At 41.0% G+C, this 136,176-nt stretch overlaps 3 protein-coding genes across 4 annotated transcripts; all 3 read right to left on the reverse strand.

The window, feature by feature from the left end:
* Nucleotides 1-18,022: 18,022 nt before the first annotated feature.
* On the reverse strand, nt 18,023-19,264 carry LOC136122289 (actin-related protein 3-like). Its single transcript, XM_065876228.1, is given in 3 exon segments — nt 18,023-18,117; nt 18,327-18,553; nt 18,555-19,264. Coding segments are annotated over 3 exon segments (1,032 nt in total).
* Nucleotides 19,265-26,681: 7,417 nt separating this feature from the next.
* Nucleotides 26,682-91,912, reverse strand: MCCC1 (methylcrotonyl-CoA carboxylase subunit 1). Of its 2 annotated transcripts, XM_065876151.1 has the most exons (19): nt 91,728-91,912; nt 89,307-89,353; nt 86,353-86,489; nt 83,218-83,313; nt 70,990-71,111; nt 70,212-70,359; nt 70,003-70,124; nt 61,599-61,710; nt 59,959-60,040; nt 52,017-52,144; nt 46,829-47,012; nt 44,492-44,601; nt 42,834-43,050; nt 40,670-40,756; nt 35,233-35,282; nt 32,097-32,234; nt 30,466-30,573; nt 27,830-27,901; nt 26,682-27,042 (listed from the first exon to the last, which is right to left on the reverse strand). In XM_065876151.1, the coding sequence occupies exons 1-19, from the start codon at nt 91,814-91,816 to the stop codon at nt 26,914-26,916; spliced, it is 2,178 nt and encodes a 725-aa protein (XP_065732223.1). In that variant the 5' UTR covers nt 91,817-91,912; the 3' UTR covers nt 26,682-26,913. The 2 variants fall into 2 exon arrangements, with proteins under 2 accessions (XP_065732223.1, XP_065732224.1); XM_065876152.1 differs by lacking the exons at nt 70,990-71,111; nt 86,353-86,489; nt 91,728-91,912 and having other exon boundaries at nt 26,914-27,042; nt 89,307-89,350.
* A 17,007-nt stretch (nt 91,913-108,919) lies between these two features.
* On the reverse strand, nt 108,920-133,234 carry LAMP3 (lysosomal associated membrane protein 3). The gene is made up of 6 exons (XM_065876843.1): nt 133,186-133,234; nt 125,414-126,144; nt 124,405-124,533; nt 114,694-114,751; nt 111,441-111,611; nt 108,920-109,059 (listed from the first exon to the last, which is right to left on the reverse strand). Exons 1-6 carry the CDS (start codon nt 133,232-133,234, stop codon nt 108,920-108,922), a joined length of 1,278 nt encoding a protein of 425 aa, XP_065732915.1.
* Nucleotides 133,235-136,176: the final 2,942 nt, after the last annotated feature.

Raw genomic sequence — 136,176 nt, forward strand, 5'->3', positions numbered from 1 at the left:
GGCTAACACTGACTGAGGGCTTTCCATGTACCAGGCACTGTTTTGAACCCATGACACATTCTAACTCACATAATCCTCACTTCAACCTATGAACTATGACCAATGATTATGCCCATTCTACCAAGGAAGAAACTGAAGAATGGGGAGGTTAAATAACATGCCAAATGTTCCTCAGCTGATATGTAGTAGAGCTGGTACTTAAACCCAGATAGTCTGGCTACAGACTCTATTCTCTTAACCACCACACTGTATTTCCTACCAAGACCTCACACTCAACTCAAAGACCATCTTCTCTGTGATTATCTGCTGACCTCATCACCTGGATTCCAGCTGGTAGGTATGTTTCTCCTTCTGTACTTCTGTGACCGCCTGTATACACTTCTATTACACTTATGACCTATGATAATTATTAGCCGTCATGACTTCCCCTGCCAGGTTGTGCACTGCTCCAGGCCAGAGACCCAGTTGCACACATCTTTGAGTTTTCAGTGTCAAAATGAGTGCCGAGGGACTTCCCTGGTGGTCCAGTGGTTAAGAATCCGCTTTCCAACGCAGAGGATGCGGGTTTGATCCCTGGTCAGGAACTAAGATCCCACATGCCGCGGGGGCAACTAAGCCCACGTGCTGCAACTACTGAGCACGAGGGCCACAACTAGAGAGCCCACGTGCCACAATGAAGCTCCTGTGTGCCACTACTAAGACCCGATGCAGCCAAAGTAAAAAAATAAATATTTTTAAAAATGAGTGCCGAGCATCATATAAGATATATATATATATATATATATATATATATATATATGCTATGTGGTAATACTTGGATAAATTAAAAGAAAGAAGTTATCTAATTGATGTCTTACCTGCCTTAAGACTGTGCCTATATTGTTTGTTATTGTAATGGAATGTCTTTCCTCCTTGGCAGATGTATGTTATACCATATGGTCAGATGGTAAATGTAGTAGTAATGGTACCCATTACTGCGCTTCCAAGCTACAGTACTGAATGTGAAGTGGAGAATTATTACTCAATCGTTATTGAGTTAGAGAAACATACTTGTTAAAATTGTCCTGATTATTTTTTTTTTTTTTTTTTTTTTTTTTGCGGTGCGCGGGCCGCTCACTGTTGTGGCCTCTCCCGTTGCGGAGTACAGGCTCCGGACGCGCAGGCTCAGCGGCCATGGCTCATGGGCCCAGCCGCTCCAGCATGTGGGATCTTCCCGGACCGGGGCACGAACCCGTGTCCCCTGCATCGGCAGGCGGACGCTCAACCACTGCGCCACCAGGGAAGCCCCCTGATTACTTTTTAAATGGAAAAATCCTGAAGATAAAGCATAAATTACAAGATTTAATTAACTAAAGAGTATTCATTAACATGTTCATATCACTTTTTATGTTATGAGGTTTCAAGTATTTGTTAAGAAGCTGAGGTTTTGTTTTGTTTTTTTTTTTTTTTGCAGTATGCGGGCCTCTCACTGTTGTGGCCTCTCCTGTTGCGGAGCACAGGCTCCGGACGCGCAGGCTCAGCGGCCATGGTTCACGGGCGCAGCCGCTCCGCGGCATGTGGGATCTTCCCGGACCAGGGCACGAACCCGTGTCCCCTGCATCGGCAGGCAGACTCTCAACCACTGCACCACCAGGGAAGCCCTGAGGTTTCTTAGGTAGAGAATTTGTAAAGATTTTCTGCAGTGACAATCTCAATATAACAAGAAAAATAAGATAGAAACATCTAGCTGAAATCTACTATCATTCTCCCTTTCCCCCACAAGATGGATATCTGTATCTATACATAGATATGAAAAAAGATATCGATATATGGATACACATATGTATATATATACACACACACATATGTGTGTGTGTATATAGAGAGAGAGAAAACGCATACACACATATATAGTCACTGTATACTTATAGATACATAGACAAGTATACAGTATTTGTACATAGCATAATTTTTCTAGATAAAACATGCAACTATTTGAAAATAATTGTTGCCTCAGATGTTTAAAATTCATGTTAAGATATATTTGCTGATAAAATTGTTACAAGTCTGTTTAAAGAAACATGTAAAACCAAGGATTCCATACTTTTAAAACCTATCTTTCAGCAAAGAGAAAGAGCATAAGTAATATGAAAAGACAGATTGCTAACATTTCTGGTAGTTCATCTAGCTAAAATTAAGCTTGCAGGGTAACTATGTAGACATAGTTACAGTTCAAAGGCACTAGTCTGGGACACACAGCCACCACCCTCCCACACTTAACTTGGGTGGACTCAGTTTTGCCCAACATTTACATAAACGTGCTTATTGAATTCAAGCTTGCCTATTTATAAATATGTAAGAGTAAATGAGACTGACCAATGCAACCTATTTTAGTTAGAGCGAAACATGACATTTAGATTTTATCAGTCCAGAATTATAACTCTTTAAAGGTACAGCAGACAGGATTAGGCCTCAAGGACAGGGATGTCTAATGTGAGAACCATGGTCCCAAATTCACACCAAACTCACCGGAGTAGGGGAAGAGGTGGAAGGCTTTGGGCACTCCTGTCCCTGATAAATGTTACCAGTGAAGCCAAAGAAATGACTACCTGAGACTCTTTCCCCAACATTCGGAACCAGCTGTAAAGGAATCCTTAATCAGGACAAGGGAATAAACTTCAAGGAGTGTCCCTAGGAAACTGGACACCATTGTCCTCTTCACACAAAAGAGCCAATAAAAGCAGTATTCCAGTGGGTCACCTTCTAAATAGGAAAATGGGAATATTCACCTCAAGGTACATGTGAATCTGGTGATTTTAGCTGCTCCACACTCATGGTAGAGGAACGGAAAATGCAGTAACAGCTGAGACTGGAGGGCCAGCAACGGGAAACTGTCTGAGACCATCACTGATGATGTCACAATGCCCTACTGTCCCAGGAGGTCCATCTTGGACCTCCCTGCCTGGCTCAGCTTGGTCCTTCCTACATGATACTGTGGCTCAGCCCAGGTATCTGTCTAGAACAATTCTGCTCAGTTGCAAGGAGTGAATTCATTGAAATCATAATGACTGAAACAGTTCCACAGGTAGCAGGCTAGATGATCAACTAGAATCCCAGGCGTTTGTTCCTAGGTACTTTTGGTGTCCTCATCATTTTCCACTGATGATGACACAGGAAAAGCTGGAACTGAATCAAAACCTTGCTTTTCTGTCTTTATTCAGTGGATAGCTAATAAGGCATGCAGATTTCTCTGGGACTCAGTATTCTCAAAATGAAGAGACTGGGCTGAACTGTAGTAAGTTTCTATCAACCCCTAAGTTTGTTTGATTCCTTTCTGGTAGACTATTATGAGCTGTCCTCGAATATCAGGAAAGCAGAGCTTGTCTCATTTATTCACTCGTTCATTCATTGTGCAGAGTATGAAGCACCTAAGCTAGCACCGCACTGACAAATACAATGCAAGCCACAAACGTGAGGCACATATGACATTTAAGTTTTTCTAGTATTGAAATTTTTTAAAAGTAAAAAGAAACAGGCTTCACCTGTTTTGTTTTTAGTATTTTATTTAATCCAAGATAGCCAAGATATCAGCATTTCAACACGTACTCAATATAAAATATTATTGAGATATTTTACTTTTTTTTTCATGGTAAGTCTTTGAAATCTGATGTGTATGTTACACTTAAAGTCATCTTAATTTGGACTAGTTACATTTCAAGTGCTCAGTTGCACATATGGTGAACGGCTACTATATTGGCCAGCGCTGGCTTAGGCAGTGGCTGGCCTGCAGTGGATGCCCAACAAATGGGAGTAATAAGTACTCTTACTTCTGGGAAATAGATGAAAACCAAAGTAAACCTGGAATATCAATATATAACCAATAGTAGCACAAAAGTATTTAGCATTTGGGAAGCTAACACAGTTCAATTGGAGGAAAACAATTAGCAGGAAGGCAATAAGAATTATTATTATTATTTTTTGGCCATGCCACGCGGCATGCAGGATCTTAATTCCCGGACCAGAGATCAAACCCACACCCCCTGCACTGGAAGCACAGAGTCTTAACCCCTGGACTGCCAGGGAAGTCCCAAGAATTATTCTTTAAATATGCATCTATATCTGGGATAAATGTTTTCAGTGTGTATAGCAAACTAGGAAAATCACCTATACGCATTAATAAATGTCTACTAAGCACCAATAATCTGCCTGACCCTGAACATGTCATCCTATTAAATGTAATTTCTGCATTTTTCAATCAAAAGTAGACATTAAACACTGAGATGCCTTTCACAAGCACTTTAGAGTTCTGAGGTGTTTTCCTCAGGGCTACACACTAAGTAAATGCCATTTTGTTCTATTTCTCTCAAGATACGTCACTCTTTTCAAAGAAATTATTCGGGATTGGAGACAAGAGAAGCGTTTGGTGAAAGAGAGAGTTTCTGTGCAAATATTGTAAAACTAAAAAAGTTAATATTAAGGTCAGTTTAGCCCTACAGCACTGTGAAAGAGAAAAAACAATTTAAAAATGTTAATGTGAGATTATCATTTTGAAAATAAATATACAGAAAGAGGAAGTCAATGAAGGAATCTAAAGATGAAACCCAAATGGGTTAATCTGTTGTGGGAGACCTGGAAACACCCTTCAGGACATTTGGGAAAGGAGATGACAGGGCAAAGTTCTTTTAGATGAAATGTGACCTGGCCACCCTTAATTGACCACAAGTGAAAGAAAGGAAAATGTGGCTACAGATCACCACTTTGAAACAAAATAATGAATTTTAGAGAACTTGAAGAGGTCCCTTGATTTTGTTGGTAGTCTGACCTGGAAGAAGGGTGCGGGGGTTAACGGTTGAGTGGAGGGGAAGCAAGCATGAAGGTCCAGGGTCAGGCCTGACGGGTGAGCTCTAGGGAGGTGTTGGTGACAGCATAATTTGCAGATCAGGTCTGGCTGGAAAGAACAGCCGGAAGGAGGGGTTAGGAGAGAGGAAGGGATTATTTTCATTCCTGATCGATAGGATACAGTGCTACAGAGTAACAACATAGCTGTGAGATGTGTAAGAGAACACCTGGCTCAGGCTGGGCGGATGTGACAGGGCCACATACCTTGGGTGAAGTGTATGGCTCAGAGCCCAGGCTCTTTAGTCCACTTCCCCCAGAGCCAGATGTTTCATGTGTTTGGTTGATCTTGTGGCTGAGAAGTGCCTAAGATTTGATTCCAGTCTTTCAGATGGATGATTTCTCAAAAGAAATAATGAATAATATTGTCAGATATGAAGATACTGCAGTTGGAATATTTTCTTTACATTATAGGAAGTTCAGATCCCTTTTTTTTTTTTACATTTGTATTTCTCTTATTTAGCTTACAAACTGAGGAGTGGCATCAACTTTAAACATTTGAAATAGGCCTATTTCATGAAAATTTCAAGGAGTTACATGAAAAAGTCACAGACTAAGACAACGGTGTTCTAGTCTATCTCCATATGACTGGGCAAATTATACCTGTCTCCTCGGAGCCACAATTCCTCAGAATGGCAAATTTGGATTAGATAAATTATTGGTTCCCTTCCAACTTCAAATCTGAGCTTTGCTCAAAATTCTAGGAAGTATAATTGTTCTCATTCAGTCATTTATTTCAACATTCATTGAACACCTACGTGTCAGCCACAGTGTGAAATACTAGGAATATAAAGAAAGAACCAAACAGTCCTGGCATCACTGCCCACCCACCCCAGGAACTTAGGATCAGGCAATGTGGAAGCTATGAGAGTTGAAGAAAAGGTCTTTGGGAAGGTTCTACAAGTCCTGCATCTAGGAAACCCAACAGGACTACGGGCACAAGGCTGTGTGTAGCAGGAGAGCGTGGGCTTCGAGTTACTTGGATCTTCGCTTGAACAAGAGTCTACTGCTTATTTTGGTGGTGATGTTGGCATATATCTTAATATGATCCCCAGTTCCTTTATCTCCAAAATACCTATGTGTGAAAAGTCAATTAGACAAGAAAAGACCACAAATAAATGTTGGTGAGGATGTGGAAAAAAGGGAACACTTCTACACTGTTGATGGGACTATAAATTGGTACAGCCATGGTAGAAAACAGTATGGAGGCTCCTCAAAAAACTAAACATAAAACTACCACATGATACAGCAATTCCACTCCTGGGTATATAGCGAAAGAAAAAAAGCACATTAATTCCAAAAGATACATGCACCCCAAGTGCATCCCAGCAGTGTTATTTACAATAGCCAAGATACGGAAGCAATCTAAGTGTCCATCAGCAGATGAGTGGATAAAGATGCAAGAGTCTGTACACACACACGCACACGCACACGCACACACACACACACACGATGGAATACTCAACCATAACAAAGAATGAAATTTTGCATTTGCAACAACATGGGTAGACCTGGAGGGTATTATGCTTAGTGAAATAAGTCAGACAGAGAAAGACAAATACTGTATGTTATCACTGATATGTGGAATCTAAAAAATAAAACAAACGGGGCTTCCCTGGTGGCACAGTGGTTGGGAGTCCGCCTGCCGAAGCAGGGGACACGGGTTCGTGCCCCGGTCCGGGAAGATCCCACATGCTGCAGAGCGGCTGGGTGCGTGAGCCATGGCCGCTGGGCCTGTGAGTCCGGAGTCTGTGCTCCGCAGCGGGAGAGGCCGCGGCAGTGAGAGGCCTGCATACCGCACAAAAAACCAAAACCAAAAACAAACAAAAAATATAAAACGAATGAATATAACAAAATAGAAACAGACTCACAGATACAGAGAACAAACTAGTGGTTACCAGTGGGGAGAGGGAAGAGGGGGAGGGGCAATATGGGGCAGGGGATTAAGAGGTACAAACTACTATGTATAAAATAAATAAGCTACAAGGGTATAGCACAGGGAATATAGCCAATATTTTATAATAATTTAAATGGAGTATAATCTATAAAAACTTTGAATCACTATGTTGTACACCTGAGACTAATATAATATTATAAATCAACTATACCTCAACTATGGCAAGAACATGAAGGGCTTCAATATAAACCACTTGTTTCACCACTTGCCTGCCTGGCGGGCACATGTCCACTTGTAAGCTTTGGGATGCCTCTTCTCTCTGGCAAAAGCCAGGGACATTGGTCTTATAGCAAGAGAGCACAGAAAAGAAAGAATGGGAGAAAGGATACTAGTAAAAAATTATTTACTAGCTCATGCAATTTTATGTGTAATAATGCTTATCAATGAGGAGAAAAATCATCTGCAAGAATATACATTATTTTTTTGCTACCAAGTTTCTTTTATAGGAGCCTTGAATGATATAATTTTATTAATTAGAGCTATTACCCCAACTACTGTTTGGAAAGGTAGCAATAAGGATCACAGACCATTTTCAATATGTAAAGAAGTCAAACAGAAATGGTTTAGCTAAAGAAAAGCTTTCTACTGCTAAAAAGATTGAAATTCTTTCCTTTTAGCTGGGACTGTTTTAGTTCGGGGTAGTAATACATGTTACTCCAAGCTCATTATGAACTGCATGTGTTCTTTCATTACTTAAAAAGAAGTGGAGGCTCAATGAGAAGCCTGTGCACCCCAACGAAGAGTAACCCCAGCTCGACACAACTAGAGAAAGCCCGTGCACAGCAACAAAGGCCCAACACAGCCAAAAATAAATAAATAAATAAAATAAAATTTAAAATAAATAAATATATAAAAAATAAAATAAAAACTTTCAGCTTCCCTAAAAAAAAAAAAAAAAAAAAAAAAAAAAAAAGAAGTGGAGGGACTTCCCTGGAGGCCCAGTGGTTAAGACTCTGTGCTCCCAATGCTGGGGGCCCGGGTTAGATCCCTGGTCCGGGAACTCGATCCCATATGCATGCTGCAACTAAGAGTTCGCATGCCACGACTAAGGAGCTGGCAAGTTACAATTAAGGAGCCGGTGAGCTGCAACTAAGGAGTCAGCGAGCCTCAACTAAGGAGACCACCTGCTGCAACTAAGGAGCCCATGAGCTGCAACTAAGGAACCAGCGAGCCACAACAAAGGAGCCCACATGCCGCAACTAAGGAGCCCACCAGCTGCAACTAAGACCCGACGCAACCAAATAATAAATAAATACTTTTTTTAAGTGGAGAAATTACTTGATGACTTCTTAACAAATACATGTGGTTATTTGTTTAGGAGAAAATTGTTTTAATACCAGAAGTCCTTGTTGATAGAAATAATTAAGGAGAATCTAAAAGGGTAAAGAGCTTGGGAACCACTAAACTAGATAGTAATCGATATTAGAATAGATATTGTAAACTGACCTTTCAAAATATTAAAAATTTACTCCCTTCTCATTGATGGGATCATTGTGTATAGTATGAATCTAAAATCAAATAATAGTGGCATCAGATTTTCTATTTAGTAACAGTGACTTGAATGATTACAGTGATGTAATTCAATGAATTAAGGGGAACAATGTCAACAAAGAGGGAATATGAGGAAAGGAATGTCAGTAGTTTCTGAGGGTGTACGAGGTTTATACTACCAATTTCAATTTTAATTCGAAACAATTCAAATCAAAAGAAAAATGAATCATTTTCTCCTTACTTGAAAAACTGCAGAAAATTAAGATTTTATTTTGAAATTTTACATTTGTTTTGCTGGAAGATTTTTGATTCGGACTTCTTGTGTGTGTTAGTCATATACTCTATTGATTAATTCAACCCAATGCCAAGGAAGGCAGGAATTGAAGTGCTGGCAGATGTTACTGCTTCTAATAGACATAGTATATAAGAGAAGAGCCAACTGGTTTCCATGTTGTGGTTTCAATTAGAGCTCAGAATTAATAAACTCACCTGAGAGAATTCAGGATTTCACTGGCCCTGAGGAAACTCATAAGATGAATCATTTCTGTTTTATTCCCAAATAAACATAGATTTTAAAGTTCAGGCAGGAGTCAAGTTTCTCACTAACCAAGCTGCTTTGTCAACATCTCCCTTCCAGGTAGATGCCTCTACTGAGACCCAACCATAGGGGTCTGGTAGAGGTCCAGGAGGAAAGTGCAAGCAGGTTGGCCAGGGGTAAAGGTGGAGAGGGTTCCAAATGATGTGATGGATCATTGAGGCTCCAGTCATATTTAGTGTTTTGATATCACAATAGAAGGAAGACTAAATAAGGTGTAATAATCTTTCACTCTAAATGTTCTCAAATATATACAAAGTACACCAAATGGTATAATTAACTCCCGTATACACATCACCCAACTTCTACAATTTCATCTCAAGGCCAGCCTTCTCTCGTCTATACCCAGCTCATTCCCATGGCCTGCATCACTTTGATGCAAATCTCAGATATTATTAAAACATTTCATTCGTATTTCAGTATCTCTTCTTTAGGGAAAAAAAAAAACCCACAATACCAGTAACTCATCTAAAAAATTAACAATAATTCCTTAATATCTTCAAGTATCCATTTTGTGTCTACATTTCTCTGGAGCGTCTACACATTTCTTAAGAGCATAAACTTTACTTAGAAAGTTAATTAACTCAGGCTTATGTTCTTGATTTCCTAGTAAATTATAAACTCCTTGAGCAGAGAGACTGTGTTTTGTTTATACCTGCTTCTGAGCGCTTTGCTGATACTTATGCCCAGATTTCAAAGTTAAAGTAATTAATTAAATGCATAATAAAAGAGCTTTTTATGACTTTCCATGTAACTACATTCACAAATCAGAAAAAAATCCTCACAGTACCTGTTCGGATTTTTGGTACAGGAAGTAGGGACAATATAGCTCAATTTCTTGAATTAAATTGAAATGAAAATGTCATATATAACATGGGCAGTCGCAAACCTGAAACATCTGGCTACTAAAAATCTCTTGATGGCTATCACAATATCTGACAACCTGAGAAACTGAGTCTCTAGAGAGAAACGGTCAGTTTTTGCATACTGTCCACGGTCACCAAATAAAAGTAAGAGAATATCCCTGATAGGAGAAAGATGTATTCTATGAATTTTAATACAAAAATGGAAGGTTTGTCTTGGATTAAGTCAAGGTAAATAGTTTTGAATATCTATGCATGAGGGATTTTCCTTTTTGTATCATCTCCCCACCTGTTTCCCTCTCTCACTTCCACCCCAATGCTAGTTCTTTTTTAGAGTGGACAAATAAAATATATGGGTTTATAGGGGAAAAAAAAATGAGGGATGTATATCCTTAAGCATATGATCCTAATAGGAAAAAAGAAAGCTTTGTAAATCAAAGTAAGTGCTGCTTCATTTTATAATAGCAAAAACTTAAAATAATCTGAATGTCTAAGATTAGGAAAATGGATATATAAATTATATTCTGTTCAATTACCAGGAATAACTAAGAAATAATTATGATGTTTTTAAAATTAGGATTATAGGGCTTCCTGGTGGCGCAGTGGTTGACAGTCCGCCTGCCGATGCAGGGGACGTGGGTTCGTGCCCCGGTCCGGGAAGATCCCACATGCCGCGGAGCGGCTGGGCCCATGAGCCACGGCCGCTGAGCCTGCGCGTCCGGAGCCTGTGCTCCGCAACGGGAGAGACCACAACAGTGAGAGACCCGTGTACCGCAAAAAAAATAATAATAATAAAATAATAAAATAAAATAAAATTAGGATTATGAAGACCATGTAGCAACATGGAAAATGCTTATGATGTGTTAGGTAAAAACAATCAGGATTGAAATTTTATGAACATTATGATTTTAACTATGTAAAAAGTGTACCTGTAACTAGAAGAATGAAAGGAAATACAATAAAGTAATAATAGTGGTTATGTTAGTGTGGTGGAATTATGCATGATTTTAAAAATATTATATGTCTGGCCTTTAGAATATGCTAAATAAATAACAATTTCTTTCGTTTTTCTGTTCCCTCTACCTAAAGTTTTTAAAAATTGTATGATTGTAAATTAAAAAATTTTAAAGCTAAAAATGGTATTAAATTTAAATATATTTTCTTTGTTCTAAAGTGTGTATCCAGCTTAGGGACTTCCCTGGTAGTCCAGTGGGTAAGACTTCGCATTCCCAATGCAGGGGGCCGAGGTTCAATCCCTGGTTGGGGAACTAGATCCCGCATGTGGGCCACCACTAAAGAGTTCACACGCTACCACTAAGAGTCCGCATGCCACAGCTAAGAAGCCCGTATGCCGCAACTAAAGATCCCACATGTTGCAGTGAAGATCCCGGGTGCTGCAACTAAGACCTGGCACAGCCAAAATAAATAAATAAATAGATAAGTAAATATTAAAAAATTTAAAAAGTGTGTATCCGGCTTATATATATATATAATATTTATATTTTTAGTTATTTATATATAAAACAATAGTGAAAGAATCAGATTAACTTTTTAAAAATGGTGAAATAAAATATAATTATTTTATTTCTTTTATTAAATTTTACTTTTTACTTAAATATTAAATACTCTAAAGTATTTAATAACACAATACCTAGCAGGGATCCTTACACATTTAGGCACTTGACATATATTGGCTGAACAGATTTGAAAACACTCATTCATTGTTCATTCATTCAACAAATATTTGTTGATGATCTACTTCCCAATGAAATGAGTTTTTTTTGTTTGTTTTCTTTTTTTTGGCCAATGCGGGATCTTAGTTCCTGACCAGGGATAGAACCCATGTCCCTTGCAGTGGAAGCTAGGAGTCCTAACCACTGGACCGCCAGGGAAGTTCCTGAAATTAGTATTTTTGCTGACTTAGAAAAGGGTCAAATGATTTTTTAAAGTATGAAATATGCATGAGTGCAAAAAACATAAGTGCACAGCTTAATAAATTATTGTAAAATGAATCCCCACCAAGGTTAAGAAACAGAACATCAACAGAACACCTGCAGACCTGATCCCAACCCCAACCTGCACCCCAGTGGTCACCAGGACAGAAGGGGGTGTGCCAGGACACTTGGGAAGCTCCAGGGCCTGGACATTTGCTTTCTGTAAAATTTGCAAAAGTAAACATTTTCCCACCTTTGGTTAAGACCTCTGTGTACTTTCATAGCTAATTTTGTATTCATAATTTCACATTTTTTTCTTAGAGTCGCCCCAAATGGTATAATCTTCAGGACCCGCAAAATCTGAATCTGCCCCTAGAACCACTATCCTGACTATTAGGTATTGTTTTCTTCCAGATGGATTACACAATGTAAAACTGTCCGTTTCCCAATTTAGAATGTTCCAAATAGTTCCATGAGCACTAGCCCTTGGCTGCTCAGAGCTACTTAAAGGGAAAAATTGACTGGCCTTGCACAGGATAATGGTACGTGGTTTCAGCTGGGGTTTCACAGCTGTGGACCCACAGAGCTGGGGATAGACCTCAGCTTGGCTCTCCTTTCTGAGACAGACATAAGTCTCAGTGATGCACAGAGAGGGAGAAGGCCAGCCTATCACCTCCCGGACTAGGACTAGTTTCTCCAAGGTGGAGTTACTAACAGAAGCCTAGCTTGTTAGGCACACAGAATATTTACAAACCTGAATAGTTTGCCACCATTTAAAAATCAAGAGATTTCACGTGAAAAGTTGGCTTTCTGACTTCTTTTAAGCGGCTGGAAGATGTACCCACTCTGGACCCACATTCCCGCACAGCCTGGCACTGACTGGGTGGAGCTGAGAAGCAGCTGTTTTCTGAGGCCAAAGCTCCTCCCTGAACCCATCACTTCACTTACAGGTGTCATCTGGCTATTTGGTCCCTTTGGGCATTTGTATTGGCATCTTAACCATTACCTTGTATTAATACAAAATGGTTTCTTCAGTGATCTTTAAAAATTAAATGTAAAGATAACAAGGAACAGGGACTTCCCTGGCAGTCCGGTGATTAAGACTGTCCACGCTTCCAATGCAGGGGGTGCGGATTCGATCCCTGGTCAGGGAACTAAGATCCCACATGATGCACGGTGCAGACAAAAAAAAAAAAAAAAAAAAAGATAAAAAGGAACAAATTCCCCCAAAATACTCCATGATGACTTTCTTGCTAATGTTTCCTGAACCCTTTACAATGGTGCTAGCAAGGTACCACCCCAAATGGAGTTAAACTGTCTAAATGTACACAAGACGAATAAAATTAGAAACATGCAAAGGTTCATCTCAAATGAAATAATTTCCTCATCAGAAACAGTAAGAAGCAGCTAAGCGTAACTTTAGATCTGTAGTTGTTGAATTTTAGGATGTATCAAAATCTTACCTGGAGACCTTGTTAAAACAGATTGCTGGGTTGCATCCCCAGAGTTTCCGATTCAGTAGGTATAGGGTGGGGCTGAGACTTTGCATTTCTAAGAGGTTCTCAGCTATTGCTCATCCTACTGGACCTGGAGCACTTTCTGAGAGCCACAGAGGCGTGCTACTCAGTGTGGTCCCCAGCCTAGACACCTGGGAGCTTGCTAGGAAGGAGAATCTCGGGCCCTCTCTTGACCAGTGGAATCAGGATATGCAGATGGCTTGTAGGAACTTTACATTTTGAGTTGCAGTGAGCTAACTTGTCATTTCCAAACCTTCCTGGGGCCTTTGTTAACTATGCAGAATGCCAGGCCTTTCCCTTAGAAATTTATTTAGAAATATTTTTTCTTTTTTTTTTTTTGGCTTCACAGCAGCATGTGGGAACATAGTTCCCTGACCAGGGGTCAAAACTATGCCCCCTGCATTGGAAGCACAGAGACTTAACTGTTTGACCTCCAGGGAAGTCCCTCAGAAACCTTTCTGTCAAGCGCTCCAAGTGATTCTTATTATCAGGAAGGCTTAGGGAGAATAGGCTAATGGTGGTATTAATAAAACTAAAGAAAGAATATATTTTTAAAAACAAGGATCAGCAAATGAAAATTTTAAAAATAGAAATTCCAGGGGAGAAAATTGGTAGCTTGTCTTCAACCTTTTGGGGCTCTGTAGCCCCAAACGGTATGTGTTCTTTTTGTGGAGAGAGATGAATCAAATTGTCAGATCTTTTACCGCACACCAAACTGCTTTTATCTGGGTCCCTGCTCATCAAGAAGTCTCATTATTATAAGTTGGCTTCCAAGTTTTTTTGTTTTTTTTTTAAATCACAAGGGACAGAAGTTGTTGTGACTCACATGGTCTATATGAGTGTTGCCCAACAGAACTTTCCATTACTGTGGAAATGCTCTATTTCCTTTTTCCTAAAATTAATTAATTAACTAATTAATTAATTTTTGACTGCATTGGGTCTTCGTTGCTGTGTGCGGGCTTTCTCTAGTTGCAGCGAGTGGGGGCTACACTTCGTTGCGGCATGCGGGCTTCTCATTGCTCGCTTCTCTTGTTGCGAAGCATGGGCTCTAGGCATGTGGGCTTCAGTAGTTGTGACATATGGGTTCAGTAGTTGTGGCACACGGGCTTAGTTGCTCCGCAGCATGTGGGATCTTCTTGGATCAGGGCTCAAACCCATGTCCCCTGCATTGGCAGGCAGATTCTTAACCACTGCACCACCAGGGAAGCTCCCCAAGTGTTTTTCACACCAGGAGAAACACGCCAGTCAAATCAATATAAGTATTCTGATTTGTGACAGGTACGTTTCTCACTGTGAATCAAGAAATCATCATTAAGACATTGATATATTTTTCTGTGGGTTCTACTAGTGCCTCTAAGAGATCAAACCACTTTTGTTTTAATAACAAAACCAAATTTCTGTGCACATGTATATGATGCTCTGTTGGAGGAAGAAGCAAATACTTTTGCCCATAAAATTTTCTTACATGTGGATCCCACTGTGTAGTTTTAATGTTTTTCATACATCTCTTTAAGCAGGTCAGATTTTTTTTGAAAGGAGAATTACATTAGCAAATAATAAAAGTGTACAAAATATACAAGAATAAACATCTAAAAAAGCAAAGAGTTGATAAGGAAATTGTCTTTTTAATTCTTTCAGTGTTTATAAATGAAATACTGGCCTTGGTGAGTCCTATCTTTTCCTTTAATCTGTCTTCACAATTCTCCAGGAGGAGGATAAAATTTTACACTTCTGCTTAGAAGAACTAAACTGTCACTGAATCTACCTACGAAGTACATTTTCCCAAATATCAGATGTTTCCAAAGTCCTTTCAAGGAATATAAATCTCTGAGAATTGTGGACCTCATCACCTCCATCTATCATCCAATTGCTGGGAAGTTAACACATTCCCAGGGATTTTTATCTGGGAAATTAACAAATTCCTTGTCGATGTTGAAACACGGTATTTCTATTGAGGTTTCAGTGGATAATCTTATTCTAGAAATCAGGTCATCAGAGGATCAGTTTGTTTGGAGGATAGTTTAATGTTAACCCCCATTCTGAATAGAACAGTTTTTGTTTCCAAGGTTCCAGTTACACCTTAAGTTGCACTGAGTTTTTAAAGGCGACTGATCTGGCCAGTAGCATGATTGTGATCCTCTGGTCTAGCCAGTGTTGGGGCCCTGGTACCATTAAGTTCTCTGGGTGGAGATCTGAAAGAGGGAGAAGATACTCAGCCAAGGAGGGAAGGCTTTCAGAAAATGGGTAAGAGTGTAACTGAGCAGGACCCTATGGGGCCTTCCCAGGACAGAACCCTCCCCCATATTCTCTGCTTTAGCTCCTCTCTGGAGTAAGTAGATAATTGTATCTGATGCACATTTCCTGAGTTATTTTACAGATGTGAAAGTCCCCACCAAATGGAACATGTTAAGTACTTGATGATCGTGAGTACCTGGCCCCCAGGCTTACTGGAGCCTGAGGATTGATAATGTCAACCCCTGTGACACCACCCTGTTGCCTCACCATCAGCCAATCAGAGAACTGTGCACGAGCTGATCACTTGCCCTGAGACACACCCCACACCACCCCCCATTTAAAAACGCTCTGCTGAAAACTTTCAGGGAGTTTGGGGCCTTAGAGCACAAGCCACCCATTCTCCTTATATTGGCAACTTTACAATAAATGCTGCGCTTTCCTTCACCACAGCCTGGTATCAGTAGATTGGCTTTACTACAAATGGGCAAGCAGACCCCAGTTTGGTGCGGTAACAAGAGGAGAACATAAATTGTGGATGAATAAAATTGCCTCCTTCACACACCCCCCCCATCCCCCTACCCCTGCCTCGTCCTGGCTACTTCAGGAGACAGCATTATATAGTTAGAAAGCAGAGAATTTTGGAATAAAAAGTCTTGGTTTCAGTTTTGGTGCCAGTAACTATGCAAAGTATGATCGTTTTGAAGTTTCTTATAATTTCAGTTCCTTCAAATTTCTATGAGGATAGCAGTGTTGATACCTCTCTTGGTGATAAAATGTCAGTACATCATAAAATGCTTTATAAAGGTGAGTTGTTACTGTGGGCACAGTAAAAATGCCTTCAAATACTGGTGGTTTTAGCTTAATTTTTTTCAGTTTTAACTTATTTTCATCACTTGTTCTTTATGATCCAGATATTTTAAAATGCAATGAAAATTAACTTTCCATGATATGTCAGGGACTGGCAGTAAAAAAATTTTCAAACTGCAAATGAGTTACACAAATGAAAATATCAAATGGAGATCCAGTTATTAAAATGAAAGCACTCAACATATTAAAAGTTCACAATTATTTGTTTAGAGCACATAAAAAAGTCAGCTTGCTAACCAACTGCTGTGATTTTTAGAGAACTACTGCAGAGGTTTGAAGAAAATAGATTTATTAGTTAACTTATAAAGAGATTAAAGGCTTGAAACAAGTATTGAAAAGAAATTTGTGGGCTTCCCTGATGGCGTACTGGTTAAGAATCTGCCTGCCAACGCAGGAGAGACGGGCTCGAGCCGTGGTCCGGGAAGATCCCACATGCTGCAGAGCAACTAAGCCCGAGAGCCACAACTACTGAGCCTGCACTCTGGAGGCCGCGAACCACAACTACTGAAGCCCGCATGCCTAGAGTCCGTGCTCTGCAACAAGAGAAGCCACCGCAATGAGAAGCCTGCGCACCGCAACGAAGAGTAGCCCCCACTCGCCACAACTAGAAAGAGCACGTGCGTAGTAAGGAAGACCCAACTCAGCCAAAAATAAATAAGTTAATAAATTAATAAAAAAATAAATTAGGGGGGCCTCCCTGGTGGCGCAGTGGTTGAGAGTCCGCCTGCCGATGCAGGGGACGCGGGTTCGTGCCCCAGTCTGGGAAGATCCCACATGCCGCAGAGCGGCTGGACCCGTGAGCCATGGCCGCTGAGGCTGCGCGTCCGGAGCCTGTGCTCCACAGCGGGAGAGGCCATGGCAGTGAGAGGCCCGCGTACAGCAAAAAAAAAAAAAAAAAAAAAAAAAAAAAAAAATTAGAATGGTGTTAGGCTTTAAATATACCAGTTTGGGTAATCAAATTATTCATTTTTTTAATAAGAAATGACACGGCAGAACTGCAATACTGGTCCAACAGTCTTGTCTTTACTGTTCCTTTAAAGCGAGAAACAGAATGTAAGGAATCAGAAAGCACTAGCAGGCATCAATTAATCCAAGATACTAGCTTCTTAGTTCCAAAAGCACTTGCAAAGAAAACCATTGGGGGGCACAGGGTATGGAAGCACTTCATAATAACTGGAATCCCATGAGTGTGTGTGCAAGCCAAGTCTCATAGGCTATTTTTTGTATTTGTCTCTTACTTGGTCACTTTTTTCCCTCAAATACTAGTTTTTCTTTGACTTTTTTTCCTTAAAGTATAAAAAGTATGACATATAAACAAGCTCTTGCATTGCACACTTCAGAGTGTACAATTCAAGCATTATAGAGCTATCTACATACCAATAAATCCCATCAAATCTTGGATAATTCAATAATATACAAAATACCAGGGCACAGAAAGAACTAAAACACACCTCTTTTTGTTACACATAAGATTCAAATATTCAATCTAAAGAAAATCACTTAATCATTTTGGCTCTCCTCTACATTTGCATGTTGATATACTTATTAAAATATTCTGTATAATTATGTTTGGTCTTATTATTTCAAGTCAGATTTACAACCTCAAAACCAGCCATCCAGACAAAACAGATAATCAGAAAGATTATTTCTTCCCCACCTCCCTAATCCCAATAACTATGAAGCCAATTTTATGACATGACTCCAAACACTGGATTGTGACAAAAAATGCTAGGTCCAATTTCTTCATAATCCTTTTTGGTGTGGCATACTTGGTAGAACCCAGGTGTGGAAGCCAGCATGGATCCTTCAAACCAAACTGCATATCACTGCATGTGATATGTAATGACTTGTACATCAGTAGGTTTTGGCTTCAATCTACCACCACTCAATTCTCACTTAATTTCAGCCTGGCATCTACAGTTTTTTTCAAATCTCTTTGCAAGCGACATCTGACGTCCCTGAACATGGTTGAACCTCCAGAGAGGACAATATTCTTGTAGAGAGGACATCTGACATCAATAGGACAATTCTGAATTACTTCTTCTACAACTTCTGAGATAGGCTGAGTAAAGTCTGGATTAGCAAACTCTGGATGAAAAAAAATTTCAGGTCCCAAGAATCTCTCATATCCAACATCAATGGAAAATTCTTTCTTTGAGATAGCATTGATTCCAGTATACTGTTTAATCCACTTTGATCCATCTGTATCATACTTGTTAATCTGGGCAGACATAACTATAGCTCTCCTTTACTGCCTTAGCGGTTTCCAAGGATTGCTCTGGAGGAATTCCTACTTCTCGGTCTCTCAGCAATTGCTGAATAAAATACGTTATATCTCGTCCTGCGATTGGAATGTGCTTAATACAGCTGCCGATCACATACCCTTCAGCCACAGGGATGACACGAGTGACACCATCTCCACTGTCTATTACTGTACCGGTCAGCATCCGTTCTCCTACTTGTCTGGCGGTCCAGGATGCAGCTAAGGCAAGAACAGCCTGTACAGCAATGTACAAGCCTGGAACATTGAAGGACTCAAACATTATTTCAGCAGTATATTCCCTGTTTTCTGGAGTATTCAGTGGAGGTTCAGTCAAAAGAAAATAATGGTCTTCAGGTTCCGCCCTTAAATATTTAAAGATCACTTGCTCCATAAACCTTTCCATCAAGTCCCGGTCTTCAACTATACCACGGCGGATTGGCCACTTTGTTGCATATGTAGATTTTTCTATTGCTTCATCATCAGTGAAGGAGTCTAGGTCATCAACACCTTTCATCACCCTCCTTTGTGCTTGATCACCCACTTTCGCTGACTCCTCAATAGCAATACAGGAAGGGATGATAAACCGTGGTTCCGTATTTCCAGCATATCCTAGTTTTGTATACCCTGTGCCACAGTCCCCCACACAGGCCGGCAGCCATCCCGCCATCTTCCTCTTCGCCTGCTGCTGCCATCTGCTCTGTGCTGGTTGGGGCCAGGGGTGGGTGGCGAGAGCTAGAAGCGATCTGACCATCTATGGCCGGGCCGCCCTCTCCATCCGGGGTGGGGGGGCGGTGCCGGGAAGCCAAAGCAGTAGAGAGAGAGCAGCAGGCTCGGTCAGCAGCTTAGCTTAATTTTTCAATACTTTATAATTGGTCTTTGACCCAGCAATTCACTTCTGTGAATTTATCCTAACAGATATAACTGAGTATGTGCAAAATAAGGTATTGTCAAGTTATTCACTGCAGCATTTTTTATAATACCAAAATGTTAAAAACAGTCTAGGTATCTACCAATAAGGGTCTGATTGAATAAATTATATCCATTTGGTGGAACAAATGGAATACCATGCAGCTGTGAAACAGAATAAGGAAACTCCCTATATATTGTTATGGAAGGATCTCTAACACACATTATTAAATAAAAAAGCAAAGTGCGGAGCTTGACTTTTACTGTAGAAGGGAGAAACAAAGGAAAAGCAGTTCAGAAACAATAGTCAACAGAGTGCTCTTCAAGGGATATACCTAACAATCTGATACATATCTGAGTTGTTTGCAGGAACTCAGATCCCCACACTGGTGTTAACGACAAGCTAAGATCCCAGACTGGTCAGAATTTGGGGAATGGTGATGTTGACCTTTTCTGACCCTCTGTGACTTCAATCAACTAAAGCTTGGACTCTGCCAACCTTTGCTCCACTTCTACACTGAATTCTCCTCGGCTCCAGCCCCTTCATGAATATGCATTCACCACCCAAGCCCCTGTATGACTATGCACGTACCCTTAGCTTAAAAGGTCCCCAGTTTTGCTGTTTGGGGAGACACTGCTTTGGGAAAGATCCCGGTGCTCTCCTTACCTGCTGTGAGTAATAAACCCTTCCTTCTCCCAATCTTTGGCTTGGTTGTGTCTTTTGGCCCACCGAGGCGAGCTCAGTTTTCGGGTAACAGAAAGATACACAACAAACAATAGTGGTCAAATAGGGAATTCCCTGGTGGTCCAATGGTTAGAACTCCACGCTTTCACTGCCGAGGCGTGGGTAAGGTCCTGCAAGCCGTGCAGTCAAAAAAAAATAGTGGTTAACTACCGGCAGAGGTGAGGGGGCTGTGTGGGTGGGGGGGAGACTTTCACTGTGTATCTTTTAATATACATTTTTGGATTTTGAATCATGGGAATATATTACCTATTCCAAAATTAAGTTAATACTTATTTGAGAAGAGACTAATATTTACGTGGCTAAGGAACTAAATAAAGATCTATGGCTTATCTTGCGTGTAAGAGCTCTTCAATAATTATTTGATGTGTTGAATTCGGGTGGAATGACTCCAGCATTAAGGTGTGTGATGGGTCGGGCCTGTGAGAGGAGCAGGGAAGATCGAGGGCAATTGAGGATGAGTCTGTTTAGACGGGCATATCAAAAAGCGAAGCTCTGCATGGGGCCAGGTGGGTAACAGGGGAACAAACTTAGGCGGGTGCCGGTGTGCATTATAATTAACATGAAGCATGCTTTCAGGAATGGAGAAAACCATGTGCTTTTTATTCTTTTTTTTTTTTTTTTTTTTTTTGCGGTACGCAGGCCTCTCACTGTTGTGGCCTCTCCCGTTGCGGAGCATAGGCTCCGGACGCGCAGGCTCAGCGGCCATGGCTCACGGGCCCAGCCGCTCCGCGGCATGTGGGATCTTACCGGAGCCGGGGCACGAACCCGTGTCCCCCGCATCGGCAGGTGAACTCTCAACCACTGCCCCACCAGGGAAGCTCGACCATGTGATTTTATAATATAGGTGGTAATGAGAAAGGAGTAAGAATAATTGGGAACACAGAGAAGTAACAAGTTACCTTTCTTTGTTGTTGTTAGCGTTTTTTAAAATCTTCTTCTGGGATGGGAGTGGTGTATTTGGAATGAGAGTTATTTCAAATCTCATCAAAGCATTTAGCAAAATACTAACCAGCGCTGGTGTGATCAGAGAACGTTAGCCATCTTAGGAGGGAGGGAGTTACATCCAGGCTGTGCTTGTAGGTTTAAGGGGAGGGCAACTCACTGCGGGAATCTGAGCCCGTTAGAGGCACAAAGACATTCTGATTCCTAGGATCCAGCAGATGGGAGACAAATGTCAGGGTGACAGGGTCGTCACTGGTATCAGGGCTGTGATCTGCCAGCGGCCCAGACACCCCCTGGTCCAGAAGAAATGGTGTCCCCCGGGTAACTCACAGGGAGTGGGGGTGGGTAGGCAAGACTGCTCCTACCCAGCTGGAGACTTCGAGAGAGCCCGGGCAGGGCTTCCTCGGTCGCCGGAGAACTGCTAACCCCACGGCTGCAACTCCCTGGGACCAGCCCTCAGGGAGCAGTGTGTCATTAGCAGGAAGGGACTAATGACCCAAGACTCCGTGCTCTGGGCTTGGAGCAAAGCATTTGGGGACATCCATCTCCTCCCCTCTCACCACACAGTTTAAAAATCACATTTTCCTCTTCCTGGGTATTTTGAAGCTTAGTGTGAATATCTAGGAGTGCTTTTTGAGATCCTCTGATGAAAGGTGCAACAGAAGTGCAAAGTATTACTATCAACACTGTAAATATTTTTTTTTTTTTTTTTTTTTTTTTGCGGTACGCAGGCCTCTCACTGTTGTGGCCTCTCCCGCTGCGGAGCACAGGCTCCGGACGCGCAGGCTCAGCGGCCACGGCTCACGGGCCTAGCCGCTACGCGGCATGCGGGAACTTCCCGGACCGGGGCACGAACCCGTGTCCCCTGCATCGGCAGGCGGACTCTCAACCACTGCGCCACCAGGGAAGCCCAACACTGTAAATATTTTAATGACAGCAGAAGTGCCATGTGTAGGCAGAACACAGACGCACATTCCAATGTCCAATATTCCTAAGAGAACTACTGGAGAGTTCAGAATGGTACATGTGCAAGAGAAGCCAGTCACAGAAGAAAAAAAGAGATAGTTGAGCTAAGTAAGAGACTTCCCTACAATGCTGCCCAGCGGAACGGTAATGCCCACTCAAACAGGCTTCAGCCAGATACCAAGGTCTCCCCTCCAAGTACCAGCTACACACGTGTGTGACAACCGATGTGGAAGATGGAGCAAGCGCAGGCCCAGCCTTTGTGCAAGAGGCGAGCTGCTGCTGGGAGTGCTTCTGTCCCGTTAGCAGACAGGCTCTGGAACATGCCAGCCTGGCAGCTGACTGTGGCTGACGGTGGGGCGTGTGGGGGTGTGGGGCTGACGGAGGCTTCCCCTGGCAGCACCGCAGTCTGCCTGCGGTGGACAGGTGCCTGGCTGGCCCTGGAGCAGGCTAGAGCTGAGGGAGGGAGTGAAGAGAGGGGACAGGGTGATGCATGACCAGGCAGGATTTTTCACCACCATGGGACCTGGGAATTTGGCTGGCAAGGATGATCAGCTGGGCTTAATTTAGAGCAGTTTCTCAATTGCTCTCAAGCAATAGCTGAAGTTAAGAAATTAATAACTACCAGGTGAGTATAAATGCTGTTTCCATCACAGTGCTAAAGTCAGCCTCTGTATTTTCTCATTTAACCTTCCCAACAACTCTGTGAGGTAGTGCTACTACCCTTGCTCACAGAGCTCAGAGGAAGTAAAGGACGTGCCCAAGACACTACAGTAAGTGGCAAGGCTCAGATCTGCACGCAAGAATTGTAATTCCAAAGCTGTTTTGTCTACAACGCTATGTGGCTTCCTCAGTGACTAAAAAGCAACTATCAAGGCTCTTAGATTTTGTTTGCTTGGTTATTACAGACCTAAACACACTGTATCCAGAATGCTATTGTCAAAGATAAGGTAACAAATGACTTTCTTCCAACAATATGGCTCAGGTTTTGATCCATGCCTATAAATGGATCTTATCCAAAAGAAGAGCTACTTTTAAGTCAAGGAGATGTATACCCAGGCCTGTCTTCTGGACCTGGACCACCCAGGCCAGGCTTCCATATTTGGTGCCTCTTTTGGACACACTGTCTCCAGTCTCCCTCCACTTTCCAATCTGTATTCCAGACTGTGGACAGAAATAACTTTGAAAAACCTGTCTGTTTGAAAATATGCAGGGCTCCCAACTGCCTCCAGAATAAAGTCCTTCCCCGGCTAGGCAGCCACGTCCCCCAGAATAAAGTCCTTCCCCAGCTACGCAGCCATGTCCCCCAGAATAAAGTCCTTCCCCGGCTAGGCAGCCACGTCCCAGCCCTGCTCGGCCACGCCCCATGGTCCAGCCTCTGCTGGATTCCTCTGTGCCCCAAACAGTGTGCATTTTCACACCTCACTGTTATTATTAGCCCTGCTAGTCCCTCTCCCTGCAATGGCCTGGTCTTACCTTCTTTCTCCCTCTGGCAAATGGCTCTCCTCCAAAGCCCAGTTCAAATATCACTGCGCTCCCTCAGCTTCCTGACCCAAAGTAGAATTTATTACTCCACTCATTTGAGCCCCTCCATGGCACCTGGTGCCCAAGCGTATTATACTACTTACCATCAATTACAGTACTTTATTCTATACAGCTGGATCCTCTTTCCCTTTAATTGAGGCAAGGGCAAAAAGCATTTCTTAACCACCTTTGTTTCCAGAGGCCCTGGTATACAGCAAATGCCCTGAATGTTTTAGAAGAAACAGATGCAGTCATGTGCAAAGGAACTCTGCTCACACAGTACCACAGCGATGATCTCAAAGAACTTCGCCAGTATGTGGGTAATTGGGATGGCTGGCTTCAAATTCCTTCTCTACACATTATTACCTGTGATCTACATAGCCCCTCAACAATGAAACAGAGAATAACTATCTTGTTCCCCTGAAGGATATGAAAGGGGGCATACAGCAACCCCAAATTTCCACCAGAGCACCTTTGCTTCTTCCTCTTGTCAACAGAGGAAGTTTTGTTTGGGCAAGGCAGAAGACTGTGCTGCTAAAACTATAGTTAAAAGCATTGGTTTAGGGAATCCCCTGGTGGTCCAGTGGTTAGGACTCCGTGCTTTCATTGCCCAGGGCCTCGTGGCGTGGCGTCCTCTTCCTTTACTACCTCATGCCTAAATATCCATCTGTAAGCACCTCTTCCTAACTGGTTCTCAAGCCTCTAGTCTTCTCCTCCTCCATTCAACTTGCAAGTTACTGCCAGATGAAATTTTCTAAAACATTATTTGAATCATATGTAACATGTTAGTTTTGTAACATAATTGCATAATAAATATAACCAACCAAACACTCAACCCCACAACTAGAACATTAACAGTAACTTGCATCTACCTGTACATGCTTCGTGCATGTCAACCCGTTGCTTAATACCTGGAGTTAATCACTGTCTTTAATTTTAAATTTTTTATTCTACTTTTTAAAGAATGTAGTTTTATTAAAGGGGAGAGGGAGGGGGGTAGGGGTAAATTAGGAGTATGGGATTAACAGATACAAACTACTATGCATAAAATAGCAACAAGGAATTACTGTATAGCATAGGGAACTATATTCAATATCTTGTAATAACCTATAATGGAAAAGAATCTGAAAAGGGATATATAAGTGAATCACTTTGCTGTACACCTGAAACTGACACCATATGGTAAATCAACCATACCTCAATCAAAAAAAAGAAAGACTATAGCTTTATTTTACATATATGAATATAGTTGATTTTGCTGATTTTGGAAGACTGTGAAGATAGTACCATACTGTGTATACCTCCTGCTGGTACATGCTATTTCACTACTATGAATCCAAGATTCATCCACGTTGATGCTCGTTTAGTTTGCTGTTACATAGTATTCAACCGTGCGCCATACCAGTTATTTACTCCTCCTGCCAGCCAACTCGGACTGTTTCCAGTGCTTTGCTATTATGGGTAATGTGGCTATCAACATTCTTGGTGCACAAGTGCATTTGTGCATTTCTGAACTGGGATGTTAGGTCATAGGGTATACAAATGTTCAACCTTGTGAAATAATGTCAAAGTTGTTTTTAAAGGGGCACTAACAGCCAGATAATGTTTTTCAAAATCACTGCTTTCCCTGTTGAAAAATAATTCAGTGTAACCACAACTTGCAAGATAAAATCCAAACCTGCCATTCCATGCCAGTTAAAATCTGGTCCCGGGCTTCCCTGGTGGCGCAGTGGTTGAGAGTCCGCCTGCCAATTCAGGGGACGTGGGTTCGTGCCCTGGTCCGGGAAGATCCCACATGCCGCAGAGCGGCTGGGCCCGTAAGCCATGGCCGCTGAGCCTGCGCGTCCGGAGCCTGTGCTCCACAACAAGAGAGGCCACAACAGTGAGAGGCCCGCGTACCGCAAAAAAAAAAAAAAAAAAAAAAATCTGGTCCCAACCTAAATTTCATACCTTTTCTCTTATTGTCCCTACCTAACCCCCAAGCACCTCCCACTCCAATCGGGCAGATCTGCTCCCAGATATAGAACACAACTTACTCATTTTCAACAGCTCCTTCCTTTCTAGTCTGCAACCCCCCTGCACCCCTGCTACTGCCCTTGGGTTCTCCTTCCTAATGAAACCTACCCTGAGCACACCTGCCCATAGGACTCTCTTCCCCCCAGCTCCTAGAAGACATGTCCTGCCCCAGTCATATGCCATCAGCCTTCACCCCCATCCACGTCTTAGTGTGCTAGGTTTCATGCTGCCTTTTTGGAAAAATGGACATTCTAACTAAGCTGTGTGATCAGATTTACTTGAGAACTCAGTGTTTCCAAATTTAGTATTTGGTATCTTTCCCACCACTCTCTGGACAATGGAATTGCTTAATTGTGGATTTGATTGTTTTCCCACATAACTTTCGACATGATTATGTCTTATTTCCCCAATTAAATCATCAGTATCTTAAAAGTACAGAGACCATATTTTTAAGTTGCTTTGTATTCTCTACAACATTTAACATAATCTCATGTGTGCAGTAAGAACTCAGTTCAACAAATATTTAACACTTCAGTGGATACCTGAAAATGCAGGGGACTGAAAGTGTATTTCTAGAAAAAATATGTTCTAGCATACAATTTAAATATATAATATGTAGGTGTATAAAATACATATACACAAAAGCATGTGTGTGTATATATATTTATACAAGCTTAGAAAGTGCAATAAAGGCAGAGGCAGTCTAGATAGAAACTTTCCAATCACAAAAACAAGAAACAAATAGCATTCATGTGTTTAAACTACCTAAGAAGTTACTCTTTGGCAAAAAACTCTTAGGTTTAGTGCTATGGCATCTGTCTCTGAAATATGTTACTGTCCATTTTCATCATGACTGTGACTAGGAAATAATTCATTTAGTTAAATGACCTTTTCTTTTTCAGTTGTTCTCCTTTGATCAAGTTGCTGCTCACCTTCCTAAAAGCACTACATTGTATAAAATTTGAGGCAGAAACAAACTATATTGTCTCCCAATAAAAAAGTATAATTTTATTAGTATGAAATATTCGGAGATAATTTATTGTATTTGTGACCCAAGTACATGATTCTTAAATACGAAACGGTTTTAAGCGCAATCACACAATCATTTAGTAAAAGTGCTGGTCATCAGACCCCAAGAAAAGCAGGAAGGCACTTTCCCATTTTGGTGTAGAGATACTACACTTAAGAGGCTGCTTAATTGGCCGCTTATTTAATGGAGTTTATTCTGCTTCCCTTTTGTCAGATTCTTCCTCCTCAAACTCGACTAAAGGAGCATGTCTGTTGGCCTGAGAACCTTCTTTGTAGAACACTTTCTTGATAGTGCCGTCCTTTGGAGCCTTTATGGTATGCTGCAAAGACAAAAGGCATGACAAACAATGGCTGTGATGCTAATGAGGGTTGAGCACACACCAAGTCAAGAAACACGAAAAGTGAAAAATGAAGCCAATTATTTTGATGTTTTGTCATGTATCAGTGCTTCCCGACCTTTCTCATATCACAGCACACAGAGAAAATAATAACAGTTTTATGGTGCGCTTGCGGATTGAGAAGAATCACTACCTTGATGCACCTGGTCAATAATTGGGAAGCTCTGAATTAGCTAGTAATTCTCAGCTCAAGCTTCACAGTAGACTCTCACCTGGGAAGCTTTTAAAAACTACTGATCCTTGGGCTCCCCTACAGGAAATCCCAGTTCAACTGGTCTGGGAGGTACTTTTGCAAAAAGCTTCCCCAGTGCAATTTGTGACCAGGGCTCAGAACCAATGGCCTACAATTTCTAACCATCTAAAAACCTAAACAGCTAATTTAACTTGACTGAGGTTTTCACTTTGATACTGATATCTGGCATCCTAGGTATGGCCTTAGAAAATACCAGTAGCTAATATTCTGTTGGGTTACTGCCTGACTCTAAGCTATTGATAATTTCAGAATCACAAATGACAGGCGCAATCTCACAAAATTAAAATGAAAATGTAAGAGAAGGATGGTTTGGTTCGGTTTCCTGCAGTTAATGCTTCATCAATCCATGGTTCTTAATATTTAAAATGGTCTTAATTTACAAAATAAGACAAAAGAATGATTGGGACTGATAGCTCCCATAGTTTATTTGGCAAGTGAACCCATGATTTCACTTACCTCCATCTTCATGGCGATCATAACCATCAAAGAATCTCCAGCTTTTACTTTGTCTCCAGCTTTCACAAACACCTAGAGAGTCAGAGTGACAGGTTAATATTTAAAAACAGAGGTCCTTTGTGGTCCACAGAGTTGGTATATAAGTGTACACAGCAGAAGTATGTGTCTATGTGGTTGTCTTGTCTGCCAAAGACAAACATACTGGCACAAATCAGAGACCCATAGGTCAGTCTGGCATTGCGGGCACTGTTGTCAGTGGGGGGCACTCCTTAGCTACCCATCCCTGCCCCCTAACCCACTGAGTTTTCCTTGAATCAGATGAATACACTTAATGTATTTCAAGATCCTTTTGTGTTTTCATGAATACACAGACAAGACATATCACCAACGGGGAAGGACTGACTACAGGTACACCTCATTTCATTGCTCTTCACATTTATTGTGCCTCACAGATATTGCTCTTTTTTTTTCTTTTTAAGAAACTGAAGGTTTGTGGCAACTCTTCATCAAGAAAGTCTATGGGCGCCATTTTTCCCACAGCATTTGCTCACTTTGTGCCTCTGTGTCACATTTTGGTAATTCTTGCAAAATTTCAAACCCTCTACGAGTAAAAGGATTATGACTCTCTGAGGGTTCTGATGATGGTTAGCATGTTTTAGCAATGCAGGTTTTTAAAAAATTTTTATTTTATATTGGAGTACAGTTGATTACAATGTTGTGTTAGTTTCAGGCGTACAGCAAAGTGATTCGGCTATACATATATCTAAGTATTTTTTAATCAAGGTATGTACATTTTTTTTAAAGACATACTGCTATCGCACACTTAACAGGCTACAGTGTAGAATAAACATAACTTTTATATGCACCGGGAAACCAAGAAATTCATGTGACTTGCTGTGCTGTGGTGGTCTGGAACCAAACCTGCAATCTCTCTGCTGTATGCCTGTACTACACTTAAATGTTTTCACGACAGGCAGGGTGGAGGGTCTTGCCTGGTTTTCTAGTTTTTAGGTTGTTTAGGATAGTGTTTCAAGTCTTTAGGGCCTTGTGTAGTAAATGCATAGACAATCTTCATGTGAAAGAATTAAACTTACTGGCAACACAGAAAAATATCTCTATTTTCCTTTTTTCAAGTATAAATGAACTCATATATCCCACATGGTTTTACTGTCTTCTTGGTTAACATGGTTATCAAGTAGTTTTCAGAAACATCACACAGTAGAGTTAGGTTCTGAAGTCAATGTGTACAGTCAAAACTGTGAAAAACGAGAAATATGTCTGAGAGCCCCACAATCACCCAATGCTGGGTGATAACTTTAGTAGCGTTCAATGAAATCAATGATCTGGGTTTAGGTCAGTTATGGGGGAAAAAAGTGCATGTTTAAAAGTACACCCTGAGTAGTGATGCCCATATTACAAGAGGCCTGTGGGAACTGAGAATGAATGAGCAAAAGGCAGGTCCAAGTCCCTCAAGTCTGTTGCCCTTCTGGGGCAAATATTTCCAGACAGGAATGGTGGGTGAAATCACTCACACTATGTAAATCGTTGTTTTCTTCTTTTATTTATGGGTACCAAGAACATACATTTGAATTTTTATGACTTAAATACATTTAAGGGGACTCTACTATATGTAAGTATATAAAAGGCGACTACTGATCTACCACCATTGGAAGATCTCAACTCTGAATATATGCGGCATTCAACACCAAACCACATTGTTCTTCACCAATACCTTTCAAATTTTGGATAATGCTTGGTGAATGTGTCATTTTTTTTGTTTGTTTTGTTTTCCGGTACGCGGGCCTCTCGCTCCGGACGCGCAGGCTCAGCGGCCATGGCTCACGGGCCCAGCCGCTCTGTGGCATGTGGGATCTTCCCGGACCGGGGCACGAACCCGTGTCCCCTGCATCGGCAGGCGGACTCTCAACCACTGCGCCACCAGGGAAGCCCGAATGTGTCATTTTAATCATATAAAGACAACCTTGATTATTTGTACTTTGATGGAAATTCCCACTTCAAAGAAGAGTCTTTATCATAAATTAGGCAAATGGGGACTTCCCTGGTGGCACAGTGGTTAAGAATCCGCCTGCCAATGCAGGGGACACGGTTTGATCCCTGGTCCGGGAAGATCCCACATGCCGCAGAGCAACTAAGCCTGTGTGCCACAACTACTGAGCCTGCGCTCTAGAGCCCGGGAGTCACAACTACCAAGCCCGCGCGCATCATCTAGTGAAGCCCGCGTGCTCTAGGGCCCGCAAGCCGCAACTACTGAGCCCGTGTGCTGCAACTACTGAAGCCCGCGTGCCTAGAGCCCGTGCTCCGTACAAGAGAAGCCACTGCAATGAGAAGCCTGTGCACCGCAACAAAGAGTAGCCCCTGCTCGCTGCAACTAGAGAAAGCCTGCGCGCAGCAACGAAGACCCAACACAGCCATGAAAAAAAAAAAAAATTAGGTAAATGGTATTTTCACTGTAATATAGAACTTGAATCTATAATAGATCCTCTTGTTTTCTTGAAATGGATGCTTTCCTATGAGCAAGATTTAGAGAGGGGGAAAAAGAATATATACAACAAAGTTCAACAAAGACATTTATTAGGACTTATTGTACATCATTCTACATACGTTCACATCATTACCTTTTCAACAGTTCCAGTCATAGGAGCTATGGCACCTCCTTGGGTTCCTTCTGAGCTCACTGAAGACAAGTATCTGGGGACTGGAATGCCAATCTGAATACTTCCATCCTATAAACAGAAATGATATTTATGGGGTATATATTTATAACATAAATCAGAAATGAAATTAAGATCACTATAGTTTTACTAATAGACCTGAGGTGATGATTATTTTCAAACTATTTGTTAAATATCAGTCATCTTTAATACCAGGGTTCTAATTTAGCTTTGTACCTTGAGCAAATTACTAAACCCCTCAGTCTTGGTTTCCCACTGTAAAGAAGTAATGGCATACATGCCTCACAGGGGATTAAAAGAATTAAAGGATATAACTGTTGGTAAAAGACAGCCACTGTCTGGAAGCCATTTTTAGTAGCAACCCCACTATAAGGTGCTTAGTCTAAGCCAGGAACTCTTAACAACTATATGAATATATAATGTCATTGATGGTCCCAACAACCTTATGAGTTGGGTACTGTTATTTATTTATTTCTGTTCATAGATGGGAGAACTGAAGCCTAGAGAGTTTAACTTGCTCAAGGTCAAGCAGATGCTGGTAGGGCCAGGATTTGAACCCAAGTAGCTTCATACTCCAGAACTCATGCTCTTCACCACTCCACTCTACGGCCTCTGCCATCATATTGTTCTAGCACATTGACTATGGCAAGAAATGCCTGGTAAAATGAGACCAACCTTGACTCCAAATATGTAGTTTAATTACTGGAATACTAAAGGCATCTCATCACAAAGGACTGTGGTCTGGAAGATGGTTTCCAAATGTGAGAAGACTCTGAAGAGGCCACAGTATACCTGATAATCCATTCCCTTTCTTCGCCCATGCAGAACACCAAGGTCTCCTAACAAGCTCCTAACCAAATCCATGCCAAGCCTACCCCAACCATCCTTTGGCTGCCACGAGACCACCACTAACCCCACCCACCTCCCCCATAAGGAGTATCTCTGGTCCACAGACTCCTCCCGCAATGGTCAAGTCCCCAGGATTCCCAGTGCTAGGAGGATGGTGATTGGGGGAAGTTTTAAGGCCTCAAATCCCTGAGAGAACACTGCCCCCTGAGCAGGGAGATTCGCTCTGACAAGAAGGGGGTAAGGGTGTTTGAGAATTAAAGGAAGAAATGGATATGTGTCTGTCAGAGAGAATCTGTGAGAACAAAAGGGATGAATGGAGAAATAGAGAAGGTGGAAATGTGACAAAGAAACAGAGTGAAAGGGAGACAGAGAAAAGGTCACAGCAGTGAGAGAAGGAAGCAGGATCTTTCTACTATCTCAGTGGAATACCTCTGGTCAAGCAATTTCTCCCAATCTCCACAACGGTGTTATTATATTATTATTATTATTAATTTTTTTTGCAGTACGCGGGCCTCTCACTGTTGTGGCCTCTCCCGTTGCGGAGCACAGGCTCCGGATGCGCAGGCTCAGCGGCCGTGGCTCATGGGCCCAGCTGCTCCGCGGCATATGGGATCCTCCCGGACTGGGGCACGAACCCGTGTCCCCTGCATTGGCAGGCGGACTCTCAACCACTGCGCCACCAGGGAAGCCCCCACAACAGTGTTATTATAAAGAAAAGACACTACCATGGAAAATAGGTAAATAGTGTTTTCCAGGATAACCAGCTTAGTTTTACTAGCAACTCCATTAACAGAAGATTTCAGGTAAGTGCAGTCTCCCTCACTGCAAAGATCACCAAGGACATGGAAAGTTTTATCTTCAATCTGAAAAAACAGAAAAATAAGATCCTTAAAATAAAATAAATGAACAACCCTACAGAATTAAAATCAAAATCAATTCTTTACTAGTAAGTTTCAAAAGGTAATAGGTAAAATGTTTTTTTAAAAGTCATGTAGGAAATTTCCTCCTAAGATTCACACAAAATACTCTAGAAAGAAACAGCAGTAAGATAATTAAAAGGAAAACAAAAGTTATAGAACATATCTATAGCACCATACTGCTACAGAAAAAGGTTCATTTAAGAAGAGCAATAAAAAAAGTGAAATAGAAATACAGATCAAAGTAAGCAAAATTATTAAAATTCAGTTGAGTATATTACATGTTAGTACTCATTTCTGAGTACCCAAATTCAAATTTAGTTTTACTGTGCCAAAGCTAGTAACGAAAAAAGCCAGAACCCCATAATTAGATAGATTTTACCAACATGTAGATCCAATTCATGGGTTTCAGTTATGATTTAAGAAGATAAATTAGCTGGAGATTGACCACAATTTTCTTACTCTGAGAGAGAGGGTACGAAGAACAGATTTCACACTTAACCTTCCAAGGAAGCTGACAAAAGGACATGAAACCTTTCTGTTTAAAAGGATGTTTTCTCATATACACAATCAAGAAAAAGATTTCCCTTACACACAGAAAATTCATTTAAATCTTCTTTCTTTATTTTTCATTTCAATTCCCATGTTAGTGTCAGAGTCCTGTGGCTATTCTTTTCAAATATATTATGTAGGCTAAAGTGAAATAGGTCACACTGCAGTATTTATACATGGTTCTCATCTACCCTAAGTTAAAAAATATGACATTTTTCTCTGCTTTGTAACCTACTAAAACAGCCATTTGAATGTTTGTGGAATTCTCAGGACATAAAGGTTAGATTGGGAACAGTTTTGTTTAAAGATCTACAGAAGCACATTCTAAGTTCGTGAATGTAGTTCCATGAGCAGATTAGAACAAATCTGCAATTTAATTTACCATTTACCGAGGGATGAGAAGCGGTTCCTAAACCAGAGGTGCCAATGTGAATTGCAACTCTCACATACTAAAGTAAGTAGATTTCCCATCATTTGTCTGAATCTCAGAGAAAGAAAACCAACGTGTCTCAAAGCGTTGGGTAACCTAAAGCACATCATTGATAAATTCATTTTGCAGGATTTGAAATCTCTTAGCTCGTACTAAAAATGATTTATTCTATTCTCTGAATATATACTCACTATAGGAATTTGGTTGAGTTCTCATATTGTTTTTTAACCCTTTTAGCATTTCATTTTGCCCGTATAAGGGACTTTTAAAAATTGAGGTCTATCATAAAAATTTTGACTAGAGATTCTGAAAGTATGACCTGTGGATCCCTTGGGGTCCCCAAAACCCCTTTAGGAGTTCCACAAAGTCAAACAATTTCATAATAACATAATGTTATTTGTCTTTTTTTACCCTCATTTTCTCAAGTATACAGTGGAATTTTCTAGAGATTGCAGGACACGTGATAATGTTATTGCTCTGTTGGCTAATGGAATGTGTGCTTGTAATAAACTTTTCTCCGTTTATCCTGCAACTCAACAAAAAACCCAACCCGGTTTTTAAAATAAGGCAAATAATTTGAATAGACATTTCTTTAAAGAAGATAAACAAATAGCCAATCAGCATACGAAAAGATGCTTAACATCATTAGTCATTTTGGAAATGAATAATCAAAACCACAGTCAGATACTACTTCCACACCTGAGGATGGTTTCTTAAAAAAAAGAAAAACAACAACAACAAAACAAAAAAACCCACCAGGATATAACTGTTGGCAAGGCAGGATGTGGAGAAATTGGATCCTTTGTGCACTGTTGGTGGGAATGTAAAATGGTACAGACACTATGGAAAAAAGTATGGTAGTTCCCCCCAAAATTAAAAAGAAAATTACCATATGACCCAGCAATTCTACTTCTTTGGGTATATGCCTAAAAGAACTGAAATCAGGGTCTCAAAGAGATATTTGTATACCGATGTTCATAGCAGCATTATTCACGATAGGCAAAAGGTGGAAGCAACCCAAGTGTCCATTGAAAGATGATAAATAAAGTGTGGCATATACATACAATGGAATATTATTCAGCCTTAAAAAGGAAGGGAATTTGGACATATGCTACAACAACAGAAGGACCTCTTCAGCCTTAAAAAGGAAGGGAATTGGGACATACGCTACAACAACAGAAGGACCTCAAAGACATTATGCTAAGTGAAATAAGCCAATTACAAAAGGAGGAACGCTGAATGATTCCACTTATATGAGGTACCTAGAGTAGTTAAATCCACAGAGACAGAAAGTGGAATGGTGATTGCTGGAGGAGGGGTGGGTGGAGAAGTGGGAGTGGGCTCTTACTGTTTAATGGGTACAGAGTTTCAGTTTTGGAAGAGGAGAAAAGTTCTGCAGATGGATGGTGGTTGCACAACAATGTAAATGTATTTAATGCCACTAAATTGTACACTGAAAAATGGTAAATTATATTTTATGTACATTTTAAAAACGTACATTAAAAGAATAATAATTTTTTTCTCAGTGTAATTTTCTAAATGGTAAATATTAATAGATGTAACTGATACAAACAAAAGCTCTTAGGGGAGTCTCAATAACTTTTAAGAGTGTACAGAGGTCTTGAGACCAAAAAATTTGAGAACTACTACTTTAGATATAAATACATTCACATAATTTAGGGGCTTATTACGTGTCTGATTCAAAACTATTATTATTATTATTATTTTTTTACCAATCTTTTATTCTTAAGGAACCCTACAGACAAACTGAATAAATAATCAGAAACTGTATAGGGGGTAATTTCTCCAAATTGGTCTGAAATAAAAGCTCATGACATTCTCCTAATTATAGTCATAATAATCAATGGTTTAAGAGAAAGTAGAGAGTTAAAAAATACTCTACTTAGTATGACAGAGATCAGATTCAGCTCTGAGCTGCAGAACAAAACCAAAAAGGCTTACCTGCATGCTATGTGACCCATCACGGTTATATGTTACAGCTATGGTTACATCTTTATGGAGAAAGGGGGGAAATTGAAGAAAAATTAGAAGACATTCATTTATTCAGTAACTGAGATTCTGAAAACATCACTTTCAACCTAAGGATAACTAGTTGTTAGGGATATCAACATCTTTTAACTCTCTGACAATAAAGATTAAAAAAATGTAAAAATCAGACAGGTTTCAATAAAGGTGTATTCCAAACTTTTCTTTTTTAAAACTGGAGTTTTAGCTCTTTTAAGTTTATAGGATATTTCAGATACTTTCCCGTCAACAAGAAAGGCCATAGTGTCATAGTAGAAAATGTAAGTAATTGGGAAAGAGAAGTTCTGGCTTAAGACCCAAATTTGCCATCTGTGGCAAGATCACCTCTGTGATCTTGACCAAGTCATTTAAAATCTTGCTTTTCTGATCCATTCTGACCCATCAACTGGGTATGAGAATGTAAATGATTAAATAAATGTGAGGGCTTCCCTGGTGGCGCAGTGGTTGGGAGTCCGCCTGCCGATGCAGGGGACACGGGTTCGTGCCCCGGTCCGGGAGGATCCCTCATGCCGCGGAGCGGCTAGGCCCGTGAGCCATGGCCGCTGAGCCTGCGCGTCCGGAGCCTGTGCTCCGCAACGGGAGAGGCCACAGCAGTGAGAGGCCCGCGTACCGCAAAAAAATAAAAAAATTTTTAAAAATAAATAAATGTGAAAGTGCAGACTATACAAATATAATATACAATATAGTTATATCATTATGTGACTACAGAATAGGTTAAAGACTATCCTAGGAGATGGAAATTTCGTGGGGTAGAGAATGCAGACCAAAGTCATTTCATCTACTCCTGACACATCAATCAGCGTCTTGATGCTGCCAGCTCAAATCTGTTTCCAGCCTTGACCTTCCTTCTCCAGAACTCTAGTTAGTCACTCCTAGCAGGATCCTCCATTGGCAATTTAAAATAAACATGGTGGAGCCAACAAATCATCTCCCCACTCCGCCTGCCTTCCCTCCTGACCTGTGAGCTCCATGACTGACACCATTTTTCTCGTCATCCAGGTTTATAACCTATCATTCTTGCCTTCTCCTTCTCCTTTGCTTTCCACCTCCAAGAGTCACCACAAAGCTGCCAAATTCTTCCCCTGGAGGACCTGTCCTCTACACTTCCTCCTGTCCATTCCCATCGCTCTACTCTGATTCAGTCCCACAGCTTCTGGCCTAGCCGCCTCCAAAGAGGTCCTTCCAAAACTTCCTGCTTCCTGTCTCAACCGTTCCAGCTGATGCTGCCTAGCATGTCCCCACCACATTCAAAATACTTGGCCTGGTATGGAAGGCACCAAACTCCCAGTCTTGTTTTCCACTATTCTTCTACATAGCCCTGTGTTCCAAACAAATGGAAAAAATGGGCCAATTAATATTCTCCATATATGCCTCTAGCCTTGCCCACAATTGTGCCTCTTTGCTCATGCTCCTCCTTCACACTTTGCTGGTCCTCAGCCACACCAACTGACACATCACGCTCACTCACTGTCCTTGGGAGGAGTCTGTCTAGGTGGAATGAATTCTCTCTCCTCTGAACATTAAGACTTCGGCATATAAAACACCATTATGATTCTCCCCTCATCCAGTTTTATACGACAGTGATTTTTCTCTTTATCAGTTGTTTTTAAAAATTGCAAAAATAGGACTTCCCTGGTGGCACAGTGGTTAAGAATCCGCCTGCCAATGGAGGGGACACCAGTTCGAGCCCTGGTCCAGGAAGATCCCACATGCCGCGGAGCAACTAAGCCTGTGTGCCACAACTACTGAAGCCCATGTGCCTGGAGCCCACGCTCCGCAACAAGTCACTGCAATGAGAAGCCCGCTCACCACAAGTAGAGAAAAGCTCGTGCGCAGCAATGAAGACCCAATGCAGCCAAAAATAATAAATAAATAAAATAAAAAATATTTTTTAAAAATTGCAAAAATAAAAATATTCACAAAAGTTAAATACTGAAGTTCATAAACTAAAAAGTCCCCTCTACTGCCCAGATGTATTACTACTAAACATTTAATGTGTGAATCCTTTTAGATTTTTTCAAACGCACAAATTTATATTTTTCTTTTATAAAAATAGGATATTGTTATAATATTGTTCTGCAACCGACTTTTAAATATTAACATGTGACATATGTATCTATTTCGTTCTTTTCATAGTAGCAAGGGGATAATTTAATAATAATGATGATGATAGCTACTGTTTATTGACTGCTTGCTCTAGGTCATTCAATGAGCTAAATGCTAATGAGCTAAGTGCTTTATAGGTGCTGCCGCATTTAATACACTCAACAACCCAAGGAAGTAACTGCTATCACCATCCCCATTTACGGCCGAGGACACTAGATGCTTAGAGAGGGTGACTTGCCCAAGGGTCACGGACAAGAGGGGAGCGGAATTCAACCCATACAGTCTGACTCCAGGGCCTGCATTATTAACCACTATACCATCCGTCTTGCCAACATATACACTTCTCCTTTGCCAAATGGTAAATTTCTCACATCTTTTTTTCTCCTCTTTACATTACTCAGAATATCTGTTTTTTCAAAAACTTTGTACTGAATGTATGAATGAATGAAACTTTTCCCATATATCTTACCAGTATCTTTAAACTTTCTTATAAGAAAATACATCCAATTATGCCGGATCAGTTTTCTTTCAATTTATAAGATATGAAAAGTATTTAACTGACATGAATGCCGAATGAATCATAGTAAAGGACTTCCCTGGTGGCTCAGTGGTTAAGAATCCGCCTGCCAATGCAGGAGACACGGGTTTGATTGCTGGTCCGGGAAGATCCCACATGCCGCAGAGCACCTAAGCCTGTGCGCCACAACTACTGAGCCTGCGCTCTAGAGCCCAGGAGCTACAATTACTGAGCCCACGCACCGTAGAGTCTGCGCGCTGCAACTACTGAGCCCACGCACCACAACTACCGAAGCCTCTGCGCTCTAGGGCCCAAGTGCCGCAAATACTGAGTCCACATGCTGCAACTACTGAAGCCCGCACACCTAGAGCCCATGCTCTGCAACAAGAGAAGTCACCGCAATGAGAAGCCCACGCACCACAACGAAGAGTAGCCCCTGCTCGCCGCAACTAGAGAAAGCCTGTGCGCAGCAACGAAGACCCAATGCAGCCAAAAATAAAAAAATAAAATTAAAAAATTTTTTTTAAATTAAAAAATCATAGTAAAGACATTGCCAGGAAAACTCTAAATTCTTTTATATATTATAGGGTAACTGAATTTGTTCCTCCCTCCTCTAGGTATCTCTTGACCCCCACAAGAGAACCTTAAACATCTTCTTATAAATTTAATATATGTTTAATATCCTCTTACATACTTAATAAAGTATATAAGTTTAGCATGGTGCAGTGTTAGGTAAGCACAGGTACCCTGGAGCATGGGTTCAAATTCTGGCTCCACCAATTAGCTTTGGTGTGACTTCAAGAAAACTATTAATCTCTCTAAGACATGGTTCTCAATTTATAAAGTTGATACTAATAATAACACTGATCTCATTGGCCTATTCTGAAAATGCAAATGAAATAATCCATGCAACGTGCTTAACAAAGTGTCTGATATATACCAAACACTCAATAAATCTTAGCCATTATTATTGAGGGTAGGGCAGGGTTCTGTGAAACGTGGCCATAGTAACAAAGGAAGATTATTTTTCAAGCCCTGAATATTTAAAATGCTGGGTCGTTCTTACTGAGATCATTAGGAGTTGGTTCTACTTTAGATTCACAAATGCTTCTGGGCTCTTAGACTTCCTCTTTGGAGCACTCTCTTATTCAACCATGGTCACTACTGATTATATTAGAGACTCACCATAACATTCTGAAAGCTATTATATTCAGACCTGGGTTATTGTTGAAAAATACTACCAAAAGGATGTAGTGAACAGCATGCATATTGGCTTTTCAATTATATATTTATTTACTTCAAAAATTAAAAGAACAAAATCCCCCAAAATGCGGCATAATTCAAAACACTGCTCAGAGCCTTAGTGAAGATCCATGCCAAATAACACAGTTGGCTCATCCGAATTACAATCACACATGGGATTTTTCTGTTTAATTTAGGTTGAAGAGGTCACTGAAACTTCGCTGCTGATACTTGTGTTCAGCATAGAGGATTCTAGAGTAAGATATTCCCAGATTTTGGAGGCTGTTTTTTAGGACGAAATGAATAAATACACCAGTATAAAATGGATAGTTTGACCATTTGCAGAATGCTACTTTATAAGGGATGTTTGCAAACTTTCTTTCCATGTACTCAAGGCACTTAGGGCAATGACCATCTAGGTTCAGAATGAAAAAATACCTAAAGAGCTATAACCCAATCAACCTCTGTGAACAAAGAATCTTTTAGTAAATGACTGGATATCTACACAGAGTTGAGGCACAGAAAATCTCACTCTGTCTGGGGCAGAGGGTGCTGTGATGAGCTGGCAGGAGCATTCTGTTCTACCTGGTAGGCACATTCTGATAATGGAGTTATCACAGTTCATTGACACCTCACATTTAAGGTCATCCAGTCCTCCCAGCCCTGACTCTGTACATCTGGCTTGCCAGGCAAACTGTCCTGCAGCAAGAGGGATACAGCCACCTGGTATCAAAGGATTCTGGTTCCTCTGGTACACTGTTCCAGCCATAAGTTTATAAACCACCTTCTGGTGTAGGTGTCAGCCCTTCCTGACTTAAGTTACAATAAATCAGGCCCCTTCCTGAGCCTATTCAAATTAGTTTGCAATCAAAACTCAATTTTCCACTGGAAAAGTGGTGAAAATAGCACAGGGGCCAAGGTCAAAAAGACTGGGTATCAATCTTGGCTCTGCCACTTACTAGCCTTGAATAAGTTTTACTGCACCTCCCATGCCTGTTTCACGACCAACAGGTGGGTAAAACAGTGACTCCCCTTCATTAACGCTGCCTGAGCATTGGGCAATCCTTCTTCCCTGGAGTAGTTTTGGTTATTGTTTTTCTTCTTTAAAAGTCATACATGCTCACTGAAGAAAAACTGCAAAGCAAATAAAGTACAAAGAAGGGGCGGAAAAAAGACTGCTTCAAATCCCACCATCCAACGGTAATCTCACTAATGTTTTGTCATATTTCATTTGTCATTTTGCTATGTACATTTTATGACATATTTTAAAAATATTTACCAAATATAGAAAAAGTGTAAAAAAAAAAAGTCATTAACTCTACCACCCAGAGCCAATCAATTCTATTATTTTAGCATGCTTCCTTCCAATGTTTAGGCTAGGGATCTTAAAAAATGTAATTGATAGTGGCCAGACTGAATCCTTTTTTTTCAGGTAAATATGCTATATTTCTACAAAGCACATTCCTCTTTAAATAAAACATTACTTACTGTTTTTACCATCCCTAAGAGTCATGCTTCTGGTATAACAGATATTCAGTCTTCTTCCACTGCTGGATACAAAAGGAGAGTATTGATCTAGAAAAAATTTAAAATTCAACAACAAATTAATGAACATCAAGCTTACTAACAAAAGAAAATGTAGAGGTCCTATATCAGCAGCTCAAATGTGTTTTCTTTGTTCTATTCATTGCTTTAAATTTATTTTAAAAAAAGTTTTTTTAAAAGCTATTTTCTTCTTTTTAAAATATTTATTTATTTATTTTTGCCTGCCTTGGGTCTTAGTGGTGGCACGTGGGATCCTTCGTTGCGGCACGCGGGCTTGTCTCTAGCTGTGGCACGTGGGCTCCAAAGCGCGTGGGCTCAGTAGTTGTGGCTCGTGGGCTCCAGAGTGCATAGGTTCTGTAGTTGCAGTATGTGGGCTCTCTAGTTGTGGTGCGTGGGCTCGGTAGTTGCAGTGCGTGGGCTTAGTTGCCCCGTGGCATGTGGGATCTTAGTCCCCTGACCAGGGATCGAACCCACATCCCCAAATTGGAAGGCAGATTCTTAACCACTGGACGACCAGGGAAGCCCTCTCATTGCTTTAAATTTAAATTAGGCACTTTCATTTACGGCTCAGGAAATTTTATATGAAAAATATCCCAGTTTCTCTTGAAAATCAGAATATTTGCAGCCTCAATTCTCATCCTCTGGTTACATAAACTGCACAGTGGTCACTTTTTTGACAGGACAAATGCATTCCAGGTCACCCAAATCCTCACCACTCACTATTTTTCTTTTACCTGGCCTCTTTTACTCTTCTCTGTTACTGGTCCGCCCCAGACATTTGTGTGTTCACCCTCTGTTAGACAATATCCAGGAGCTACAGAGTAGCTAAATTGAAGCAATTTATTCTGAAACTCCTCACTGTGCTGGTTATAAATTTTAAAAAGGAAAGTGAGAGTAAGAGGACACTCCATTCTAAAAATGCTAAGTCCAGGCTTAGGAATACCAGATGGGGTATAGTTAGATGCATTTATTTAATGTAAAAGGACCAAATGAGGACAGAGCACAAATCTCCAAATATAGTTTTATATTTTAAGCTTTCAATGTAACTTTCTTGAATGAATCTAGAAATTAAAGATCCCAATAACAGGATCCTATAATAATAATCCTAATAATAATGAAGGGATAAATGGATTCAAATTTTTTTTTTCTGTTTGCTCCAAAGATCAGAGACAGCCTGAGGAAACATGGAGCAAATTTGGGAGAGCTCAGATTTTGCCAATTTAGAGGGAAGAACTTCTTAACGGAGAACTGACTGAAACTGTAATTAACTAACGAATTTTCATTATGAATTTCCAGCTTCCTGAGGTGTTAGGAGGCTGGGCAACAACTCAGCAGGGATGCTGAAGCAGGGATGCACGCATGTGGCAGCCAGGATGAATCTCTCATAGGCGCCCCCCCCCCCCGCACCCCCCGCCGTGCCCAGATTCTATGATACAATGAAGTACCTAGGTGTCTAGCTAGTCAGAAATTTGATCACAGAATAGAAAAAGAGAGGAGGAACTAACTCAACAATAAATCATGGGTAACCCAAGGGAATCTGAGCATCTCTGGCGCTCTGTCTTTAGTCTCCAGGACCAAGGAAGTTGCTGCAGGTGCAGAGGATACAACAAAGTAGGCCACAAGGAGTGGTGAATAAAAGAAGTTGGAAGGAAATGAAAAATAAATTAAAAAAAAAAAAGTTGGAAGGGATATCAGCATGGGATGCGGGGAGAACTTGTGTTTGCTTGAAAATAATTCCTTCTTTACATTACGCTGTTAGGTGATAAGTTAAGTTATATTTAATGGGTTAAAGGGTGTTGATGGGCGCATCCATGTTATGTGAGGAGCTCTACTTCACACTAAAAAACACTTTAGCAGAGGAAGGTGTCAATCACTGACAGAAGAAAAGGGAGGTAGGAGTGGCATAAAGAAAGAAAAGCGGGAATTCCCTGGTGGCCTAGTGGTTAGGATTCTGGGCGTTCACTACTGTGGCCTGGGTTCAATCCCTGGTTGGGAACTGAGATCTCATAAGCCGTGTGGCACAGCCAAAAAAAAAAAAAAAAAAAGCATGTTCAATGATTATTCATAAAATCTTGATAAGCAGAAGAAAGAGAAAAGCAGTCCATACCTTGTGTCTGGATTTTGAAAACATCAGTCATAGCTTTCTCCTTGAGGATGAGCCCCAGAGCTGCCTGGCATAAAAATTCTTTGGCTGTGGTCTTCCGATGGGGCAACAGTTCTTTGCGGTGCTGAGGGATGAAATCAGTGTGCACGTTCCCAGCTTCAAACTCTGGGTGGCCAGACAGTTTGAGGAGGAAGTCAATGTTGGTGTTCAGCCCAACAATCTAAGGGGAAAAAAAAAGCCGATGTCCCCAGTGAGTGGGGAAAACAACATATTCAGAAAAACATTTCTATGGCATCTGCTCTTTCTACTAAGTATTTTCTACTATGAATAACCCTCAGAAAGAACAAAATAAAACGAAAAAACCCACTTCACCATCACTATACATCTGCACACAACACTATGTAATTTACTATGATAAAGACAATGTAGGAAATGGTGTTGGGTAGGTAGTGTGGAGATGTTTAATTGACTCAGATTAGGAAAGCAAGTAAACGTTAAGAAACTTAAATGAGATTTACTTGCAAGATATCGAAGACTTGCCGCTCAGAACACACCCACGAAATAGGAAAACCACAGAGTAAGATTGCTGCACTGGGGATGGGTAGGATTATACGACCTGAAAAGAGCTGCCTTCCAACACTAAAATCCAACTTTGACACACTGATATAAAAATTTAAAAAGGTATAAAATTAACCCAAATCCACCCAATAAATAGGATCCCAGGCAAAACTGCTATCTGAGCCTTGGGTTCATTCATTCATTCACTCATTCATCCATTCATTCATTTATTTTATAGCCATTTACTGAATGCCTTTTAGGTGCCAGGCCCTGACCTGGATACTGTGGACACAGTGAGGAACAAAACACAGTGAGGAACAAAACACAGTCCTTGCCTCCACATTTAAGGGACACATGACAGCAATATCTATAAACAAATATCTAATATAATGGCAGGTGATATGAAGAAAAAGAAGGCTGGCTAAAGGAAGAGAGAACGCAAAGGGTTCTGTGGGGTGGCCTGGAGGACTCTGAGGGTCACAGTGAGCAGGGCTCAGGATGGTGAGGAGGCAGTCATGTGGGGGAAGAATATTCTGGAAGGGAGAACGGGAACACATGGCTCCATGCTGGGGGGTCTAAGGAGTAGCAAAGAGGCCAGTGTGGGTGGAGCCACAGAAAAAGGAAGTTTGATCAAATTCACGATATATAATAATTTGAATATCATGGGTTAATAAGAAGTCCTTCTATGAAGCTAAATCAATGTGGTACGGGACTTACTGCACCAAGAAAATGAATGGCTACAGAAAAGCAACAAACTCTTTTAAATGGATAAGACTGAACATAATTATCTTCCTTCACAGAAAATAACACCAGACTATAGGCCACACGCGTGTCGTGGCCTCATCTACAGGATGAACAGAAATTTCATACTGAGGTTAACACCGATGCTAATAGTTTTAGTCTTGCAATCTTTCTTTGCTAGCTGAAATTAAGAAGTCCTCAAACTCTATTCTGACCCATGGGAAATTCTCCCATGTGAAATTATTCTGTTAGTGACATATGGGTAATTGGAGGAAATAAGTTGACAAGGACAAAGTTGACCAAGCTTGGCTGTAGAGATGCAGAGAACAACAGGGCCACTGACACAGCCCCAGGTCACTCACGCTGTACTGTCGAAGGCTGTACTGCAGTTTTGTCAAGGCTGCCTGGCGATCTGCAGCCCACACAACCAGCTTTGCAATCATGGGGTCGTAATGCACTGAAACTTCATCTCCTGAAATTGAAAAACCACAGTAACCAAAGTTAAAGAGAGAAAATATGATAAGTAAGACATTCTCCTGGGGCTTTACGTACATTTCACACTTAATCCTCACAAACTCCTGCACCACAGATATCCTTACCACCATCTTATTCATTAGGAACTGAGGCTCACGGGGGTTTAAAAACAGAAGCTGTTAAGGAGGGTGTGGCCATCCAAGAGCACCACGCCCCAAATAGTCATTCAATGACACACAGGCTGGTTTTCCTCATCTTATCTTTGTCTGAATCTTCTTTTCCCTTCTCATTTTAGGAAGGCAGTACAAACTCCCTCTACCCTATCATATCACAATCACTTCTGTCTTTGGCATTTCCTTCCCTCCACCCCCTCAGTTTCCTCATCAGAAAAAAAGGACAATAATTCCTCTATCCTATATGCTTGTTGGGAGGATTGACAATCAAGTGTCAAATGCCATACCTGGCAGAGCTGATAAACAAATAGCAGCTGTCATTACTGTGACCAGAGTCACAGAGAACAAGAATGTGAACCATGCACATCTCACTGGTTAGAATGGTTCAAGACAAAAGGATGTGGTGTATTACATAGAATACTGTTCTAGGACCTTTCTGTGATTTTGACAGGCCACTGGACCCCTCTGAACCCCAGAGTCTTCAACTGTAGAATCAAGGGGTTAGATCACACTCCCTTATCCACCCATCCATCCACCCACCCACCTACCAACACATATTGAACACCTTCTAGGTCTAGGGTTGAGCAAAGTCCTGCAATTATAACATAGAAGACACAGTCCCTCTCTTAAGACTCTTATAGTCTAATGGAGAAGCTAGACAACGAGTAAAAGATCATCATAAGATAATATAAAAGGGCAATGCCCAAGGAATACACAAGGGACTCAGGGAACACAAAAGAGGAGGGTTGGGGAAATCTTCCTAGACTAGATTATCCTCCTCAGTGCCAGGATGTGAATCTGGGAGTCTGTTTTAGAATTATATCTCTGTTATCCTTTGAGCACCTTTATTAAAGTATATTGCAAGCTTTGCTTGCCTCACAGATTTCTTTTTTCTATTGCAAGTTCCCTCTTCTCTCTATGATGTGCCGCTGATATGAAAAAATTTACTGACTACCAAATCTTGCTGTGGGTTAGCCAGAACTCTCAAAATGCTGCCAGTTTATCATTAAGAAGTCCTCATTCATTCTGGCTTTCCAGACCCTATACAATTTGCTTTCATTCTGTATCTCCAGCCATATCTCCAACTACTCACTCTCCTGAACCCTTTTCTCCAGCCACATATTTTCTCACAGTTCTTCAAACACATCTTTAGTTAAATCCTCTTTTCTTTACCTTTCTGTATGCTGTTAAATCTGCCTACTCAAATCCACTCCAGACTTCCTCTTAGAAGCGTGTCCTGATTATACCAGCCTAACATAACCTGTTATTCCGAGAATTGCTGTATTTTATCACTCACCATCTGTATAACTTCTCTGGCAACTAAAGTTAAGGTGGCAGTAGACAGTGGTGGCTCAGAGCATAAAACCTGGAGCCAGAATGACTGGGTCTGAATCTTGGCTCCAAGGGTGACCTTGGACAAGTCACTTCTCTGTGCCCTGGCTTCCTCATCTGGAAAATGGGAGTGATAATAACATCTATTCATAGGGTAGTTCTCATAGTTAAAGGAGCCCAGGTAGAAAAATCACCTAGAACAGTGCCTGTACATAGCAAGTAGTAAATAACTGTTATGACCATCATTATTAATCATATGTGAATCGTGATAGTTCTTGCACTGTCATTTTTTTTCTTTTCTTTCTTTTATTTATTACTGTTTAGCTTGCACTAAATTTATTTATTAATTTTTCAGCTTGACTTTCAGTACCTTGAAGGCAGAGTGCCTTGGACATAGCAGTTATCAGTCACCTTAAATTATATTTGGAACTAGGCAAAGTAAAAAATATAAAACAGTACCCACAAAGTATTTGTGGCTTAGGCTTCACTAAGTGCTGCTGCATTTCAAAAAAGAGAGTAGTACTGCTTAAAAATACTAGTTATTCTTTAAAAATGACTATTCCAGAAGGAAAAGTAAAGATTACAGAGAAATCAATTAAATCCTTTATTTTTAAAGCACACTAGGTATATCCACAAGACATAGGGAAAAGACCCCATACAAAACCAATAATGTACTAACAATTTTTAAACACTGAGACTTTTTGCTTTATTTCACTTTACCTTGCCGTACTCCAGTTTCAATCCTAGTGGCAAGGTCTGCTTGAGGGGTGGAGAGATGCACTAATGGTCCAGCCCCTGGCATGAAGTTATTGTTAGGATCTTCTGCATATATTCTAGCTTCAAAGGCATGGCCTCGCAGAGTTATCTCTTCCTGGCTCAAAGGAATCTTCTCTCCTGCTGCAATCTGGTAAAAGAAGAGTATGTGCTTCTTATGAATATCTACCTTCTAGCAGCTATGAGACTTAGTCGACGGTCTTATCCTTTTCTATGTAAAATGTACATCAGGACTTTATAATGAAGCCAAATAAAAACTCTTATTTTATCCACTTACTCGAGTATTGGGCAAAAGCAAAAGTAGATTAAAAAACAGATGCAGCTTGAAAATACTGTACTAATTACAATGGGTTTCTAGAATTTTTAAATAGAGAAAACAGGCAAACCAATGACTAAATCACAAATATAAGTATCAGTGCTTTTTCAATATAATGAAAACTGAAATTTCTTACTGGCAAGATATTCTCAGTTTTCATTTAAAACATTAGCACTCAGTTACCAAATCAAGCTTTTTTATAGTAAATTATTAGTTGGTGTTTAGGACTATTTTCACAGCTATGCCTAAAGCGTGGCATTAGTCATCTTTGTCATCTTCATCACCAAGTGATCAAGCAAAACAAACAGGGGAACATGATGTTTTTAAAATTTTGTTATGTTTATTGCAAGATACCAGATTATAAACAGGATGATCAGCATTGTTTACCACTACTGTAATTATTATTATTTTGGCTCTTATATACTAATACAACAAATCTCTCTCTTCAACTAATATAACTTGGAAAAGGCTATTGGAGGGCACACTGTCACTCTCTTCTCTCTTCCCTTAAGTTTTCCTCAAAGATGAGAAAATGACAAACTGAGATGGCAAAAGATACAGGGAAAAACTCTAACTTAGCAGCACACTGAACTAGATAGGTAAGTGTAAAACAAGCAAAGGTCTCACCTCTTTAAATCTGTAGATAAGAAAAATCAGGAACCACAACAGTGAAAATGAAAGGAAAATGGACTAAATTGAATGGCTTCATGCCATGGTGTTTGGAACCAAAGACTCTGCAGCCGTATTGCCTGGGTTCAAATTTTGTCTCTATACTTATTCTGTTCTGGGCATACTCATATTCTGGGTAAATTTCTGTAACCTCTTAATGCTTCAGAGAAAAATGCCTGACATAAAGTAAGCACTATGTAAGTGTTAGCTATTATTATTTCATTCTTATCCTTTATAATAATATACTCTTTAATGTTCTAATAAAGAATTCTATTTCAAAACAAAAATAGAATTCTATTTGTTTTAGTATAAAAAAGGAAAAGAATGACCATATGTCCGTATTCTAAGATGTGATCTTATTGCTGACTATATAGCGCAATCTCAACCTGGCTATCTTTGCCTATCTGTTTTCCTCTGAAGTTGGCTTCTATATGGGCCCAGAAGAGACTAACCCAACCATGCCTCTGGGTACTTAGAAATTTGTACCATCTGAGTTCTCTGGGGCTTAGACATTGACTCTTTGGAAGCCCTGGACCTTGGATATTTCACCAGCGTCTCCTGAAACCACTAACCATCTGAACCTGCAGCCTGGGAGCTCACATCATTGCACCCTTGCTCTAGGAAGCTGGTGACTCCAGAGACAGGTCCTGGAGCTTGAACTCTTGCCTCACCACATGGAGAGGCCCCTTGTTTTACCTCTGTTTGGAAGCCAGACTCCAAAGTACCTTGAACACTGTAAACAGGGTCCAATGGCATCCCTAAGTTCTAGAAACCCTCCCCAGATGATAAAAGCCTATTTTTCTTTCTAAAGCTCTTACAGTTTCTTGACTTGCAGAAATAAATGTCTGCTGGTCCCCCTAATGTCCAAAAGCTTTCTCCTCTTTAATCCTTGGAAACCCTTTATCCTTCATGATTTCAAAATTCTGGACTCTCGTGGTTACCGCTTCAGAAAAAAATATTCTTTTCCTTGAATTCTGGAAACATAAGCACTCTTTCCAAAAGTTTCTAAACCCGCTACAGTTTTCCTGACACTTACTAACACTTACTAGCCTGATGTGCCTGGTTTTCATTAGCTCCCAATGCCCAGAAGGCCCAGAAGAATCTTATGGCTTAATTAAAACCACCAATCATCCCCAATGAACCAGCAAAAGGAACGTTATATTATTGTCCACAGAAGTTCTGCAAAGACAAAATTATCAAAATAATCACGACTTTAGCATCACAATGTGGAAAAAATAATTTCGTTTCAGGATATATAAAGAACCAAGAATCCTACAGAGATCAAGAATACTCATACTCCTTGACGAAAGACCTGTATGCAGAAAATTATAAGACACTGATGAAAGAAATTAAAGATGATACAAATAGATGGAGAGATATACCATGTTCTTGGATGGGAAGAATCAACATTGTGAAAATGACTCTACTACCCAAAGCAATCTACAGATTCAATGCAATCCCTATCAAACTACCACTGGCATTTTTCACAGAACTAGAACAAAAAATTTCGCAATTTGTATGGAAACACAAAAGACCCCGAATAGCCAAAGCAATCTTGAGAACGAAAAAAGGAGCTGGAGGAATCAGGCTCCCTGACTTCAGACTATATTACAAAGCAACAGTAATCAAGAGAGTATGGTACTGGCACAAAAACAGAAAGATAGATCAGTGGAACAGGATAGAAAGCCCAGAGATAAACCCATGCACATATGGACACCTTATCTTTGATAAAGGAGGCAGGAATGTACAGTGGAGAAAGGACAGCCTCTTCAATAAATGGTGCTGGGAAAACTGGACAGGTACATGTAAAAGTATGAGATTAGATCACTCCCTAACACCATACACAAAAATAAGCTCAAAATGGATTAAAGACCTAAATGTAAGGCCAGAAACTATCAAACTCTTAGAAGAAAACATAGGAAGAACACTCTATGACATAAATCACAGCAAGATCCTTTCTGACCCACCTCCTAGAGTAATGGAAATAAAACCAAAAATAAACAAATGGGACCTAATGAAACTTCAAAGCTTTTGCACAGCAAAGGAAACCATAACCAAGACCAAAAGACAACCCTCAAAATGGGAGAAAACATTTGCAAATGAAGCAACTGACAAAGGATTAATCTCCAAAATTTACAAGCAGCTCATGCAGCTCAATAACAAAAAAACAAACAACCCCATCCAAAAATGGGCAGAAGACCTAAATAGACATTTCTCCAAAGAAGATATACAGAATGCCAACAAACACATGAAAGAATGCTCAACATCATTAATCATTAGAGAAATGCAAATCAAAACTACAATGAGATATCATCTCACACCAGTCAGAATGGCCATCATCAAAAAATCTATAAACAATAAATGCTGGAGAGGGTGTGGAGAAAAGGGGACACTCTTGCACTGCTGGTGGAAATGTGAAATGGTTCAGCCACTGTGGAGAACAGTATGGAGGTTCCTTAAAAAACTACAAATAGAATTACCATATGACCCAGCAATCCCACTACTGGGCATATACCCTGAGAAAACCAAAATTCAAAAAGAGTCATGTACCAAAATGTTCATTGCAGCTCTATTTACAATAGCCCGGAGATGGAAACAACCTAAGCGCCCATCATCAGATGAATGGATAAAGAAGATGTGGCACATATACACAATGGAATATTACTCAGCCTTAAAAAGAAATGAAATTGAGCTATTTGTAATGAGATGGATAGACCTAGAGTCTGTCATACAGAGTGAAGTAAGTCAGAAAGAAAAAGACAAATACCGTATGCTAACACATATATATGGAATTTAAGGGGAAAAAATGTCATGAAGAACCTAAGGGTAAGACAGGAATAAAGACGCAGACCTACTGGAGAACGGACTTGAGGATATGGGGAGGGGGAAGGGTGAGTTTTGACAGGGCGAGAGAGAGTCATGGACATATACACACTAACAAACGTAGTAAGGTAGATAGCTGGGGGGAAGCAGCCGCAAGGCACAGGGATATTAGCTCAGTGCTTTGTGACAGCCTGGAAGGGTGGGATGGGGAGAGTGGGAGGGAGGGAGACGCAAGAGGGAAGACATATGGGAACATATGTATATGTATAGCTGATTCACTTTGTTATAAAGCAGAAACTAACACACCATTGTAAAGCAATTATACCCCAATAAAGATGTTTAAAAAAAAATAATAATAAAATAAAATCCTAAAAAAAAAAAAAAAAAAAAAGAATATTCATACTCCTTAAAAACATTTTTTATATTAAACAACAGGTTGTAAAAATCTACTGTTTTCAGTAAAGAGAACAAAACAGACTAAGTTATTATCATTAATATTTGAAGGAATAAGCTTGTAGAACTCAGATTCAGGCCAGTGAAGAACAGCTGTAGACTTAAGACTTCAGTAAAATTCAGTAGATGTGTCACAGAAATGTTAAAGTGCTCTAAAATTTTCTAAACATTTACTCTGAACGGCTACATTTATCCCTTCATGGGCCATCAACAGTCTGTCAGCACTTGCACGTGGACCCCTCTGTTAATCTAGACCCTTCCCTTGGCTCTTCATTCCCATCTTTTCCTTAGCTTATTTCACCTTGGCTAGCATCTGTCCTGCCTCTAAAATCTCATAATGGCCTGGACCTGAATGATGTGGTCTCAGGGCACAAGGCTTTGTGTTGAGACAGTGTGGTCACAAGCAAGCCTCAGTGACAGCAGTTCGCCTGCTGGCTGCCCCATGTCTAAGGGGGAAAGATGGTAAGTGACAGATTAGGAATCTGAGTCCATAAAGTGCATCAAATGTAATGCCACCTTTAACCTCCCATTTTCCTATCCTCATGAAAACCACTAAGAATTGAACCCTTGTCCAAAGCAATGCCTCCTTTTAAGAGGTTTTAAGAAGGGAATGTATTCTTGACACTGATTTTTTTTTTTTTTCTCCCGGTACGCGGGCCCCTCACTGTTGTGGCCTCTCCCGTTGTGGAGCACAGGCTCCAGACGTGCAGGCTCAGCGGCCATGGCTCACGGGCCCAGCCGCTTTGCGGCATGTGGGATCTTCCCGGACCGGGGCACGAACCCGTGTCCCCTGCATCGGCAGGCGGACTCTCAACCACTGCGCCACCAGGGAAGCCCCTCGACACTGGTTTTTAACAGAAAAATTACTCCCACCCTAAGCTGCCATTCCACCAAGTCAGTTCCTGTGATCATTTCAGTAACAGGATGTTCCACTTGCAGCCTTGTATTCATCTCCATGAAGTAGAAATTGTGCTTTGAGTCCATAATAAACTCCACGGTTCCTAAATACAAAACACAGTGGGTCACATTTCAACAGTATACAATCAGTAGGAATCAAAATCTTTCTTGATAGATTATATCAAGTTTTACAGCTGCCTTCATTCAATGGTAAACATTTTGCATTTCATGAAGAAAACATCTCACATTTTGCAGCAGCAAATGATTCTCCATCAAAAATATGGAGCCACATGAAATTTAACAATAGAAAAGTATATTTGGGGTTTCAAGCAAATGGTAAGTCCAGGTTATAAATCAGTCTCAACTGTTGTAGCAGTCAGAACATGGTTGGACCATGTGTTACTGCTTCTGTGTACCAAGATCCCTGGAAACCTCACTGTGACATCCCATCTCACTCTAACTCTGTGGAGGAAAACACAACATTTTTTCTCCTGACTGTGTGCTTTGGAAGTGTCTTTAAAAGTCCTGTTTCTAGTGACCCACTGGGAGATTACTTAGTAACTAAACACTATGTTAATGTCTTATCTAGTGACATTCTATTAAGTACTACACTTCCCCCAATTTTATTAAGGTATAATTCCAGACAGTAAAATTTATCTATTTTAAATATTGTGTGCTGAGTTTCAGCAATTGAATACAGTCATATAACCACCACCACAATGAAAATACAACATACTTCCATCATCCAAAACATTCCCTTGTTCCCTTTGTAGTCAGTCCCTTCCCCAGGCCCCAGCTCCAGGCAATCACTGGCCTGCTTTCTATCAGTTTTTTTTTAGAATGTCACATAAATGAAATCATATAGTATACAGTCTTTTGTGTTTGAATTTTTTTCACTTAGCCAAAGGCTAATTCCATATAATTTAAAACTTGCTTTTCAAACTGTGGATCACAACCTATTAGTGGATTGTAAAAATTTAGTGAAGACTTCCAGTTTCTGGCCCAGCATGGAAGGAACTTAGAAGTTGCCATTCCATTCTGACAGCAAGAAAATGCTGAATAAGATGAAAAATCAACAACCCTTCTTAGAAGCATCACAGACATGAGGTTACAAGGCAAACCGCTGCCCCCCAAATTAGAGAGACAGAAAGGTGAAAACAGAGATTCACAACTTATTGGAACAGAAACCCATGAGCAAAAACCTCTGTGGGAACACATACTGGAGAAGGAAAACCTGGACTGTAATTGACAAATTGCTGGAGGCTCAGTGTGGACAGTTCCAAGAGTTAAAAACTCCAGGGGGGACTAAGTTATAGGGAGCTCCGAACACTTTTATAAGTTTTACCTCCAGAAGCTCTACCAGGTCCTCACAGTGAACATTGGAGAAAAAACCCCTTGAGTTCCCAGCAGTGGGAGGGGAAAACGAACCATATGAAGTATGCCAGAGTTCTGTTCTTCTGAACAAGATTCGTCCTTAAGAGAAACTATTTTATTACAGCCTAAACTATTGGGATTTTATCAGGGCCTAATTAATGTAATTGAGGGAAGAGAAATACACAACTCCAGCCATTCTGTCCCACATGAGGGAATAAATAAAAAACAAATAAACAAAAACCAACTGAAAAACACTGATGAAGTTCACAGTTCAGAGCGCAAGCTCACCAAAAGACTTAGACTAAATCACAGGTCTATAGAACATTTCACCTTCCCTGTACCTAACACTACACTACTAAAGACCTATTTACCACAGTTCCTTTACCTGGTACATCAACGTCTGGCTATCAAGAACAAATTACATGGCATCCTAAGAGGCAAAAAACACAGTTTAGAGAGACTGAAAAAGCATCATAACCAGACTCAGATATGATAGAATTATAATTATCATAATTATCTGATAGAATTATCAGAACAAGAATTAAAAAACCCTTTAATTAATATGTTAAGGGTTTTAATGGAAAAAGTACACAACATGTAAGAACAGTTAAATATAAGTAGACATGGAAATTTTTTTTTTTTTTTTTTTGCGGTATGCAGGCCTCTCACTGTTGTGGCCTCTCCCATTGCAGAGCACAGGCTCCGGATGTGCAGGCTTAGCGGCCATGGCTCACGGGCCCAGCCGCTCCGCGGTACATGGGATCTTCCCGGACCGGGACACGAACCCGTGTCCCCTGCATCGGCAGGTGGACTCTCAACCACTGCACCACCAGGGAAGCCCAGACATGGAAATTTTAAGAAAGAAAAAAAAAATTCTACAGATCAAACATACCATAAGAGAAATGAAGAATGCCTTTGATGGACTTATCAGTAGATTGCACACAGCCAAGGAAAAAATCTCTGAGCTTGAGGATATGACAACAGAAACTTCCAAAATTAAAATCAAAGAGAAAAAAGACTGCAAAAAAACAGAACAGAATATCCAAGAACTGTGGAGAACTAGAAAAGGTGTAACATATGCATAATGGGAATACCATTAGATAAGTAAAGAAAGGAACAAAAGCAGTATCTGAAGCAATAATGACTAAAAATTAATGTTGGACACTGAATCACCAATCCAGGGAGGTCAGAGAACACAAAGCAGGATAAATGCCAGAAAAACTACACCTAGGCAAACTATACCTATAATACCATTTTCAAAGTACAGAAAATCAAAAATCCTGAAAGAACCCAAGGAAAAAAAACACACCTTACTTATAAAGGAGAAAAGATAAGAATCACATCTGACTTCTCCTCAGAAACCATGCAACCAAGGACAACAGAGTGAACTATTTAAAGTGTTGTCTAAAAAAACCATCAAGGGCTTCCCTGGTGGCACAGTGGTTGAGAATCCGCCTGCCGGGCTTCCCTGGTGGCGCAGTGGTTGAGAGTCCACCTGCCGATGCAGGGGACACGGGTTCGTGCCCCGGTCTGGGAAGATCCCACATGCCACGGAGCGGCTGGGCCCATGAGCCATGGCCGCTGAGCCTGCGCATCCGGAGCCTGTGCTCCGCAACGGAAGAATCCGCCTGCCAATGCAGGGGACACGGGTTTGAGCCCTGGTCCGGGAAGATCCCACATGCCGCGGAGCAACTAAGCCCATGCGCCACAACTACTGAGCCTGCACTCTAGAGCCAGCAAGCCACAACTACTGAAGCCTGTGTGCTTAGAGCCCGTGCTCCGCAACTAGAAGCCACCACAATGAGAAGCCTGCGCACTGCAACGAAGAGTAGCCCCTGCTCGCCACAACTAGAGAAAGCCCGTGTGCAGCAACGAAGACCCAACAAGCCAAAAATAAATAAATAAATGAATAAATAAATAAATTTCAAAAATCTATCAAGAAAGTCAGCCAAGTATATAAAAAAAATCATCAACCTATAATTCTGTATCTTGTTAAGTTATTCTTCCAAAGTGAAGGAGAAATAAAGACTATCTTAGATAAACAAAAAATGAGAGAATTTATTGGCAGTAGACTTGCCCTGCAAGAAATGTTAAAAGAAGTTCTTCATAGAGAAGGAAATGAAATAGGGTCAATAATCCAAGACATAACAATATTTAATGTTTACGCATCTGAAAACAGGGCGTCAAAATACATCAGGTGAAAACTAAGAACTGCAAGAATAAATAGATAAATCCACTAATCAATTGGAGACTTTAATACCCCTCTATTAGAAATGGATAAACCCAGCAGGCAGAATATTAGTAAGGACATAGATGAACTCAATAGCACAGTCAATAAAATGGAATAATTGACATCTATAGACTAATTCATCCAACAACATCAGATTACATATTGTCATACTTGCACGGAACAATCACCATGACAGAACACATTCAGGGCCATAAAGAAAGACCTTAACAAATTTAAAAGAATAGATAACATATAATGTCTGCTCTCAGACCACAATAAAACTAAAAATCAATAAATTGAACTAGAAATCATAACAGAAAGATAGCTGGAAAAAATCCCCAAATACTTGCAGATTAAACAACACACTACTAAATAACATGTGTCAAAGAAGAAATCTCAAAAGAAATCTATAAATTGTTTAAACTAGATGAAAATGAGGATACAACTTTTCAAAATTTGTGAGATGCATAGAAAGCAGTACTTAGATGGCAAAGCATAGCATTGAATCCATATATTTGAAGAGAAGAAAGATCTAAAATTAATCTAAGCTTCTATTTTAGGAAACTAAAAAAGGAAAAGCAAATTAATTCCAAGGTAAACAGAAGAAAATAAATAATAGAGTAGAAATTCATGAAACTGAAGACAGAAAATAGAAAAAAAAATCAACAAAACCAAAAGTTGGTTCTTTGAAAAGATCAATAAAAGTGATAAGCCTCTAGACAGGCTATCTAAGAAAAAAAGAGGACAGAAATTACTAATATCAGACATGAAGGAAGGAACATCACCACAGACCTTATGAACATTAAAAGGATAATAAAGGAATATTATTAACAACATTATGCTCACAAATTTAATAACCTAGATGAAATGGGCCAATTCCTTGAAAGACACAATCTGCCAAAACTCACACAAGCAAAAAACAGACAGTTTAAATAGGCCTATATCTATTAAACAGATTGATAAATCATTAATAACCTTCAAAACAGAAAGCAGCAGGCCCAGATTGGTTCACTGGTAAATTCTACCAAACACTGAAGGCAGAATTTATACCAATTTTCTGCAATCTCTTCCAGAACACAGAGTTTTTCCTAACTCATTCTATGAGGCCAGCATTACCTTAATACCAAAACCAAAGATGTTACAAGAAAACTACAGACCAATATCTCTTAAGAACACTGATGAAGTAATCCTCAGGAAAATATTAGCAAATCAAATCCAACAATGTATAAAAATCCCACCATGACCAGGTAGGATTTACCCCAGGTATGCAAGGATGGTTCAACATTAGAAAATCAGTTAATGTAATCTATCACATCAACAGGCTAAAGAAAAACCATGTGATCATATCAATAAGTGCAGAAAAAGCATTTGATGAAATCTAGTACCCAATTATAATAAAAACTCTCAACAAACCAGGAACAGAGGGGAACTTCCTCAATTTGATAAAGAAGATTTACAAAAACCTACAGCTACCATCATACTTAATGGTGAGAAACTAGAAGCCTTCCCCCTAAGATCAGAAATAAGGCAAGGATGTCCACTCTCACGACTCCTTTTCAACATCATACCAGAAGTCCTATCTAATACAGTAAGACAAGAAAAGGAAATAAATGGTATATAGATTGGGAAAGAAGAAATAAAACTGACTGTTCACAGATGACTTGATCATCTTTATAAAAAATTCAAAAAAGTTGACAAAAAAACCTCCTGGAACTAATAAGTGACCATATCATAGTTGCAGGATACAAGGTTAATATACAAAAGTCAATTGTTTTCCGACATACCAGCACACAAGTTGAATTTGAAATTAAAAACACAATACTATTTACATTAGCACACTCCCCCATGAAATAGGTATAAATCTAACAGAATATGTATAAGATCTACATGAGGAAACTATAAAGTTCTGGTAAAAGAAGTCAAAGAAGAATTAAATAAATGGAGAAATATTCCATGTTCATGGGTAGGAAGACTCAACATTGTCAAGACGTCAGTTCTTCCCAACTTGTTATATAGAGTCAATGCAACCCCAATCAAAATCCCAGCAAGTTATTTTGTGGATATCAGAAAACTGATTCTAACGGTTATATGGAGAGGCAAGAGGCCCGAATAACCAACTCAGTCTGACAAAATGACAAAATGGGAAGACTGACACTATCTGAATTCAAGACTTACTATAAAGCTACAGTAATCAAAACAGTGAAGTACCAGTGAGAGAAGAAATAGATCAGTGGAACAGAATAGAGAGTCCAGAAATAGACCCACATAAATATAGACAACTGACCTTTGACAAAGGAGCAAAGGCAATACAATGGAGAAAAAACAGTCTTTTCAAGAAACGGTGCTGGAACAACTGGGCAACTACACGCAAAAAAAATCTCAACACAGACCTTACAAAAATTAACTCAAAATGGTTCGAAGACCTAAATGTAAAACACAAAACCATAAAACTCCTAGAAGATGACACAGGAAAAAACCTAGTTGACCTTGAGCATGGTGATGTCCTTTTAGATACAACAGCAAAGGCATGATCCATGAAAAAAAATAATTGATAAACTGGACTTCACTAAAATTAAAAACTTCTGCTTGGTGAAAGACAATGTCAACAGAATGCAAAAACTAGCCACAGACTGAGAGAAAATATTTGCAAAAGGTACATCTGATGAAGGACTGTTATCTAATATATAAAGAAACCTTAAAGCTCGAAAATAAGAAAGCAAACAACCCAATTAAAAAATGGGCAGGGCTTCCCTGGTGGCGCAGTGGTTGAGAATCTGCCTGCCAATGCAAGGGACACGGGTTTGAGCCCTGGTCCGGGAAGATCCCACATGCCGCGGAGCAACTAGGCCCGTGAGCCACAACTACTGAGTCTGCGCGTCTGGAGCCTGTGCTCCACAACAAGAGAGGCCGCGACAGCGAGAGGCCCGCGCACCGCGATGAAGAGGGGCCCCCGCTCGCTGCAACTAGAGAAAGCCCTCGCACAGAAACGAAGACCCAACACAGCCAAAAATTAATTAATTAATTAGTTTTTAAATAAATATGGGCAAAGACCTGAAGAGACACCTCACCAAAGACATACAGATGGCAAGTAAGCATATGAGAAGATGCTCCATATCATATGTTATCAGGAAAATGCAAATTAAAACACTGAGATACCGCTACACACCTTTTGGAAGGGCCAAAATCCAAAACACTGACAACACCAAATGCTGGCGAGGATGTGAAGCAACAGGAGCTCTCATTCATTGCTGGTGGGAATGCAAAATGGTACAGCCACTTTGGAACAGTTTGGCAGTTTCTTACAAAACTAAACATACGCTTACCATGTGATCCAGCAATCATACTTCTTGGTATTTACCCAAATGAATTGAAGCTGTGTCTACACAAAACCCTGTACACAGATGTTTATAGTAGCTTTATTTATGATTACCAAACTTGGATGTCCTTCAGTAGGTCAGAAGATAAGTAAACTGTGGTACATCCAGACAATGGAATATTATTCAACACTAAACAGAAATGAGCTATCAAGCCATGAAAAGATATGGAGGAAACTTAAATACATATTACTAAGTGAAAGAAGCCATCCTGAAAAGGCTATATACTGTATGATTCCAACTATGTAACATTTTAGAAAAGACAAAACTAGAAGCAAAAAAAAGATCAGTGGTTGTCAGGGGTTGGAGGCAGGGAGGAATGAAGAGCATATTTACGGCACTGAGACTATTCTGTAAGATATTACAATGGTGGATACACGTTGGACACGTGTCATTATATATTTCTCCAAACTCACAGAATGTACAACATCAAGAGTGAACCCTAATGTAAACTATGGACTCTGGGTGATAATGATGTGTCCATGTAGGTTCATCAGTTGTAACAAAAGCACTGCTCTGGTGCAGGATGTCAACAGTGGGGGAGGCTATGTTGCGGGGGGACAGGGGGTGTGGGAACTCTTTGAACTTGCCGCTCAATTGTGCTGTGAACCTAAAACTGCTCTAAAACATTTAAGTTTACTAATTTTGAAAAATGCAAAAAAATCATTTTAGCGATTTTATTTCAAAATAGGATAGAAAATATCCAATAGCATTATACAGAATTAGGCTAAGTACTGTTTAGTGACGTTTTTCCCCCACTATACATGTATATAAACATAAACACGTTTACATCCTGGTTCTCAACGTAAAATGTACTTCTTAATGTGGATATAGTCAAAAAAGTTTGAAAGCCAATGATTTCAAAGCTGTATGTTTCGTTTGCCTTTCAAAACACAAATGAATTTTCCTCCTCCTCTGTTAGAAGCCAATCATGACGTACCTGCGCCAACATAATTTACAGCTTTAGCGGCTCTGACCGCAGCTTCTCCGAGCTTTTTTCTTACTTCAGGTTTAATACCAGGCTATGAAAAGATATTTGAAATAAATTTCCATTAGTACTTTGTTCTACTCGAAGTTTCCATTAAGATTCAATAGTACATTTCTAGGTATCAAATATTGCATTAAAGAGATAAGGATAAATATCTAATGTTGTACATTTCAGCATGAAATACTGTCTTATACCACAGTTCAACTGTCCCTATACCAAAGTTTAATGATTCTGTTAGCAATTTCTATGAATTGCAGATATTACTTAGCATAATGACTTATCTCTGTCCCTTGTACCTACAAAATGACTATCTTTTCTTTTCTTTTTTATTTTTTTGGCCGTGCTGTGCGGCTTGCAGGATCTTAGATCCCCAACCAGGGATGGAACCCAGGCCCACAACAGTGAAAGCACTTAGTCCTAACCACTGGACTGCCACAGAATTCCCCAAAATAACTCTCATGATCATATGTCCACTTAAAATTACATATATCAATACAAAAACTTTGAATCTCTATTTGTTTCAAGATGATAAAGCAATCTAGGTCATATGCCCAATAATTATCTTGGAATAATGGTAAATGTTGAGATTACAAGTTAATAAGAAAGGTTCAGGGACTTCCCTGGCGGTCCAGTGGTTAAGATTTCACACTTCCATTGCAGGGGGCGCAGGGAAATAAGATCCCGTGTGCCATGCATGGCGCGGCCAAAAAAAAAAAGGTTCATAAAATGTATATCAATAAGTAGGCAAAGCCTTTTAACACTGTTAAATAGCTCTCTACAGATTTTTATTTAAGCAGTCACTGCTTGAAAATAAGGCTTTATTGAAATTATTGTTGACATTTACTTCAGACGGTATAATATACTCTGCAACAGAAACTGAATTTTGAATACAGTATGAGAATAACTAACTGATTAATAAGAAACCTTAGATCTCTGACCTTTTAGAAATACATATTGAAAAAAACATGCATATAACTTTGGACAAGAGGCCTACGGCAGTAGCAGATTCCAAAGAAATGTGAATCTGAAAATAGGTAATCCTAGGAGTAGGCCTTGACCCGGGTGACGACCTGAGTCAATCAAGAGGTAGACTCAGATGTAAACAATTATAAGGGGGCAAAAGTGGCCAAATAAGAGCAAATCCAAATCTCTCCTCTATACAGCATAACCTTCAAGTTCGGAAGATGACTAATATAGGAACATCTGAAACACCAGTTAAAAGAATGTTCTTCATAAAAAATACATTCAATGAACAAGACCATTCCATTCCTCAAACACGCTAGTTAATTACAATTTAAAATCTGCATGGAAATGGTAGCTGTTCACTGTAAGTCAGATACTACTTGGATCAGAGCAAATTTTCCCAGATACCACCCAGAAGGATCATGGTCTTAGTGCGCCCTCAGTATGGCAGCCCCAGAATATCAACCCTTCCTCATCCCCAACACTGCAGTGAGGCTGTATTACTACTGGGGAATGGTTGTTCAGCAGGACTTTGGGGGAATACTAGCTTCACAGATTTCTGACCCAAAAGTCAGTGACTGAGATTTACAATATACAGAAGTTGACAAATTTCTTTACAAGATCCTTACCCCTGGGGCCTCCTCAATGATCTTCTGATGTCTCCTCTGTACACTACAGTCTCTTTCAAACAAGTACACAGCATTGCCATGGTGGTCACCAAACACCTGGACTTCCACATGCCTATTTAAAAACCCAATGAGAAGCTTCCATTTGCAGGTTGAACATTCAAGAAAAAAAATTATATATATGAAATGAGTGAGAAAAAAGACAGAAAACACTGGAGACCATATTTATGACCTCACAGTAGGGGCAAGCCACAAGTACAAACTGCCAAGGAAAAGACTGATAAGTCTGAATACATCAGAATTACAAGTTACAGTCACAATTCATGTATCCTCAAAAAGTCAATGAAAACATATTTTTATGATCAGGGGATTTTAAAAAAGCAACTCTTACAGTCAGATTTTATAAACTAAGGCAGACTGGAAATTATAATGGCTCATCCATAGAAAGGTTAAGAAATAAATTTATATGGATCATTCATTTTTTAAGAATATACTAACATTAAATCATAAAAAACAAGATAAGGAACTTTAATGTTGAGTGTAAAATAGTAAAATTATCAGAAATCATATTAAGAGTAAATGCAGGACTTCCCTGGTGGCACAGTGGTTAAGAATCCACCTGCCAATGCAGGGGACATGGGTTCGAGCCCTGGTCCAGGAAGATCCCACATGCCACGGAGCAACTAAGCCCATGCGCCACAACTATTGAGCCCTCATGCCACAACTACTGAAGCCCGTGTGCCTAGAGCCCGTGCTCCACAACAAGAGAAGCCACTGCAATGAGAAGCCTGCTCACTGCAACTAGAGAAAAGCCCGTGTGCAGCAACGAACACCCAACACAGCCAAAAATAAATAAATAAATAACTTTATTTTTTTTAAAAAAAGAGTAAATGCACATAACACTTAAGAAAATAAGGGTAACACAGACCATTTGGTGAACATGAAAGCATTCTTCTCAGGAGATTCATTTTGATATGTTCACACCGTAGATCACCTCACACATTCACCACCATAATACAGAAATGAGTGACCAGCAAACATTTTTTTTCTGTTGAGTTTTTTTTTTTTTTTTGAAGATGTTGGGGGTAGGAGTTTATTAATTAATTTATTTATTTTTGCTGTGTTGGGTCTTCGTTTCTGTGCGAGGGCTTTCTCTAGTTGTGGCAAGCGGGGGCCACTCTTCATTGCGGTGCGCAGGTCTCTCACTATCGCAGCCTCTCTTGTTGCGGAGCACAGGCTCCAGATGCGCAGGCTCAGTAGTTGTGGCTTACGGGCCCAGCCGCTCCGTGGTATGTGGGATCTTCCCGGACCGGGGCACGAACCCGTGTCCGCTGCATCGGCAGGCGGACTCTCAACCACTGCGCCACCAGGGAAGCCCTCTGTTGAGTTTTTAAAATAAAAATTGTCAAACATAGAAGAAATTTTTTTAAAAACCCATAAGTCTTATAAATGTACTATTTCAGCACAGTGGCTCATTTCTCTTCCTTTCTGTTTACCTCATGAAACACTTCATTAAACCACTTGGAAGAATTTTTTTTCTTGATATATCATTTCTACTGAATGTTCCATTTAAAAATTTCCCAACTTGTCCAACATATTCTCTTGACAAAATAATAGGAGCTGATTTCTTCCTTTTGGATGTGCTTCCTTGATCTTTCCTCCTATTTTTACTTGCCCTTAAGCTACTAACACCAAACACATTCTTGCTATTATTATTTTGAATAAACTTATCTGTGAGATCAATTAAGAATAAAAAAACCAAGAGATTTTATTTTGCCTTTGTTTATTCTTTCTCAATCACTCTTCCTTTCTTTAAAGAGATCCAAGTTTCTGACCTGCATCATTTTCCTTCTCCCTGAAGAACTTAACCATTTCTTGTAAAGCAAGTCTACTGGTGACAAAATCCCTCAATTTTTGCTTGTCTGAGGAAGTCCTTATTTCTCCTTCAAGTGTGAAGGATAATTTCACCGGACACAGAATTTATAGGTTGATTTTTTTTCTTTCAACCCTTTATAAATATTTTACTCCACTCTATTCTTTTTTTTTGCTTGAAAATATGCAGTGTTTATTTCAACAGTCCACTCTATTCTTAAGTCTGATGTATTTCTTTTTTTTTTAAATTTGTTCACGACCCACTATTCTTCTTTTTTTTTTTTTTTGCGGTACGCGGGCCTCTCACTGCTGTGGCCTCTCCCGTTGCGGAGCACAGGCTCCGGACGCGCAGGCTCAGCGGCCATGGCTCACGGGCCCAGCCGCTCCGCGGCATGTGGGATCTTCCTGGACCAGGGCACGAACCCGTGTCCCCTGCATCGTCAGGCGGACTCCCAACCACTGCGCCACCAGGGAAGCCCTCTTCTTCTTTTTTTTTTTAACATTTTTATTGGAGTATAATTGCTTTACAGTGGTGTGTAGGTTTCTGCTGTACAACAAAGTGTACAGCTATACATATACATATATCCCCATATCTCCTCCCTCTTGCTTCTCCGTCCCACCCTCCCTATCCCACCTCTCTAGGTGGTCACAAAGCACTGAGTTGAACTCACTGTGCTATGTGGCTGCTTCCTACTAGCTATGTCTGATGTATTTCTTATCCTTGCTCCTCTATAGATAAGGTGTTTTTCCCTTGTAGCTTTTTTCAAGACTTTTTTTGTCTTTGGTTTCCTGCCGTTTTAATATGATTCAAAAAATTTTTGACATTTATCCTGCTTTTGGTATACCCTGAACTTCCTGGTTCTATAATTTGGTGTATGTCATTAATTTTGGAAATATCTTGGCCATTATTACTTCAAATATTTCTCCTGCCTCTTTCTTTCTTCCCCTTGTAGTATTCAAATGATGCATATATTACACCTTTTAAAATTGTCCCACAATTCTCAGATATTATGTTCTGTTTGTTTGTTTTCATTATTTCTCTTTGCATTTCAATTTGGGAAGTTTCCACTGACACAAGTTCAAGGTCACTGTTTCTTTTCTCAGCTGTGTCCAGTCTACCCTGAGTCCATCAAATGCATTCCTCATTTCTGTTACAATGTTTCTGATTCCTGGCATTTTCTTTTGATTTTTTTTCTTAGAGTTTCCATCTCTCTGCTTACATTACCCATATGTTCTTGCATGTAACCTACTGCTCCATTAGGGCCCTTAACATATTAGTTACTTTAAATTCTAAACCGGATAATTCCAAAATTTGTGTCATATTTCAGTCTGGTTCTGATGCTTGCTTTTTCTCTTCAGACCATACTTTTCTTGTCTTTTAGCACGCCCTGTAATTTTTTTTGGTTAAATGCCAGGCCTAATGTGTCACAGAACAGGAACTGAGGTGAACAAAACTTTCATGTGAGATTTTATGTTAGCCTGGCTAGGAGGCAGGCTGTGTTTAATGTCTGCAGTAGCTACAGGTGCCAGAGGCTTCAGTTCCCTCTAGCGTCCTTGTTTTGTTTTTTCTCCTTTTGTCTTTGGGTTTCCCTAAGAACTCCTTAACAGAGTCTGTGTCTTGCAGCTCTTTCAGTTGTAACCTGGTTATTATATAGGAGCCCTGGTGACATGGCAGTAGGGTGTGGGCGAGGGAAAGCATTCTATAATCTTAGGATTAAATCTCGGTCTTTCAGTGGGTCTGTGTCCCTGTGTGCCTCAGAAGTGTTTCTTACCTTTTTTTTTTTTTTCTTCCCTTACGTGAAACAGGAAGACTAGAGTTGGCTAACTGCCCTTCCCCCGGGACAGAAAAGGCTCTGGCAAAGTTTCCCTTAGAGTGCTGGCCTTTGGTAGGGAGAACAGACAGCTCTGGGTCTATTTCAGAATGGTTTCTTTTTTCCTCCTCCTGCCCCAAAATGTGAGGGAATTTTTCTTGGATTTTCACTTTGAGAACTTGGTGGTGTCCTTGGAGGAAAAATCTATGAAAATTTGGGGTTCCCCCTAACACTGGGCCATCACCATCAAGCCAGTCCACACGCAGCCTCTAGTAATTTGTCAAAATTCCCATTTAAGTGTCCCTATCAGGTTATGGCTCCTGCAGCTTCTGCTCCAGGTTAGCTGATCTTGGCTGTGATTTGCTGTCTTCACTTGCCTGCCCAGATTTCAGGGTGGTGGTTTGCCTTGTGGCCTCAGTTCTCTGATGGGTCTAAAATTCATTGATTTTTATTTTGTTCAGATTTTTACTTGCTTTTTGGGTGTAACAACTTCTATGCTCTTTGCATGTTGGAGCTGAGCTGTTTGTTTTTCAAATTCCAATTGTAAAACTTTACCACGTCCGCTGACTCTCCCTTATCCTTTAGCTGCTCCAGGGAAGAAGGCACTAGAGCAGGAACTCTAGGTTCTGAAGTGAACATACGGGGGCCACACCAGGAGCACAACATAGCTCTTTCCTGACTTCTCAGAAGTCGGAAACACTTTCCTTTGGTTGTTTACAAGGGAAGCTCATTGAGGATCTGTGTTCTGTTAGGATTTCTGCGGTTGTCAAATCACCCTTGTTAGTTTCCTTTTTCTGATGATCCTTTTCTGTGTTGCTTTATCTAACTTAGAGATTTTGGAGCACAGTGTCTGAGAACCAAGAAGTACATCAAATCCCAGTCACTCCAATTCAGCCACTGCTGGGGTCTGGCTAGATGGACAGATGCAGCTGGTTTCTAGTAGGAATGCCTTGATATTTTCTAAGAGTTCTAAAGTTTTTATTTTCCTATTCACAGTTTTTTAAAATAGATTTTATTTATTTATTTATTGGCTGCGTTGGGTCTTTGTTGCTGTGCATGGGCTTTTCTCTAGTTGCCGCGAGTGGGGGCTACCCTTCGTTGAGGTGCGTGGGCTTCTCATTGCGGTGGCTTCTCTTGTTGTGGAGCACGGGCTCTAGAGCGCAGGCTCAGTAGTTGTGGCACACGGGCTTAGTTGCTCCGCGGCATGTGGGATCTTCCTGGACCAGGGCTTGAACCCGTGTCCCGCGCATTGGCAGATGGATTCTTCACCACTGTGCCACCAGGGAAGCCCCATGGCATTGGCTTTGACAAATATTTGCCTCCTAGAAGTTTTATCAGTAAGATGAACATGCAGTAGCCAGTCTTCCACTGGACAGAGCAGGAGTGGCCTGCGTGGCTTCCATGGTTCGGCCCAGAGGAGACTCCACAACCCTCTGGAAACATCTCCCCCTCGCTCAACTGTCTTTAAAAACATTCGCAAAACTCTCCCTCACCTGCTGTGTTACAAAGATCTAACTAAAATAGACCTCCCTATAGGTTTTACCCAAAGGTTAAAAAAAAAAAAAAAAAAAGTCCCATTTCTTTTTCACATAAAAACAGTGTAATTGAGAAATGCAAATCAAAACTACAATGAGGCATCACCTCACCCCGGTCAGAGCGGCCATCATGAAAAAATCCACAAACAGTAACTGCTAGAGAAGGTGTGGAGGAAAGGGAGCCCTCCCGCACTATTGGTGGGAATGTAAACTGGCACAACCACTATGGAGAACAGCATGGAGGCTCCCCAAGAAGCTAAAAATGGAGCTACCATACGATCCAGCAATCCTACTCTTGGGTATATATCCAGAGAAAAACATGGTTCAAAGGATACATGCACCTCTGTTCACTGTAGTGCTGTTTACGATAGGCAGGACATGGAAGCAACCCAAATGTCCATCAACAGACGAATGGACAAAGAAGATGAGGTACACATATCAATGGAACATCACTCAGCCACCAAAAAGAACGAAACAATGCCATCTGCAGCAACATGGATGAAACCGGAGACCATCATACGAAGTGAAGTCAGACAGAGAAAGACAAATATCATATGACATGACTCATATGCAGAATCTGCTTGACCCAAAAGGCTGGCGAGGTTAAGCCTCTTAAGCAGGAGCCATTGTTTCCTTTCAAAGCAGGGGATGGAGGGATCTGCTGAGAACCGAGAAGAGAGGGCCCTCACAACCCCTGGCCTCTGCTTCCTCTGTGGCTGCCCCAGCCAGATCTCCTCATCTCATCTGTTCCTTTTCTCGTCCAAAGTCACATGCAGGACCCATTACATAATTTATGGATCCACTGCAAAATGAAAATGCAGGGCCCCTTTTAAAATGTTATTAAGAATTTTAAAATGCCTCCACGGGGTATTAAACCAAATATGGACCCTTCCGAGCTTAGGGCCCTGTGCAACTGTCCAGGTCACATGCCTGGGAAATGGGTCCTGGTCTCATGATTCCTGTGTGTGTTAGGTCAGGAGCTGGATCTGAGTCTTCTGCTCATGAAGGCGCTATACAAGGTCAGTTACTGGAGGCCCTGGAGCAGCCAGACAGGCATCGGCAGGCAGACGTGACTCTGAGAACTGGTCGATACTTCACCTTCTGGCCCTGCTTCTCCATCTGTAACAGGGATCATGATACCCTCCCACATTTTTAATCCCTCTAGAATGTGCACTGAATATGAAGTGAGGAAGGAATCTGATTTTTTTTTCATTCTCTAAAATAGTACACTTTGAAGATTGTTATCTATCCCAACCTTTCAGATAAGCTCAATAGTTCTGATCAGATTTATTATATAATACATCTTGATTTCTACTTTTCTCAGTTATCAGCACCACCCGGACAGTCTTCTGGTACTCCATTAACTCAACAGATAATTACTTAGCAGAATATGAAATAGTGATTATCATGATATTGAAATGTTATTACTAGAAAACACAGAAGAGAAATATGTAGAAATGCTAATACTTATACTAGGAGAATGAGCTTATGACTGACTTGGTTTTCCATCTCTTGTATTTTCCAAGTTTGTAATGTATTCATATTATTTCTATATTTAAAAAAATATTACTGATGCCTATCATGAAGAAAATAATGCCAGGTAATATATATGGGAAAATAGAAAGAAACTACCAGGTCCTTGATTCCCAGGAGCTTCCCAGGTATTGAGAGTATAAATTACAACGTGAGGTAATATTTAGCTAACATTTCACAAGTAAAGAATCTACATCTTCAAAAATGTTGCAGGCATTGAGTTACAGTCACTGAAATAGCTGGCTGTTGTCTCCACGACAATTTTAACTCAAGAGTATGCCAATGTGGATAGTTAGCCTATCCTTTTCTGAAAGCTACTGTGGAAAGGAACCTTCAATTCACCTTAGAACTTCCTCCATTTTTGCCTTATTTCCCACTAATAGGTGGCATACGTTGTGCTCTTTTTTTTAACTATCACATTCTAAATGAATTTAATTACTGTGCCATGCTCAGGGACAGTTCTAAGTTTTGTAGGGCTTGAAACAAAAACAATTTGGGAGCCCACTTTAAGATGAGTACAAAATTGGGTACAGGTTCTTCAAAGAGGTTCATGCAAGAGAAGGGCCTGAAGCTTTAGTTCATTACCTTCAAGGTAAATCTCTCTCTGGTCATGCTCCCCAAATGAATTTTTCTCTATAAAGTCACTTGACTTACAGGTTTATATGTGTGTGTGTGTGTGTGTGTGTGTGTGTGTGTGTGTGTGTGTGTATTTAACACAAAATCTATGAAACAAGAAGCTTTTATAATCAATATCTTATTTTAAGCAATACACATGAAAATAAAATTCCTGATAATAAAATAAATTAGAAATCCACATAGTATCTGCTATAGTGGTACCCAGAGAAGCAGTTCGGTGTGGTCACTTAGAGTGTGAATTCTGGAGTCAAACTGCCTAGATTCAAATCCCAGCTTCACCACTTCCCAGCTGGGAGACGTCAGGCAAGTCAGATGACCACTCTGTTGCTCAGTATTTTCACCTGAAAAATGGGAACAGGGTCCACCTAATGGGATTGTTGCAGGAATTAGACTAGAAATAGAAGGATAGCAAGATTACTACTTAGTATATGTAAAATACTTAGAACCTGGCACATGGTTAAGTGCAATATAAGGATGAGCTATTAGTATATTTGTTAACATATCACTTACAATTCAATTTGGCTAACTATTACCATTTTCTGAGCATCTCAAATGATGCTTTATCTGTAAGATAGAGCTTAGCTTCTTACAAGAATTTTTTTTATTTTGAAAAGACTCTAAATTCCATCAACAAGAAATGAATTGAGGACTTCCCTCGTGGCGCAGTGGTTAAGAATCCACCTGCCAGTGCAGAGGACACGGGTTCGATCGCTGGTCCGGGAAGATCTCACATGCCACAGAGCAACTACGTCCGTGCGCCACAATTACTGAGCCTGAGCTCTGGAGCCCGCAAGCCACAACTACTGAGCCCACGTGCCACCACTACTGAAGCCCGGGCGCCTAGAGCCCGTGCTCCGCAACAAGAGAAGCCACTGCAACGAGAAGCCCGCGCACCACAACGAAGGGTAGCCCCCACTTGCCGCAACTAGAGAAAAGCCCACGCACAGCAACGAAGACCCAACGCAGCCAAAAATTAATTAATTAAAAAAATTTTGAGTCAGAAAAAAAAGCTGAACCCACCTTGGTGTGTCCACAAACTTCTCAATCAGCATCGCATCATCATTGAAAGACTTCTTAGCTTCTCTCCGCGCTGATTCTAATTGCTCTTGAAATTCTTTTTCGGATCTAATGATCCTCATACCCTAATATGGAAAGATAGTTACGACTACAACGTAAGTAAAACAAATTAGATAGCCCAAAATGGAAAACACGAGCATGCGCAATCTTACTTTTCCTCCTCCACCACGGATGGCTTTAATCATGACAGGGTAACCGACTCTCCCAGCATGCTCTTTCAGGCACTGGTCTGATTGGTCCTCACCGTGATAACCTTCCACAACAGGCACTCCAGCAGCAGCCATGATGGATTTGGCTGTGCTTTAGAATAAAAAAACCACGATGTCCTAAATCTATGGATTATTTCATACAAGAGAAACACAAATACTTCCTAGTCTATAAAATACAATGGAAGTTTAAAAATAAAACATTCCATAGGTAAAAGGACTATAGTCTGAGACAACAAATATTAATACAAATGTCAAAATATCTATTAGTTTTCTCAATCCAGTTTTCATGTGGTAGCTCATCTCACCTTGTTTTTAATCCCCCCAAACTGATTAACATATTGATTAGAAACACTAATTAGTTGAATATTTTCTGTAACTCACTGTAGTGGCAAATAAATAACTTTTGCCTATGATGACAAAAGGGTATAATTAACATGTCTATTATAGTTAAAACAAACCATTTCAATTAGTCTTCCTATGGCTGTATTTAAAAGATATAAACTTGGGCTTCCCTAGTGCGCAGTGGTTGAGAGTCCGCCTGCCGATGCAGGGGACACAGGTTCGTGCCCCGGTCCGGGAAGATCCCACATGCCGCGGAGCGGCTGGGCCCGTGAGCCATGGCCGCTGAGCCTGTGCTCCGCAACGGGAGAGGCCACAACAGTGAGAGGCCCGCATACCGCAAAAAAAAAAAAAAAAAAAAAAAAAAGATATAAACTCATACCTCTTTATACCCATGTCTCTAATTGCTGATGAAGGAGGACCTATAAAAATAATTCCTTCTTGCTTACACAGTTCGGCAAATTCCATGTTTTCTGAGAGAAAACCATATCCCGGATGGATAGCCTAGAAAGGAGAAATGAAAGGATAAACCTTCTAGTGCTCCCCTGGCAGACTCTGATGCAGGTGATGGAATCTTCCTCTGGGGAGGCCTCTCCCTATACTGGTGATAGGTATACTATGGTCTCTATCAGAATATGTTTCTAAAGAGGGGTTTCTTTAGAACTTTAATACTAAAGTTCTAAAGCCTTACTCAAACCAGAAACATCTATATTTCTTTTCATTATGGTAATACACACATCAAATTTACCATTTTAACCACTGTTCAGTGTATAGCTCAGTGGCATTAAGTACATTCACAAACTTGTGCAACCATTACCATCATCCATCATCCCGCAAAGAAACTCTATACTCTAGAAACTCTAGTAATTCCCCATTCCCCGATAACCTCTATTTTACTTGCCATCTCTATGAATCTGCCTATTCTCCGTACCTGATAAAAGTGGAATCATACAATATTTGTCCATTTGTCTCTGGCTTATTTTATTTAGCATGATGTTTTTCAAGGTTGATCCATGTATCACAATTTCGTTACTTTTTATGGCTGAATAATGATCCACTGCAGGTATATTCCACATTTTGTTCATCCATTCACCTGTTGATGGACGTGTGGATTGTTTCCATCTTTTGGCTATTGTGAATAATGCCACTATGAACACTGGTGTTCAAATACCTGTTTGAGTTCCTGCTTTAAATTCTTTTAGGTATTGGGTTGGCCAAAAAGTGCCTTTGGTTTTTAAGTAAAAATAAAAGACACATTTTTCATTTTCACCATGAACTTCATTGAACAACATATTCACCCTTTTGTTCCACTACCTTCTGCCATTTTTCAGGCAACTTCATAATTCCATCTTCCCAAAACTTTTTATCTTTTTGAGCAAAGAACTGTTCCAGGTGCATTTTACAGTCTTCCAGGGGATTGAAATTTTTTCCATTAAGAGAATTTTGTAAAGACTAAAATAAATGGAAATCCGAAGGTGCAATGTCTGGTGAATATGGTGGATAAATCAGAACTTCCCAGCCAAGCTGTAACAGTTTTTGCCTGGTCAACAAAGAAACATGCGGTCTTGCGTTATTCTGACAGAAGATTATGCATTTTCTGTTGACTAATTCTGGACGCTTTTCATCGAGTGCTGCTTTTAGTTGGTCTAATTGGGAGCAGTACTTGTTGGAATTACTCGTTTGGTTTTCCAGAAGGAGCTCATAATAGAGGACTCTCTTCCAACCCCACCATATATACAACATCACCTTCTTTGGATGAAGACCGGCCTTTGGTGTGGTTGGTGGTGGTTCATTTCACTTGCCCCACGATCTCTTCCGTTCCACATTATTGTACAGTATCCACTTTTCATCACCCATCACAATTTGTTTTAAAAACTGAACATTTTCGTTATGTTTAGGTAGAGAATCACATGCGAAAATATTTTTTTTTGCTTAACTTATGTGGAACCCAAACATCAAAGCAATTAACATAAACAAGCTGGTGCGAATGATTTTCAACGCTTGATTAGGATATTTTGAGTATGTCGGCTGTCTCCCGCGTGGTATAATGTTGATTGTTCTCAATTAATGTCTCGATTTGATCGCTATCAACTTTAACTGGTCTACCCGACAGTGGAGCATCGTCCAGTGAGAAATCTCCAGCACAAAGTTTCGCAAACCACTTTTGACATGTTCAATCAGTCACAGCACCTTCTCCATACACTGCACAAGTCTTTTTTTTTGGTTTCAGTTGCATTTTTACCTTTCTTGAAATAATAAAGCATAATATGCCAAAAATGTTGCTATTTTTCTTCCATCTTCAGTATTAAAATGGCTACACAAAAATTCAGCAATTTTGATGTCTTTTTTATTTATTATTATTATTATTTTTTTTTTGCGGTATGCAGGCCTCTCACTGTTGTGGCCTCTCCTGTTGCGAAGCACAGGCTCCGGACGCGCAGGCCCAGCGGCCATGGCTCACGGGCCCAGCCGCTCCGCAGCATGTGGGATCTTCCCAGACTGGGGCATGAACCCGTATCCCCTGCATCGGCAGGCAGGTTCTCAACCACTGCGCCACCAGGGAAGCCCGATAAATCTTTTTCAAATGCACGCTGATATGACAGCTGTCACATACAATCTAACAAAATTGTTTCAAATGAAGTTAAAGACAACTAAGTGCTACTAGAGCCACCTTACAGAAAAAACCGAATGAAACTTTTGGCCAGCCCAATATACACGAAATGTCAAGTAATATCAGCAAGCAGGAGTAAAGGGCTTCAGAGTGGTAAGGGGAGTGGGTGGTTGTTTGCAGTGTCTCCATATAAAGCTGGCCTAGAACTGAAACCACATATCCACAAGCTGAAAAGAGCACCCTAGAATGATATTAACTCATTTAGCTTCAGGTCACTATCTGCCGATGCTACCTTTCCAGAAAAAAAGCTAAGAAGCAAACAAAAGTTCATAGAGTACTAAAGTCTATATATACTTCAGTGAGAGAGGACCCCCCTCATATTTTAACCTAATCACTTGCAACTTACTCAGAGTTTTAAGAAATTTATTTACTTGGCTTTCTAGGCCACAGAAGAGGAAAATCAGTAACTGAATGACAGCAAGATTGCTAAGAGAAACATGCTGACAGTGAAAAGGGAGGAAACAGAGGAAAGCAAAAAGGCTTAAATGGTTTAGTGAGGAATAAGGCAACTCTCCAACTTCAATAGTTCTGAGGGCATTTTTGTTCTTTTAAAATAATAATTAAGTATGTTTAATTTTAACCAAGTGAATGTAAAAATAAAAAGCGTATCCAACCCTATTTCAAAATAGATATGTCCAAAGAACATTTCAAAATAAAAGCAGTAAGCTTCAGATGTCTGGGAAACTCATGTGAATAGAAAAACCCACATCTTAGTGACAGCAAACAGCAAAATGCTAGATAGTGAATAAAATGCTAAATAATCACATTTTGATGTCAGCCTGGAGTTTTGCTCCTTTTAAACCAAAGTTTAATTTTAGTCATTTTTCATGAAATGTCATATACTATTTATATTAGGCAAAGTAAAACAGGTCTACATCCCAGTCCTCCCTGGTTTTTTAACAGCTTTTTTAAAGGTATGCTTTACAATGCATAACATTCACTCATTTCCAATTTGATGAATTTAGCAAATTTATACAATTGTGCTATAACTGGACTATAAATATAATCCAGTTTTAGAACACTTCTACCAGAATTTCCTATGTACCCATGTGCATAAATGATCAATCCTTGCTCACAGAACCAGGCAACTACTGACCTGCTTTTTCTCTAATTTCGCCTCTTTTAGAAGTCTCACACATGGAACCATATAGTCCGTAGCCTTATATGTATGGCTTCTTAAACTTAGCATAATTTTCTGTGGCTCACCCTCAAACGAAAAATGAAATACTGATGCATGCCACAACATGGATGAATACAGCACATTTGTTTACAGATTGTATGGATATATCATATTTTGTTTTTTATTAATTTGGATTTTTCCCAGTTTCTGGCTATTATGAGTAATGCTGTTATAAACATGTATGTACAAGTCTTCATTAATTTTTCTCAGCAATGTTTTATAGTTTTCAGTACATAGGTCTTGAATTGCTTTTGCTAACTTTATTACTAAGTATTTGATTTTCTTTGATGTTATTACAAATGTAACTGTTTCCTTAATTTCATTTTCAAAGTGTTGGTTGCTAGCCTCCTTTCTTTTGGAACAGATACTTAATTTGACAGAACCCTGATTAACTAGATAAATACTCTCCCTTCATAACTAAGAAGAAAAGCTGCTGTCTCCTTGCAAAAAATAATATTCAAACACATTATGGGAATGGCCTCAAGAAGTTTAACTAATTTCTCTTAGGGTGAACACTTTAATATATCCAAACCACAGTATCCTCGAGCATTTGAATGGATTAAAAAGGAAATCTAGGGCTTCCCTGGTGCGCAGTGGTTGAGAGTCCGCCTGCTGATGCAGGGGACACGGGTTCGTGCCCCGGTCCGGGAAGATCCCACATGCCGCGGAGCGGTTAGGCCCGTGAGCCATGGCCGCTGAGCCTGTGCGCCCGGAGCCTGTGCTCCGCAACGGGAGAGGCCACAACAGTGAGAGGTCCGCGTACGGCAAAAAAAAAAAAAAAAAAAAAAAAGTAAATCTAATAATGCTTCTATTACCAGCGGGCTAATTCCAAGCCATCAGGCATGTATCTAGCTGCCAATTCACCCTGGTGGATCACAGGATTGTAAGCCTGTTTAGATTGTTCATCCCATAGGACTAATATGCCTTTAACAATAAAGACAGAAAACTGGCATCATCTCCTACCCTTAAATCTCTGCCAAAATAATTTCTTCCATGCTTTTAGTTTGTGTCTATTCTGCTCTGTGCTTGTTCAAGCATATGCACAGGTCCAAAGTTGTTGTTGTTGTTATTAGCTCCGTCTTCAGCAAAAATGAGATGTGTCCTTTCCGTGGTGGAGGGGACAAGCCATACTCTTCAAATTCTTTTTTTTTTTTTAACATTTTAAAATTTTTGGCCGCGTTGCGTGGCTTGTAAGATCTTAGTTCCCCGACCAGGGATCAAACCTGGGCCCCCGGCAGTTTAAGTCTGGAATCCTAACCGTTGGACCACCAGGGAACTCCCTCAAAAATTCTTTTTTTTTTTTCAAATTCTTATTACCAAGAATTTCCTACCCCAATCTGTGATTCTTATGACATTTGGATTTCCTTTTGGTCACCCACATAGATGACCAGTATTTAGTTAAATAACTTGCTATATTCATTAAAGTTATTTGTCAGTGATTTTGAAACATCTCAAACAAAGTTATTCATTCCTGGTGGCACATTAAAAGAAACTGGAGCACTTTTACAAAACATTCATGTTCAGAAGCTAATCCAGATAACTAAGGGAATAAGTGAGGTCTGGCAAAAGCTTTTCACTAAAGAATAATATACTTACAAAAAAGTGCACATTATAAGTATACAGCTTTTATAAACATAGTTTTCATAAATTGAATACACCTGTGTAGACAACACTCAGCTCAAAAAATAAGCACTAGCTTTCCACCAGAGAGCATAAAGCTCCCTTCCAGGTGACTTTAGGCCCCTCCCACAGTACTATATCAACATTCTCTTTAAAAGGCTCCTCAGTGATTCTAATCTTCAGCGAGCACTTACTACTACTACCTCTTTCCCAGCCAGAGAAGGCCTGAGAAAACTGTCAAGAGGACTAGCCTAATGAGCGTGCTTACCACTACATCTTTTAGATTCTCTCAATACAGCCATGTTACCAGGCAAATCACCAGAAATTTAGCTCAAGTGTAAATTTTACTCTAGCATCTACAAAAACGCCTATGTTAAAATGGCCACATTTAGAAGTCTACATGGAAACACAAAAGACCCCAAATAGCCAAAACAAACTTGAGAAAGAACAGAGATAGAGGAATCATGCTCCCTGACTTCAGACTATACTACAGAGCTACAGTAGTCAAAGCAGTATGGTACTGGCACAAAAAGAGACACACAGATCAATGGAACAGGATAGAGAGCCCAGAAAAAAACCCCACACACTTGTCAATCAATCTACGACAAAGAGGCAAGAATATACAATGGAGAAAAGACAGTCTCTTCAATAAGTGGTGGGAAAACTGGACACCTACATGTAAAAGAATAAAATTAGAACATTCTCTAACACCATATATAAAAATAAACTCAAAATGGATTAAAGACCTAAATGTAAGACCAGATACTGTAAACTCCTAGAGGAAGACACAGGCAGAACACTCTTTGACATAAATTGCAGCAATATTTTTTTTGATTCATTTCCTAAAGTAAATAAAAGCAAAAATAAACAAATGGAACCAAATTAAACTTAAAAGCTTTTACACAGCAAAGGAAACCATTGCCAAAACTAAAAGACAACCTATTGAATGGGAGAAAATGTTTGCAAATGATATGATTGATAAGCAATGAATATCCAACATATATAAACAGCTCATACAACTCAACATCAAAAAAACAAACAACCCTATTAAAAAATGGGCAGAAGAACTGAATAGACATTTTTCCAAAGAGGAAATGCAGATGGCCAACAGGCACATGAAAAGATGCTCAACTTCACTAATCATCAGGGAAATGCAAATAAAAACCACAATGAGATATCACCTCACAACTGTCAGAATGGCTACCATCAAAAAGAACAGAAATAACAAATGTTGGCGAGGATATGGAGAAAAGGGAACACCTGTACACTGTTGGTGGGAATGTAAATCGGTGCAGCCACTGTGGAAAACAGTATGGAGGTTTCTCAAAAAACTAAAAATTGAACTACCATATGACCCAGCAATTCCACTCCCAGGTATATATCTGAAAAAAATAAAGACACTAATTTGAAAAGATACCTGTACCCCAATGTTCATAGCAGCATTATTTACAATTGCCAAGATCTGGAAGTAACATAAGTGCCCATCAATAGATGACTGGATACAGAAGATGTGGTATATGTACACAATGGAATACTACTTGGCCATAAAAAAGAATGAAAATTTGCCATCTGCAGCAACATGGATGGACTTGGAGAGCATTATGTTAAGTGAAATAAGTCAGACAGAGAAAGACAAACACTTTATAATATCACTTATATGAGGAAATCTAAAAAATACAACAAACTAGCAAATATAACAAAAAAGAAGCAGGGAATTCCCTGGTGGTCTAGTGGTTAGGACTTGGTGCTCTCACTGCCAGGAGCCCGGGTTCGATCCCTGATTGGGCAACTAAGATCCCATAAGCTGTGCTGTGCGGCCCAAAAAACAAACAAGCAGACTCACAGATATAGAGAACAAACTAGTGGTTACCAGTGGGGAGAGGGAAAACAGAAGGGGCAAAATTTGGATAGGAGATTAAGAGGTATAAACTATTATGTATAAAATAAGCTACAAGAATATATTGTACAACATGGAGAATATAGCCAATATTTTGTAATAACTGTAAATGGAACATACCCTTTAAAAATTCTATTTGTATAAAAAAAAAGAATTCTACATTTTTGGCAAACTTCTTTCAAAATCACTATGCACATGTCATTCAATGTCCTTTATTATAGGGGTCCCCAACCCCTGGGTCACAGACTGGTACCAGTCCATGGCCTGTTAGGAACCAGGCTGCACAGCAGGAGGGGAGCAGGGGGCCAGCGAGCAAAGCTTCATCTGTATTTACAGCCACTCCCCATTGCTCGTGTTACTGCCTGAGCTCCACCTCCTGTCAGATCAGCGTCAGCATTAGAGTCTCATGGGAGTGCGAACCCTACTGTGAACTGCGCATGCGAGGGATCTAGCTGGGGAGCGGCTGCAAATACAGATCATCATCAGCAGAGAGGTTTGACTGTAGAGAGACCATAATAAATCAATTGCTTGCAGACATATATTAAAACCCTACCAGTGGGCTTCCCTTGTGGCACAGTGGTTAAGGATCCACCTGCCAATGCAGGGGACGCAGGTTCGAGCCCTGGTCCGGGAAGATCCCACATGCCGCGGATTAACTAAGCCCATGCGCCACAACTACTGAGCCCGTGTGCCACAACTACTGAAGCCCTTGCACCTAGAGCCCGTGCTCCGCAACAAGAGAAGCCACCGCAATGAAAGAGTAGCCCCTGTTCACCACAACTAGAGAAAGCCCACACAGCAACGAAGACCCAATGCCGCCAAAACTAAATAAATACATAAATAAATTTTAAAAAATCCAAAGAAACCAAAAAACCCCTATTGGTGAGTGGCAAGTGAAAACAAGCTCAGGACTCCCACTGGTTTTGCATTATGGTGAGTTGTCTAATTATTTTATTATATATTACAATGTAATAATAATAGAAATAAAGTACACAATAAATGTAATGTGCTTGAATCATCCCCAAACCATCTCCCTACCCTGCACCTGGTTTGTGGAAAAATTGTCTTCCACGAAACCAGTCCCTGGTGTCACAAAAGGCTGGGGACCGCTGCTTTATTAGAAGGATCAATATGATTCTGCTTCCAAGTCAAAGTGAGGGCAAGGTTTGCTCCCTTAATTGATAAATATCCTCTTATTAAAGAGCCCTATAAATTGTAACCCACCAAATTTACTTTTTGATCAGGGCTGCCAGGAAGAACTAAAGAAGCTTTCTTTGGCCTAAGTTTTCTGACTTAATTCCAACCACTATGCCCCAATAATAGTCCCATATTACTTATTTTTTGTTTTTATCTTAGTCTTAACCACTATCTGTAATGTTGCAAGTCACCTCAAATCTTGAATATCCAGGCAAAATGTGTGAAAATTATTTACTCTTTTCTCATTGTTTGTGTTATTAACATAACATCTAACATAATACTAATCCAGATAGACAGAGTTCACAAATTCTCCAGAATTAACATATCATAATTGTTAATTAACAAGTAACATATCATAAATTTGCTATAGTCGTTACTTAAAGACATAGGTAATAGGGCTGAGAGTCAGGATACTTTTGTTTAATTCTTTCTCTTTCAATGATGAGATGCGTTTTGCTTTCAAAGTGCCTGAGGACCTTGAAAAAATGCAAATTATGCATAAAAATGTAAATTACAGTAGGTTTGGAGTGTGGCCTAAGAAGCTGCATTTCTACCAAATGATGCCATGGACCACACTTTGAGTAGTGAGACTAGATGATTTTGGGTTTCACGTATCCTGTGCAGTTTATATTTGTAAAACAGCGGTAATAATACTGTCTAATGTAAGCTCAAACATGCAATAAGTACAAAGTGACAATTATGTTAACGTCCCTGGATTCCTAAGGGCCTTTTACTCCAAATGATAACTAAAAAGCTTTAGAAACAAGCATATTTTAAATACCTGTGTGTATAAATTAGTGCCGCCATTGTTCAGTCTAGAAACTCTGATTCTAAAGAAGAGAGCATAGATGCAGAAACACATACATACAAAACAACTGCATATATTCATTAATTCAAATTAATAACCCTCTGTGCCAGGTCATGGGAATGTTAGGAGGTAGAGAAAATAAGTCTCAGTTGTGGGTTCTTCTCTTAAACGGAGCTCAATTGAGTTGAGGAGTCATGATATGCATTAAAATCGTTAAACAAGAAAATGGCTAATTATGTATAAAGATGACAGGAACAGGAAAGCAAATGCTAAAGGAAAAGGGAGACATCAGTGTGACTAGAGAGTCAAGAAAGTAATTGTAAGAGGCAGTAATTCCAGTGCCAGTGAAGGGCAAGACTACTGCAATCGACTCTTAATTATTCTGCCTGCTGTGTTTGTTACCACCCCACCTTTGCCCCATCCCACTAGCCTATTCCCCACGGGCAGCCACATGATCTTTGTAAAATATAAATCAGATCACCTCCCTCCCCTGCTAAAAATCCTCCAATAGCTACTTAGAATGAAATGCAAACTCCTTACTAAGGCCTATAATGCTCTAAATGATGCTGCCTCTACCACTCTCAGCTTCATCATCTACCACTTTCCTCCTGTGTCAGTTGGTTTTCCAGCTCCAAACCCAACCTTCCATAGTGAGTTTGGCGACAGGGCCCTGCAAATTACTGTTCTTGCCAGTTGGTTTCCTATCAGGTTCCACCAGCAGGGGTCACTGTAGGGAAACTGGAAGCCAGGGAAGCTTCCTGTTCTTCCACCCTGGGCAGCAGCAGTTCCCGTGTTTAGTCTCTTTTGGAACTTCCAGAATCAGCCTCATTATGCTCCCTGCAGCCAGGTAGGGCCCCTCCATAGAGAACTGAGCAAGAGCTGCAGAAGGTCCTTCCTCCAACCTCTTCCTCAGCCCAAGGGGTCGTTATCAGTATCTGTAGTTTTATCATTAGGTAATTTCAAAATACTTTTTTCTCTTCTAGTCCTCTAACACTGGTAGAACTAATCCCTAAATTAATCTCCCTCTGTTGAAATATCTAATGGAATTTCAGTTTTACTAAGTGGATCCTGAATGACACAGCCCCTCATTGCCTTCACTCCATCCACACTGAATATTTTTGTCCCTTGAACACAAGTTTATACTCATCTCAGCGTCCTCCCATGTGACTGAACCTTCCTCGTCAAGTGCTTCATATGGCTGGCTCCTTCTCATCAGGCAGGTCCCTGTTCAAGTGTCACCTCTTCAAAGAGGCCTCCACTGATCACCCTATTTAAAAGCATTCCCTAACCAGTCTTTACCCCCTTATCTGGCTTTATTTTCTTCCCACCACTTATAACATTCCGAGTTATATTAGTTCTTTACCCATTTAAATATTGGGTTGGCCCAAAAGTTCGTTCAGGTTTTTCCGTAACATCTTACAAACAAACTTTTGGGTCAACACAATATTTATTTTCTGCCTCACCTACAAGAGTGTAGCTTCAGACATAGGGTATAAACCGTGTTAGTCATTGCTGCATACATGCTTTCTTTTTTTTTTTTCATACATGCTTTTTAAAAAAATATTTATTTATTTGGCTGCATCAGGTCTTAGTTACGGCACGCGGGATCTTCGTTGCGGCATGTGGGATCTTTTGTTGCGGTGCTCAGGCTTCTCTCTAGTTGTGGTGTGCAGGCTCCAGAGTGCGTGGACTCAATTGTTGCGGCGCATGGTCTGTAGAGCATGTGGGCTTAGTTGCCCCATGGCGTGGGGTATCTTAGTTCCCCAACCAGGGATCGAACCTGTGTCCCCTGCATTTGAAGGCGGATCCTTTACCACTGGAAGTCCCTGCATACATGCTTAGAAGCTGGCACAAAGGAGGAGACCAAGTAACGTTTGCTGAGTGAATAAATGCATGAATGATATGAGAAGGAGGAAAAGAGCATTTCCAGCACACGGAACAATATAAGCAGATGCCTAGAGAAATAAGCATGATGTGTAAAGACACAGAAAAGTTCATTGCAACCATTAGAAACAAGTGGCAATGAGAAGTAAGTTTTGACAAATACTGGAAACTCTTAAAGGCTAGGCTGAAGAGTTTGAACTGTATCTTGTAACCACAAAAGATTTACTCACTGGGGAATAGGATGAGAAAGGGGTGAAGTTATTGAGGAAAAAAGAAAAAAGCAGGTGATAATAATGAAACAAGGGTTTAAGAAACATCTGTCTTACATCTGTCTTGCAGTAAAAACAACTGCTAGCAGTTATCTATCTGGCACAACTCATTGGATAGGCAAGGGATTTAGAAGTAGGGAAACCAGCTGAGAATCAGAAATCCAGATAAGAGATCATAAGGTCTGGCTGTGTGATTAAAAAGAACAACTTCTGGAGACATTTCAAAGAAAGATTCAACACAAGTTGGTTCCTATTTTATTTTGAAGGATGACAGATACAGTAACAGCAAACTTTTGAGTCTGGGATATTGGAAAACAGGGAGCGGGGCCTTAGAATGAGACTGGGAAGTCAAGAGGGAAAAGGATTTCTTTCTTGATTCTATTTTTCCTTGTAATTTAGAGCACCACCTATTTCTCCCAAAGAATCCGATGTTCCTAGGATCTGGCTCTGAAGGTAGAAGAGCTGAATTCCCTCTTAATTTAAATTTGTAATTAAACCCTCCCTCCACCTGTTTCCCCAAAGATCTAAAGTGCACAGGACTCAGTAAGACGGTAGAGTGGCTGAGGAGTGAGAAGCGACACGCCTACTTTACAATAACAATCCCATAATGAAATGTAAAAATCTTGGAAACAGCTAAACATAGAGAACGAGTTCTGTAAATAATAAGCAATTTTGTGTAACCTGTACAAAACTTATTCCTTGGGGCGCAGTGGTTGAGAGTCCGCCTGCCGATGCAGGGGACACGGGTTCGTGCCCCGGTCCGGAAGGATCCCACATGCCGCGGAGCGGCTGGGCCCGTGAGCTGTGGCTGCTGAGCCTGTGCGTCGGGAGCCTGTGCTCCGCGGCGGGAGGGGCCACAACAGTGAGAGGCCCGCGTACCACAAAAACAAAAAAACAAAAAAAAACCCTTATTCCTTTTGCTATGCAAATTTCTTCTTTTCTGGGGCCACACCACGTGGCATGTGGGATCCTAGCTCCCCAACCAGGGATGGAACCTGCGGCCCCTGCATTAGAAGCGCAGAATCCTAACCAATGGACCGCCAGGGAAGTCCCTGCAATGCAAATTTCTTCATGACTCTTTTACCTGTGCAGCGGAGATCTTGGCCACTTGAATGATCTTCTCCATAGAAAGGTAGCTCTGCTGTGAGGGAGCGGGGCCGATGGAATGTGCTTCATCTGCCTGTTGAAGGGATATTACATGCTTAAAAGACCACACAGCTGGCACACACTAGTACACTATACAGAACTGCTGCTGGGTCATCTTATTATTATAAATAAAAATGCTGACTCCTAAGAACAATGCAAGAATTGAGAAACAGAAGCAGCAGCTCATGTCTATGTTACAAAAATAAGCCAGTTTGGAACCTTTCGCAGGAGGAGGGTACCAAAACTTGACTTTTATGTATAAAACACACAGAGTGAAATTAAAGTGCCTTGGGTTAGAAGGCAAGAGGCGTTAGTCACAGTATTAATATTAGCAACAATAGTAACCTTAAATGTAGTTAATGCCAAAAATGTACAATTTGACAACAGAGACAAAATATACAACAGATGTATACAGTAAGAAATAAAAGTTTCCTTAAGTTTATATAATTATTAGAGTATGATAATACCCCTTCTATACATTTATGAACTATTTTTATATTGTCCCTTAAAACTTTCATATAATCATAGCACCCCTTGAGGCAGACCAGATACACAATATCATTCATTCATTCAAAGACTTACTGAATGCCCACTATGTGCCATGCTTTGAGGTGAAGCTGCCTATACATCAGTAAATAGGACAAGTGTCTCTGTCTAGAGGAAGAGACAAACATCAAACATACATTCACACACTTAACGACAGCTGTGATAAAGGCCAAGAAGGAAAAACAGAGGACACAATGCAGGTAAGAGGAAGAGGATCAGGTTTAGTCTGGTCAGGGAAAGGCTGGGAGGGAAGGTCAAGGGGCTCCTTGACCTGGGACCTGGCCAGGCAAACAGGAGGAGGGGGTGGAGTTCGGAACAGGAATGGAGATGGGGGCAAGCCTCACTGGCAGAGAAAACAACACATACGAAGGTCCTGGGGTGGGAAGAAATATGGCTCATTTGAGGGACTGAAGGAGGCTTGTGTGGCTGGAGCAATGAATAGGGTGTCAGGGACCAGACATGTGACTGGAAGACGGGAATGCAGATTTCAGAGGGCCTTGTGGGAGGTTAAAGCTTTGGATTGTCTCCCAAGGGGACACATGATGAGACTTTTTGTGTTTTTAATTTAAACTTTTAATTCCACAATACACAAATCCATTCTCATTCTAAAGACTGTGAACAATAATACAGAAGCAAAGGAGTCCTTTGGCATTGCCCCTCTCCCTCATTCTAAACTCCTTCCAGATATAACCTCTATGATCAATTTGGGACATACCTTTCCATATCCACATTCCTATTTATTTGAATATATTTATATAAACATACAACAGTTTTAGTTTTTGTTTTTACACCAGTAGGATCAAACTCTAGAGTCATCTTCTGCAATTGCTTTTTTCACTAACAGTATGTCTTGAGAGCTCTTTCCTTGCTAGTACACACGTCTACCTCATTTTTTTATAATAACTGCATAATGTCCCACCGTATGAAGGTACCATAGTTCATTTAATCAGGTGCCTCTAAATGGACCTTTAAGCTGTAACGGCAAAAGGATGCCGGCAGCATCTTGTGCATGCCTCTAGGTGCACATATGTGTGAGTATGTCTCTGGACAGAGATCTAGAGGAGTGTTTGCAGGGCTGGGTGAAAGATACGACACTTTAATCGCTCCTGGTTAATCATCCCTTGAAATGGTATCACTAACATACATTTCCATCAATAACCTAATTTCTAACCACATTAACCAACACTGAGTATTATCCATCTTTTAAATTATTGATAATCTGGAGGATGATAAAAAGGTTTAAAGCATTTAAAGCATAGGAGTAACATGAAAAAATCTGATTTTTAAGCTATCAGTCTGGCTGAAGTGTAGAAAATATTGTGGGAGGGGGTCAAGGGTAAAGTAGGGAGACCACATACAAGGCTACATACAGCATTTGACCAGGCGAAGATGACAGTGGCTTTGACTTAAGGTGCAGGTGGAAGAGGGCAGAAAGAAGTGGAAAGAAATCTTTGAGAAGCAGAATTAACAGCAATTGGAGATTGTCTAGATGGGGAAGGGAGAAGGATGTAGAGAGGGGAGGAAGATGCGAGATATTCAAAGACTCCCAGATCTCTGGCATTATTATTTTTATGAGCGATGGTGTTGCCACCTACTGGGTTAGGGAAGTCTGCAAGAAAAGCATGCTCAGTACAGATGAAAGGCGATGAGTTCAATTTCAGACAAATTGATTTGGTGCCCATGCAGGTGGAGGTGTTGAGTGGGAGGCTGGATAGACATGTATCATGTTCAAAAGAAAGCCTGGGCTAGAAATAGACATTTGGAAGTTTTTAGCAAAGCCACAGGACTTGATGATATGATCTAGAGTGACAGTATACAATGAGAAAAGAAGAAAATGGAAGATTCTTAACAGGGGAGAGGAGAAGGACTCCACAGCACAGGAAGACAACTAGCCTTGGATGGGAAGAGGACAGATGCAGATGCAGTGAGCAGATTCTGTGGCAGGAAGCTCAATTCTACGTCCTCTGTGACTCAAGATCATCTGCTGAGAATAGGTGGTAGAGGGAGAGTCAGAGGTTGAAATGGAGCAAAACTGGTTTGAGATAGTCCCTGCACAGAATTCAAGGGAAAAGTGGCAATGTGGAAAGCCCAGGTGAAGCTGCTCATAATTTTACAGTTAAGCCAAGGCTCAGAAACATTAAATGACTTGTCTAAGATCCCTTGGCCAGTAACTGGTAGTTGCTAAGACTGACCTCAATCCTTCTCCTGGTACATCAGGGATCTGGATGTGCGCCACTGACAGTGTGATCTGTGGGTCAGCCACCTTCTCTGAACCGTTTTAACCAATCCTTGATGAGACAGGACCTTGCCTAGAAGTAAACTACACCACTAGGCACACAGTGTAGTTCCACTGGTGTTACGTTTGGAAAAGGTTCCCAAGATAAATTTTTAGTGAGCAGTTTGAACTTACCTACTTAGACACTGTTAATACTAGCAAATATAAACTGTCAACAAAGAAGCAAAATACCGACACAATAAACAAATACAATCACTTACAAAATTTGACTTCCAGTTTTTAACAACGTACCATGTCAACATGCATGGAATTCCTGTCGGCCTCACTATAAACAGCCACAGACTGTACACCCATTTTTTTGGCTGTTCGTATCACCCTGCAGGCAATTTCTCCTCTGTTTGCAATGAGGACCTTGGTAATGTTTCGTCCTGTTTAAAATACCATGAAAAGCATATACAAATGTTACTGGGGAATTAAGGAATGAGAATGCAAAATATAGTTGTCCCTCAGTATCCATGGCGACTGGTTCCAGGACCCCTGCAGACACCAAAACCCGCAGATGCATAAATACTAATACTATATAAAATGGTGTAGTATTTGCATATAACCTACTCACACCCTCCAGTTTACTTCAAATCATCTCGAGATTACCTATAATACCTAATATAATATAAATGCTACAGGGACTTCCCTGATGGCACAGTGGTTAAGAATCTCCCTGCCCGTGCAGGGGACATGGGTTCGAGCCCTGGTCCAGGAAGATCCCACATGCCGTAGAGCAGCTAAGTCCATGCACCATCACTACTGAGCCTGTGCTCTAGAGCTCGCAAGCCACAACTACTCAGCCCATGTGCCACAACTACTGAAGCCTGTATGCCTAGAGCCCATGCTCCGCAACAAAGAGAAGCCACTGCAATGAGAAGCCCGTGTGCCGCAAGGAAGAGCCCCTGCTCGCCGCAACTGGAGAAAGCCTGCGCACAGCAATGAAGACCCAACGCAGCCAAAAATAAATAAATTAATTAATTAAGTTTTTAAAATGCTACTTAAACAGTTGTAAGTACAATGTAAATGCTATATAAATAGTTGCCAGTGCACAGCAAATTCAAGATTTGCTTTGGAAACTTCCTGGAATTTTCAAATATTTTTGATCCTTGGCTGGTTGAACCTGCAGATGTGGGACCTGTGGATACTAAAGGGCCAAATGTAAATATTCTATCATATTAACTAGGTTATAAACATTTGTTTTGGTAAAATCAGAATAACAAAGCCTCAAATAACTATTTTAGCTAATATCCGTGCATTTCTTTTCAATGTCCAATATTTGTAGATGTTGCTACTTGTGTAGGGTAAAGTTAGACCTTTGCAGAGATAGGGTCACTTTAACTTATAGTGTCTCTATTGTCTTTATTGCAGATTGCCCCTCTGGGTAAACCAAGTTATCTTCTTTGCCTTTCCTTTTTTTTTTTTGTTTGCTTTGGCTGCACCAGGTTTAGCTACGGGACTCAGGATCTTTGTTGCGGCATGTGGGATCCTTTGTTGCGATGTGCGAGATCTTTAGGTGCAGCATGCACACTCTTAGCTGTGGCATACATGCAGGATCTAGCTCCCGGACTAGGGATCGAACCCGGGCCCCCTGCATTGGGAGTGTGGAGTCTTAACCACTGGACCACCAGGGAAGTACCCCCTCATTGTGGGTTGTTTTTTTTTTTAACATCTTTATTGGAGTATAATTGCTTTACAATGGTGTGTTAGTTTCTGCTGCCTTTCCATTTTGACCTCGATTAGAATCAATGCCAGTGTGATCAGATCAGGGAGAACTGTTAAAAAGCCTTTAGAAGTCATGAAATTCAAGATACTCTTATTAACATAAATTCTTACACAGCTTTTTCAATTTAAAATAAAATTCAAAGATGTTTTGTTATGTCAAAGATCAAATTACAATAGCTAAAAAAAAAGCACAGTTAATAATAACTAAACTTTAATACCTATTCTCTACGCCCCAGGTCCTCTGCTAAACACTCAACTTGGACTTAAATCCTCACAACCATCCAATGAAGTAGAGGCTATTATTATTATCTCAATTTAAAAAATGAAGATATTAAGATTGAAAGAGATACTGCTTTCCTGAAATCATAGAGCTAAAAAAAATGGTAGCTCCAGGATTTGAACCCAGGTTAGCTTCACTCCAGAATGTGAGCTCTTCATCACTCTGCTCCACTGCCTCTATCCCTCTGTACACAGGGGTGTGTGGTTCTTGCAATATAAATGAATACTGCACCAGTTCACTGGCATCAGTATCATATGACATGTTATTGTATTAATAAAATACACTTCCATCATCACACATGAAATAAATGTTTTTGACAGTTTATAATATTTATATTTCTCAAAAAATAAAATTTTATATAATTTCAAAGTATGTTTTTTGGGACTTCCCTCGTGGTCCAGTGGTTAAGAATCGGTCTTACAATGCAGGGGATGCCAGTTCGATCCCTGGTCGGGGAACTAAGATCCCACATGCCACGGGGCAACTAAGCCCGCGCACTACAACTGCTGAGCCTGCGTGCTCTGCAGCCCGCGCGACACAACTAGAGAGAAGCCTGTGCACAACAACAAAGAGCCCATGCGCCGCAATGAAGGATCCTGCGTGCCGCAACTAAGACCCAACGCAGCCAAAAAATAAATATTTTTTTAAAAAAGAAAAAAAGCTCAGCATCATTATAAAAAACAAACAAAAACCAAAAAACTATGTTTTTCAACAGGGATCTATAGAGCCCAAGCTGTCACAGAAGTGCTAGGGTGAAGCATGCAGGTATATGTTGGAAGAGGGGGCTACACTCAGTCAACCGGAAGTTACACTTTTAAATGTTTACAGTTGGGAACTCCACGTAACACTTTTTTTGAAAAAAAAAAAAAAATTCCTGCTAGTTGAAAGAACTGTTTTCAAGCACTGATTTAGACCATCATATTTATGCTTTTTCAATTCAATACACTAAAGAGGGTCAAACAAATAACAACATAAACATAAAATGTCCTTAACTATTTACCTATATATTTCAGACTCAAAAGCAAGAGATTTAACATAAGAGGTGAAAACCATTGACTCAATACAAAGAAATTAATCATGAAAATTCAAAACTTCGACAGTATATAAAAACTAATTGTATTATGCACACATTAAATAATTAAACATTTCCCTTTCTTCATAACCTGAAACAAGGCCAAATAGAAGAGGGTGTCAGTACCTGTGGTAGTTGCATACTTCATGGCTCTTTGCTTCCAAGTCCATCCCCTATAAAATGAATCCAAATGTAATTATGATTAAACAGGATATGTAAGATCTGCCATTGTTCTCTCAAAAGAATCTCAATTTTTAAAAACTTGCAACCAAGTCTAGATATGACTTTAGTTACATTTAAACCTTAAGCCTACAGAGTGATTCAATAAGATTTACTTTGTGGGAAGAAAACGAATCTAGAAATCAAAAGTTACAGTTCTGGCTGTTCTCCCTGGTACTAAGTGTCCTTGAGCAGATCACCTAACCGGCTCATTCCTGAGGCTGGCAAATGACCACGGAGTCAGAAACAATTAGAAAGCCAGGGTACTTCAAGATCTTCCAGTTCAGCTTGTTTTCAAACTTTTTTCACCAGAACCCAAAGTAAAAACTATGTTTGACTTCACAAGCCAGTACACACACAGAAGTTTCATGCAAGAAAATTTCCCCTATGTTTCGATAGTTCCTGTTCTATTCCATTTTATTAAATAAAATGTCCTGGGAAGACCCACAGCTTTGGTACTTGAGTTCCACAAGATGGTTTTCTCAGGAGGCTACTGCTTTCCCACATCTTTCCAATCAACTGACCTCGCTTTCTTGATCTTCAGTGGGGAGGTGGGGAATCACAGCATCTTCCCATCACAATCTTCAGATACGCTTACCAATAAGATTCAAGGCCTGTCCTGGGCAATGTGTCTATAAAATGGCTGCTTCTTGGTAAACCCAGCTTAAGACTCTGATTCAGTTTTAAGGACACTGATGAACTAAAAATTTTCTTCTGCCATTTTCCAGTGAAAACCAAGAGACAACCACCTCCCCCCCACACACCACTTAACTATAATCTTCTATCCCAGCAACGTTCTGATTGGTCTATTCCATTTTTCACCATTATCTACACTACAATTTAAAATGGCTTAAAAAACATTAAGAAGTTGCTTCCATGCGATTATTCCATCCTGATTCAAGAATTTCTATACCAGTTTCTCCTCGTTTTTAAAATTCCACCACTAGACTAGATTTCTTTGCTGAGTTACTACAAAATCATGACACAAAAAGACATGTAAACACCCTATATACTGATAAGATTTTAATTCTACATGCCATTAACTCTAACATTTTCCAGGGTGACAACCACTTGAGAATGGTTCTATACATAATAGCTAAGATTTGAGAGGGAGAGGGAAGTGAGAGAAAATGGGTCTGTGTAATAACCTGAAGAGCCCTGGAAACCTAAGAAAAGAAAAATCAGGAGGAAAAGAAGAGCACTAACATTGCTTTCATCAACTGTCATATTTTGCTCTGGGGCTAGTCCTACAATTAAGTAATTGAAAATCTACATTCATACAATAACTTTGGGACAATAAAAGCAATAAAAAAACTTAAGGCAAATCATTGAGTCTGCAAAGGCTACATCTATGGATTGATTCATATGCATCAGATTCTGTTTAAGCCTCTTTACATTAATATTAATTCATTTAATTCACACATTCTAAGGCACTAGTATTATCTCTTCTAGGGATAGTATCATCACCTCCTCCTAGGTAAAGAAATTGAAGCACTGAGGATAATTAACTTTCTCAAGGTTACTCACCCACCCAGAGTAGCAAAGCTGAGACCCCTGCCTTCTGAGTGCAGAGTCTGTGCCCTTCAGCACTAAGCTATACTATGTTTCCAGAATGACGGAGGAGGAGGGAAGAGAAGGCAAAGGAAGCTAAAGAAGCTTGCTACCTGGAAACCTGAGGGTGTCTTCACTGCCAGTAATTGTCTCCGAAGCTTAAAATCTGAAACTGATCTGGAGTCAGGTTAGTTAGAGTGAGCCATCTGATAGCTTTGTTCAAATGTGTGTACAAAGCTGCTGACAAAACCTCTCAGCTCTCCGGAGACAAATTTGCTTTTGTTAACTTGATTCATTTCAGCAAAGGGAAAGAACTCCAAGAGTCTTCAGCATCCTGGCGCCATTTCTTACCACTAGTGTAAACTAGGGCAAGTCTTTGACCCCTTCGGACTTCACCAGAAGCGGGATCATAACAACGCTCCCCAAAGAGGGAATGCAGTGAAAACACAGTGTTAATGATTAGGAGCTGTACAAGCGTTATTCTTGCCCCTATGGCGAGGGGAGCATGGAGACGGCAGGCTCACCTCCACCCCTCCCCCACTCCACAAAAATGGGCAGAATGCTGAAGGCTGGATGTGTGGAAGGGAGAAGAAAGTGTGTGTCTCCCTCCCGATGCCGAGACTGAAAGCAGAACCTCCCCCGGACTGGGCTGGAGTTTTTCTTCCGTCCTCCCCTCCTCCCTCTCTACCCTCGGTCCCTCCGCACCTCTCACACGCCGCACGAGTCCATTCATCCCCGGTCCCGACACTGATCCACCGCCCCTCCACCCGCCGTTACCTCGGCGGCAGCAGCAAACTCGGGACTCGCTGCCATCGGTTCCTCTCCGCCGTCACCAGCAGGACCGACAACGCAGAGGCCGCCGCCATGTCCCTGCAGCCCCGTCACTCTCCGTCGCTTAGACACAGCAGCTGTGTCCCACTCACTGCAAAACCTTGCCTCCGCTCTGCTAGCCTGTTGTCCTCCGCCGGCCACCGTCCAGGTCAGAGCCAAGCAATAGGAGAACCGAAGGGTGGTGGGGGCGTCTCCACGAAAACCAATCAAAGAACAGAGCAGGGCTTGGGTTGCGGCGATTGGCCAGTCTGTCCACGTGCCGCGGGGGTGCGGTCCCCGCTCCCTCCGCCCCTTGCGCCAACCGGAGGAGGGGTCGGCTATGTCCTCAGCCTTCCTTGGACTCGGAACGCTGTTTCTTCCCTTGGCCCTCGGCGTTCCTTCGTTCTGGAACACTGCTCCTGACCATTATTATTAAAGCCGCAAGGAAGTGGGCGAGGCAGAGTCATGGGGAAAAAGTCAAATGGAGTGGAGAGCAAGATAAAATTCTCTAGTGATCTCAAGAATGGATAAAATAAGATAAATAACTAAAATTAAATTTAAAACCACCCTGAGCTTTTATAAAAGTGTTTTAACGGACTGTTGAGGAAAAGAGGAAGTCAAAACCGAATTGCAGAATATCTAGAAAACAAAAGTATGAAAACACTACATATAGATGCCTATTTGATTTAACTAAAGCCGGGCTTATAGGAAACTTACAGTTAACGTAAATTAATCATCCAATTTAAGGGTTAGAAAAAATACATAAATAAAGCATAATAAAGTAGTAAAGATTTTTTAAAAAGAAATAAATGGGGCTTCCCTGGTGGCGCAGTGGTTGAGAGTCCGCTTGTCGATGCGGAGGACACGGGTTCGTGCCCCGGTCCGGGAAGATCCCACGTGCCGCGGAGCGGCTGGGCCCGTGAGCGGTGGCCGCTGAGCCTGCGCTTCCGCAGCCTGTGCTCCGCAACGGGAGGGGCCACAGCAGTGAGAGGCCCGCGTACAGCAAAAAAAAAAAAAGTTAAAGAAATAAATGAAATAAGAAAACTAATATCGAAGCACTAATAAGTCCAGGAGTTCAGAAAATAGATCAATAAAAAAATAGTAACTAATCTAATCAGAAGTGAAGGGGAGAAATGCACACTTGCTATGATTAAAAAGAAAAAAAAAGGTAAGTGGGGAAAAGGTGCAGATATAGGAAAAAATTATAAATTTGTAAGAGACTATTTTGCTCAACTTTAAGCAAATAAACTTTGAAAACCTGGATGAAATGGATGCTGTTCAAGATAAGAAAATACAGTTTACCCAAATAGATCGTGAGATAGAAAATCTAATTAAACCATTACCACAGAAGAACAAGAGAATATTATCAAAGACCTATCGTTCCTACTGCCTTCATTTCCACCTTCACCTCCATCCCCAAAGCACGTGACTCACCTTGTTTCACAAGGAAACTCCACCAAAATGGTAAATAGTAGTTGACCCCAATGCTACTAATTCTGACCCAGAGCACAGAAAAAATTGGAAGTCCTCCAAAATCTTATGAGGTGAGCATAACACATTGGTACCAAAATCTAACAAAGATAGCACACACACACACACAAAACTATAGTCCAATTTCTTCACTTACGAATATTAATGGAAAAATCCCAAGTATATTACTAACTAAAGTATCTGGTAGCATATGGAAAGAGTAATACACCATGATTAAGGTTTATTACAGAAATGTAAGAAGATTCAATATTAATATAACTAATTAATCTTATTAATAGTTTAAAAGAGAAAAAATTGTATCATGTTCATAGATGCTTAATAGGTCTTTGATAAAATTCAACATTCATTCTAGATTTTAAGACTCAATAATTCAAGAGTGGTATTGGGACAAGTGGCAAGCCCTCTGGGGGGGAAATAAGTTGAATCCCTACTCACTCCTCATACCTAATATCAAAATAAGTTCCAAATGGATAAAAGATGAAATCATAAGATAGCTAGAATATATCATAGGATATCTTAAAGAAGGAAAGGTTTTTCTAAGTGTAACACAATACTCAGAAACTATAACAGAAAAAGAAGTGATAAATTCAACTACATGATGTTTTTTGAAAATCTGCACAACTAAACATATATATAGAAAAAAAGTAAACTAGGAATAATTTTATAACTCTTATCACAGATGAAGGTCTACTTTCCTTAATATATAAATAACTCCTACAAATCAATAAGAAAAAAGATCTATAATGCAAGAGAAAAGCTTCAAAGAATATGAAGAGACCAAGGGAACAGAATAGAGAGCCCAGAAGTAAACCCACGCATATATGATCAACTAAGCTTTGACAAGGGTGCCAAGTGCACCCAATGGGGAAAGAATAGTCCCTTCAATAAGTACTGTTAGGAAAACTGGACATCCACATACAAAAGAATGAAACTGGACCCTGCCTTACACCACTAGGAGAAAACATAGGGAAAATGCTTCTTGACATTGGTTTTTTATTTTTTAGATATGACACCAAAAGCAAAGGCAAAAAAAGCAAAGATGAAGTTGGGACAACATCAAGCTAAAAAGCTTCATCAGCAAAGGAAACGATCAACAAATGAAAAGGGAATCTGCTGAATAGGAGTAAATATTTACAAACCATATGTCTGACAAGGGGTTAATATCTAAAACATAGAGAGACTTTATACAACTCAATAGCAAAAAACAAATAATCCAATTAAAAATGGGCAAAGGACCCAAATAGACATTTTCCCAAAGAAGACATACAAACAGCTAACACCTACATGAAAAGGTGCTCAATACCACTAGTCATCAGGGAAATGCAAATCAAAACCACAATGAGATATCACCTGTTAGGATGGCTATTATCAAAAAGACAAAGATAACAAGTGTTGGTGAGGATGTGGAGAAAAGGGAACACTGTTGGTGGGAATGTAAATTGGACAGTCATTATGGAAAACATCATTATTCAGAGTCCTCAGAAAATTAAAAATAGAACTACTATATGATTCAGCAATCCCACTTCTGGACATATATCTGAAGGAAACAAAATCAGTATCTTGAAGAGATATATGCATTACCACCTTTATTGCAGCATTATTCACAGGAGCCAAGATATAGAAACAACATAAGTATCTGTTGACTGAATGAATGAATGAAGATTATACACACACAAACACACCACAGTGGAATATAATTCAACCATGAGAAAGAAATCCTGCCATTTGCAACAACGTGGATGAACCTGGAGGACATTATGCTAAGTGAAATGAGCCAGATAAAGATAAATACTGTATGATCTCACTTATATTTGGAATTAAAAAAAAAGTCAAACATATAGAAACAGAGAGTAAAATGGTGGTTACCAGGAGCTGAGGGGTGGGGGAAAAAGGGGAGATGCTGGTCAAAGGGAACAAACTTTCAGTTATAAGATGAATAAGTTCTGGGGATCTAATGTATAGCATGGTGACTCTAATTATGATACTGTATTGTATATTTGACATTTGTTAAGAGAGTAGATCTTAAGTATTCTCATCACCTGACTGTGGTAATAATTTCACAATGTATACATATACCAACTCATCACATTGTACATGTTAAATATATACAATTTTGCTTGTCAGTTATACCTCAATAAAGCTAAGGGGGAAACTAACAAGTATAAAGAAAAAAAAAGAATATGAGGAGTTCACAGAATAGGAAATGTAAATAATGTAAAAGGCACTTGACCTTATTACAAATCAAAGAAATACAAATTAAAACTATAGGGCTTCCCTGGTGGTACAGTGGTTAAGAATCCACCTGCCAATGCAGGGGACACGGGTTTGAGTCCTGGTCTGGGAAGATTCCACATGCCGTGGAGCAACTAAGCCCGTGAGCCACAACTACTGAGCCTGTGCTCTAGAGCCCGTGAGCCACAACTACTGAGCCCTCATGCCACAACTACTGAAGCCCATGCACCTAGAGCCCGTGTTCCGCAACAAGAGAAGCCATTGCAACGAGAAGCCCATGCACTGCAATGAAGAGTAGCCTCTGCTCGCCGCAACTAGAGAAAGCCCACGCGCAGCAATGAAGACCCAATGCAGCCAAAAATAAATAAATAAAAAGATAAATTTATAAAAAAATAAAAAATAAAACTATAATGATATACCATATTTCACCTGTCACATTAGCATATATCAAACGTTTAATAACACTGTAATTAGTTAGGGGCATGAGAGTGTTATCATTATTGAGTGAAAATTGGTACAACCGTTATGCAGAGTACTTTGGTAATAGTTATCAAAATTGCAAATTCACAAAGTTTTGAAACTAGCAAAGCTATTTCTTAGAAATCACCCAAGATATACTCACAGATATTTGAAATGATGCCTGATTAAGGAAACTTATTGTTTCATTGTTGGAAATAACAAACTAATTAAAAGAGACTGGTTAAATAAATGTATGGGTATACACTTAATGGATTACTGTGCAGCCACTAAAAAAAGAATGAGACAGCACTATATGTACTCATATATTAAGATTCATTGATGAGTGAAAAAAGCAATGTGCAGAACTGTGGTTATTATTTTATCATTTGTGTAAAAATAGGAGAAAGACAAAACATACATGCTTATATATGTAGCAATAGCCTCTGGGAAAGAAAAGTTGTTGGCTCCAAGACAGGGACAGGATAGCAGGATGGTGACAGCTTTTTATTATACACCCTTTTACATACTTTGGATTTGTTTTGACATAACTTCAGGCTTACAGAAAAGCTACAAGAATAGTACCCTTCACCTATAAATCCCAAGTGTTTATATTTTACCACATTTGCTTTATCTTTTGCTCTCTGTGTACCTACACACACACACACACCACACACACACACACACACACACACACACACTCATATACTCATACTTCTTTTTCTGAACCATTTGCAAGTAAGTTGCAGACATGATGCCCTTTTTTACTCCTAACTACTTTAATGTGTATTTCCTGAAACAAAGAAATTCTCTTACCTATACATGCTCTCTGAACCTGCTTGGGCTTGATCCTGGATGTACCATTTCCATCTTGCAATTGATTACTGTTAGACCCATCCAGCTTCCTTACTTAGTGGATTTGACAGAATCCAGCTCAAAAATGGTCAATTCCGGATATATGGTCACTTAGTGTCCCAAGGTCAAGTGTTCCAGGACCCAGTAACATGTCAAGAGCTGTTTCTCAAAGGGTATATATTTCTCTGCTGCAAATGGCATGGCCATGGCCTTGCTCCAGAATGCCCAGGGCCTGTTATGATTCTCCCGCTAGAGTTTGCCAAAAATTTCATGCTGTACCTTTACCCACTGCTGAAACCTCCAACACTGTAAGGTCTGTCTGAGTGTCTGGCTCAAGCAGCAGGGCTGATTGCATCGTGGCCTGGAGTTGCTGTACTGCCCTTTCCTGATCTGGCCCCACTCAAAACTGATTGCTTTCTATGTCACCTGGTAAATGGACCAGAGGAATTTTCCTAGCTGTAGAATGTTGTCACCAGAACCCAAAGAGGCCTAACTGGCTCTGTGTTTCCTTCTTTTGGAAAGGATGCAAGATGAAAAACATCTGTATTTTATTTTGGAGGGGATATTCTGGCATGTCCTTGATCATCCGTGTCCTTAAATACTTCAATGAAGTAGTCAGTTCCTGAATCTTCATACCTCCTGGAACACATATGTTTAACCAAGGCGTCCAGCATAATAATTGCTCCATGCTTGTCCTGTATAATTAGCATGATGTCATCAATGTAGTGGTTCAATGATATTCCATGGGATGTCTGTGCAGTCCAGATCGCTTTGGATTACATTATGACAGAGGACAGGAGAGTTGACAAATTCCTGGGGCAAAGCTATAAATGAATATGACAGAGCATGGGCCGACAACGAGCCTTCGTAGAAAGGCAAGTCAGCCCGAGCAGTGGCTGGTCCATAGACTGTCAGTGCCAGGGCTTGAGAGGCTGTTCTCCTGGGGGTGTGCTATATCTGGGGCAGAGTTGGAAGCAGGCTGGAATCAGCCCTGCTCCTATTACCTTTTGTATAGGTTCCTATGAAACCACTTTTCTTTGTGTATGCACTGGAATTTCTTTTTTTTTTTTTTTTTTTTTTTTTGCGGTACGCGGGCCTCTCACTGCTGTGGCCTCTCCCGTTGCAGAGCACAGGCTCCGGACGCGCAGGCTCAGCGGCCATGGCTCACGGGCCCAGCCGCTCCGTGGCATGTGGGATCTTCCCGGACTGGGGCACGAACCTGTGTCCCGTGCATCGGCAGGCGGACTCTCAACCACTGCGCCATCAGGGAAGCCCTGCACTGGAATTTCTATACTCTAGTTTCTCCACAGAAGTAAACCAGTAATTCTACCTTGACAATGGACGTGGGGTAGACAGCATCCAAGACAGCCCCGCCTTGATTTCTACCTCTCCTGGTCTTCACTCCTACATTGTACCAGGGATGGTCAATGTGACCAACTGGATACAGCAGAAGTGATGGCATGTCACTTCTGTGATTAGGTGGTCGTCTCTCTCTCTTGGATCACTTGCTCTGGGGAAAGCCAGTTGCCATGTTGTGAGCATCCCTTTGGATATGCCATATGGTGTGAACTTGGAAGTAGATCCTTCAGCCCCATTTGAACCTTCAGATGACTGCAGCTCTGGCTAACAGCCGAACTGCCACCTGGTGAGAGACCCTGAGCCAGAGCCACCCAGCTAAGCTGCTCCCAGATTTCTGACCCTCAGAGACTGTGTGAGATAATAAATGTTGTTTTAAGCTGCTAGGTTTCAGGGCAATTTGTTACACAGCTATAGATAACTAACACAGGACGTCTTCTGATTTATCTCAGCCCCTACCAGACTGTCTGGCGTTTAGGAAGTCCTTAATCGATGTTGGTTGGATGAATGAATGAATGGGTAATTGTGGCAGCACTTAAATAAACCAGTGATCCAATCAGGTAGTCTGGACTGAGAGTTGAGAAATTTAATTTATAACTTTAATATGGTTTATCTTCTCAGAAATTCAGTTTCTCTCAAATAGGTCTTCCTACCTAGTAATAATGTGGCAGTGGAGAATAGAACAAAATAAATTATTTCTAGGAAGACGATTTAACTTACTGATTCAAGCAACAACCTCCACTAAGGTTGTAAAACAAAATTTTTAATAGCACAAAAAACGAATGACATAAATCTCCAAGGTAAGTTTTTATTACAAAAACTTTTAATACAATTCAATATTCTATTAAGACTAAAGGCAGGTCCTTGCCAACCCTACTGAGCTATAAGAGAACAAGTCAGGAAAGTGAATATGTTCTCCAGGGTGACTCGAATCATTCCTTTACTGACGAATGCTAGGGGTGTGTGGTCTTTTCTGTTAACATTTCTTTGGTAGTAAAAACAAAGGAGGAATAAAATTCTTGGCTGCTCTACAGAAAAACGTGAACTAGAGTGAAAACGTGGCCATAAAACTGCAGAAGAAGCAAGTTACCACAAGAGGGAGATCTACATTCGAGAAACCAAAGTTGGTTAGCGGTTCAATTTCTCTTTCAAAGAAATAAAAAATGCCTTGAGAAATTTACTCCATTCCTTTATCCTTAGACTCACAGCTTAACAATCCCATAAAAATGAGAAACGAATGTTTTACAGAGCCTCTCAGTTTTCTTTGAGGGAGTAGAGAACTTCATTAAAGATAGGCTATTTTATTTCCCATTAAGCCCTCCTTTCATGTACCATAATCTCTCGTGATTCTGGACAAAATAATTTTCTCTGTAAAAGGGAGCATATGCCAGTATGAGGCTTCAGGCAGCACTTACTGTCATTGTTCTTGTAGGCAATTTGATGTAGTGAAAAGACCAGAGACCTTGGTCCCAGACCAACAGGAAGTCAAATTCAGGCTCTGCCACTTGTTAGCTGGGTGACATTTAAGTGATTAATTTCTTTAAGTCTGAGTTTACTCACACGTAAGTTGTGCAAATTAAATGAGATGTATATAAACTGCTTAGCCTAGTGTCTGACACGTATCTGTTCAATAGTGAAAGGCCATTATTATCGTTTCTTGCTTATTATTTAATTCTGTTGTCTGTAGCCACCTAATTCTTAGTTTTAGTGATTCTGGAGGAGTCATCAAGATAAAAATAGAAGCTGATCTATTCCTCTTGGTGTCACATCGAATATCTAGACAACCTATGATATGTTGCTCTTTTTGACGATGTTTAGAAAACATTTAAAGTGGAAAAGGAGGTAGGTCAGTTGACAGACACATACATCTTACAAAACATGGATAGTAAAAGCACTGAAAATACATTTTACAGGCAAAGCAGAAGCATTTTTAAAAGTGGAAAAGATCAAGGATAAAATAAAATCCCCAATGTGAACACAGGTAACATTAATTACAATTGATGCTTTGGTTTACAATGTGGAGCATATACCACTTTACATACATTATGTTAATTTAATGTATCTCAAATGTTGACTTTGGTTAAAATATTTTCAAGGAAACTAGAAAATATTCTTAAACAGCTCACTAGATCTTTCATAAAATGAACAAAAAATATTTTGAAATTGATGTACTGCTTGAACTTACGTCAGAAATTTGGTTTTTGTGAAAGATAGTGGTTTACACGGTTGGAAGGACCCACACTCCAAGGGAAGTCTTCAACATCCTGGAAACAATGAAAGAATTCTCTAAACTCCACCTTTTTCTTTTCCCTCGGGGCACCCGTTAGATTCTCTGGTATCCAGAAGATTCACGCCTTAAGCGGGTTGCATAGACAATCAAACCCACTGCGACGAGACCAAGCACGATGGCCCCAATCACGGGAAGCACAATTGTGTAGTCAGATGAACATTCGTCCACTAAGAGAAAAAACAAATACAGCCACTAAGGTTTAGTGAGGACAGACCAGAAAGCAGGCTAGAGTGGGGAGAATATGAGCTTTGGAGTCAGACCTGTGCTTGACTTTTGCTTCCACCACTAACTGTGTGAACCTGGGAGGGTTATTTAACCCTGCAATTTACTCATTTATAAAGGAAGCAAATAATATATAAAATTGTTGGAGGATGACATAAGATAACTTTCTCTTCTCAGAAATTAATAAATATTTAATAATTGTTAGTCCTGTTTTCTTCCAGGTGTTGCTCTCTGCAAAGTGGGATGTGCTTACGTAAAACAGACTGCGTCACTGTAAACCTTCTCTCTTGAAAACATGTGATGTTTCTCCACTTTTAAAAACATTCATTTTTGTCACACTTACAGTTCTGTTTTATTGCTTTTAGTTAGCCAAAAATATTAGAAAATAGACCTAATTATTTATGAGAGCTTAAAAGTGAAAGTTTGCAAATTTGTCAAAATTCTTTTTTCTTTATTCTGTTAGAGATTATTTATTCAGTTCATTTAAAATGTAATCAGTCTTGACTGGAGAAAGGTGCAAGGCCCTGGGAATAAAAGGGACCTTAATTGAATACAAATAAATGGAGAACTATATCTATATCTTATTCAAGAACAGATGAGAGGATATGCCCTTGAGGTCTTCCATGAACCCATATTGAAATTATGTCCTGAACCAAGAATCACCATTAATCCAATTCTCACCTGAGGTCCAAGTAAAAAGAATCAGGAGGGGCCAGGGAAGAGGGGATGGTAATTAGAGACTCCTGGGAAAAAAACTAAATCTATACAAGACAGGAACTGTGCTTGTAGTATACTATTTGATTTGGCAGTGGACAATATTTACATTATAATAATGCATACCTTATTGATTTAACAAAAAAAACAGTGATATAACCATAAAAAGGATGGTGTAAGAAGTATTAAATCCTTATCTTCCATAGCAAGAGGTTTAAAGCTGATAAATTAAGAAACAGTAGGATAAGCTTTTTATTATTTTTTAGAGAATTATGGAGATAGTTACCATAAGAAATTGTTAAAACTAGTTAAAGTGCTTTGTCTCTTAGAGGAGGGACAGGGAAATGTTGCTTTTCATGAATCCTTTTAGAGTATATGATAATTTTGTTATTTACATATTTGTTAAAATTATATATAATTTTATTATATTAAATATTACATGTAAATATTTATATATATTTCTTAGATAGGAAAGAACATAATCTAAGAAGTTAAAATAATTTGGAAAAAAATACAGAATTGTCAAAACAAAATGTAAAGCACATACCTATCAATCCAGCAATTCCACCACTAGGAATTTATACTGAAGATATATTCATAAAGTACACAAAAATATGTAATAATAATCTCCTTTTATGAGAGGAAAATTGACAATCTAAATATCCATCAAAAATTTACAGTTGTATATTCATTCAATAGACTATGAGGTAGCCATCAAAAGGAATGTGGTAGATTTCCATGTGCTGACAGGGAAGTTAACTAAGATCTGTGAAGAACTGCATGGGTGCCTAGAGCAAAAAAATACACAAGAAGCTGGGGGAAGACTGGGATGGGAATAGAGGCAACTTTTACTTTCTATATAGTTATATACAATTTAATATTACATTGTTTAAACATCTTCAAAATGCAGAAAAGTAAACAAAGAAAACAGTTATCCAATCACCATGTTTCTTCCACTTGAATTAATCACCATAAATCTCTGAGGCATTTGTTTCCTCTGTACATATATGTGTGTATGAGTGTGTGTGTGCTCATGTGTATGCTTAAAGAAAAATCATTGTATTTTTAAAAATGATATATGCTCATTATAAATCTCCTGAAAACCACCTACCCAGAAATTATCATTGGTAAAACATGGACAAACATTATTTCAGGTGTCTTTCTTTACAACTGTAAGAATAGATGGGTAGAAAAATAAATAGAAGTGGTTTTATCAAAATGGAATCATACAAATGCTATTTTAACCAAAATTGTTCATTTTAATGTTACTTGAATTTCACAGAAGAAAAAAACTAAAACAAAACTAGAGGAATTACTGCACTTCAAATAAACGTGTCTTTGCTATGGGAAATATTGTTGCATAAAAGATCTCTTTAAGGTTCAAAGAAGAGACAAAACTACACAAGTAGAAAATAAATAAATGATTATGAAATGCATTAAGAGGTTATAAAATAAATTAGAGATGTGTTTTCGAAACTCTGTTTCCAGTTAGACATTATCTATTGATTCTGTTTTGAAAGATTAACACTAACAGATTCCCTTCTATTTCTGGTCTTCCCAACTCAAATTCTGAATAGCTATACATATTTTTAGAAACATTGTTCAGGTTTACAATATTTCAATTCTATTTGATAAGTGTAATTCCTATAATTTCTAAAAATTCGTTTCAAATTTAGAACACATTCACTATTTAAAGTCAAAATAATTTAAAATGCTGTACATTGAGAAGTTTCATTTCTACCCTTGTGCCATCTTCTTAGTTCCCCCTGCCAATATTAGACAACTACTTAATTTCTTATATATTTCCAATGTTTCAGATATAAGCAAAAGTGAAAATATACTTTATTTCCCATTTTCTTCACTATTATGCATTACACGTTTTTTAACAATATATTTTGGATAACTTTCCTTATACATACACAAACATGTATGTTCTCATTCTTTTCTTATAACTGTATAGTATTCTGTTGTGGAATGTATCTGTCCCAGATTGATGGACCCTTGGTTTGTTTTTAATCTTTTGATATTACAAATAATTCTGTGATGAATAAGCATGCACATATATCATGTTATATATGAGAAGGAATGATAAAATCTCAGATCCATAATTGTTTAATGCTTTTTATAGTTAACTCTTCAAATAGATAAAATGCCTTAAAAAACAAAACAAAACTGAGCTTTCTCTATTCCTGAAAGATGTTTGCTGATATCCTTGCTTGTAATGTGGCTTCTCTCTGATCAAATTTCATTGTCAAGCTGTATCTTTAAGAAGAGCTCATTTGTGCTGTATCCCTTGAATTATTTCATGTTTGAGGATATCGGTCTATTACTTTTTTACTCAGATTATATTTTGGGGCCACACTTTCCCTTAGGATTTTGTAGACATTGGTCTATTGTTTTCTGGCTTTAAATGTTATTGTAAAGAAATCTGAGGCCATCTTTAACCTTCCCCCTTTATAGGTGATTTGCTTTTTTTAGGGGAAGGGGGAGTTTGTATGTCTAAAGAATTCTTTAGCTTTAAAGTTCTATGGCTTACTTTGGATATATCTTAATGTTAAGTTTTCTGTGTCAGGTTTTTTTTTCCCTCCCACCCTGGGATAGATACACTGGGCACTTTCAATCTGCAACTACAATTATTTATTTTAAGGAAAACCTCTTAAATCATCAAATATATCTTCTTTTTATTTTTTAACTCTGTACTTCAGAGGCACCAGTTATCCTTATTTTAGATGATCTGAATAGCTTTCATACCTAGCAGCTTACCTATAATATTATAATCTTAATTTTTATTAACTGGTTAACAGTCTTTTTCTCTATGAAGATAATTCAGTTTTCAGCTCTATCTGTTCTGCCTTTTACTATTTCCATTTATTATGGAAGTGTGTTGCTTTGATGCTCAATTTGTTTTCTTAGGAGTGAAATGTCCTGTTTACCTCACTCTTTCATTATAACTTCTCCTCTATGAGCTCTGGTTATATGGAATTCACATTCTTATTAATTGTCAAAAAACAATTGACAGGTATTTCTCTCTGTTCCTTGAGTTAGGTTTTCTTTGTATTTTATCAACTATATTCCTTTCTAACCCTCCCTCCTTTAATTTTTAAAAATTGTGGTAAAATATACACAACATAAAATTGACCATTTTAATTGTTTTAAAGTGTACACTTCAGTGACATTAAGTACATTCACATTTTTGTGCAACCATCACCACTATCCATCTCCAGAACTTTTTTCATCTTGCAAAATGAAAACTCTGAATCTATAATTTAGTTTAATTTTATATTATTTTTTCCTGCAGTAATTTTGCACTGTGGTCTTGTAGTTTGTTTTCATCTTACTCGTTTCCTCGTGAGCTAACTAATTGGATTCTATTTTCTTTTCTATACCTTGGGAACTAGCTACAGACTGGGGTGTCCTCTGGTTTGGGGCTGGCTCCCCAGTTCATTTCCAGCAGTCTGTGTTTATTCTGCCTTGTCTCCGCAGTAGCCATTTTCACTACTCCTACCTAGCTTGAAGAAATGCGGGATCCTAGTTCCCCAACCAGGGATCGAACCTGGGCTCCCTGCATTGGGAGCATAGAGTTTTAATCATGGACTGCCAGGGAAGTCCCAAGTGGCTGCTCTTTTTCTCTCCAGTTTTAGGAAGAGTAGTCGGCATTCACAGGATTTTTTTTTCACAGTATGGCTCCTTGGGGTAGGTGTACTGGGGAGGGTTAGGAGCCCACTCAGCCGCGCCTCTCCACTCTTCCTCTCAGTCTTGTATCTTTGTTGTTCATAAGTTTAAAATGTTTATTGCATTAGGTTATGTCTTTTTGACTGCTACTGGTGATTTAAAAAAATTTTTTTCTCCCCTCAATCAATTAGACAATGAGGGAGAAAAATTCTGTGAGGAAAATTCTAGTCATTATTATTATTATTATTTTTTTTTTTTTTGCGGTACGCGGGCCTCTCACTGTTGTGGCCTCTCCCGTTGCGGAGCACAGGCTCCAGACGTGCAGGCTCAGCGGCCATGGCTCACAGGCCCGGCCGCTCCGCAGCATGTGAGATCTTCCCGGACCGGGGCACGAACCCACGTCCCCTGCATCGGCAGGCGGACTCTCAACCACTGCGCCACCAGGGAAGCCCCTCTAGTCGCTATTTTAACTCCAATTTTCATTTCATATATTTCTGTAGTGCTTAAAATTTTTTTCACAACCTATGTGTTTTTGTTCCCATTTGTTTCTTAAAAATTAAGAATTAGTAGTGAAGTATAAATTATAACCATTTTAAACAGTTTATGAAGCAAACCCAAAATTCGGGCACACATTGATACAAATTTGTTAATCAATGTCTGTTTTGTATGTAATTCATACGTAATTCTTTATTCACGTTATCGTTGTGAGAACCTAGAAACAATAAAAATTCCCAATAATAACAGAATAGGTAAGTAAATTATTGTGTAATGTTGATAGCATATTCAGGATAGCAGCCATAGTAATGACACTTGTACCTCTAGCAGCATGGAGAAATGCTTATGGAACAAGGATACCAAACTGTGTCCTCTGTGTGCTTTCAGTTTGTAAAACAATATTCTTGAGAAGGAAATACAGTTGACCCTTGAAGGACACCAGTTTGAACTGCACGGGTCTATTTATAGGCAGATATTTTTCAACATTAAATACTACAGTACTACTTTATCCGCAGGTGGTGGAGGAACGCAGGTACAGAGGGAACCACCTAAACGGAGGGCCAACTCTGTTATACACACAGATTTTCAACCGTGGGAGGGTGGGTGCCCTGACCCCCAGCATCATTCAAGGGTCAACTGTACACCAAAATGAACAACGGATAGGTTATCTCCATGTGGGCATTAGTGAAGGTTTCTACTGTCTCTAGGTAGGTTGCAGAGAGAGGGGTAAATCCAGGCGTTCTACCGTCAGCAGAAGGGAGAAACTGGGTTGAAATCAGCCGGAAGGGCAAGCAGCAGGAGAGCCAAAGGTCAGGGGCCAGTGCCGCCAGAGAGGATCAGAGAGGCCCCTTGTGAGGCTTCCCGGAGTCCTACGCAGCAGCCTCCTGCCCCTACCTTAGAAAGGGACAAGCAGTGTTCTGCAGTAAGCCTTGCAGCCCTAAAAGACGACTTGGAGGCAGCACGGCACGGGGCTGGTGGGGGGCGGTGGCGGGGGGGAACCCCAGGACACGGAGGAGGCCACTTCCAGATGCCCAGTCTACCACAGTCCCAATCCCAGCACTTTTCCCCTCTAGGACCCTCCTGGGACATCACTGCAACAGTGGGCAGAACTGTAAGGCAATAATGCATCCAGGCATTTATTTACTAATCATTCCAAGGAAACCTGTGTTCTTTTCGGTTACTAGAATGTTAATCCAAAGCAATTTTAAAGATAATTGGTGTGTGTGGGGAGGGGTAGATCACAGGAGTCTAAGCAGCAGCCGTCACTCCAAAGAACTCATTGAAGATGGTAGAAAGGAAAATTAAACTCAAGTGAACTGCCTTATCCCTCTCTTCTTGATTTTAATTCGACTTCGTTTTCCTCTGCTGTGGGAGAAATTTCTATACTAGAACCTCCCTTTAGTCATTCTACAGGGTGGTTAGTGGCACAGTGAATAAACAACCCGCGCTCTGTGGTATAGAACCTAACAAGCACACTTGAGGTTGAACTGGAAATGGGAGTCTAGTGTGGGTACTGGCTGACACCCACTGGAGGAAGGAGATGAAGACAGATGGCATCTCTCCAAGGTCACGCCCTTGCTGCTCAACCCGAGTCACTTTTGGGAACACTGGGTCCTCATATCCCAGATGTGCATCAACACCTCCTGGTGTAAGGAGGAAACAGGAACGTCCTCACCCTCCTGCCATCTTCAAGGGCTCTTGAAGCTCTCTTGAAGCTGCTGTGTGCTCTCCCCACCCCCTCACTTCTGAGAAAGTGGAGAGAGCTAAAATACCTCAAAGGAAAGCAGTACACGTCCTAGATAAGCAGTGGATATAGAGTGGTTGCCAACTTTCATAAACTTCCTCTTAAAAATAATGAATAACACCTCCGGAAAATACAGAAACACAAGAACAGCTTCTGTTAGTAAAAACAGTTAAAAACATCCAGAGGTCCATTACTCTCCCCTTTCTCTGAAAGACCAACCTCAGTTCTGCTATTTAAACAGTCAACGTAGTAGAAAACCATGAATAACATTCTAAGCCATATTTTAAGAGAAATTTTCCTCCAGACACCAATCACTCCCAATCAGGAATTTTCTGGTTTATGTTTTTTTGTTTTCTGTTTTGTTTTGTTTTTGGTAAATGTTTGCTAAAAAAGGAAAGTGGATAATAATCTGGGTAGATCTACCTCTTCTCTTTGCCATTTATGACTGTTTAGATGCTTTGCCTACCTCCGCCCCCCACGATGGCCCAAGTTAACAAATCTACAAGGATACACTAAAATAAAAGAAAAATAGAGACAGAGCAGAAAAAAGGTATTAAGAAGGCAGACAACAAATTAAGGTGAAGGACTGGAGAACAAACTTGTATGAAGCCTCTTTTGTTTGCTAAGATCTTTCGTATATCCTTTACATTAAAAAATGGAATGTTGGGAAGTTTACTAGTTGTTGTTTTTTTTGTTTTTACTAATAATACATTATAACAGTGTAGAAAACGTCCTTTAAAAAATGATAGTCTAAAAAGACCTCCAGGGCTTCCCTGGTTGCACAGTGGTTGTGAGTCCCCCTGCCATTGCAGGGGACGTGGGGTCAAGCCCTGGTCCAGGAAGATCCCACATGCTGCGGAACAGCTGGGCCTGTGTGCCACAACTACTGAGCCTGCGCTCTAGGGTCCGCATCCCACAACTACTGAGCCCGCACACCTAGAGCCCGTGCTCCACAACAAGAGAAGCCACCACAATGAGAAGCCTGGGCACTGCAAGGAAGAGTAGCCCCCACTCGTTGCCACTAGAGAAAGCCCACATGCAGCAACAGACCCAATGCAGCCAAAAATAAAATAAATAAATTTATTAAAAAAAATAAAAAGACCTTCAGTCAACCTAAAAAAAAAAAAAGAGTCTATCAAGACTATCATTTAAGTAAATCAGGAGTTGGGCAAAATCCAGGAGTTTAAAATCACTTTAGAATTTATTTTGAAATGGATAGGTTTTTTAAAGGTAAAAAAGTTTTTAAAAAAAACTAGATATTGAGACTCTTAAAAATGTATAAGAAAAATGGGTGCAGTTTGAAAATGTCTTTCACACAATCTTCCCTCTGGGCGTTTGCTTTCTCCTTCTCACGGGACCCTGCTCACATCCCTGCCTCTTGTCCCTAATTCTCACAGCCAGGCCTGTATTATCACGTGTGGATGGTGGAACTCAAGCCCATATGACCCAGGAAGAAGTGGGGTGGGAGCTGTCTTGTAGCTAGCCTGATGGCCTTTGGTGGAATGCTATTTTCCTAATCGGATTTGGAGGGTGGGGTTGGCAACTAGAAAAGTTGATCCCTTCACTTCAGGCTAAATATACAGCCAGCATTCCCAAGGCCTTAACCTTGCACACTTTGAGGAAGGTGGGGTTTTACATGCGTTCATATCCTCTCCTGGGCCTCTTTCTGGTCACCAGGCATGCTGTTAGCAAAACGCCAAGCAATCCTGCGATACTCAGGCCCACGGCCACAGGGATTTCTCTCCTGTTTCTGTCACTGAAGCATGCGTCCGCTGTAATTGAAGTCAGAGTAACAGGTGTTACAGGCTGGCCACAATGCTGGGAAGTGATACTGCCCCTGCCCGCCTCAGCTTCACAGAGAAGGAAACTGAGAGAGAGATGGATCTGCGGGACCTGTCCCTGCTGCCTCAGACATATGGACAGGTGACGATGAGAAGGGAAGGGGTCACTGCAGTGGGCTGAAACTTGTAGTGCCTGTGATCACTTAGGGGGTGTCTTAAACTGCAGATCCCAGGGGCCCCGCACCCAAGCAGTTTTGATTCAGCGGGTCGGAGGTGGGACCCAGGTGATTGCGATATGGCTGGGAGGCAGATCCAACTTTGAGGAACACTGGTTAGGTCCAGAGGGTCAGGATCAGAATTGTGTCTTAACTCTCAAGCCAGGGTAAGCACGGGAGCCTTGTTTCCCAACGTTGGAAACACAGACCTGGACCGTATCACCTGGCCAAAGTTTTCTATTTAAACTCTGTGCTTCTTGAAGGGACTGCTGGACACCCCGGGCTCCTGGTACCGGAGAGAGCTTTTGCAGGCTCCGAGATTTTAGAGAGAAGGGGTTTAGAAAGGGGGTCAGGGGCCTACTGTTTGGGATGACTGTTCTCTTTGACAAGGCTGAGCGTTACACTTGCTGGATTCCTCTCCAGTTCTCCGAGCCCCTGCTGAAGGGTCACCCATCTGTCAGGACTTCTCTGACCCCCTTCCTGCAACGCCGTGTTCCTCATGCCTTCCTCTGCGTTCCCATGGTCTTTTGTACTTATGCCTTTTATAATGCCATATTGTATGGTAACTTCTATTTTTTAACTTGCTCCTTTTTCTCTCTTCTCTTACTCTCTGGTAGAAAACATTATTTACAGGATGACATACAACTTCACATTTGAGCACCTTTAGTGAACTTTGAGGTGCAAAGACTGGGAATAAGGAGCTGAGCTGAAGTGGGGACAGTGGAATGAACAAGAGAAATATTTTGGAGGTAGAATTGATAGGGTTTTGTGACTATGTATATGAGAGGGTGAAGGAGGGAGAGGAAAAAATGAAAAGATAGTTTTCTACATCTCCTCGTGAGCACTGCTTAATAGCGGCCAGGTGTGCTGCTAAAAGATTTTTATTTCTCATCTCTGCCACCGAGAGGTTTCCCAGACCTGCTTACTTCCTTCTATACACAGGTTCTGAGGGGGAGGAAGAGAAAGTGTGTGCCTTATTTTTAAGACCACATGATTAAATATAGAGGTTTTTCAAGCCTTCATAATAAATTTTTAAAAGAGTTTCCCAAATTGGATATTTTGAGACAAGATGACAGAGTGGGGGAAATACCTACTAGCAAATTTTAATATTTAATCTTAGGACTCTGGTAAAGGTCCAAAATTAAGATAGAGATTGTAGGACTCAGACCAAACCTACAGATATCAGGAGATCCAAGGCAAGTGACACTTAATACTGCCTTTGCTGAATGCTTTCCACCAGGTATATCAGAAGTTTTCTGCCAGACACATTTTCAGCTTTACAGTGGAATTCAAGTAGAAATCAGACTCATGTTATAGAAATTTAACTTACAGCTACACCTCTAGCTAAATCTATTTTTGATAGCTGAGAAGTACTCATAAGGTCATTGACGTATTATGAGAGAGATGTTTTAGAAACTGAAGTTCAATTCTTGCCCATATGTAGAAACCCTTGTAATACTGTTTTCCTGGTGGGGAGAAAACGGCTTTTTTGGAAAGTCACCCTGGGCTGCCCCTGGCCTTCTTGTTAGAACCTGCTTCCCTCTGTGGTGGTAAAAACCCAAAGTAGAAGTTGCATGGAAACTAAGACTGACTATGAGGAAGCACTAGTGGGGTGGAACAGCTTGGATTTGAGAAGAGGGGATTCAACAGAGTGTATTTCTGTCTAGAATGATCACAACTTTCTCTTTTCCCTCCATAAGTGGGAAAGAACCTATTCTGAAATCTTGAATTTTAGACATCACTAATACTCAGGATTTTTAAGGTCCAAAGACACCTGGGTTTACCAGTGTTCAACAGCTTGTCCAGGGGAGGTTACTGATGGCGTTTTCTGACTCTTTGATTGATTGACTGTGTGTGTGTGTGTTTAAATGAGTCAGAATGTGTATCTTGGCCAGACAAGAAGAATGTATTCTGCTGTGGGAGGGCAGTGGACATGAGTGGGCTTAAGTGTCTGATTTTGAGGCTGGTATTGACTCATACAATGGTGGGAGGGAGGGTTGGCCGGAGAAACTTGACCCTGAGAGCTTAGTGGAATCATACTCTGCTAGGAAGTTCATGTGATTCTTGTCCCTTTGAAAGCTTCAACCAATAAACAACTTGAAACTACTCCTGGGTCTCAGAAGTTTAGCTTTGCGACATGATGACCCCTTAACTTACCATTTCCAAAGTGGCTGCCTTCAAAATCAAAGGCTTGAAGTTGGATATTCATTGTTTTCAGCTGAAGGTGGGTGGAGAGCTGGATGCTCTGTTCGCTCACACACTTGAAGGAATGCCCCGCCACAGTCTCAAACATCACCATTGCACTTTTCATTCCTTGGTAAACTTTCTCTGAAAACACAAAGGTGAAATACCCACATGTAAGAATCCTGGCAAGTATCCATTGAGCCCCAGCTGTTGTGGATGGCCCATGTGCAATTAAATGGCCTTCCTCAGATGTGGTTCTCCACAGTTCTGACACCTTCGCCTTATGAAACATCACCCTGGTGCTGTCTGGGGACTTTTTCCTGATGCTCTGTTCACCATATATGGGGGCAATCTCACATAAATTAGAATATGATAACATTGAAATAAAAACTCTTCGGAATCTTTTATTCAGTTATTTTAAGTCACTGGGGGCAGAGTCAATGGGGGCTATTGTCAGTGCCTGCGCACAAAAAAGTGTCCACAAAAACTTCAGAAATAAAAGAAGTAAGATTGTTCTCTGAGACAAAAATCACACGAACTCATAATGCATCAGAGCAGAGACATGCAAAGTTACCAAGCAGAGTATTTGCATGTCACCACACTGAATGCATTCATATAGCAAAAGGAAGGACTAAGCCCATCATTGGGAGGGGTTGTCGCGTCATTCATGGAAGCATGGAGAAGGGAGAGGCCCATCTGCATCCATCTGAGTGCTGCTGGGAGAGAAGGACCTGCTCAAGGACTGGCCCTGTCTCATGAGAGGCACACGCGTTTCAAGGAGGTGAGTGCTTCAAGGCCCACAGGGTTAAACATTTAAAATATTCACACCAGCAATTATACTCCAACAAAGATGTTAAAAAAATTTAATAACTCCATTTGCTCTAATTCCACCTCTACCAGGCACCCTGCTGAATATAGTTCGGTTTCCCGAATGGGAGAAAGTTCATTGGCAGAGTACGCAAGTGTCTTGGTCCCCTTGCAGTTATAATAAGAAACAGCAGCATGATGTGAACAAACTGGCATTCTGATTTTATACATCAGTTTTATGACCTTGGTTTAACATCAGGTTCCTTGAAGAAACAGCCGCTGATGGCTTCCGGGGCTGAGGACCAGACTATGGACCTCAGGGAATTCATCCACGGGCTGTGAACGAGGGAGTCCGAACGTTGCCTCCTCTCCTGCTGCTGCGGGTGTGTTCGCTTGCATCTGACATAACATCTCACACAGAGGGTCAGCTCGCTGTGTTTCAGGTGCTGTGCAAGTACTTGAACGCTGTGCATTTTCCTGTTTAATTCCCACAAAATTTTTTTGAGATAGGTACTACTGTCACCATTTTACAGATGAGAAGACGGAGTTGAAAACATTCGTCTAAGAACATACATCTAGTAAGTGGTATTTGGACTCAAGCCGTCTGATTCTAGAGCTTGTTACCTTAACTACTGTGCTGTTGTGTCTCCTGCCTGTTACTGTCGTATTCACTGCAGACTCCTGCATTTATACATGCAAACGTCCTACATGATGTACTGAATTATCCATGTACACTGCTGTATCTTGTGTTATATCCTGGGGTAGTCTACTACCACTGCTCGTGCTAACGTCACCACGGTCACTACCCCTGTAACTACAACTAACTACTGTACTCACGCCACCACCACTGCCACCATTGACATGAAAATTATCATTACTATGAGTATGACGGTTCCTGCTGCCGCTCCTGAGCCTTGAGCGTGCGGACCTAGAGTTATTCTTTCCCCTCCCTCAGCCTCTCAATTAGCTTCTGGTCTGACTTTCCCTTCTCCTGCCCCTTGAGACGTTACTACCCTATTAGTAGCTAAAATGTGGTCATTATCCAGTGATAACATTAGCTGATTTATGGTAGCATGCACAATATTTATTCCCCAGTCGGTATGAGGAGACTCATTTGAGATAATGCATATGAAAAGGTCAACTGTGACATCTTACTTACATTTAACCAATGATCATTGACAACAACTTTTTGAGCAATACCAATGTAATATTGCTAATATTTAAAATAGATATATCTTCACATTTTCATTTCTCGGCAGGTCTCTTTAGTATAAGTTCCTTAATTAATAAAAGAATAAGTTTAAGCCAGTCCAAAGAATTTTGAAGAGGAGAAAAGAGACATGAAAACTCTTAGTACACGACCTGGCACAGAGGAGGTGCTCACTAACAGTGTGTTATTGAAGTCTAGGCTTTCGGGAGAAACATCTGAGGCCTCTGAGAAACTCCCTCAACTTGACTGGGAGCATTACTTTCCTAGAAGTGAACGTTGTAGGAGTTCTTTCAACTTGCTCTACTTTGGGTAATTTTTCATATAGCAACCAAAGTGAACCTTTATAAATATAAATCTGATATATCATTTCCCTACGCCAAGCCCTCCAATGGCATCTTTTCACACTTTAGAATAAAATCCAAAGTCCTCACCCTGTCTTACCCACAGGCTCTCTGTGCTCTGGCCTGGCTGCCCCTCAGACCTCACTGGCTGCTTTGCTTGCTCTCTTGGACACACTGGTTCCTGCTGGTCCTTGAGTGCCCCAGAAAGCTCACTCCTTAGAGCCTGGGCACCTGCAGTTCCTGCCGCCTGGAAAGAGCTTCCCCAAACCCAGATGTCCCCAAATGGGGACAGCTCTCTGCTCAAACCTCACCTCTTCAGAGAGGGCTATCTTCTCAGAGGGCTTCCCTACTACCCCTTCCAGTCCTCTCCATCCTCATCCTGCTTTTTTTGCTCATAGAATTTAGCACTATTTAACTGTATATTATAATTTAATGCATCCGTTTACGTCCTCTCCCCACTTCTATAATGTAAGCTCCATGAGGGCAGGGACTATATGTTTAGATAATTAGGGATACCGAGTACATACCATAGGGCTTGGAACCTAGCAGGCACTAGCTACACTTTCGTAGAATGAATGCATGATTCCCAGAGTGTAAAATAAACCTCACCATTAACAGCAAATCTGTCCAAAAGTCACTCAACTCTATTGTTGCTGATTTGACACAATGTAGCCAACTTGTTGCATGAGCAGACAAGCAGACTGAAGCACACAGAGATGTATCAATAATAAGTTCCCTCAAAGTTACATTGCTGGCTGCTCTCTCAGTCTGTTTCTCAAAGGCAGCATCACATATTAGCCAGGTGAAAACTGGGCTAACCAGAAACATAGCATCATCGCTGGTCGAACAGGCTTCTCCAGCTACTTACCTGGATTTGAGATGGTCAAATAGGCTTCCACCTCACTGATATAATACGAGTTTTCATCCTGTAAAACAGCAGTGTGTCAACTTTTGGGTAATCTCTGTTTTTATGTTTATGATCCTAGTTTACAGACTGTTTAGGCAGGATTCCAGCTATTAAATCATTGATATGGGGGTTTGGGTTACTTGGTATGGAGCCACAACTGTGTTTGAAATTTTCCAAAGAAGTAAATACATCATACAATAAATATACAATAAGTAATGGCTTGCCCCTGGCTGAAAATTTCTCTATTGCATACTTGTTGCCAGAGCCTGAAATTCAAATTCCACTGGTACTATTTGAGTCCCTTCAGCTGGGCCAAGTTTCCCCCTTTTATAATGCAAATACATCTGGAAGGTGGATGGGTTGGTGGGGGGCATACATTAAGCCCTTATTAGTAATTAATATCTTAGGGTAGGGATTCAAGCTGAGACCACTCATCCTTAAGGCTACCGTGGGTGGATCTGATGGGGTCCATAACCCGCCCTGGGAAAAACAGTGTATGAAAAATTGTGTGTGGATTTTCCTGGATAGGGTATCAATTACTTTAAACAGATTAATGGGTTCATGTCTCCAAAATGGTTACATGGGGCCATGAAGGATTCTGGAAAGAAAAGGTTAACCCTGAGATTACTGGCTGTTCTCTAGAAGACCCCAGGTTGTTGTGTTCAGAATTATAAAGCAGTGCTCCACGTTTTATCCAGAGACTGTACTTTTGAGAAAAAAAAAAAACAAACCTAAAAACCCTACAAAACAGCCCTGTAACTTCCTGAGAGAATCAGGGTATGGAACATTAAAACAAATTGAATTGAGATATGAAAGTTAAGCTGGAAAAGGAGTTTTTATTTTTTAAAGTAGGTGATTTACAGTGTTATTGCTTTTAAACATTCATTAGAAAACTGTCTGCAAGTGAGTTGCCAAAAACACTAGTAGAGCAACCAAAATCAGAATCTGAAATTGAATTACTTTTAGTAGTCATTAAAGGAACTTAGCAATAATAATCTTGACCACATTCTAGTCTATTTATATATTGTTTGTAGATGAAATGATGATTGCTTACACAATAAGGGCTCCAGAAATACAAACCGTTCCAGTGAGGTGACTGCTATCGATGCACTGAACTCTAGATCCTACAGTTCATGGAAGCAGCTCCACACACTGGCTTCTCACCTCGTGCCAGGCACTTCTTACCTTGTGTGGCAGGCACCTCTGTGCCTCCCCTTATTTAATCCCCACAACCACTAGGAGAAGAAATGGAGGCTCAGTGACTTGCCCAAGGTCACAGTCCTAATAGTTGGCAGGTGAAGATATGACCCCAAGCCACCTGGCTAGCCTTTAACTTCTCTTATATCCACTCCAGACCAGGCATTGCCCTAGGTCCTGGGGGAAGAATAAGACCCAGATGCTTCATTCAAGGTGCTCAGTCTTGGGTCTCAAAGGCAAGTTGGATGATGTGGATGATGTGCTTGGACCATCCATTTGTTTTAGAGAAAAACAACTGTGACCCAGGCCCTTGGGTTGCTTTTACATACAGTTTATTCAGGTTATTATTATTTTTTTTTTTGGCACGCCTTGAGGCTTGTGGGATCTTAGTTCCCCGACCAGTAACCCAGGCCCTTAGAAGTGAAAGTGCAGAGTCCTAACCACAGGACCGCCAGGGAATTCCCAGGATATTCTTTACTTGGGATCCCTTTTAGCATAAGAGAGACGTGTATGTCAGGGCCCACAGTCACCGTTATAAAATCCCTGCCCCATCCTAAGGGCAGAGAGAATCCATTGAAGGGTTTTAAGCAGGGCAGTGATATGAGGGCTTTGTTTTTGGAAGTTGCTTGGGCTGTAGCAAGAGATTGATTAAAGAGTAGCAGGAAAACAGTGATGGGGCCAGCTCTGAGCTCCATGGGATACCTCCTGAAGTCTTCCCTCTCCTGTGGCATCTCCTAGAACTATCCTCGCTGTAAGGAATGGGTGCTTTGTATGTCTTTAATCGTTTTACAGTTTACTAAGTGCATTTTTCTGCCTTCTTTGATCCTCACAACTCCCTTGAGGCAGAATAAATGTTCTCAGCCCATTTTACAGCTGAGAACAAAGAGCTCAGAGGAGGTAGGCCTCTACCTCTGATTCACTTTGTCTGTAGGTGAGACAAAGCAAGATCTTGTCTATGGGATCTTGTTCTACACTTTCCTTCATGGGATGTGTGGTTATAGAGAAAAAATTTGTCGTGCAAGAACTTTCTTTCACATTCCCTGGAATATATTTGCCTATATATAATCATCTATAGGAAGCAAGACCAGCTACATAATTTGTGGACCTAGTTAAAAATAAAAATGCAAGATCAAAAATTATTAAGAATTCCAAGAGAGGAGGTAAAGCATTAAAGCAAGCATGGGCCCTCCCAGCTGCATGCCCTGACAGGAAGGGCTGTTCCTGCTCTACCAGAACTGGTGCTATAATTATAGGGCTAATACCCAAGGTGAGGCCTTCCAAAGCAGATGGCAGTGATCAGACTCACTGCAAGTTTATCTGATAATGTAACAGGACTGAGTCCGGAGCCTGTATGCAGGTTTCCTTCTGTTTTGACTGAGTGAAAATTAGCCAGACGTTGACTGGGACTGAACTGCTGTCTATCTTCATGGTGAAGGAAGAGCATTTGTTAGGTGAACTTTTGTAAACAAGAGCTCAGTGGAATGTTTAGTTTCCTTGAGATTCCAAGTTTTACATAATATATGCTGCTGATATCAAATGAGTCTTATTTAGACCATGGTACCCACTTTTTCTGTGGAGTTGTGTTAAAGAAAATAAAGTTGTCTTTTATTTAAACTAGAGCAAAGCATTTTTTTTAGACTCAGAAATTCAGAATTTGGCCTAATTTGAATGGTAACAGAGCTGAAGTTTATTCTATATGAGGGGCTGGCAAGTTTTTTGCTGTAAAGAGCCATATGGTAAATATTTTAGGCTTTGTGGATCTCTGTAGCAACCACTCAACTCCACCATTCTAGCACAAAAGCAGCCACAGATGACACATATGCAAACAAGTGTGACCATATTCCAAAAGAACTTCATTTATGGGCACTGAAATTTGAATTTATATGATTTCCTATGTCACAGAATATTCTTTTTTTTTTCCAACCATTAAAAAATGTAAAAGCCATTCTTAGCTTATAGACTGTACATTTTTTTGGTGGCGAGCTGGATTTGGTCGGGGGTTGGGGGGCATAGCTTGTTGACTCCTGGGCTACACCATCCATAAAGAACAAAGTTGCTGAGCAAATCAGTTGGTTATGAAATGTTATAAAGAGAGTGGTTAACCTCCTATTTGGGAGAATAAAGTGTTGCTAAGAATTTTTAAACACTATTTTAAAAATATGTCTCTGTTCCCATGTAACCTAGGTTAAGTTGTTGAATCTTGGTGAACATTGCAAAAATTTAATTTTTTTTCTTATTCAGTAGCAGTATGGGGACAATAGTAACAGGACTTACCTCTTAGGTTGATGTGAGTATTAAATGAAGGAGTCATGTAAAAAACGTATCACAAAGTCTTTACTCAAATTTTAACTAGTGTTGTTAACAACAGTAATAAAAAGATTTCCCCTTCCCAGTAAACCTCTCTCATTAAAATCAAATGATAATTTTTTTTTTTTTTTTTTTTTTTGCGGTACGCGGGCCTCTCACTGCTGTGGCCTCTCCCATTGCGGAGCACAGGCTCCGGACGCGCAGGCCCAGCGGCCATGGCTCACGGGTCCAGCTGCTCCACGGCATGTGGGATCCTCCCGGACCGGGGCACAAACCCGTGTCCCCTGCATTGGCAGGCGGACTCTCAACCACTGCGCCACCAGGGAAGCCCTCAGATGATAATTTTTAATCTATATCCTAGAGCTCAGATCCACCACAAACAGAAAGAAAGAGAGAGCAAGCCAGTGAGCTAAGCTTAGCTAGCCCTATGGATTAAAGAACCAGGCTGAAACCTTAGCTCTCAGGGATGGGAATGGGGTGGATACAGAGGAAGGCAGTGGTGGGGAGGTTGAGAGCTTCAAGCAGGTGTCAGATTTAACCCAAAGCCCAAGGGAAATTACATGCCACACATACTGCAATTTATATTCTGCAATTTATAGCGCGTTCTCCTTTGAAACCCACGGGGTTATTCTCTGCCAGATGTTCTTCTCATTCGGGGTTGAGGTTGGAGAGTGACAAAAGGGGGCCAAGGACTCCTAATAGCTGAATATGGTACTTTAGCACGTATAGCACGTCCATGTGAAGGGACCATTTGCAGAAGTACCATCTCACTACTGAACCAATGGCTGCTGACAACGTGGCTCCTCACCGCCAGTGTCTAAAGAGAACTCTGCAATATCTCATCAAAAGGTCTTAATTCAAGGAACTTAAACACTCTCCTTAGCAAAGGACAGGGTCCAGAGCAAGCCAGCCAGTCAAGCCTGCCCAGGAATGCAGCTTGCCAAAGACTGTGAGGCCCAGGGTCCTCTCCTCAACTTCTGCAAAATGTATCGTGGGAGTTTCACAGTCACAGATGTTCAGGATGTGGACATCAATCAGGCCTTTTTTTGTTCAATGTTGTCGACTTCATCAAGAAACCTCTGCTCTGGAAACAGACTCACAGATTTAGAGAATGAACTCTAAGTGTGTTGGGGGGTGGGAAGGATAGTTAGGGAGATTGGGATTAACATACACACACTACTATATTAAAAATGGATCACAGGGCTTCCCTGGTGGCGCAGTGGTTGAGAGTCCGCCTGCCAATGCAGGGGACACGGGTTCGTGCCCCGGTCTGGGAAGATCCCACATGCCGCGGAGCAGCTGGGCCCTTGAGCCATGGCCACTAAGCCTCTGCGTCCGGAGCCTGTGCTCGGCAACAAGAGAGGCCACAAGAGTGAGAGGCCCGCATACTGCAAAAAAAAAAAAAAAAAAAGGATCACAAACAAGGACCTACTGTACAGCACAGGGAATTCTGCTCAATGTTATGTAACAACCTAGATGGGAAAAGAATTTGAAAAAGAATAGACACAGGTATATGTATAACTGAATCTCTTTGCTGTACACCTGAAACTAACACAACATTGTTAATCAACTATACTCCAATATAAAATAAAAAGTTAAAAAAGAAAGAAAGAAAAGAAACCTCGGCTCTGAATGTCACAAAAAGAGGTCAAAGAGGCTATTTCCTTAGAGCTGCTGGTCTACTTTTTGGCAACTTGCCCCAGAGTTCTCTGTGAAATTTAGATTCATTCGCTCCTTTATGGATTCATTTGCTAATGGTATACTATGTATAAAGTCAGGGCTGGGCACTAGAGAGAGGAACATGAATAAGTCAAGACTTGCCTTCAAGATGGCAAAATGTGTGGTAAGTGCATTTATGGAGGTCGGGGAATATATGGAGGGTCAGGAAACCAAGAGAAGAAAGTGTCCCAGTTTTACCTGGGATGGACGTGGGGATTGGGGTGGGGAGACTCCACAGAGTGAAGATGAATTGATAATTCATCTCAAAGGATGAATGAGGGGTGGGAGGGGCATTCCAGGCAGAGGGAACCCCACAAGGGAAAACAGGGCAGGAAATGGTGCCGCACACTTGGCCAGTTCTAAACAGCGCACTCTGAGTGTGTTAACATTTGAACACTGATAACAGTCCTCAGGAGTCTATAAGCTAAGAGGGCTCCGAACGCCCCTGAAAGGCTCTGGAGAAACACCAGGTGGGTGGGCACTATTCGACTTCCAGACCTCATCGACTCCAACTCACTGCCTTGCCCTGGTGCTCCTCTCTCCTGGTGACTGATTTCTCCCAGGTCCCAGAGCCGGCGCTGGAGGCTTGCACTGCCCTTCCAACCAGGTGGATGAGAAAGGGATAGTGTTGAGAACAGAAACATAAACTCTACACAGTTACTGAAAGATGTTTTTAAAACAAAATATCCTTTAAAACAAGGAAGTTGTGGGGAGTAGGGGGAAAGGAGATATATCTATCTTGCAGCTGAAGGGTCTGAACGGCTTTCAGCACTGTCACCTTAATCAAATGAGACATTGACATGGAAACGATTTTGGTTCTTTAAAAAATGAAACTGAGAGAAACGAGACAGGAAACCCACCTCTCCAGACGCCGTGCTCAGCACTTTCACATACACCAGCCCAGTTCACCCTCACAGTGGCCCAACAAAATAGGTCCTGGTGGGTCCCATCTTATAGTGGAGGAAACTAAGGCTCAGAGAGAGAGCTAGTGACTTGTCCATGGTCACACAGTAATAATATGGATAAGTGAAGTCTTGACTGACAACATCAAGTGACAGTTTAGGAGGCAAGTTTTTCTTTACGTTTCTGCCATTGGCAGTATTTCAATATTAAAAATGACAAATTATTGTACATGATTTGAAACCTAAAACTATAGCCTATATTTCTTTTATTTCTCCTGTTATGTCTAGCTCAGTGTTGGCGACAAAGTAGGTGCTCAGTAAATTCTTATTGGTAAATTGGCTGACAAATCAGTCTTGCTAATCAGCATCCATTTATCATTCTACAACTTGGTTCTCTTTATAACATCTATTATGTTATAACTAACATGCATTCCTATTTTCTAAGGCTCTCTTTTTTCTCTAGAGCACTGGTTCTCAACCGAGGGTGATTTTGCCCCTCAGGGGACATTTAGCAATGTCTGGAGACATTTTGGGTTGTCACAGCTGAGGTCGGGTGTTGCTACTGGCATCTAGTAGGCAGGAGCCAGGGATGCTGCTCAACATCCCACAAGGCTCAGGACAGCCCCTGCCCCAAAGACTTATCTGTTTAAACCCAAGTGTTAATACTGTTGCTGTTGAGAAGCACTGGTGTAGAAGGTAGCAACATGTGAAAAGTGGTTGACTGAATTGTTGAGCCCACTTCTCTTGTGGAAGGATCTAGACATCTTTCCTGCCTAAGTGCATTTCGCATAGTTCCCCCGTTAGGGCAGAAGGCACAGTGCTGGGATCCACAGGCCAAAGCGGGCCTACAGCTGTGTTTCGTTTTGTTTGACCAATGGAGTGTTCAAATGTCTAAAAAAATGTGTTGCCAACACTAAAAAGTCATGTGCTTTCAGAAGAAGATTGGGATTTCTACCTTCTCTTGAACAATAAGTGTTCACAAACACTGGTCTCTTATTACTACCTGATAGAGGTGATGTGTAAATATTTAATGGGCACAGTAGGGCAGTGGCCATGCAGGACACCCCACCGTCCAGAATGAACACCTACCATAAAGGACAGTGACAGTCCCCAGGGCTAGAGGCCAGCCCCACCACCAACCCCGCCAGCTGGAGCTGAGGAGTGGCTGGTAGGGAGACGGGTACTTCCAACCCCTCCCTCTTGTCCCGTCACTACTGAGGCTGCCGCTTGTCACCTCACACTTACTCTAACATTTTTCATATGCAGATTTAATGGGGAAATAAAGTCTTCCTCAAAGGTGTCAAAATAAAAAATAAGAGCTGCCCGTTTCAAGGAAAAAGACATTTTTACTTTTTCACTACTTCACTCATTAAGTTCTATGCTTAGCCCCTGTGATCTTTGGATTTGTGGCCACTGCTCTGGCTTAAACAACTTCTCTTTTAAAATGCATAAGTTCCCCAGAAGGGCTAAGGCTGGTGGGAACTTTTACTTTCTATGAGCCTTTTTGCTTTCTCTTGGGGCATAGCTAAGGGTGCCTGCTGCGGGTTTTGGTGCTGGCAGTGGAATGAATAAGGTGAGTTTGGTCGGTGAGACTCAGGCAAAGCAGGACTGAGAGCGGCTCACCTTGCTCCTTCCCGAAGGTGTTGGGGGCAGGGAGCCCTGCTGGTCCTTCCTGCTCTACTGGACACTCATTTCCTGTCCACCCTCTGGAGGCACAGAGGATTTCCAGAACGGCTGGGATTCGGCACTTGGGTGGAGCTTGGTCAAACAGAGCCCAGCCTGAAGGCATCGTTCCAGGAGACAGAGGAAAGGAGCAAAGAAAGACATCGAAAGGTGCCAAGACACTCCTGCCTGCAGTTCTGCCTGCGGCCCGGCAGCAGTGGCCACTGTGTGCCCCACACAGACACTGGAGGTTCCTGACGCCTTTCTGTAGGCAATTATTCACAGGGGCAGTGGGCTGGGTGGGATCAAGCCCTAGACTAAAGCATAAATGCTTATGCCTATCCTCTGCCATTTTGCCAAAGTGACTTTCAAAATATCCCTGACACCTTTTTAGATCAACTTCAGTTGTGCAGGAACAGAGCGTTTATTCTGCCCTGAATGTTCTTCTAGTGAAGGACTATGCTTGTTTCCATTTGGTACTGAAAGGAAACCACCAACTTCTCAGGGGCATTTCTACCTTAAGGAGAAAAGTATCATGAGAAGGACAAAGGCTATGAGACCAGGAAACTCAGTTCAGTGTTCTGTGACGACCTAGATGGGATGGGATGGGGGTGTGGGGTGGGATGGAGGTCCAAGAGGGAGGGGATATAGGTATACATATAGCTGATTCACTTCACTGTACAGCAGAAACTAACACAACATTGTAAAGCAATTATACTCCAGTTAAAAAAAAAAGCTTATGAGACCAAGTCAATAACATTAACAATAATAATAACTCCATGCAATAAAGACCATTGCACGTATCACGCACTGTGCTAGATGGTTTACATATACCATTTCTAATTCTCCCAAGGGTCCCACAAAGTAGCTATAACTAGTTCCTTTTTGTAAATGAGGAAACATGCCCCAACTAGTCCAAGGTCACGCAGCTAGTAAGTATTATGGCTGTGAGTCAATCTTGATTTGTCTGATCCCAAAGTCTGTGCTCATTGCTCTCCAAGATCTGCTAACCAAGACCCTCTAACTTCAGGGGTCACGTTAGACAGGTAAGAAGAAGGCCCACACCGAGTCCCAGCTGCAAGGGTCCTCTTGGCTTATTGAAAGACACTTTGGACCAAGCAGGGGCAAGCCTCCTTTGAGAGGGGGTTGACCATCACTGTGTTCCCAAGACATTTGTCCTTTTCAGTCACTGTAATCACAGCTACAGTGGCTATTGAGCATCCACTTTCCATGTATTGAACAAAGCTCTTTACGGGAGTGATCTTTCATTCTTTTCCCCATTTTTCAAATGATAAACAAACAAACCTCAAACAGATTAAGTTGCCTGCCTGATGTCAAAAGGAGAACAGAGTCAAATTTTTAGCCAAGACTCTGATCTCATGACCATGCTTTTCCACTCTACTCAGTTGCCTACCTCCACTCCAGGATATGGCCTGGAAAACCCAGCCCCTGGTTAGTCCCTGAATTTTGCCTTCTGTGGTTGGAAAGAACCTATTGTGACATTTGACTTTGGTCTCAGGGTAATCCTGTTTCTTTTTGCCCACTGGGTATTTCTATGGGTCTGTTCATCGGTACAGCTTCCTCCTTGGGGTGGTTTGCAAATGGCACTTCGGCCAGGTTCCCCAAGGCCACATCTCTCTCAAGAGGCATCAAAGCCCTTCTCGGGCCGCACAGAGGAGGCTGAAGAGGGAAGAAAGCAAACAGAAGATGTCGACACTTGCCTCCTCTCCGTCTCCATGACCCTCATTCTTATCAGAGAAATCTCGAAAGGCTCTGAGGTCTGTTTCCCCTGGCACTTAAAGTGTGGGATTGCACCACCGGGCCCCAGGGTGAGGGACAGGGAAAGCGATGCTAGAGCAGGTTAGTGTAAGGAGTTCAGCCTCACCTTGGTAAATGTCAGATTCACAAATCCACCCTGGAAATTCAAGAGAAGGTTGGATTTTCGGAAGCCACAGTTCCCAGAGGATTGGGTTGCATTGGGGTCGATGTTGAAGTATTTCTGAGGTGAAAAAACCTAAACCAAATAAAATAGATTGGCTCAATGGAATGTCAAAGAAAACTCTAGCTGGGAGACCAGAAGCACAGGCTGGTAATTGAGCCTGAAACTCCAGGCTAGTGGGTGTTCACTGGAGAATTTCAAAGTCCCTGGAAGACACCTCTCATTTCCAAACTGTTATGTTTAAAAGACTTTTTTTAAAGAAGGAGTGCTCTCACAGAGAGGAGTTCCTTGATAGATAATTCATGGCAGGTATATTCTTGAAAAACCGTGTAGAATTTAATTTTTGTTCAAGCAAACATGTTGGGCGCTACAGGAAAGGTTTTGCTATCTAATGTACTTCTGTTTCAAATAAAAACCAAATGTGGAAGTTTTACTTGAAATCATATAAACTGTGCAAAAAAGGGAAGAATTTTTATAGTGATTCTTTCAGTAAATCAAATAATCTAAGCCCCACTCCCACCCTCTCCAATCTTCTCATTAACCTGGATTTTTCATATTAATGTCACAGCTGGCTGGAACCACAAAGACCATCTAATGCAAACCTCTCATTTCACAGGAAACTTGCTGAGGCTTGGAAGTCATCCAGAGGAGCAGGGCCAGGCTGGGGTGAATGCTGGCCACATCCAACACTCTGCCCATGGTGGCTAAAAGTGGAGGGTGTGCATATTTAAAACTTTGGTGTGTGCCTTTCTTCATTCATACAGTTGCTATCAGTGTCTATTTTTGTATGTGTTCTAAAACAGATCCACCTCGTAACAGAGCACCTTGGAGAAAGAGGAGCCCGCAGATACCTATATCATTCCAAGATACAGGATGCAGCGGAACGTCCACTTTCAGCAAGGCACTCCCCACTCAAACTTTTTGAAGCAGTGCTATAGTCCTGTGCCGGACTTACCGACTCCGTGTCTTGAACCGTCAGCTCTATTCCCATCTCTGCTTTGATACAGAGCTTGCTTCCGTTCAGAACTTGATAAATTCCAGTCTTGGCTGACGATGGCTGGGGTGCGAGGGTGGGCCTGGGAGCTATGGTGGCAGGCGAGGCTCTGTGGGTTGTGTTGGTGGGCCCTGGGGTGTGGGTGGGTTGAGTAGGCTTCTGACTGGTTGTGCTGTTGTGTGGTGTGGTGGACAATGTTGCGTGAAGGGTGGTCTGGTTACTGAGTTGGGTGGTTTTCCCAGTTGTGTGGCTGACAGTCGACGGCCTGGCTCCAGTTGTGTGGGCTGGCGGGATGACGGTGGATGGTGGTGGACTGGGACCTGTGCTGGGGCTGATTGTAGCCTCAGTGACTGGAGCAGCCGTGTGTGACTTGTTGGGTGTGGCCAGGGTTGTGACTAGGGTGTGGGCTGTCGGGCTGGTGGAGTGGGTGCTGTCTGCAGTTACCAGGGAAGCTGTTGCTGGAATTTTTATGGTTGTGTGTGTGGTTAGGGTCTCAGAGGTGGATGCTGTGACAGCTATCTGAGAGGTGACATGCCCATCTGTTGACCTTGCTGCTAAAGTTTTCTGAGGCACACGGTTCGTTGGCTGCAGGAGAGAAGGTTTTGCTGTGGTCTGTACTGTTGCCGGTGGAGAATAGCCTGTGATTTTTGGAAACGCTTTTGCTCTCACATGACCGCCATAATGCAAAATCACTGCAAATTAGGAAACAAAAATGTTAATACACCAACCAATGGCTCACATGAGTGAAGCCCTCCCCCGCTCCACATTAAGGTTTCTTCATTAAAAATTAACATGTGTTTTTCAGATTTGGGGGAAATTTACAAGGAAATAACAGTGAAGTGAAGGTCACTCAAAACTCTACCACAAGGCCACAATTTTAACATTTTGGTTGCACCCATGTTTTTACAGGGTTGTGAGCATACTGGAGATATTCTTCCCATTTCTCTGTGTGGGGTGTGGTACTATCACCCCAGCAAGCATGCTCAGCTAGATATCTAAGTGCCAATGCCTCTTCATTTTCCATCTTCAAATGTGAATCCAGACAGTTCCTGGATAGAGTGTGCTCCTGGGTAGGGTGCTGCTGTGATGACCTGATAGAGCTGAGGCAGCATGAATAACAGTAATAAAGATTTACACAGACTTGTATAGTTTTCAGAGAATCATATAATCCCAGGTTTGAAAGGGACCTTAAAGATTATCTAGTACAAACCCTAATCTGATGTGTGAATTGTACTGTTGGATATTTGCCATGTGTTCCGCCAATCTATGCATAATTACCTCCAATGACAAGAGATTCAGTTCCCTTCCAGTTTTTATTTCACCATCAGTTTTCTTTTCTTTTAATAAATTTATTTATTTATGGCTGCGTTGGGTCTTCGTTGCTGTGTGCGGGCTTTCTCTAGTTGCGGCGAGCGGGGGCTACTGTTCCTTGCGGTGCGTGGGCTTCTCATTGTGGTGGCTTCTCTTGCTGTGGAGCACGGGCTCTAGGCGCTTGGGCTTCAGCAGTTGTGGTGTATGGGCTCAGTACTTGTGGCTCACGGGCTCTAGAGCGCAGGCTCAGTAGTTGTGGCGCATAGGCTTAGTTGCTCTGTGGCATGTGGGATCTTCCTGGACCAGGGCTCGAACCCGTGTCCCCTGCACTGGCAAGCGGATTCTTAACCACTGAGCCACCAGGGAAGCACCGCCATCAGTTTTCAAAATGTACCCCAGTTTCTGTCATTCCCTTACTTAACCTTTAGAGTAGCGCAGACTTTTCCAACTAAGGAATTAAATTAATCCATAAGTGCTCTGATATATCTGGTGTGCCATCCTTCATGGTTTGGCTTAAATGTCAGCTCCTCAAAGAGTCTTCCCCATCCTTCCCACATGAAACAGCTCCCCATCCCCACAATTCTCCATCACAGTATTATATTCATTGCCTTCACTGCATTAATCACAGCTTGTAATTATATAAGGGGATGGTAGTCAAATATTTAACAATAAGCCTGTCCAGACAGTGTGTACCAGCAGAATATCAGCCCTGATTATATGTTTATTTATTAATTGTGCCTCTCTCCCACTAGATGAAAAGCAACCTCAAGGTGGGAACTGTGGGTAATTTTTCTCACCACCAGTGCCTGTGCACAGAAGGTATTCAGTGGATACGGAATGAATGAATAAATAACTGAGTGTGTAAATGGTGGTTACAGCATTGTAGACCTCCTAGGGTTATTAACAGGCTCAAACAAGGTGGTTTGAGTGAAAGCCTTCCTGGACTATTAAGCATACCTAGAGTGTGTATTATCGTCATAGGTTCTCTCCAGGGTCATCCCTTCAGGGCCGAAGCCCTCTGAATCTTTTTCAACCAGAATAGTTCTATCCTTGTCTCCTTCCAAGCACAGAGCAAGCCAGAAATTAGACAACTGCAGGTGATGTCCCTTGGGAGCTTACGATCAGGTACACTGAGAGATGGCACTGTCTCTTCAATGCTATGTTTACGCATTGTATTTTCACTCATTGGAGCTGTTACTGCCCGGTGCTGAGCAGTGACTTGGAAAAACATGGGGAAAAGGGAAAGAAGATCACTCTATGCTGGTGTTTATAAAGTCCTGAATTTCATATCTAATTAAAGTCATCCATAAACACCTTTACTATCTCTCCCTTTCATCCAATACATTTCTAGGTGGGTACTTTCCCCATAGCAATAAAAATTCCAAGTTACTGAACACTTACTACATGGCAGGCCTCAGGTCGAGGGTCTTATTTCACCAGCTCTTCTCAAAAACCCTCTGACGGGTACTAATCTTTATCTGCCTTTCAGATGAGGAAACTCAGGTTTAGAAAATTCTATTAACTTGACCATAATCACAAAACAAGTAAATTTTGAAGCTGAGACTCAAGCCCCTGTCTGAACCAAAGCCTGCCCTTGGATCTGGGCATGGGTGGAGGTGGTACGTGTCACTGGGAAGAATGGTAAGAGAAGAGACAAAAGCAGAGGAGAGAAGAGTAGGGTGCCCCTCCAGTGACCCCAGTTCACTAAACCCTCATAATGGTGGTCCTCAGAGAGTCTTTCAAAGGCCCACATGCTAAAACCGTGATTATTTTCCAGAAGAAAAGGCTAACTTTAAGCCCAGTAGTAGCACTTATACATTATTTCTGCACAGCTGGTTTGCAAAATGGGAAAGACAAAAGTATCAGTTCAAAATGCCTTTGATAACCTTTAAAGAAGACATTATTAATGACATTAAGTTACTTGAGACTATTACTAAAGAGTCTTTTCTTGTATCTAAAATGTTTACTTCGACAATTGAAATGTATGATATTTGAGAGTTGCAGATTTTATGGGCTATAGATTTACTTCACAAATCTTTGTAAAATCATACGTGGAGCCTTTATGCCCATACTGTAGAGCTTGGAGCAAGATTTTTCCTTTCAAGATTGTTATGAAGGTTGACAGTTGAAGATTTATTTGCATAATTCATTTGGGCTGAACCTGAGTTGCTGTTCCCTGGGTCAAGAACCCAATGGGAACCCAGTTAGGGTCATAGTATTACTATGAAGAAATAGAATTCACTCCCAGATGTGGTATCTAGGAACATCTTGTAGTAAAAAGCAAAGATTGCTGCAGAGAACTCTGGGAGACTGGGAACCACCTGACTTTTGCTCTCCTGGAAGATTAGGTCCTTGATAAAATCCCACTGTGTACAGCTTATGAACTAAAGCAAATCTTCTCAACTGAGTAGAATTTCCTCAACTGAGTAGCACACCCTTTCAAAGGGGGAGCCTTCCTCATAATGCAATTAGAACTCCTCTCTCAGCAGTGATGAATGAACTCAAGTAAGGGAAAAAGCACATTGGCCATTCATGAACGCACAGCACCCCAAACAGGACAAGAAGACTCATGGTACACTGTCAAGTGTGCTTGGTATATAGGAAGTCTTTGTGAGATGCCTGGAGGTGATGGTGTCTCCATATGGTATGTGACCTTGAGGCGGACAGGAGCCTGGGCTGGTAGGTGGCAGGAACAAAAGTGACTGAAAGTAACAGAGTGTGTTACAATTAAACAAGTCTGGGAAATACTGTTCTAATATTCTTCTCTTTCTCCACTCTGGTCCCTCCCCTCCTCTCCTCATCTCCCTGTAGGAGTGTGGGGTATAAAAGGTGGGCAGGCAGTTAGATGGAAATTTGACAGAGGTAGCTATGCTGTGCATTGAAATACATCCCAGAAAGTTCATATGTTTGTTAGGTACTCAATGGAAATAATGCTCTGAAAAATACTCTGTTTTACAAAATCTATGTTTATGACCACACATATATGACCAATCTTGGTCAAAATTGGGTCATAGTTTTTCAATGGGATCTTTGGCCTAGAGGTTTAGTCAAGTTCACTGGTCTGTCTGAAAACCACAAAGTGGGCAGTGGGCAGAAGCAAGGGCAGGGCACAGCTCAGACTCTCTCAGTTCTCCTTCTACTCAGAAGAACACAGCCTGAAGTCCACACACTGATTTGCGAAGCTCCCACTCCCAGAACCTCAGCGTCTCCTCTCCAGGATTCAAGAGACTCAGCAAATGAGTACCCCAGAGCCTTAACCCCTTGTTTGTATTCCTCTAGATGGTGAACTGCAGGAAGGGGCGTGAGAAGGTTTTGGTTTCCCTACAACTCGCAGGAAGAGTGAGAGATAACCCATCGGCCAGGCCCTGGGAAAGCCAGTGACCACACAAGGACTGCTTCTTTAGGTATTTCGCAGACAGTCGGGCCTTCCCAGAGAGCCTTAGTTTGGTTTCCCCACCACACCCAATTCAGCAGATACAGAGGCGCCTCCTCTGAGCCAAGCTCCAGGCCAGGCACTGGGGTTAGGTCTTTGTTCTCAGGGGGGCAAAGCCTTGTGAGGCAGACACAGAAACGGACTATACTCCTCAGTGTGACAAGTGTTATTATTATTATTTTAATAAATTTATTTGTTTATTTATTTTTGGCTGCATTGGGTCTTTGTTACTGTGTGCAGGTTTTCTCTAGTTGAGGCAAGCGGGGGCCACTCTTTGTTGTGGTGCATGGGCTTCTCATTGCGGTGGTTTCTCTTGTTGCGGAGCACGGGCTCTAGGCACGGGCTTCAGTAGTTGTGGCACATGGGCTCAATAGTTGTGGTTTGCGGGCTCAGTAGTTGTGGCACACGGGCTTACTTGCTCCGTGGCATGTGGGATCTTCCCGGACCAGGGCTTGAACCCGGAACCCCTGCACTGGCAGGTGGATTCTCAACCACTGCGCCACCAGGGGAGCCCAGGTGTTATTATTGAAGCAGGCCCTGGGTGCTATGGGGTGAGGTGGGGAATCCATCACGAGGAGAAATTCTTCAGGCAGACAGGAAAGTAGATGGCATCCCACAGGCAGGAGAAAGAGTATGTGTAAAGGCATGGGGCTTCAGAGCCTGGAATGTCTCTGCAAAACAGCAGAGTCAGCATCATGGGAGCTTGGGAGGGTGTGAGATGGGGTCAGGAGGAGGGCCAGCAGGGAGCAGACCTGGCAGGTCTCAGAGGCTACCTTTTGCAGAGCTCTAAGGAGCACAGCTGGGGAGTACATGGAGTGCTGTGGCCATGTCCGGGGGCAGGGAGTCGAGCTTAACTCCTGAGCACTTTCTCTGGCACCTCCCCGGGCAGCAGAGGTAGCCCTAGCTGGATGCGGCAGGAAGACGGTTTCTGGATGTGTGGGGCAGTAGGGGTGGGCCCTTGACAAGATTCTGCTCACAGTTTCACAGTTTAATCTTAGGCCTTTCAGCAGAGAGATGTAAATCCTGCCTCTGTCAGTTTTCTGTGGGACTTGAGGCTCAAAGAAAACCCTTGAGCAGAAGGGGCTCTAGCCCTGTGTCAGAGACTGCTGGCTGACTACGCCAAAATCCAGTCTTTCCTTTTTCCTTAGTAACTGAACCATGAGTTTAAGCTGAGCACTTGCTGCATGGAATAAAGCCCCCATCTCTAAGCCTCCTTTCCAGATGGGTAGGAATGTGACTGAGTTCAAGTCAAAGCAATACAAGTGGTAGGGTTATGTGGGCCTCTGGGAAGGTTGCTTGAAGGGAGCTCAGTCACCTAGGGGGCCTCTCTACTGCCTTCCTGTTTCCTCCTTTAATCAGGCCGCAATGTGTATGTGATGGCTGGAGCTCCAGCAGACATCTATAACCATGAGGAGACCTTGCAGGTGGAAGTCACACATTGGATGGTGGGTCCACAAGAATGAGTCCCCACACAGACCTGGTCTGAATTCCTCTGGACTTGTTTTCACTTGAGACAGAAACACACACTTATCTCGTTTAATTCACTATTTGGCGCTTGTCTCTTATGTACAGCTGAACCTAAACTTAACTGATACAAATGTAAATCTCCTCATCTTATGGGCTTCGAATTTGAGATCAGGGTAGCAAAGTGACTGGATAAGGATTACATAGCTAGCTTACCTAAAAGCTATGTCTCTCCAAGCAAAATGTCGAATGGTTTTTGCTCACATGCAATTCAACAAGTATTTCTTGAACATATGCATGCAGAAGTATAGGGCAGAAGTGCAGAGCATGGACTTCCTGGGTGCAAATCTCAGGGCTGCCATTTGTTAGCTGAGCGCCCACGTTCACCTCTAAGAATGCACAGCTCAGAGACGAAAGGGCAACGTGGGCGTTTCCTTTCCACCTGCCTGTGCATTTATCACACGTTCATTGCCCTCCTGAATCCACCAGTCGTCTGCCAGCCATTGAATTGGCGCCCACAGACAGGTCACTGAGGGTTACGGCTACATTGAGATCTTCTGCTTTTTTATTGGCTTGCTCTGCTAAACATAATGATTACTTTTCATTTTGCCTCCAAAAGAATGTGAAACTCTAATTCTGAAAGTGTGGCACAGAGAAAAACAGCCTGGATTAGGGTAGCTGGCCTGACCTTTCACCCAACTTTCACGACAATTCGTGTTACACTCAAGTGCAGCTGTGTCTCCCATTTGAGCGTGTTAGTGAGGCCATGTGGACAGAGCTAGCTCCCTCACATGTTCAAGTCAGTGGTAGTGGAAGGAATTGTGAGTCAACCAGCAAACTTGATAAAGCACATAAGAGGACTCAACGTCCTAGGGAGAAAATGTTCTTGGTGAAAGCAGGGGGCACAGACATAAAGGAATCATTAAAATCTCAGCTTCCCAGACAGTCTCTTTGATCTGACCTATACTGGTAATGCAACAAGAAATCTTTGATGCCCTGGCTTACATCTTTCTGAGACGGCAGTTTGTCAGACCACATCTCGTTCACTTTCACAACTCACTGTTACATAATATACACATAGCGCTCCATTTAAGAAAAGCAGAAAAAGCAAAGCATGACGTGATTTCCCCAGGCTCTTGGCAAGAGCCCCATTTCTAAGCCCTGGCTCAGTTCTCCATCTCTTAAATCAAAGAGATTTGTGCAAACTCTCCCTAATCAGGTGCCTACAGACCATTTGGGAACCACGGGCAGTGTCACTGTCTTCCAGGGTTGACACCTTCTCTGCCTGACTCATGGAAAACAAGTCCAAACTGTGAAAGCCTCTGGAAAAAAAAAAAATGAAGGTGTGCTCCACACGTAAGGTAATAAAGAGGCATTCCCAAGTCAAATACCCACAGTAGCTGAAGCCACTACAGCTATCTCCAATCTGTCCTGTCCCACCTTGGTCACTGGCACTAGAATGCATTTACATTTAATAGGACCGGATGTGGCAGGGTCACCATGGAAAGTCATGTGTGTCACTCACCGGCCAGGGACACGAAGAGCACCACCACTGCAGACAGCTGCCAGGACATGACTGGGGAGCCAGGGAGTATCGCTGCCTCGCCAAGGGACTGCTAGGCTCAGTGCTCAGCAAGGCTGGGTCTTCCGAATGGTGCAAGGCTAATTCCAGGGCAGGCTCTGGCGACAAAGTAGACACCTCCTTCTGCCCCTTATTACTTGTGGCAGAGAAAACAAAGTCACTTGCGTTATGAGAACTGAAAGGCCCTCCCAAGTGGTGTGCTGAGAGGGGAGGGAAACCACAAGTGGCTCTTGTGTGAAGGCAGGAACTTTCATCTCTGCCTTTAGTGTTTGTGAGCGACGGGATGGGGGATGGGGCATGTCCCCCAGCCAAGGTGAAGGGCATCTGAGATCATTTTGCACAAGAGGTGGTGGATCTGTGGCAGTGCCTGCTTCCTTCTCTCATAAGTTGGGTCTCCATTTTTCTCTAAGATCTTGAGTACATTTCTGTAAACCCAGAGACCCTTCTCAGCCAGGAGAAAACCAGTCCCTCAGTCCTGAGGGGGAGCATGAGTCAAAACTCCATGGGTAGAGTGCTGTGTGTCTCTGTGTGTTTTCACAAGAAGTCTGAGGCAGCCCTGTTCTCTGCTCAAGGCAGCCTCACCTGGGAACTTCACCTTGTGGGAGGGGTCAGTGTGACCTCAGGAATCAGGGAGATCTGGGTTTGAATCTGGCCCTGCCAACTCACCGGCTGTATGACCTTGGGTAACCTCTCTGAGCCTCGGTTTCTTCTGTTGTATAACAGGGTTAACAATGACTATTCCCAGGTGGTTTTCCTGGAACACAAATAATATTGAATGTCTTCAAAAGGCAACCTTTTCATGTCTTATCTCCTTCCTCTATTAATTAGACAAAACAATGGTGGTCTCTCTCCCAGAGCTGTGAGTCCCTGTGAGGAACACACATAGAGGCAGTTTATCAGGATACCCTCCTGATTACTGGGTTTAGGGCTTTCAGTTTAGTCTCAAACCATTTCCTGAAAAACAACTTTGGCAACTATTTTATCTTACTATGTTGCTGTAATCAAGCAAATTTACCAAAGCAAGGGGTGTGTTTCCAAATTGAATTTTTAGGGTGGAAGGTGAAGATTAATTTGTGTCAGTTGACCTAATTTCAGCTACTTGCTATCTAGAATTCTGGACTTTGAGTCAATTTATTCAACAGACAATAATTAAGCAGATACTCTGTGCCAGACACTCTTCTTATTCCATTTAAGTCCCACAGCCACTCTATGGGGGCACTATAGTATTATTGTTGTCCCATTTCACAGATGGGGAAACTGAGCATAGAGAGGTCAAGTGACTTGCCCAGAATCACTTAGGTAATAAATGAAGAAGCTGGGCTATGAATCCAGTTGGCTTGAAAGTCTAGGATTTTAAGCTCTATGCTGTACTACAGCTGAAGACGTGCTCTGGACTAGAATATATGCTTTCAAGTTGCTTACTGCCTAGTTGAGAAACATTTATTGATATAAATAGCTAGAGAGTGACTGATCAATTGTTTGCTACTTAGAAACACACTAGATGAGGAAAGGAATAGTCAGAGATGACTTTGTAGGCGTTGAACCTTGGAGAGACTGAAGGTCATAGAGGATCTGGGTAGTTGGAGAATAGCAATAATAATAATAATAATAATAGCAGTAATAATGGTTTCCATATAAGGACTCCCTATTATGTGCCTGACACTGTGTAATGCATATGGTACCTCTACAGGGTAGATTTTTTTAATCCCCGCTTTACTGATGTGGAAAATGAACCACCCAGCATCACATAACAGGCTAAAATTTGCATCATGCCTTGTCTGGCCCTGAAGCCTGTGCCTTTTCTGCTGGCTACAGGAGCAAAATCTCTTGAGTGGTGATAAGCCTGACTGGAGGGGCCTGGGGAGTTATTTTCTTAGTGGTTGCCCTGAAGATTACTGTACATCTCAGCCTACAGCAATCTAGTTTGGATTAATACTACCTTAACTTCAATAGTATATAAAAACTTTGCTTCTATCTATTTCCATTGTCTCCCCTTCCTTTTTGCTGTTATTGCCATATAAATTACATCTTTATTCATTGTATACCCACCATCATGGGTTTATAATGATTGCTTTATGAAGTTGTCTTTTATATCAGATAAGAGAAAAAGGAGTTACAAACAACGCTATAGAGGAAATGTTTGTGTTCCCTCAAAATTCATATACAGAAGCTCTAATGTGGTGGTATTTGAAGGTGGGGACTTTGGGAGGTAATTAGATTATGAGGGTGGAGCCCTCATGATGGGATTAGTGTCCTTATAGGAAGAGGAAGAGAGCTAGTTCTCTCTCTGCTCTCCACCATGTAAGGATAGAGTGAGAAAGCAGCTGTCTACAAGCCAGGAAGTTGGCCCTCACCAGAATGCCACCATGCTGGCAACCTGATCTCAGACTTCCCAGTCTCCAAACTTGTGAGAAATAAATCTGTTGTTTAAGTCATTCAGTCTATGGTAATTTGTTACAGTAGCCAGAGCTGACTATGACAAACAAAAAAAAATTTTTATAATGTCTTCTATATTTACCTATGTAGTTACATTTATTGGTGCTCTTTATTTCTTCATGTGGATTTGAGTTACTCTCTAGTAACCTTTCATTTCTGAAGGACTCCTTTTAGCATTTCTTGAAGGGAAGGTTTGTTAGTGACAAATTATCTCAGTTGTTGTTGATCTGGAATGTCTTAATTTCTCCTTCAGTTTTGAAGGACAGTTTTGTGGATATAGAATTCTTGACAGTCTTTTTCCTTTCGGCACTTTAATATATCATCTCACTGCCTTCTGGCCTTGATGGTTTCGGATGAGAAATATCTTATTGAGAATTCCATATGATTTGAGATGTGGATTAGCTCATTGCTGAAAAAAATTATCCTTTCTTCACTCTATTGCTTTTGTACCTTTGTTGAATATCAGTTGTCCACATGTATATGGGTCTATCCTGTTCC

The sequence above is a fragment of the Phocoena phocoena genome, chromosome 4 (assembly GCF_963924675.1).
Source record: "Phocoena phocoena chromosome 4, mPhoPho1.1, whole genome shotgun sequence".
NCBI classification, from domain to species: Eukaryota; Metazoa; Chordata; class Mammalia; order Artiodactyla; family Phocoenidae; genus Phocoena; species Phocoena phocoena.

Bases quoted from the DNA above. Each gene is read 5' to 3' on its own strand.
- MCCC1 (XM_065876151.1), bottom strand. From the start codon at position 91,816: ATGGCGGCGGCCTCTGCGTTGTCGGTCCTGCTGGTGACGGCGGAGAGG. The intron at 60,041-61,598 runs GTAAGGATCTTG...ATCTTTTCATAG, and splicing joins TCATTGAGGAGGCCCCAGGG to CCTGGTATTAAACCTGAAGT. The intron at 43,051-44,491 runs GTGAGTGACCTG...TTTTCCCCTTAG, and splicing joins ACAGCCTTCGACAGTACAGC to ATTGTTGGGCTGAACACCAA.
- LAMP3 (XM_065876843.1), bottom strand. From the start codon at position 133,234: ATGTCCTGGCAGCTGTCTGCAGTGGTGGTGCTCTTCGTGTCCCTGGCC. The intron at 114,752-124,404 runs GTGAGGCTGAAC...GCTGTTTTACAG, and splicing joins TGAATCTGACATTTACCAAG to GATGAAAACTCGTATTATAT. The intron at 109,060-111,440 runs GTAAGTTAAGGG...CTTCAATTACAG, and splicing joins AGGCAGCCACTTTGGAAATG to CGGACGCATGCTTCAGTGAC.